Below are 144179 nucleotides of genomic sequence, written 5' to 3' on the forward strand. Positions count from 1 at the left end.
TTTAGCAAGATTGTGAGGAATAGGATAAGGATAAGGGTCCTCATCATCATAATTATCTTCTTGAGTATCTGACTTAACCTGTAACTAATTTCCAAATGAACCCTTAGGGTCTGGTATGAAGTTTTTAACCCCTAAATGGAAGGGAACCTTCTTAAATCCTAGACCAGATGTATCTCTATTTCTTTGAGCTATTTCTTTGATAGGATCAACTAGACTATTGTTATTTCATCCAATAGGACTAGTTCCCTTATTGACAAAGTGCTTCATGAGTCTAAGACTAGGGCCATATTTCTCAACAGTGATCTCATGAGCTTGCTTGTTCTATGAGATCAACTAGAGTCTCCTCTTTGTAAAGCCACATAGAAATGGCTTTGTTTTCACTTTCATACTCCAAGGGGACTGTAGCCTTGAAAAAAGTTTCATTACTCTTGGTTTGAGATGTCAACACAAATGGCTTCTTTGCCTCAAATGGTCTCCCATAATGATGAGGAGATTAGGAAGAGATGTTAATGACAACACTAGTTCAATGTGGTATTCACCCATGCTAGTTTCTTTTAGCTTGAATGATTGGTCAAGTTGCTTTAATTTATTTTCATGATAATCAATAGATTCCCTATTAGCGGGAAAAAAATTCTTAGCAAGTTTCAACATATTATAGGTATAGCTAGTACTTATAGGGATAGTGACTTCAGAGCCATGAAATGGAAATTTTATGCATTGATGGTATGTGGATGGCACAATGTGCATCTCATGTATCCATGGCTTTCCTAGCAGAGTGTTGTAAACCAAAGGAATGTCGAGGACTTGAAAAGTGACATCCCTTTCTATAGGACCAACACAGAGGGGCAATACCACAAGACCTAGAGACTTTCACTCGACTTCATCATATGATTTGATAGTGATCTTGCAACAAGGATCAATAGAGTCCTTAGAATAATTTAATTGTCTAAGCAGAGTAGCAAAGAAAATGTTTAGCTTAGAACCATTATCAATGAGTACCTGACAAACATGTGTTTGATGTATCATAACCTCAATGTGTAGAGGACATTTTGCCCCTCCTTGATACAATGTGATTTAGACCGTTGTATCAAAGAATAACTGATGAGAAAGCCACAACATGCCCCAGTAGGGATGATATATATGGGTTCCCCCTAGAGAAATTGATGAATATAAGCATATGATAAGTCAATTTATTAATAAAAAGAAGACAAAACCATAGCAATTGGTAGATCAAAAATCAGAGCTAAGATGTGAAAGTTATGAGGTCTAGAGTGTAAAACAGGGTCACTTTGGAGCCCAAGAATGATTGCATGGGTTACCACTCAAGAAAAACACAAAATTATGAAAATGATATTTCATGTTGTTTGTAACAATGATATGAATCTAATGCAACTGACAAATTGCAAATCTGAGTTAAAATGCAAAAGTTATGGGCTCTGGAGTGCAACATAAGGGCTCCAAGAGCAGTTCTAGGTATCTTAGGTCCCCAACTGCACCCAAAACTCAACCAAGTGCATCATTGATGCACTTGGTAAGCTCAAGTGTGCCATGACTAGTGGGCACACTTGGGAGTGTAGATTTGAAATTTTGAATTTTTGGGTCTTGTTTAGGCACAATTTCTCCACACTCTGCAATTGACTTCCCAATTGCACCCTAAAACTACCAACTATGCCCAACTGGGCCCCAACTGCATCATTGATGTAGTTGGCACTATCTAGGCACACTTGGGAGTGTTCTAAGCCATTTTGGCCTTCTAGGGTCCAATCTGCTCTGTCAGAGCACACCTAGGTTCATAGTAAGCACATGCATCAATCAAAATTTGCATTTCAAGTTCCATCACTCTCTAGGACATAGATTAGGTGATTTTGTGTTATTGATGGTCTATTTACAGCATGTGGATATTACTGGATGAAGACGTGATCATAAGAAACTACTAATGTGTGCTTTGCAAGATGTTGTCGAAGACTTTGTGTGTCTTTCAGAACTATGTGTGTGGATTTCTTAGATTAGATAACATTTCATTTGGTGCTTAAAAAGAACCTTTTTCTTTTTTTCCTGGCATGTCTACAGTGTTAAATCCCTAGGAGTTTCATTAGATGTATCCTCTCCCCTCGCCATTTGTGGATCTTGGGTGTAAGAGAAATTTGTGTAACTTCTATAGGAGGCCTGCCTTGGACCAAGATACTCGATATTGGGTATGCCAAGGGATGACCTCAGAGCAGTAATGGGCCAAAGCCAGGTCAACATTCCAGCTACTATATAAAATTTGATTACGGTGAAAGCTGTGTGAGAAGTATTGCTACGTGATAGCTCTCCTCCAGTACCCTTGTGGTGCATCAAATCCGATTCTCGGGGCTAGGAGACCTTCTGCGAAAGTTTATCATTAACTTGCCGAATGGAATGCCCTTACTAAAAACCATGTTTTAGTGGCCAAAATCCTTTCTATCCACTAGCTCAAGGGGTCACCCATGCCCATGAAGACATCCTACATTCTCGTGGTCCTTAGTAGAGGCAATAGTCCCTTGGGAAGTCATGCCCCTTGGGAAGCGGATCTTGGTAGCCCTGAGAAGTGAGTGCGCAGTAAGGGGGAGCCTGTGGTGCCAAGATCTTAGGTTTTCCACTCTAGATAAGTGTGGCTAAACTTTTTTCCAAGTAGCAATTTAGTGGATACAGTCCTAAAAGCCTATGTTGTGGTGTGTTTGTTAACATTTACAACAACAATTCTTGTCTTAATGTGTCTTGCGTGTGTGTAAAACATAATCAAGATAAAAGCCAAACTTTTAAATTTACACCTTGGATATCATTTGAACTTGTCAAAACATCTCACATTCCAAAAATATTTCAACTTTTATCAAACTTTTCAAACATTGATTCAACACACTCGAACCTTGGAAAACACGGTGACTTGTGCTCCTAAACGTGCTTGGCAAAACATAGATCTCACACTTGCATAGATTTCTCTTGCATTCACCCTAGTCCAAGCTTCATTCTTCCATCATATAGACTTCATATTTCACCTTTTAGTCCTCATTTAGTATCTATTACTTTTCATATTGCATCCATTTAGGTTCAGTTTCACTTTCCTTAGTTTTTGCATCCCCATCTCAGAATCAGCACTTTGCATTCACTACCTTGCATCTTTGCATACCTATTCATCATCTTGACCACTTTATCCATCATTCTAGGTGTCCTAATCATCATTTTGAGCATCCAAACTAGCCCTAACACTGTCGTCTACCATTTACCTCTTTGTGATATCAATCCTGAAACCATAGCTTCCAGAATTGCCTCAGTTTCAGCCCAGCTTACCAACTGCACCCATAAACTACCAACTATGCCCAAATGGGCCCCAACTACATCATTGACATAGTTTACAATTTCTAGGTGCACTTGGTGGTCTTGAGATCTAGTTTTGGGTCCCAGATAACATTTTGGGGCTTCAACAGTGTCCTTAGGTACCTGGTTAGCTCCCCTTGCACTAGCTTGCCAAGATCTACATTCTATAGCACCTAATCGTCATCACCTTCACTTAAGACATCATTCTATACATCATAACCTTCATTTTGAATCTCCCAAACCATCCTAACATCAACCCCAACATCCTGGCTTCCTGGTATGTCCGTTTGGTAACCATACCCCTCAGAATCAGCAAACATTCTTCCTAGCTTACCAACTGTGCCTAGAAACCTCCAACAGCACCCAAACTGGCTCCAAGTGCATCAACGATGTATTTGGTACTATTAAGTTTCACTTGGAACTATTAGGGTACACTTGGGTACCTGCATGACCATTTTTGGCCTCCGAACTGCACTTTAGGACCCCAAAACTGCATCTAGGAGCCTCTAGACCTCCCTGTTCTGCACTTGACCCAAAACTACATCTTGCACCAAAAGTCCCATTTTGCATCATAGGAATTATTTGTATCACATATTTTCTCAGCATCACCACCATTTCAAGTCCTCTAAACATCATTTTGAACCCCCAAAACCTTTGAATTTAGTCAAAAATATAAACAAAGTATGAGTCTTAGAGTATCTCCTAGTGTTGATGGATAATGGATCTTGACTACTCTTTTTATATTTTCTTATCATTATCTTTTGTCAAAATCTATCTATGTCTTGATATATTTGACCTTGTCATCTTTTATCAATTTGATCTTTTTGTCTTTTATCAGTTTTTGGTCAAGATCCAAAGTCCTTTATCACAAGGTTAAACTCCTAGACAAAATACTTTCTAAAAGATTTTATCTAAGTTCAAAACTTTCCATATACCATTTTCATAGCATAATCATATCCCTAGCATCCCCAAATGTCATTTTTACTTACCCTAGCAATATATCCCCTTCATATTGCACTGATCACAATCCTTAGCATCATTTTCACTACCAAACCCTATCAAATTGTCCATCAACCAAATTACCTTCTTGAGCATTTACCCTCATTTTGCGTGTCCCAAACGTCATTACAAACCCTAGAACACCATCCTTTGTATAGCCTACCTTGCATACACCTACCTTTAGTATCATTACCAAGTCCAAAACATAACCCTAATTTTCATTTTGCATACCTTAGAGTCATTTTCATCCCCTCTAGTCAAACTTTGAAACATCACCTTGCATTTTGCATTTGCATAGTATTCCTAGGACATTTTCACTTTGCACATCAAAACCATAATTCATTTAAAATTTCCTCACATTTCATAACATTCCTAAAAAATTTAAAAATCCCAAAAACACTCATATCTTGCATACGCACCACTCTAAAATCACCCAAAACACTCAAAAATTCCATTGCATTTGCACTCTTAGGTATCATGCTAGCACTTACTAGGACACAATCAGCTCAAAGACCCAAGGAACTCTATCAAACTTTGTTTTCTTAGGCACAAGCACAACCAAACCTCATCCAAGAAAAAGAAAGAGCAAGAAAATCCAACAAACCTTTGACGAAGACCAAATCGAGGCATCACAACCATTACTAGCAAACCCCTTGAACATGTATCCACGAGATCCTCATAATCAGGCTATTGCAGAAAAAACCTTGAACAATGCACCTACCATGATATTTCCTCCAAAAACATCCCCCAAACATGGGATGGTTCAATGGAGTCCTGACTTTGAACCTATATTCGCACCAATGCCACCAGGAGGAGGAAGTGTGCCAACCTCACCTAAAGATGAACAATCACATTCCTTTGAATTCAGACAACCTAATACATCAAACATACAAAAAGGTACTATACACCTAAGTGATGACTCTAACACTGATTATGGCATCACTAATGAAGAAATGGCTAGGGCATGTCAAGACAAAAGTTTTTGCAAGAACTTCAAATGTTTGGCAACCCAAGAAATTGTCAAATTTAACCCAAACTCGGAAGGTCCTAGGTCCAAAAATCAAACCAACACAACAATTGAAAAGATTGAACCCATGATAAATTTTGACTTAGACAAGGGAAAAAAACCTTTGGAGTTTTCAAACACAATAATGGCACCTATAAGGTCCCATCAAGAACCAACAATTGAAATCCTCCAAAGTACATTTGAACACATCAATGTTAACCACTTGTTTGATGAAATACCACCAATCCCTAAACACCCCAAAAGGACATTAAGACTTGATTTTAGTCACATGATGCAACAACAAGATGCACCTAAAGGGACTTGTGCTCTAGGAATGCCAAAAATACCTTCTTTGGAGGCAAATAAAAAAAGTACACCTTTGCTCCTAACTTTACCAAGTGCTACGACATCAAACACTATAGAACCTCTCATAAGAACAACATGTGAAACATCAAGCACAACCATCCCTATGGACACAGAAAGGAAAATTCTTATTGACATTACACCCATTCCCAATAGAAATGTATCTCATAGTCAAGTCAATATGATGTCGCAAGTAGGAACATCTAAAACACAAAGGTACCAAAATAACAATACAAACATGACGTTCAATTCTCAAGGACTTAGTCAACCCCCACAAAAACAACAACCTACAATGGTACAAGGACCCAACACTTCTAAGGCACAACCAAGTCTACATCTGCTTGACACGCATCCCACATATCAACAATAACATCAAATGCAACAACAACAACCACAAGTGAGGCAAACATCCAACATTCCTAACATGCAATTCCATATGGACCCACTTGACTTACACACAATTTATCAACAACAATTTCGGCAGTAATTCAAACAACAAAAAATGATGTTTGCTAAACAACAAGAGAAACTTAAGCAACAGTTGGAATACCAAAGGTGCCTTGAGCAACAGATCGCATACTAGCAACATTTGTTACAAAGAAAACATGTGCCACAACAACCTCAACAAAAACCTCTACAAAAACAAGCACGCACATGGTCTCAAATAAAACCAATAGAGGTATCCCAACAACAACCACAACACATGGCACAACAATCGCAGTCAATCCTACAACAAGTGCCACATCAAATACCACAACAAGTACCCCAACAACAAGGACCTTTATGTCTTCGAGGTGCCAACATACCTCCACCACCTAGAAAAACTTCATTAGATTCATCAGACAGAGAAATGTTAGAATCAAGTAGACATAGTTCTCACCATAGCAAATGGTCTACTCACAGACACAAAAGACTCGAAGGAAAGACCATTATGCAAAACCCCAATGAAGAACTATTACAACAATTCAAACAACTTTCCAAACAAGTCGAGGTATTGGGAGTCCAAAAGAAATAGGCTCTATATATAGAAAGGGACCTACGTCCTAACCCATTTGATAAAATTTTTTATATGCCTCTATTTCCAAGACATTTTGAGGCTCCAAGGTTTGAAAAATACCAAGGAAAAGGAAACCTTGTTGATCACATCCGAGAATTTTGTGCTTCATGTACCAAAATTAGTGATGGGCCCACTTGTCTTATGAGATTGTTCCCTCATTCTCTAGGTGGGTCTGCACTTGAATGGTACTCCAAACTTCTTGGTAATATGAAATCTTGGTCAGAGCTAACAGACAAGTTTATCTCCCACTTTGCCTTTAACATTACAAATGAGGTAACACTTTCTAATTTGTGCTCAACTAAACAAAAGATAGGAGAATCATTCATCGCATTCTTACTACGTTGGAGAAGCTTAGTTAGTCAATGCTCACTAGACATTCCTAAAGAGCAACAAGTAAACCTGTGCATTGAAAACTTAGTCCCAGACTTAATCTATGAACTCAAAATCAAGAGTCCAAGCACCATTTCTAAACTGATGAAAAAGTGGCTAGTATTGAAAATTCTCTTATCCGTAAGGGAATCCTCAAGATAAACAAAGAAAACACAAACACCAACTCATCTAATGACAAGGCAAAAATTTTCACCAAAAACAAGAATGTGACTAATGATGGCATTGTAGACGCCCACACGATTAGCACAGCACAACCTCAACTAACTTTGAAAGGTGTAAATCCTACAAATTCACAAACTCCTAATCAAACAACACCTCAACAATAGAAAACTCAGACTTCCACACAAGACAAAAGACATCCTAGAACCAAAGATAGGAAATTCACACCATTGGGAATACCACTTGAGACTACATTACAACAGTTACTAAGTAATAACTTCCTGCAGCTACCCCCAATCAAAGATGAACTATTAACTAAAGTAGATTGGTGGGATGACAAAAAGTATTTTGATTACCATCGCACCAAAGGACACAAGAATTCATCATGCTTAAAATTGAAACATGCAATACAAGATCTTATTAATGATGGTGTAATCACAGTTGATCCATCACTATTAGCATCCAACTCTGATCATACTATTTTCAAAGATCCTTTGGGTAATCATGAAAAAGAGAAACCCTCAAGTTCAAACTCAAACTGACAAGGTAATGTGAATTACACATGCACCGGCTATGACTACACCATCAATTGCTTTAATGAGTATGAATTTTGCATATCCACATTCACATTGAAGCCTGAAGACCCTCGTTGTGCTATCACTACATGTCCTAGCAAGATCACCCTACCTGGAGCCCCAGCTAGACCTACTACTTCTACTAGACCTATACCTCCAAGTAGACCTACTGCTCCTACTTCATCTGATTATAGCATTGTTGAACAACTCAGAAAAACCCCTAGACAAATATCCATTTTGGACCTACTGCGTGCATCCCCCAAACATGAAAAGATTTTGGAGCAAGCGCTTAAAGAGTTAATAGTCCTAGATAACATTGATGTTGCCCAGTTCCAAGCCATGGTTGGGAACCTATCTGTGTCATAGCATATCAACTTTTCCCCTCGAGATATTCCTAAGGACAAACCTAACCATAATGATCCCCTTTATCTCAAAGTCTTCATCCATAATGCCAAAGTAAGATGTGTCTTAATAGATGGAGGAGCAGGACTGAACATTTGTACTCTTAAGGTTGTCAACAATTTGGGTTATTCTGAAGATGATGTGGATCCCTCTCAAAGAATCATAATAAAAGCTTATAATGATGGTGAACACTTCTCTAGGGGCATCATCACATTACCTGTCAGAGTTGGTCCAACTACTGAAGACACATTGTTCCATGTCCTAGACATTGAAATCAATTGCAACATGATACTAGGACACCCTTGGCTTCATGCTATGAAAGTAGTCCCTTCTACATATCATCATTTTTTGAAGTTTTCCTATCACAACATAGAGGTTACCATCCCTGGCGATCCAGATCCTTTCAAGTGTTTTGCTAATCTAAGAGATGCAACTGCATTCCAAATCCCAACAAACAATGAAGCACAACCCAAAAATTCCTCTAAGTATGTGGATGCTGATATACTGCTCAGTAAATCCAAGGAAAAGATGAATATTGAAGACAATGGGTATGGAGAGTACTTTATGTCTCAAGTCTCTCACATTAGGGAGTCACCACTTTCTCCCATCAGTACAAAGAATGATACTCCTATCAATGAGAACACATCCGTATGTATTAAGAAAGAAAAATTAGAACAAGAACCCACTTTGATATCTCCTAGCAAGTATGGACTTGGGTTTACCATCATGCAAAAACAAGGCTATGATGGCTATAGTGGTCTTGGATCTTAGAAATAAGGAATCATTGAACCTATCACTATAGAAGGACAACCTCCTAGTTTGGGGCTTGGATTTAAACCATTATGAATAGGTCCTCCTAGTACTACGGTACTTATGTGTAAGACTATGGATGTTTCAAACGATGAAAAGGCATATGAGGATATCCCACTTGAAACCAACAATCCCCTAGCCTCTAAACATAACCCCAATGACCTAGTTGAATCAGTTACCCATATATCTACCTTCAACCAAAGCCCATTCAACATTGATGATGACATCTCCTCAAGTTATCCTGAACCTTTGGATTGCGACCAACGTGGACCACCAATTTTTGATTGATTCGATAATGATGACACTCTCATAATGGACTTCAAAGGCATTATGACTGAAGATCATAAAGAATTAGTTTCTCCTAAAGAGAACACATTGGCATATTTTGGGGAGCCAACTCCACTTTCTAGTTACAAAGCAAAAAGAGAAAAAGATAGCAAGCATAGGTCTCTTGGTGAAAATTGAAAGGCACCATTAGACCATAACAAATCAAAAGCTAAGCAGCTCCCAATGATACAAAATGAAAAATATTATGACATGAATATCAGTGTTTCAGTGTTCAACATGCCACAAAGTCTTTTGGAGCTCTCTAAATTAGCATTCATGTGGAAGGTCATTGGTCTCAACCCTCCCAACCCTCCCTTATATCCCTTTGTTTATCCCCAAAACCAGCTACCTACTTTGTCCAATAACCAAAATCAATCCTTTGTCCAACAAGCCTTTGCATATGTCATCATCAATAACATCCCACATGCAATTTCTATTGACCCAATTATCCTCAAATACCTTGATTCGCAAGAGATAGAAATTGTCTTACATATGGTACATGATGGTATATCTCAAGACCTTTCTAGTGGTTTTATTTTAGCTACAGACTCAAAAAAAATCTTATGTAGTTATGGTCAATCATGGATTCAGAGCTCATTAGCTAGTAGCATCAACAACAGATATCTTCTTAGCATTTGTCAGTGACATTCTTGATTCCATCTAAAAGTCCTAAAAAAATACCAAAAAAATAGCAAAAAGTCATGAAAAAAATGGATGCCTGGATGAAAACCTGGCAAACAGGCATTTTGGCATGAAAATTTGAGTCAAGAGAAAAATTTCGTCCAAAAGTGAAAACCTGGCAAACAGGTGCTTTGGGCAAGTACCATGGTGAAAACCTGGCAAACAGGCACCATGTGTAATCAGTTATTGCTCCTCCATCTATTAGGATTCCATCTGGTCTTTTCCCCCTCTATCATTCCTTGATCATACCCTTCATATTGCAAGACATCCTTGGTTCCTTATCATGGCTCATGAACCGGTTAATGTCCTTTGTTACCTTGCCTAAGCATCACTAGTCTGCACACACACTTTGTCATTGGCCTTTGTACATAGTTTGCGTCATGTTTGGGGGCATATTACCTACATGGTGCATGAGTTTGAATTTGAACTGGGGGAATATCCCTAAGTGCTTTTTATCCATTAGACCTATCACATAACGGATTGGAGCTAACACTTGTTTATGCTTATATGATCCTGAAAAAATCCCTAAAAATCATAAAATGTCTTGAGAAAATAACTAAAAATCACATAATGTCCTGAAAAAAAAATCCTAAACATTCAAATATGATCCTGAAAAAATCACTAAAAACCATAACATGTCTTGAAAAAAGCACTAAAAATCATAAAATGTCTTGAAATAAACCCTAAAAATCATAAAATGTCCTGAAGAAACTAGTCATGTAAAAACATCAAATATCCCCACAAAACCCTAAAAATCACAAAACCTATCAAAAATTTGCAATAAAGCTTATACATACTTATTGTCGATAACCACCCCTTTTGTGTAAACACTTGCACTTTGCAGACTAAACATCAAAGAACTACGCTTCAATTCCAATCACAATATCTGTACAATAGGAACCAACAATCAATCCAACAGATCACTATGAACTTATCAACTGAATCCATAACATGAACTATCACATAATCAACATGTTGAACACTATCTACACACCTAAAACATTAACAAGAACATAATAATAGACAAGAATAGCTGTTGGCTCATGCTGTTTAGTGAGTGATTTATTTTTTCTTTGATCATGTCCCTATGCTACTCGATGATATAAATTGATCTATGAGAGTGGCCAGGATGGTTCATGGTCATCCTTTTCCATTTTTGTTTGTTACAATGTACCTTTGAGAGTCTAGGGCATGTACATATGCCTCAGGAAGGACAAGGTCATTCTCTATTTACATTGTCCTTGTTTATGCAAAAGGCTTGCATTTACGCTCTGGCCCTTTATGCCATGATGCATTTCATTCCATTTGCCATATTAAAATAGAGCTCCATTTGACATATAGTGCACTTTCTAGAAAAAAAATTCTTTCCATCATACTAACATATCCTCATCTCATCTTTCTTCATCATCTCATTCTCCATCACAATGATCATGTCTTCTGATTCACCAAATCATCTTCATCTTGCATTTATGCATTCTTGCATCATCCTACGCTGTCGATCAACTTTCTATGGCTTTCCACCTGGTTCAGCCTTAGTCTAACATTTTTCTCATCATCTTTGACCAAATACAACCATTTTTTATTATTTCCCTCATGTTATGACATCTTTCCATCATTTTGGGCATGCACACATAGTTTCATGTCATTTCGAGTCCAATCGGGCTGATTCTGGGCCCCGGAGCCTTCTTGGGCACATTTGGCACTTTTTGAGACCACTTGGGCTTCCCAAGTGCATCATTGACACACTTGGTACTTTCATCATGCACTTGGGCTTACCAAGTGCATCAATGATGCACTTGGTTGAGTTTTGGGTGCAGTTGCGGACCTAGGATACCCAGAACTGCTCCCGGAGCCCCTATGTTGCACTCCAAAGCCCATAACTTTTGCATTTTACCTCAGATTTGCAATCTGTCAGTTGCATTGGATTCATATATTCATTAAAAAAAATGTGAAATATCATTTTCATCATTTTTTGTTTTTCTTGAGTTGTAACCCATGCAATCATTCTCGGGCTCTGAAGTGACCCTGTTTTACACTCTAGACCTCATAACTTTCACATCTTAGCTCTGATTTGCGATCTGTCAATTGCTATGGTTTTGTCTTCTTGTTGTCAATAAATTGAATTATCATATTCTTATCTTTTTCAATTTCTTGAGGGGGCACCCATATATATCATCCCTATAGGGGCATGTTGTGGCTTTCTCATCAGTTATTCTTTGATACAATGCTCTAAATCACATTGTATCAAAGAGGGGCAAAATGTAGACGCTCAAAAATGGTTCACATATATGACCTCATCACTTATTCATACTAATTATTCCAATTTTTTCATTATACTAACTTTGATCTTTTGGCCAGATTGACCATATTTCATCATTTGTATCCCCTTTCAAATCAATTTCATATCAACTCATAATCATATCAAATCAACTCAACATCATATCAAATCAACTTGGGATCACCCCAAATCAACCTGGAATCACTCAAAATCAGTCCTAATCAACTTGAAATGTATCAAACATCCCAAATCAATTATCATTCATCTTATCCTAGGTATTGTTGTGGCTTTCAGTGCCTTGGATACCTATCAACCTATCAATCTTATCAATCTGACCTTAGTACTGTCATGGCTCTCAGTGCTAGGTCAAACTATCATTCATGTCATTCAATCTTTGACATTGTTGAGGATTTCAATTCCATATCATGGCATCATCAACCATTTTAATAATATTGACAATGTCCGTCAGTGTTATTATGATCGAACCTTATCAATCAATTTCAATCCTGTAGCATTTATAATGTCGGTTAAATGTTACATATCAATTTATTCATGTCATGTGTCCTTGGCATGTTATCAATTTTGATCTATCAATTAATTTGACCATGGTTTTGGTCTACCCCTTCATCATCTTATTTGATATCCATCATCATTTCATTTTCATCAAAGGATATAGTCGCATTCATTTAACCAATTTGGCCAATCATCTGCTAATTTTCTCTATAGGATTAAATAACCCATAATTTAATCCTATTCTTTCTAATTATTCTTCCCAATTATCATCCTCAATTAATTAATTTTATTAATTAATTGATTCATTATCTACAAACCATGGAAATTCTTAATTTCCTAAGTTCCATTTTCCATCATTAATTCCATTTTCTACTCATTCTTATTTTGTGGAATAAGAGGATTTTTAATTCAAATATTCCATAAAATACTCCATCATCATGACACTTGGATATGACACCTTGTGGATTCTCCTTTGACACTTGGCTGAGATTTGTCATAATCAAATATTATTACCTCTTATGCATGTCTCTATTTGACCTCTTTGTCATAGATTATTGGCTTTAAGTGGGTTGAGGTGTCTTATGACATGTCATAGATTCTCCTCTACATTTAGCCAAGTTTGACTTGCATGTGTCATAGAACCTCACAATTGGCATATTCTATCATATGCATCATAGGAATCTCTTGCCACATCTCACATCTATGGGTGACAAATCCAATGCCCTCACTTTGAGTGTTGATTATAAAATGAACACTCTTTCTCTCACCTTGGGTCCTTGAATCCTTAAATCTTTTGAGTCTCCACTTCTTTGCATGTTGCATTCTCTCTCTCACATAAAATCCCAATTCAAGTATTCTCATGGCATTATCCACATCATAGGCTTTGTCTTCAATTTTGTGTGCATTATAGGAAAATTGGAGCTACAATCATTTGTAGAAGAAAGAAGAACATGGGAGTTACAAATGAAAAAGGGGGTTTCTATTGCTTTCTCTATTAGTTTGGCTTTCATCGTAGACTAGTGGGTGCTAACGTATGATTATTGAGTTTTGTGATTTTCTCATAGTATGTTATGCTTTTAACCCATTTTTTTGGTCCTACAAGTTGATTGTGTGGGTGACTCAATGAATTATCATCCTCCTTAGGGTAGGACATATAGTAAGGTGAGGTCAGATGACCTACCATAGATTAAAATCTCTCAAGATCAAGATCTTGAGGAACATTTACCTTACTGAGGGCTTTGCCAAAAAATTTCCTATGGGCAAGCATAATTTTAAGTAGCTCAAACATTGTGATTTGAGCATTAGTTCATTTTAATTGATCAAGAAAACTGTAGTTAGTGGCTACAAATTTGTTTCGAGTCTTGCACCTCTAAAAAATGGACTAGTAAGGGTTTTATGTTTTTATTGTTCAAGATCAAGAGTAGAAGGCATAGGGTCTTTAAGCACCAACTTGGTGTGATAATGTGTAATAGCTTTGGCATAGTATTATGAAGATGTATTTTCAGTTGTATTGGAAGTAGGGCCCCTCAAGACAAATGATGTCTTGGGTTTATTGTTATCTTACTTGCCCTCAATGGTAATAACATAACAGTACTCAAAATCCATAGGTTTAACCATGTTGATCACATTGTTTTCATTAGAGTATGTATAGCTGACCTTGTTGTAAGGTTTTGGTTTTGAGCTCTCTCCTTTTTCGTAAGATGGGAAGGGCTCCTTGAAAGCCTTATGATATGAGTTCTTCTTATGTTCATCTACCACAATGTCACCATCATCAATCATGTCCTAAACTTTGTGATGCATGTTTATGCAGTTGCTAGTTTGTGTCCCTTATTTTGGAGGTACTTGTAGAATGCAACTTCATTCCACCATGGTGGGCATGGTTGTAGATCATAAGGGTGAGATTTGTCCAATGGTGAAATGAACTTGTTTTGTATCAAGGTCTTGTAAACCACATCCAAAGGTTCACCCAGAGGCATATACTCTTCTTTGGGGTGTGTAGCCCATGAGTCTCTCGATTTATTTATGGATATCTTGTTGTCAGGAGGAGGTTTCTCAACATTCATGGCTGCATTGAGACCATCTGTGAGATTAAAGGTTTCCTTAGCAGGTTTTGTTGTGACATTGTCAACAACCTTATCATGTACAATTTCTTGATTCTTGTTGACATACTTGGGTTTGTCATTGTTAGAGGTGGATTCTTGTTTTGTGTCCTTCTAAAGGGTAAGTTCACCCTTCTTGACCATGAATTCCTCTATGCATAGCTTGTGTGACCATTTATTTAAAGGTGTGTGGGCTTTGAAGTTGTACTTTTTACCCAAAATTAGGTAGGAGATTATCAGTGAAGATGTCAAGCTTTTCCATTTCAGGAATCTTGCATGAATATTTAGTATAGAGTTGTCTCCACCTTTGAAGGAATATGAGAAAAGGTTCCCCAACCTTTTGCTTAAGGTTACACAAATCTCAAATATTAATACGGTGTTGAATGTTATGAGAATACTGTTGGACAAGTAAGTTGGCGATTTCATCAAATTTTTTGATAGCAGGAGGCAAGTGTGAAAATCACTCCATAGCCTAACCATGTAGACTTATTGGGAATGAACACATGAGATATGTCTGATTATGCATAAATTCCATAGACAAGGCACCAAATTCCCACAAATGATCTTGGGGATCGATAGTTCCAAAGTATTTATCATACTTAGGTAGCTCTACTCCTCTTGGAAAAGGAGGCATGTCTATGCTCCTGTCAAATGGAAATGGACAAAGAGCATCTATGGTGTATGTTTTCATAGGTTTGTCTTTATCATGCATCATTTGAACTAGTTTGTCTTACATGATTTTCAATTGTTTTTGGAGTTTGGAAGTCTCAATTTTCTCTTCATGTGTGATGATAGTTTTCACATTGAAATGATGGGGTAGCTTAGCTTCCTCTTGGGAAAGTTTGAGAAAATATTTTTCTTTCTCTTTCTTGAGTAGGATTTCCATGACCTTTTGAAAGTTTTTTTCTTTATGACACTTTGCTATGTGTTCAAAAAGTATTTCCACCTCTTCCTACTCCTCATCAGTTTCATGGTCTTTCTCTTTGTCATTCCTAGGTTGCTCTTGGTGTTTTCTATGATTACCATGTTTGAGTTTGTAATTAGCCATTGTAGGAACATGTTTAGTTTCAAAATGTTGTGATTGGAAAGGTCCTTTGAAAAATAATTCAGAAGTGTTGTTTAGAGATGTGGGACCTTTGCTAGTCTCAGGATCCTCTTGATACAAGGGGTTCCTAGTTTATTGTAAGTTTATGGAGAACATTTACTGGAGTCGAGGTGATCTAACATGTGAAGGAAATCATGAAGATTCCTCACTAGATGAACTAGACACAGACCATGTATAAAATGGACAGTAACCTCTGTCACAATTATGACGCCTAGCTTGACCTCACCTAAGTCTAAGGGGATAAAACACATTTCCACTTCTTGTTGTGATAGTCATAGACAAGGACAAGGAGCAAAGACCAAGACAAGGATCACACTAAAATGTAGTCTCAAAAAGTAGGAGAAGAGTGTTGTATACTAAGGTATGAGTAGTCCGAGTGAAGGCTAGAATAGCCAAATATTATGACTATTATGACACAGAGTATAACAAACACTAGAGGATGAGAACAACACAACTAAGAGATGAGACTAGTTAAAGTATAGATCATGAGTCATCAACCAAGAAAGATGCCACTATTCGAGACTATTTATAGATAGAGAAGAGGTAAACTAATGTAGTAAATAGACTAGATACAAAGTGCATATAGCTCTAACAAATTGATTTGATAGTTTCCAATCAAGATCCTATGCATAGACCCTTTGGGAGGTGTGTGAGAAAGTACACAGCCACAAGCAAAGTCTCAGAAAAAAATCTAAACTCGCATGAGGATGTCCTACAAGCCACACTAAGAAGTGCTAAGATTTGGTAAACAAGACATAATATTGACAACACGATCTCATGTGGGGATGTGCAAGTACTTGCATGAGGACTTGGACAGAACTACATGAAGAAATGATAGGACAAAAGGTACTCACATGAAATTTTTTTAAATTGTGCATGAAAATTGAGACCAAACTGAAAACTAAACTGGATTTTGAAAATTTTAGACTATTCCAGATAGATTTTTGGTTAGTTTGATAGATTTTAGACAAACAACAAGGTTGGCTTTCAAATTGTGAAATAGTATTGGGTTTCAAATAAGACAAGGTATTTTCAACAAGACATGGAAAGCAAGCAATAGTCCAATACAATTCAACTGAGGACAAAGCAACTCAGAGGGACAAGGGATTTTTGACATTCAATTTGTTTAGACAGGCTTGGACATGTTTAAGACTCAATAACAAGCACACTTTATCCCTAAAAACCAAAAAATGGTAGAGAAGGCAAAACCTTTGTCCCACAACTTATGCACATGCGTGCACCTCACACAGCCATGTCACCCCATAGAGGGCACTCATGTTTTTGGTGTATTCAAAGGGATCAATAACATATACGTTGAATGAACACCCTTGTGGTAGGGGTCAAGTGCATATACCAGCTTCCAATGCCCAGTAGCATGCTTATGGTGAGTTCTATAGGAGAGATCCTTACCCCTCCTTGCACAAAGATTATGCCCCCTTTCGGAGGTGAAATGGGTAGCCTCTAACTAAAGGTTTTTTTTACTTGGGTTCCATTCATATTAATCCCTAGTGGCTCTGCAAGCAGAGTTGAGACTAGTAGCCCACACCAGCATCTAAAAGTATACATACTTTCTTAGTAAGACTAGGGCCAACACCGACTAGTGCAATAGACAGAGCCTCTCCTTGATATGTGATATCAAGAATGAAGGAGAGGAAATTAATATGGCTTTGGAATCTTTCACTCTACAAATATTTTTATTATTATATTGAGTTGGAATCTCTAGCAAAAGGAGTGTACTCACTTGGGTCATTCCTGGAGGTTGGATCACTCTAATAGGCCCTCTAAAGGATTGACTTGGACTAGTGGTTTGAATTTAAGCATCAAAGTTTTTAATTTCTCTCAAGGGGAAAGAGCATACTCCTCTACCTTATTTCCTCACCAAAACATGAAAAACACATTAATCACTAACTTAGCTCAATCAATCTAGACTTATCCTTTCTAAAGATTCTAATCCTCTAATAGGAAATCATCATCCCATCATAGAAGAAGATTCACAATAGAGAACAACTAAGTTCCTTGCCTCCATCGGATGTCATCTATCAAAGGATTCTAGGTTTTTGATTCACCCTTGGTCATGACTTCTAGGTGGTGAAGAGAATAGTCTCCTATTCCTCTATTTTGCACCCTATGAAGTTTACAAGCCCTAATTAGATTATGTTTGGAGAGCAAGAAAAAGACACATTGTTTTAGTGGGTTTTAAAATTGGTCTTCGACAATCGTATCTTTGACAACATCCTACAAACACATAGTCAGTTCATGTTTAGAAAAATTGTGTAAAGGAGTCTTCATCAAACATCCTACAGATAATTGTTAGGCTACAAAAAACCAAGAAAATAAAAATAAAGATGCTTAAGAGAAAACACGTTAGTGAAAAATGATAAACAACATACGGAAAAATTACATCTTAAATATGTTGTTTGAAGATTTTGTGTGAAATCCTGCATAGGTCTATGCAAACTCTTTCACTTACATGCAAGAGAAAATGAGGTTGCACATGAGAATTTGTGTAATAAGACACTTTTTCATGTGAAAAAGTGGAGATAAATGGGAAAAACTCTCAAGTCTTTGTGCAAAAATCTAGAAGACTATACAGATAGGTATGACAGAATGATGAAAATATTAGAAAACCAGATAGATGATGCCAAAAAAAATATTTTTCTTAGACCCACAGTGGGCACCAGAAATGTATGTGTATATTGTGGGCCTCTGAACTTCACATACACTTCAACATGGTCATTAGATGCGGAGTCATCCTCGAATAAACATGGAGTCATTCATCCAAGAGGCCCAACAATGCAACCTATTGCCTTCTAACTAGAAGGATTATGCCTATATGCTCTCAGACCAAGAAGGAAGCAACAAAACCTTTCTAGAATGAAGGATTTTTATGCAAGTATATGCTTATGAAATTAATCTAGATGAAGTGCAAGCATTAATATAAGAAATAAAAGATATTAAGCTAAATGTATACATGTTTACTCTAAAATGATATCAAATGCTAAGCCCATTATGAAAGGCAGAATTTAAATGAGTAATCACTTTGACAAAAATTCAATACAATTCAAATTCCAACCTCTATAATGAGGATTTAGAAGCCTCTTATATAGGAATCCCAAAATCCATCAATGGTCAAGATTGATTAGGATGAATGGTTAAGATCAAAGAAAAGATTTAGTTGAAATGGAAACTTCCTTGTGTAGGTGCGTTAACTATTTTAGATTTCAGTGTGATGAGTAGTTAACTAAGCTTTTCATGAGTGTGACACCAAGTTAACTAAATTAATTCCAATTCAAAAGATAGTTTACTCAGAGTTTCCATTTTGGAACTGAAGAGAAGATTTTAAAGAGATTAATTTATTTAATAAGATGAGATTTGACCTCATTAAATTCACATTTCAATTAATTGAATAATCACATTCAATTAATTAAAATAACCACACTATTAAATTAAATAAATTTAATTCTCGATTACATTAGTCTTAAGAGATAATTTTATTTAATTAAATTTTAAACACTTTATATTTAAATTAAATCTAATCAATGAGTTTAATGCAGCTAACTTGAGTCAATACTTTAGAAATTAATGAGTAATATGATTAATGCAGATTAGGGTTTTTGGAATTTGACAATTAAGTCAAGCGGTAAAAATTAGAAATATAATTTCCTATTAAAATAGGACTTCAATGTTGATCAAAATAGACCAGAATTGGTTGTCATGGCAATGAGCCAATTTTGGGGTATTATAGGTAATTTGATATGTATTTATATGATATGCTTGTTGTTTATGTATTAGTTTGTGATATGATTTGAATTGAAATAATATGATTATTGTTTCCTTATCATTTTAATTACAAATGTTTTATGAATAGAAATAATTATATTTTTATTGTTGCTAGAAAGACAATTTCATTTCTAATGTTTTTACTGTCCAAATTATCTCAACAGGTTTTAATCAAGCTCATTTCATAGGAAGTGGCAGTTCCTATCATAGTTTTGTTTCAATTTTCCATAGGTTCATTTTCATGTGTTTTAGTTTTATCTATAATTTTTCAAATCACAACTAGCATCCCTTGATAACATATTGTTTGGATGCCTTTTGAAAGCTTATGCTCTTGGATTGACACGTATAGACTAGCCTAACTTCATTGAATAAATTATTAATTATTTGCCCCAATGTTGGTCTAGATCAGGATGCAACCCCATTGAAGGACTTGATCACACAAGTTACCTCCTCCCAACCATCAAAGAAAATAAAGAATCAAAAGACCATTGCAACACTGGCTATGGATTTAATGACTAGCCAAATACTAGTTGAGATTGTTGATCCTCAGAAAGAAGGAAGATTTCATGAGCAATCAAAGGATGAATTCCAAATTAGCACATTGGATCTTGTCATTCCAGTTCATGACTCCATGTAAAATATGTGAAATTCAACTAATGAGAAAATTGAGGATAAGTTGGAAGAGCTTAGAGCAGATAAGGAGACATTGAAGACTTCAGAAAAAGAGCTAGTGGAGTATATAAGGTCTACACTCAGAAGTATGTCTTCTACTCAATTCGACCCAAATGTAGAGGAGAACAATAACTTATTTCTCAAGATGCAACAAGAAAGACCATTTGGGTAGATAGGTCAGGAATGGGTAGATCAAATAAAGGCTTAAGGTTCCCCATTAGGTGAAAATTTGGGAAGCCTAGTGTTGAATGTGCACAAGCTCAGGGAAGTGGCTTCAAATCATCAAACAGCTATATGAAAGGAAGTCGACAAGTTGAGAGAGAAATTAGCCTCTTCTACAGGAAGTGAAAGACTTGAGGACTAATGTAGCCATTGCTCATGTGATTCTAAAGGCTAGCAAAGAGTCATTATTTCACTAGAAGCAATCCTTGGGGTTCGTCATAGAAAGATCCATGAGATCTGCAAATGAACTCAAGGATGTGCATGAGTTGGTGCAAAAGATTATTGAAATTTTGTTCAACATTTGAAGATCTTACACATAAATTTCTTTGTGTCAACTAATGGAAAGCTCATGGACATTGAGAGGATAAAGTCCAACTTCCTAGCATTTGTCGACAAAGTCATTGACCCCCTCAACTTCCAAGTTTCCAAGATCTAGGAACTATCAACAACGGATGTAGTTATAAGGAGAGAAATGGAGAAGTTCCAATCAAGGGTGGCTAGAATTGATGAACTGATGGAAATGCATGACTACTGGATGACTTGAGATGATAATATCCTCATTCAAAGTGTCAAAGAGCTAGATAAAGTAATTGAAGCCATGAAATCTCATAGAGCTAAGTTAGATACTTCTAAGAAGAAATGATGTTCTAATTCTTTTCCATACATATGTCATTCTCCTTCTTCTCTTTTCTAATTTTAGCCATTCTTGACATTTTGCTAATCTCTATAACGGACAATGATTCAAGCTTGTCCTATTTTTAGTCTTTCTGTTAAAAGGTGCTTTGCAAAGGCAATCATCCAATGTAACTAGCCATTTTGAGAAGTCCTATAAATTTAATCTTTGATGAAGTTAAAATTTTCTTTGGTAAAATCCCTATAGTTGGGATTACTGTGTGTGACTCTGAGTTCATTTTTAGTTTTGTTGTTCATTTAGTTTAGAATGGAGTATATGGAATGAATGTGTTAACGTTGAAATTTGAATGAATGTGAAAGAACTTTGTTTTATTTCTTTCATTCAATAGATTTTATATCTTATTCTCTTCACCATAAGTATGTCTTATTTTCTCTATGTTTTTTGTCATAGTTTGTATGTCTAGTTTAGTTCATCACATAAAGAAGCCAAAAATTAGTGTGTGCAGTAGACGAGGGATAGACAATCTAGGTATTGTTAAAACATCAGCTAACTATGTAATTGGGGAATTACTTATTTCACTATCTTTTCCTTTCTTTCTATTGTCATAGTTAGTTAGTTTTGCATGTTTCCTTTCTTGCCTCTAGGTTGTAATAGATGGTATTTTGTGAGTTAATCCCTCTTATTTACCTAGGTTTTTTAAAGAGTTGAGCAACTTGGTTTTTGTATCTTCTACTCTCTGGTTAAGAGCATACCTCCAAAACCTGAAAGAAAAATTCATTGCATATCTTCAACTCATAAGAGATTTGTACCTTTCAATTCAAGGGTCTTTGATAGAGTACAACACTGACCCATTCTATTGTTAACTTCTTTATTTTCCATAAGCCATTAGGTAGTATAAACCAATATATCAAGGAAGAAGAACTATTGACCAACAAGTGGTTACCTAGGTAACCCATTAAAAGGTGTTTTAATAACTGATAAAATTTCATTAAATGAGAGTAAAATGAATTAATAAGAGTCATTTCTTTTCCTCGCCCATGCCTTGAGTGCTAGTACAATATAGGAGGGGAGAGAGAGGATGTTTGGTTTTGACCTTGCTTCATTAGTATGCCTTGTCTATATGAGAGGATACTAGTACCAGATAAAGACACTAGGGGGTTAGAGTCTAGAGTGGCTACTAGGGTAACCTCGGAGTTGGCTCATGCGATGACACTTGCCCACTTACATAGTAGATTTCCTACGTGTCTTTGTCACCTTTGGGTTTAGATGTCATTTATGTCTTGGTACCTTTGAGATATATTGTTTTCATTTTTTCATTGACCTAGATGTAAGATTTGACTTTTGGAATTGATATATGTGTGGGACTTGAGACTATCTCCTTAACACAGTGGGAGTGGGCCATTTAGGTTACACAAGGTTGGGTGGTAGTGCATTTTTCTTATACCATTGAGATTTGACAGTTGGATGTAATTATTGGAGTTCCATGTATTGTATTTCCTTCCTTTTTGATCTTATATCTCTATTGGATGGTTATAATTTATTATATTATATTTAATTATTAGAGATCTTATGAGATGATGTATTTTATTTATGATGTATATTCTTTCAACTTTTCACACCTTATGATTTGTATAGTGAATGCTTATACATTTTGATTCTTGCCAAGTGGCATCTTATATAATTGTATATTTAATTGGATTCATAATTGTAGTTATCCTATGATGTGGGATTTTTGTGTATTGGATTTAGTATTAATAAAACTTATATAAATGTAATTTAATGTCATGGGACCCTTAAGAGAGGTAATCTATTTTGATGGTTGTGTGTATGTGAGTGATTGCTTAGATGCTATACTTTATCTATTTTTTAATTTTTATATTTAGAAATAAAATAAAAATTGTTTGAGGAACTTAGTGAAATTTTGGTTAATTTCTTTTGGGTTCCTTGTTGGGGTGTTACAAAAACCTTGGTGGGGATGGTATCACAAGATCATGTACTAATATAAATATTCTTTTCTAGAGGATGGACCTTGGTAGGAGTCTATAACAACATTTAATACATTTCAGTCCCTATTAGGAGTTGTAGAAGACAACTAGTCCCACCACCCAAATAACTTCGGGTGCAAGGCCAATGAAACCACTGTCCAAATGATTTGTATATTATTCCTTATAGAATAATAGAAATGAATAGTAATTCTCCTTCATCTTTCTCTACCCTATCAACTGGAATTCTACTCCTTATAATCTTGTAACTAGATCACATAATTCACATTCAATAATCTCTTGGAATGTTTACATGCATTCAGTAAACAATCTACTCCTTTTCACACTTCACATTTGATACAATGATTACCATAATTGATACTTCTCACAAACAAGGAAAAAATCTCTCCCTTATACCTTATCTTCAAACTAATTCCTTGAATCAACCTTGAGCCTTTCCCAGTTAATTATAATAAGAGAATTAACTAATTTACAATTAAAATAACACTATCGACTCACAATCTATGCATTGTCTCACACATGTGATATTAGGGCTTGAATATCTGCTAACATCATCATTAGAATGTCATAAGTCACTAGATGACTATGAATCAACAGATTATATCTCTATTAGAAGATATAATACAAACATCAATACTTGCTTGTTAGGTGCTTTTTCTTTTTACTACTCTATAAATCAAGTACAACTTATATACATCTTAGATTTTCTTGTTGTGCATTGAACCATGTCATTAGGACATAGTGAGGAACATTTCCATGAACACGCATCACTAGACAATCAAAATATTATCCATACAACTAAGATCTATGTCTGCTACTCTATTGATCTTCATAGACTTACTAATATGTTGACATCAGTGACAAAAGCAGTCATGAATACAACATGTCAATACTCTCCAGTGCTTAGGATATTCCCCTAAATGAATATCCTTAGCATTCATGTTAACATACCTTTCTCCATAGAATCCTCTTCTCTCCTTAGGGCCACTCAAATATGTATGAACAATCTCTAGCTTCTCTATAGTAGTAAATTTCTTGTTGGGAAATGATACCTTCTTCTACTTAGCCATGATATATTCTTTGAAAACAACATTAGTAGGCTTCATTAACTTAGGAAAATATCTAACTGCAAATGTTCTACTAACCTTTATAATGTTATCAAAGTTTATATGACAAAAATTCCTATTCTATAACCAAATCTTATCCACTTTAGTAACCAAACATGTCATCTCAGTGGGATTCAATTGAAATACATTAGCTCTGGATCTTGTAGCTATTCCAACTAGCTTACCATTTTTATCTTTTTATATTGCAGGTATTTTATGTGAATTTCAATTGATAACCCTTATCAACCAACTATCCAATACTCAATAAGTTATGATTTAAACCATCAACAAAGTGAACATCATCAATGAACATTATTTTTTTGATCAAGAGTAATAGATCATGTCCCTGTAATGTGACACGTTGCATTGTTACCAATTCTAACACTACTTGCATCATGATTCTTGAATTGAACAAAGTTTCTCATATCACTAGTCATGTGATATCAACATCCACTCTCTATTATCGAATTTGATTTATTTTCAACTGGGGAAACTAGAGTCTTTTCTTCTCTAATTTCTTTATCAAGATCATCTTCTTTTATGGTTACAAATGCTAACTCGTCATCACTTTCACTTTGAACTCTTTCATCAAAATCCTCATCTTTGTTTGCATACAAATAATTTGTAGGTCTTCTAGGATTAAAATTTCTCTTATACGTATTCTCTCTTATAGGAAATTTAGATGCATATGACCAATTTCATTATAATTTCAACATTTAAAGATATCCTTACCATCGAGTTCTCTTCTTACAAGAAGAGCTATACCTTCTTCAATTTTCCTATCTTCATCAGATCTAGTTCTATTACTACTAGCAAAATCTCCATGAGTGCTTGCACTTCTATATAGACATGGACGAACACTTAAGACATTGAAAGCTCTCTCAACTCTTGTTGATTCTCTAGACTATCTCAAACCAGCTTCTGCTACTTCCAATCTTTTCAAACGAAAATTCCTGGAAGACTTCGCAGTATAGGGTATTACTAGTCAAATCATCTGTGTTACTTTTTTGAATGGTAGTGTCAAAGTTTTTAAGGTGATCCATAGAACCTCATATTCTTCCTTGGTTCCACCATATGATTTGGTTCATGTAATAATCTTAGATATCCTACCAACATAGCTTCTTATACATTCATCTTCCATCAGTTTTGCATCTTGAAAAAAAAAAATCCAATTCTACAATCTTATCCTTTTTGTATGTTTATCTTCTTCAAAAGTAGATTCTAATGCTTTCAAAATTTGATGAGATGTTGCTAAAGATTTTACCTAACTGTATTCATTTTTAGGAAGAGATGATAGTAAGGTTTCTCTTGGTCACATATTACACAAGAATAGATCTCTCTCTACTTGATTGCATTCTTCAAGCTTCTCTTCTTTCACACTTTCCTTGTTACCTTTTGTCAAAATCCAATAACCTGGACCCATTCATAGCAGACAAGTCTTCATCTTCTCTTTCAAACTATCATAGTTGACTCCATCAAACTTAGAACTATCCTTTTTGAAATGAGTCATCATTGATCTCCTAAAGATATTAAGTATTTTCTTCAAGGACTGATGCTCTGATACCAATTGCTATAATATATAGTCTACCAATATAACTAAGAGGTGGGGTGAATCAACTATCCAACTATTATCACAATTATTGACCTTATTATATCTTAATCATATGCAAAATATAATAAAAAATTACAATACAATAATCATGCACAATAAAACTAGATATGTTAACTAGGGAAACCCTTGATTAGAGGGAAAACCCTATTGGGGATGGTAGCCACAAGATGATGTAATAATATAAATATTACTTGTTAGAGGATGGACCCTATTAAGAGTCTAAGAAAATATTTAGAACATATTAGTTCCTATTAGGAGAACTTGAATAAATGTTTGAAGATTTCAACCCTATTAGGAGTTGTGTGAACCTATTTAGGTGTTATAGAAGGCACATGGACCCACTGTCCAAACAAATTCAAGGGAAATACCAATGAACCCACTTTCCAAATATCTATGTATTATTCCTTGTTGAATAATAGAATTGAACTGTACCACTCCTTCATCTTTCTCTATCTTGTTAACCAGATTTCTTCTCCTTCTGATGCTAATACCAGATCACAAATTTACATCCAATAATCCCTTGGATTTCTTACACATACTTACCAAATACTCTACTCTTGTTTGCACTTCCTTGAACACTTCACATACTCATACACTTTACAATAAAGGAAAACACTGTCCTTTATACCAAGTCTTTCAAAATATTTCTTGAGTCATCCTTGAGGCTTTCCCAGTTAATTATAATAGGACCACAATAAGATAATTAATTAATTCACAATCACAATAGTAATTTTGACTTATAGTCTATACAACTTCTCACACATATGACTTCAAGATTTGTGCACTCTCTGACATCATCATGTGACTGTCATCTATCACTTTCTAACTTTGCATCTTAGGATTATATCTTTGTTAGAATATATAATACAATCATCAAAAATTATTTCTTAGGTACTCTATTTTTGCATTGTTCTCTTTAAATCATGTATATCTTTCATATCTCTTCGACTTACATTATGCACATTTGACCTAGTCATCAGGACACAGTTTAGAACACGTCCTTAACTTCGTGTGACTGAACCATCAAAAAGTTGTTTGTATGACCACAATATATATTTTCTACTTCGTAAGTCTTCATAGAAACCATACTATGTTGTCATCAATGACAAACTCTTGAAGGATGCTCCCCTTACTACCATAAACATAGAACAAAAACATAGAAACAATAGAAAATGTGAGAAAAAAATGGACTTATTATTTTCGTAAATGCATAGTTACAAAATTCACATGTACAATATGCTACCCCATATTGGGGCCTTCATTATAGTAATATGCGAGATTAAGTTGTGAACGACCACCCAAAGTTGTTCTAGACATTGTTCAAGAATTTCTTAAATAGGCAATTTTATGTTGCTTGAGAAGGTTCTAGACATCCATTCCTAATACCTAACACCAATAGACCCTAACAATACACATAGAGTCAGCCAAGTATATCTTTGACATTTATTTTAGAAATTTTGGGCAGCCCAACTTTGGAAGACCATAACTCTCAAACCATCACTTCGATTGGCTATTATAGCCACTTTTCAAAAATGTCAGCTCCTGATCTATAGGCTCCAAACTAGGTTGTGAACTACCACCCAAAGCTATTCTAGACAATGTTTGGGTCTTTCTTAAATAGGTAATTTTATGCTGCCTGAGAAGGTTTTAGACATTTAAACTTAATACCTAAGGCCAATGGACCCTAACAATATATATATAGACAAAGTTTTTTTAGAGAAAGATGTTGAAGATGAAGGTAATAAATCTTTTATAAGTGTATACAGAAATTAGTATGTTCATAACAATGGGAGTTTTAAGAATAATAAAAATTTGAAGATTATGAATAAAATGGGATTCAAAGGAAGTAGATTTGGAAAGCATGAGCAAGGCATGAAGGAGCCCATTCAACCCATTTGAAGGCCAATGTATGAAGACCTAAGATTTGGTAAAAGATAGAGATGTAATGGTGCTTGTAATGGATGTGACACTTGTAGTACAAAACGTTTAAATAAAACAATCCAAAGTAAAGGATGCATTTCATGTTCCCATTGTAGAAGGGAAGGACATAAAGAAGATACATGTTGGGATCTTCACCCTTGTAACATTTGTGGGTTGAAGAGTCATAATGGAAAGTCATGTTGGAATAGAGATTGTGATGGACAATCTATGAAAAATTGTATGAAGATTGATTATGGATGGATCGATGGATCCTATTGGCAAAGGGTGACAAGGATGTTGAGAAGGTTGTACAAACCTCCAAGTTTGCATGTCAAAAGTGATAGTGACAGATCAAGGTTCAAATATTTGAGTGAATTGGTTGATGGCTACTTGTTTTGATTAGCACATGGAAGTGTCATGCATCTTCTCTATATAAGAGAAAGGAGGTGAAGACTAAGCCTTATGATCCCTCATGAAAGAAAGCAAGTGAGAATAGATATTTGACTTCTACTAGAATTTCTATGTGAGTCTATAATACTCTAGTAACAAGGAAAGAGAGAAATTGATAAAGAGATGGTTGACTTCTATTAGAAGTACCATGCGAGTTTATAAGACTTTAGTGATAAAAGGTTGTATTGTGAGTTGCATGGACCAGTTTCACTACATGGAGATCAAACTATGAGTTTTGACATCAAGGGGGGTATCTAGAGAACTGATGCCTCACTCCCAATTCCATCATTTATGCAAAATTTGATGCTATTACGATGTTGACAAGATAAAAAGATCATGTAGTGATTTTGTTTGTCATTTGGCAGTTAGGCTGAGTGCCTTGAGATCAAACTATGAGTTTTGCCATCAAGGGGGGATACGTAGGGAACTATTGGTCGAGACTCAGTTCCATTGTCAAATCCCAGTTTAGTGTTAGAATTGAAACAAAGAAAACGATCCATATAAAAAAAAATTACATACATTGATTCTCAATTAGTTGATTGAAGTTAGATAATGCATTAAATAATGTATGAAATATAAAATAGACAATTATGTTATGATTATGAGATGCATGTTGAAAGCATGAGATGTAAACAAAAATAGTTGGCTATTTTTAGGTGTTATCATCTCTATATTATAGTGATCTTAGTTTATTGAGTTTATTATGCTGCAAAAGAAAGTGTGGCAGCCATTGTGTAAGACCTCATGATAGAGGTAATATGTATTTGAAAGCAATTGGACAAAAAATCATTGTTTGTGTGTAAAGTTTTTGTACTCTTTGTCTTCTCTACATTTAAAAACATAAGTATTGTTAGATAGAGTAGGAAAGGAATACTGAGAATCATACTACAGAATAATATTAGTCAACATAATTTTCGGCTATGCCCAAGCACCAGAATAGCATGCATAAGGAACACGACAATATGTCCTATCATTCCAGCAAGTGCCCACTCAAGATGAATCAATTAATTCTCTTGATCCTTTCTTCGTTAATAGAAAAGATAGCTAGGTGATTTCTCAATCTATCAAATATGTTATAAAAAACAAAATATTTTTATTTATCTCAAAATTTGATTACATACTACAAACTTCTCCACTCTCAATTCCGCAGCTTGTTGAAATAATACATTTTTACTTTTTTTTTTGAGTTTACAACCTTCAAAAGACTTTATCAAACACATTGATCATAAATTGACTCTTCTTGACATATATCAAACTTTAACAATATCAACTATCCAAATTACAAAATTATGCATGACAAGTTTGGGGGTGCATGTAAACCGGTGGAGAACTGTAGTTAGGATGGTGGAACTGTGACTTGAGTATCAGTTGTCAACAATTAATCCTTCTCCTTTGAGTCTGACTAAGGCAATATTTTTGTTTGATAAGGGAATAAAGAGTTTCAACACAGAGAGATGGATTTGTTAATCGACTGTCCAGTTTGATATATTCCCCACTATTAAAGTATGTACTGAATCATACAATGTACCAGGTCTAGGTCATCCTTGAAAAATTACACATTTTCTTCAATGGACATGTCCTCTTCGACTTATTTAGTTCTCTTTTTCTCCATTATTCGGGTCCTAATTTCTATGAAGTGACTCGATTTTCCAGTCCTCCATTGCTCAACACGATAAGATAAACTTGACTCCTAGGCAGTGCATCAATAAATACTATGGACTTTTCATCGATTTCTCCTGTTAGGAGCATTTGTGACAACGGGCTAACAATATTCCTGTCGACCTAGTGACTTAGGGGTCTAGAACCATGAACCTACAAAAGCCAAATCAGAGGTTCTGTCAGTCGAAAACTAAATCTCGAGAGTAGTCATTGCACAAATGTAATATTGCAGTGCTTGAATTGTATATATAAGAGACCAGGAACTTATAAATGGTATATACTAAATTCATTTAACTTTTCCTACAAAGGTAGCCAGTTCAGCTAGTTGGGATAACCAGCCACTACTCCAATAACAACACAACGCTGATGCACATGCTCGAATGAAATATATTATAATCATATTTAGAATATAAATCCTGCAATAAATTTCCAACAATTATCATTTGATACACGTTCTCTGGAATGTTTGGTACTTTCTAACTTTGAAAATTTGGAAGAAAACTAGCTTACATTCTATAATAGCGAAGAAGCCATGATGTAAACTAGGTCCTTGGTGTCAATGAAAGGTGACTTTTCCTATTTTTTGATTACTTGTAGGCATAATAAAAAAGGAGTTTTTATATATTTTTAGATTACTTTGTTTAAGCTATTTTAGCACGTCCTACATTACTGATGGTCTAAATTTTGTGCAAGCAAGTCAATGCATTTATCGAGATTTGTGTGGTGTGGTACGCTTACATCTACTAATAAACGGTAGTATAATTTTCATTATCGATCCTCAACATTTTATTGAAGGTCAATGGAAGCTAAGCTAGCTTAGATTAAGCTATTTATGTGACGCTACTTTTGGATGACGACCCTTCTAATGTAAGGCCAAAAAATCAATCTCTGAATAAAAGTAGCTAGGCTTCATTTTTCACCTATTGAATAATAGTTTGGACAAGCATCAAACCATGTAACAAAAATTTATATGAAGAGGAAAAATAACCCTCAAAAATAGACATACAGGACCACAATCTTCAGCGACAACAAGATCTAGAGCTGCATCGGAGACTATCAACGTGAATCCCCTCCTTCCAAGTAGTTCAGTTGCATCTTTCATATGGGATCTGACAACTTTCGTCAGCTCCTTAGTTTGAAGAGGATTAAAAATAACTATCTCATCAAGACTTTCTAATAGTTGTGTCCTAATGTGCTTTCTCACTTGCAATGAAGTTAAAAGATAATTTATCACCAAATCTTTTCTTTAAGCATAAGCAGATCACTTCAGGTAATGGTACAAGAAAGAATAAGAAGCAACTTCTCTTTAATTGTAAATATTTGTTGCATCAGTCTCGCCTGGCCAACTTCTAATCTGCGTCCAGGTCTTGCAAACAAGTTCTCTAATCCGACGATGGTTGTCATTATAATGACTGTGCTGGAGAAGTCAACCGTTCAACCATGTCTATCTGTCAATCTACCATTAGCAAGCATCTTCATAACTAATATTTCGGTAGTAATTGGTTAAAACTCAGTTGAAATAATGCTTATTTTGACTACCTAAAAAAGGAAAAATCAATTGGAAAAAGAGCAATCTGAGAGAAACCTATTGCAGTGATAGACAACATACCCAGGCAGAGCACCGATAAGCCTAGAAATAGAATGTTGTTCCATGTATTTAGACATGTCAATCTACACTAGTAGCATTTTGTCAACAAACAGTTGTTCTGCAAGAGCCTTTGCAAGCTTTGTTTGGCCAACTCTAGTGGGTCAAAAGAATAGAAAGGATCCAGTAGTTTTATGCACTCTCCCAAGTCCTGTCTTTGATGTGACCAAGGCATCCGCAACTACCTTGACTACTTTGCCTTTCCCAATGACTGTTTCATGCAATCATTCAGCCAAGCCCAGGAGCCATTCCTTATCAGTTCACATAAGCCTATTAATAGGAATACCCATACAATGACTTACCACCTATATGAAACAACAATATATACATGAGTACCAATTACAAGTAGTAAAACTCTCGCATGATTACACGTACCTTTGCCATTTGATGTGGCCCGAAAAAATTTGCATTTGTTTCACAAGGAGCTATTGCCACATCTATCTCTTCAAGTGCCCTGCATCTCAAATCGATGATTGTCACCACATCCATCTGGCTTTCTACCATTTGCAGGGTAGACATCAACTCTTCCTTCTGTTTCCTTAACTGATGGATCTCATTTCATCTTTCTTTGGCACTCTCCAACTATATTTTGAGAGGGATAATCACATCCCTCAAATTTGTAATCTCTTTTGAAACCTTTACAATTGGTAAAATGTGAGTAGTAAGTTCCCATAAATCCCATGGAAAGCCCCCTTGCAAAAAACACAAGGTTTCCTTCCTCATTACAAACATAATTCTCAAGTGAGATAGAATTAAAATTGAACTATTAAAAAAAGAAAAGGAGCATAAATATCAGTACCAACCTCCACCAGCCTAGCCTGCCTTGCTTTATCTTTCTCCCATTTGGGTGCATGCAGCTCAACTTCTAGTTGATTAATTTGTTTTTCAAGAATACAAATTTATTTTTGTGCACTATCTAACTGCGCTCTCACATTTATGCATGCTACATCAAGCAGATCAATTGCTTTGCCAAGAAAATGGTGACCTACTCAAAATCCAAACATGGAAACAATAATGAAACGCTTTTACATGAAAGTGCACAAAACATGCATGCATTCTACTCGAAGTAAAATTAAGGTCTCAAGCCTCATCAAGAGTCTAAGAATTTAAAATCAAGACAATAAGTTTACAAGATTATTTGATCAAATCTCATATAATTGTGAACTTACTAGTTATATGACAACTGGATAATTGGGCAACAACGTCTAATGCACTGTCCATGATCCTCACACTATAGTGCCCTTCCTACATTTCTCTAAAATTGTAAAAAATGTTGATGGCGTCAGGCACACTGGGTTCAGCCACAAACACCTAAAAGAAACAGCCAATAAGGTAAACTATTCACAAAGTGGCATATGGCCAAGACACAACACAATTATGTTCGGAAAAAATAAGCCAATTTTATCTATTTTAACATTTTTAGTCTTCAAATGAGATTTTGTATGTGATATTTAAGCTATCCATGATCTTACAATTACAAGGAAGCACTAAAACAGAAGTTATAAATTGGCCAACCTACTGGAAATGATGCCTGAACTCAGAATTCTTCTTTACACATTTGTTATACTCATCAAATGTAGTTACTTCAATGCACTTCAGTTGACCGCGAGCAAGCATTTGTGTAAATAAATTATCAGCATCTACTGAACATAAAACAAATCTCTTGGTCAACTAGTTATAGTGATAGCTTCTGATCATGAGTTTTAACTTTATAATCACAAAGAAAATGCAAAACAACAATAACAAGAATAACTCACAAGATCCAAGAACCAAGTGTAATTTATCTATAAACAATATTATTCTTCCTTGAGTTTTCTCTAAGTCCTCACATACAGACTTAACACTGTCCTCAAAGTTACCCATGCAACCCCCTCTAGCTACTAAGGCTCCCATGTCCAACGCTATCAATATAACCTCCATCAAATTATTGCAACATCCCAAAGAAATTCCATCAATCTCAAAGTTCTCAAAATGCAAGTTCATTACTTCCTAAATAAATTAAAAGAGTTGCAATTTATGGGTCACCTTTTATACATCAAACATTAAGAAAAAGGAAAGAAAAGGTTTGTACTTTTATGTCATAGTTTGTACTTTTATGTCATGTCTTTATGTGGCTATTTAAATCAGTTTTCAAAAATATTGATAAAAAGATAATTTAAAATCTTTTCCTACTTTTATGAAACATATATTTTATAACAAATGAAAATAAACTGTGGAAAAAGAAAGGGTTGGAAATAAGCAGCAACTACTTATTGAAATTGGATTTTTGCTATAAAAAAAATAAAAAAATTATTTTAAAAAGAATATTTATAAATCTTCCTACAAACAAACATTATCCTCAACAAATCTAACCACAAAAAGGTGAGCAGTTCCTAGTAGCAAAAATAAGCTAAACAACTACATTTAATCTAGAAGTTAAATCTCAACCTGGACAACTTACTTTGGCAAGTCCCCTCTCACAATCCGTTGGGCCAGCCCATCTACCACTAATGTCTTACCAACACCATCCTCTCCAATCAGCAGGGGATTGTTCTTCGTCTCCCAACAAAGAATTTTAATGATATGCTCTATTTCATCATCTCTGCTGATCACTGGACCAAGCTTCGCTGTGTCTTCTAGAAGGTCACGACAATATGCCTTGAGGGCACAAAAATTGTTTGCATTTGAAAAGAGGTCCTCTAGTATATTCATAGGGTCCCCCTCCCTCTCCACTTGAAATTTTACATTCGCAGGGTCCACACCTACTTCCTTGAAGCACCCGATAATTTGTAGGTCTTGTAATAGACCAACAACCAGGTGGTGCACTGCAAAAATATGGTCATCATTTTTCTTCCTCATGCTTTGTGCACTTCGGATACAATTTGTAACAATAGTGCTTCGAGGGATTTCATGTGTAGTGGAGCCGGAGCAATTAACAGGTAAACATTCTAGGTAGTGATATAGAACTCTCTTGACCGACTCCACTACTTCGTCTCCACCAAGAGTACTTGACAAGATTACCTGTCTTAGTAGTCCACGCTTATCCTTGCTAAGGGCAATGGCCAGGTGAACTATTGTAACTTGTGCATGGCCAATTGTACGAGCCAACTCCACACTTGCTGCTATAGCTTCGTTTGTTTTGTTGGAACATCTTTCCAGATTCATGATATTGGGTTTTAGGGAATTTCTCTAAGGCTACAGGGTGAAAGAAATAATGATATAGGTATATAGGCTTCTTGAGAGAGCTTCTGGTTCTACAAACACCAATACCGATATAGGTATATATGGCCTTCTTGATGGTGATAATAATATATGTATACAACATTCTGGACAAAGATTTTGCCTCTGCAATTTCCTTCCTAGATAAGATTTTTTTGCTAAAATAAATTGATTTTACAGAATCCATTTCAAATTCTGACAAATTATGGGTGCTTAGTAAATTACCAGGATTCAAATTATCCAAACTATCAGAATTCACTCTCTAATAATTTCACACTTTTATAGAGGATCTATGCAGAATTTTTTCACTTGAAATAGTCCAGATCAAATATGCACTATTTCAAATAACACTTAGTAATTTATGGAATTACTGTCAAATGCATATCGTGCATCACACTATTTAATTACTGAATACAATCGTATAACCGTTGGATATATTCCTTCTTATCGAAATCTCTATCATGTCATTTCAAAGTTTCAAACAACTAGTGGCTAGCAGCCATCATTTTGCAATACATCCACTACTCTCTTTCACCAAAATGTGTGTCACGGCCCTTTCAACTATTGCATGTCAAAATGATTGTTTCACAATTGGTTACTGAAATGAAAATCTATAAGGGGAGGGGGCATTATGAAGAATTAATTAAATCAAATTAAAAAGTCTAAAAGTTAAATTATTTATATAATTATAAAAAAATTACATACAGAATAACTCTTTAGACAAAAACAAGAAAAGATGAATGCTCTATATCAATTCCATTCGTTCTTAGAATCTATATCAATTCAACCCATTCTTAGAAAAACAATTATTCATCTACTATACTTTTAGAGTGTAGACTTCTTATTGAACATCCATCTCACACAAATAAAAAAATGAACACATAAAAATATCAAATACTAATCAGAAAACCATTCACTGAAAATATACGAAAACATACTACTCAAATTTCAAAAGAAATTTATGTATTACTTATTCTCTAATTTTATCACATGAGTGTCATAATTTATAAAACTTAGAGAATCCTATAGCTCAAAATGTTTCCAGTTGATCAATTGAATTAATGAATTCTTTTTCTTGCCTTTGATACCCATCTAGAATAAGACAATGTAGAAAGTGTACTTAATTTCAATCAAATGAAATATCATCTATACTATGAACTCTGTGAAACTTAGTAAATAATTCTGAAGGTAAGGGTGCTCTAATGTTGGTGAGATTATAGACTAAATTATCTCCATTTAAAGTTTTCCCTCTATAGCATGGCATAACGTGTGATAATTTGGTTAGCAAATTCCAGATGTGTAGAGGCTATCACTCACTTATGACATAGGAAGTCAATTGAGCTTTTTTAAAAAAAAAATTTGGAAATCTTTAAAGTTATTCATGCCTTCATCACTAAAATTATTTAGCTATGACCTACCTTATATTTTTTTCTCTATTAAACTTGACTTACCAAAACACATAAATTGAAATTTTGTTGCACCAACATCTACCATCTACTTCAACTTGATATTACACTAGACATACCCAAGTGGAGCACTGATAAGTCTTGAATCATCGTTGGGATAGCTATTGTGCTCCATCTTGCCAATTATTGCCACACCCTATAGACTATGGATCAATCCTTCACTTTGCTAACTAATTTCATGCACTTTTCTTTCAAGAATTTCATTTTTAAAGGGATCATCTTCTCCATCAAATCACCAATCTCCTTATGTATTTCATAGAAAACTCCCTTGCAAAACCACAATGATTCAACCAACATTACTTTAAATAAACTAGCAACATCTATTGAACCCTTATAACATCAATTTAGTTTAAATAAGCATACCCCTTTGTCAATTTGAAGTCAACCAATTATATTAACAACCACTCGGTGTTAAACATAAAGATATGAATCAAACAAACAAAAATTAGAAAAGTCACTCATCAACACGAAAAACCAAATGTAGTTCATCAATAATCGAAACAAAAAATTCCACCTCCTTCCATAAATAATTAAATCGAATATCAACGTCACCTATGCATGTCACCCCAACTACTCAGGTAAGCCTATTTTCACTTCTATCAAACTTTTTGGAAGTTGCGGGAAAATTAGAAACTTTTATGAATTTCCATAATCAAATAACAGAGGAGCTAAAGAAGTAAATAATCACAGCAGCAATGGATTCTAGGTAAACTTTTCCTATTATTCGATTACTTGTAGGCATAATAAAAAAGGAGTTTTTATATATTTTTAGATTACTTCATTTAAGTTATTTTAGCACGTCCTAGATTACTAATGGTCTAAATTTTGTGCAAGCAAGTCAATACGTTTATCAGGATTTGTGTAGTGTGGTACGCTTACATCTACTAATAAACGGTAGTATAATTTTCATTGTCAATCCTCAACTTTTTGTTGAAGGTCAATGGAAGCTAAGCTAGCTTAGATTAAGGTATTTATGTAACTCTACTTTTGGATGAGGACCCTTCTAATGTAAGGCCCAAAATTCAATCTCTCAATAAAAGTAGCTAGGCTTCAGTTTTCACCTATTGAATAATAGTTTGGACAAGCATCGAACCATGTAACACAAATTTATATGAAGAGGAAAAATAATTCTCAAAAATAGACATACAGGACCATAGTCTTCGATGAGAACAAGATCTAGAGCTGCATCAAAGGCTATCAAGGTGACTCCCCTCCTTGCAAGAAATTCAGTTGCATCTTTCATATGGGATCTGACAACTTCCATCAGCTCCCTAGTTTGAAGAGGATTAAAAATAACTATCTCATCAAGACTTTCTAATAGCTGTGGCCTGATGTGCTTTCTCAGTTGCAATGAAGTTAAAAGATAATTTATCACCAAATCTTTTCTTTAAGCATAAGTAGATCACTTTGGGTAGTGGTACAAGAAAGAATAAGAAGCAAGTTCTCTTCAATTGTACATACTTGTTGCATCAGTCTCGCCTGGCTAGCTTGTAATTGGCGTCCAGGTCTTGCAAACAAGTTCTCTGATCAGAGGATGGTTGTCATTATAATGACTGTGCTAGAGAAGTCAACCGTTCGACAATGTCCATCTGTCAATCTACCATTAGCAAGCATCTAAAGAATGATATCCAGTACAGATACGTGCACCTTCTCTACTTCACTAAATAGAACAACACAGTACGATAATCTTCTAACTTTATCTGTCAATTTTTTGCCCTCTTCATAACTAATATATCGGCAGTAATTGGTTAAAAAATAGCTGAAATAATGCTTATTTTGATTAACTAAAAAAGGGAAAATCAATTAGAAAAAGAGCAATATGAGAGAAACCTATTGGAGTGATAGATGACATACCCAGGCAGAGGACCGATAAGCCTTGAAACAGAATGTTGTTCCGTGTATTCAAGCGTGTTAATCTGCACTAGCAGGTTTTTGTCATCAAACAGTTGTTCTACAAGAGCCTTTGCAAGCTCTGTTTGGTCGACTCCAGTGGGTCCCAAGAATAGAAAGGATCCAGTGGTTTTATGTGCTCTCCCATGTCCTTTGTTTGATCTGACCAAGGCATTGACAACTGCCATGACTGCTTCTTCTTGCCCAGTGACTGTTTCATGCAAGCATTCAGCCAAGCCCAGGAACCGTTCCTTATCAGTTCACATAAGCTTGTTAATAGGAATACTCGTCCAATGACTTACCACCTGTATTGATGTGGCCCGACAAACTCTACATTTGTTTCACAATGAGCTATCGTTGCATCTATCTCTTCAAGTGCCTAGTATCTCAAATAAGTGATTGTCGCCACATCCATCTGGCTTTCTGCCACCTGCAGGGTAGACATCAACTCTTCCCACTATTGCCTTAATTGGCAGATCTCATTTCCTCTTTCTTTGCCACTCTCCAACTGTATTTTGAGAGGGATGATCGCATCCCTCAAATTCATAATCTCTTTTCGAACCTATACGATTGGTAAAATGTGAGTAGTAAGTTGCAATAAATCCCATGTAAAGCCCCCTTGGAAACCACACAAGGTTTCCTTCCTCATTGCAAACATAATGCTCAAGCGAGATAGAATTAAAATTGAACTATTGAAAAAAGAAAAGGAGCGTAAATATCAGTACCAACCTCCACCAGCCTAGCCTTCCTTGCTTTATCTTTCTCCTTTTCGGGTGCATGCAGCTCAACTTCCAGTTGAGTAATTTGTTTTTCAAGACTATGAATTTCTTTTTGTGTACTATCTAACCACGGTCTCACATTTATGCATGCTACATCAAGCAGATCAATTGCTTTGCCAGGAAGATGGTGACTTGCTCAGAATCCAAACATGGGAACAATAATGAAACACTTTTACATGAAAGCGCACAAAAAATGCATGCATTCTTCTTGAAGTAAAATTAAGCTCTGAAGCCTCGTCAAGAGTCTAAGAATTTAAAATCAAGACAATAAGTTTACAAAATTATCTGATCAAATCTCATATATTTGTGAACTTACCAGTTATATGACAACTAGATAATTGGGAAACAACCACTAATGCACTGTCCATGATCCTCACACTATAGTGCCCTTTGTACGTTTCTCTCAAACAGTGCAAAATGTTGATGGCATCAAGTACACTGGGTTCAGCCACGAACACCTACAAGAAACAGTCAATACAGTAAACTATTCACAAAGTGGCATATGGCCATGACATGACACAATTACTTTTGGAAAAAATAAGTTTGTTTTAACTATTTTAACATTTTAAATCTTCAAATGAGATTTTGTATGTGATATTTAAGCTATCCATGATCATACAATGAAAAGGAAGCACTAAAATAAAAGTTATAAATTGGCCAACCTACTGGAAATGATGCCTGAACTCAGAATTCTTCTCTACACATTTGTTATACTCATCAAATGTAGTTACTCCAACACACTTCAGTTGATCACGAGCAAGCATTTGTGTAAATAAATTATCAACATCTACTAAACATAATACAAATCTCTTGGGCAACTAGTTATAGCGATAGCTTCTGATCATGAGTTTTAACTTTATAATCATGAAGAAAATGCAAAACAACAATAACAAGAATAACTCACGGGATCCAAGAACCAAGTGCAATTTATCTATAAACAATATTACTCTTCCTTGAGTTTTCTCTAAGTCCTCACATACAGACTTAACATGGTCCTCAAAGTTACCCACTCAACCCACTCCAGCTACTAAGGCTCCCATGTCCAACGCTATCAATCTAACCTACATCAAATTACTACAACATCCCAAAGAAATTCCCTCAATCTCAAAGTTCTCCCAATGCAAGTTAATTACTTCCTAGATCAATTACAAGAGTTGCAATTTATGGGTCACCTTTTATATAAAAAATATTAAGAAAAGGGAAAGGAGAAGTCTGTACTTTTATGGCATGTCTTTATGTGGCTATTTAAATTAGTTTTCAAAAATATTGCTAAAAAGATAATTTAAAATCTTTTCCTACTTTTATGAAACATATATTTTATAACAAATGAAAATAAACTGTGGAAAAAGAAAGGGTTGGAAATAAGAAGCAACTACTTATTGAAATTGGATATTTTCTATAAAAAAAAATTAAAATTTGTTTTAAAAATAATATCTATAAATCTTCCTACAAAAAAACATTATCCTCAACAAATCTAACCACAAAAAGATGAGCAGTTCCTAGTAGCAAAGATAAGCTGAATAGCTACATTTAATCTAGAAATTAAATCTCAACCTAGACAACTTACTTTGGTAAATCCCCTCTCACAATCCGTTGGGCTAGACCCTCTACCACTGATGTCTTACCAACACCGTCCTCTCCAATTAGCAGGGGATTGTTCTTTGTCTTCTGGCAAAGAATTCTAATGATATGCTCTATTTCTTCATCTCTGCCGATCACTGGACCAAGCTTCGCTATGTCTTTTAGAAGTTTGTGACTATATGCCTTGAGGGAAGGGAAATTGTTTACATTCAAAGTGAGGTCCTCTGGTACATTCCTAGGGTCCCCCTCCCTCTCCACTTGAAATTTTACATTCGCAAGGTCCACGCCTGCTTCCTTGAAGCATTCGATAATTTGTAGGTCCTACAATAGACCAACAACCAGGTGGTGCACCACCAAAATATGGTCATCAATTTTTCTTCCTTGCGCTTTGTGCGCTACGGATACAATTTTTAACAATAGTGCTTCGAGGGATTTCGTGTGCACTAGAGCTAGAGCCATTAACAGGTAAACATTCTAGGTAGTGATATAGAACTCTCTTGACTAACTCCACTGCTTCATCTCCACTAGGGATACTTGACAAGATTACCTATCTTGGTAGTCCACGCTTATCCTCGATGAGGGCAATGGCCAGGTGAACTGTTGTAACTTGTGCATGGCCAATTGTACGAGCCAGCTCCACACTTGCTGCTATAGCTTCATTTTTTTTGTTGGAACATCTCTCTAGATTCATGATATTGGGTTTTAGGGAATTTCTCTAAGGCTATAGGGTGAAGGAAATAATTATATAGGTATATAGGCTTCTTGAGAGAGCTTATGCTTCTGCAAATGCCAATACTGATATAGGTATATATGGCCTTCTTCATGGTGATAACAATATATGTATACGACATTCTGGATAGAGATTTTGCCTCTGCAATTTCCTTCCTGGACAAGATTTTTTTGCTAAAATAAATTGATTTTACAGAATCCATTGCAAATTTTGACAAATTATGGGTGCTTAGTAAATTGCTAGGATTCAAATTATCCAAACTATCAGAATTCACTCTCTAATATCTTCACACTTTAATAGAGGATCTATTCAGAATTTTTTCACTTGAAATAGTCCAGATCAAATATGCACTATCTAATTACTGAATACAATCGTATAACTGTTGGATATATTCCTTCTTATCAAAATCTCTGTCATGTCGTTGCAAAGTTTCAAACAATTAGTGGCTAGCAGCCATCATTTTGCAATACATCCACTACTCTCTTTCACCGAAATGTGTGTCATGGCCTTTTCAACTATTGCATGTCAAAATGATTGTTTCACGATTGGTTATTAAAATGAAAATCTATAAGGGGAGGGGGCATTCTGAAGAATTAATTAAATCAAATTAAAATTATAAAAATTAAATTATTTATATAATTATAAAAAAATTACATACAGAATAATTCTTTAGACAAAAATAAGAAAAGATGAATGCTCTATATCAATTCCATTCATTCTTGAAATCTATATCAATTCAACCCATTCTTAGAAAAACAATTATTCATCTATTATACTTTTAGAGTCTAGACTTCTTATTGAACATCCATCTCACACAAATAAAAAAATGAACACATTAAAATATCAAATACTAATCAGAAAACCATTCACTAAAAATATCTGAAAACATAATACTCAAATTTAAAAAGAAATTTATGTATTACTTATTCTCTAATTTTATCACATGAGTGTCATAATTTATACAACTTAGAGAATACTATAGCTCAAAATGTTTCCAATTGATCAATTGAATTAATGTCTTCTTTTTCTTTCCTTTGATACCCATCTAGAATAAGACAATGGAAAAAGTGAACTTAATTACAATCAAATGAAATATCATCTAAACTATGAACTCTGTGAAACTTAGTAAATAATTAAGAAGTTAAGGGTGCTCTAATGTTGGTGAGATTATAGACTACATTATCTCCATTTAAAGTTTTCCCTCTATAGCATGGCATAATGCGTGATAATTTGGTTAGCAAATTCAATATGCGTAGAGGCTATCACTCACTTATGACATAGGAAGTCAATTGAGCATTTTTTTTATAAAAAAATGGAAATCTTTAAAGTTATTCATGACTTCATCACTAAAATTATTTAGCTATGACCTACTTTATATTTTTTTCTCTATTAAACTTGACTTACAAAAACACATAAATTGAAATTTTGTTGCAACAACATCTACCATCTACTACAACTTGATATTACACTAGACATACCCAAGTGGATCACTGATAAGTCTTGAATCATCGTTTGGATAGCTATTCTACTCCATCTTGCTAATTATTGCAACAACCTATAGACTATGGATCAATCCTTCACTTTTCTAATTGATTTCATGCACTCTTCTTTCAAGATTTTCAGTTTTAAAGGGATCATCTTCTCCGTGAAATAACAAATCTCCTTATGTATTTCATAGAAAACTCCCTTACAAAACCACAGTGATTCAACCAGCATTACTCTAAATAAACTAGCAGCATCTATTGAACCCTTATAACATCAATTTAGTTTAAATAAACAAACCCCTTTGTCAATTTGAAGTCAACCAATTATATTAACAACCACTCAGTGTTAAACATAAAGATATGAATGAAACAAACAACAATAAAAAAAGTCACTCATCAACACGAAAAACCAAATGTAGTTCATTATTAGAATTTATAATCTTTCTTTGGTTGTATTTATTAAATGGGATAAACCAAGGTATCCCTTAAGTTGTTTGTCCTCTAGTCCACATGTGAGGACAAGTCTTTTTTGTAATTCCTTTATTAAGTAAAATAGTTTATTCCTCCTTAAGAGGATTATCACACTTGTTATGCACACACTTATGAATGTGGCAATCATTCACATGGGAGTTACAAATGACACCTCCTCTCATCTCTTTATAAGAGATGCTTCTCTCTCATTCTTAACACACAATCAGTATTTAGTTCTTGTAATGAGCCAATGGCTCCATTTTCTCTCTTCTCTCTCCTTCTTTCAATCTTTAGGCATTTGCCTTATTCATATTATTCACAAGCGGTTTTCTTTGCTTTCCCCTTTCAAATCTTTGTCTCCTCTTGTTGATTCATTGCTGGTTGTTCATTCTTTCACTCTCTCTTGTATCTTAGTTTATGGTAACTATTTTCACAAACTCTCTTGGATTAATTGTTAATTCTTTTATTTTAGTTCATTTCAATGTTATTATTTCTAACATGGTATCAGATCATCTAATCCTTGTTTTGAGTTTTAATGTAATGAAGGTTATCATTCATTGGAAGCGCATCGTATCGAATAATCTCTACCTTGGTATCTCTATTAAAAAATTATTAATTTTTTTTGTTTTAACAAGTAGCATTTAGTAATTTTAGTTTAATAGTATTTATTATTATTATTTTTTATTAGTTTTATATAAATAATTAATTTTTCCTAACATTTGATTGGAGGCAACATTTAAATAATATTAATTAGGATTTTCATTCATATTATTATTTTAAAAAAATATTATTAGAACTTATGTGAATTTTTATTTTAAAATATTATTTATATCTCAATTTATATGGAAAACCTATTTCAATTTTTTTTCATATATACAATCTTTAACTCTTTTTTAATAGTTAAAATATTCTAGTTCTTCTAGAAATATTTAATTTTTTTTTTAATATGAACAATTTCTAAAAAGAACTTATGTTAGCTCTCTAGTTTTTTTTTAGAAATTTCTTTATATGTTCTTCTCTTTTGTTTTAGAAACTTTCCTTTAAGCTCGATTTATCTTTTTTTTTGCAAACTAAATGCTAAATGCTATTTACTTTATTTGATTTCCTTCACTATGCATCACAACTATCCTGTTTGTTTTGAGTATCTTTTTGATTCATTGAAGGATATAACAGTCATGCGGTGTGTTCATACTCTACACAGGAGTGTGACTTCTGTAAACCAACTGTATTTTATGCATTGTTGAAGAAATTTATCATTTCTATAAAATTTTAACTATTTTATTCATGTGTTTGGTTTGAAATCTTTACATTAACAAGGTGTTGGATGGGTTTTCTTCTCCTTTACGTCAAAGGTAAAGTGTTTGGGGTCATTTGGCCAACAGGTTATGATCACGTCTAAAACCTGCCTGAAATGATGTCTGACACTGCCAAAAGGACAATGGTGAAAAGTTGTCCCATACAAGAGAGAAACATGCGGCTGGGTTTTCCTTCAACTCATTCTACGCCAGCTTCTGCTGCTTGCCTGGGCTAGCTTTTGCACCTCCTTCCATTCCTTTCCAAGGCATTTGGTTTTTTTGAAAAGCTATTTATCCCTTCTTGCCATGCACACACTTTCATTTGCTAACTATCGTCCTTCACTTTTCGCCTTGATCATTCCTATCACCCGCGTGTTGCCTCCTTCATTGTTGTATTTTGTCTAGCTAAGTTTTTTAATGCTTTATTTGTCCTTGGCAAGATTTAATATAACTATGTTCATATTGTCTTGTAATTAGGTTTTGTTTGAGTTATTGTTTTTTAACCCTTGTTCTTTTCTATTTTTTTGGTTTGTAGTTTATCACACCCATGTTCTTTGCCTTCTATCTTCATCATTCTAAGCCTTTTGTGGTTTCTTATATAATTTCAAGCTATCACTTTAGTTATATAGTTTTATTATTATTTCGTTATATTCTTTGTTTGTCATTAAAAAAAAATTTCAAACTTATTATTATTATCATACTGTAGGTTATAAAACTAATTTATAACCTTTATACTTGACCTTTGATCATTTAGAACTCTATTATAAATTTATAAGTTTGGTTATCTACTGTAGTTTAATTTTTTTTTATATAGTTATAAATTATTACGTTGTGAAATTCATTTATAACTTGTACGTTTGGCTTTAATAATTTAATTTTTATTATTTAGATACATCTAAAAAATCTATTCTTAAGTTTCTATTTTAAGGATATTTGCAGATTCTTTAGTAATGTTTGAACAAAACATTGGTAGATGCACTTTCTATATTTGCAGAAGAATTATTCCTCTAACGTTTTTTGTAGGTCTGCATCAATATTCACCTGTTACAACATCTATTCTAAGATATTCTCTGACAACTTTTTATAACTCTTGATTATTATTTTTAGAATACTATTCTAAGTCTTCCATTTGTAGGATTACATGATAAAGAGGAATCATTGCTAAAAACAAAGGGTTGTTGCTAATTAACCACGTTATATGTTCATGTAAGATGCTTTTTCGACTTTTATCATTTTGAATATTCAATTTTTTTTTTTTAAAAAGCACTCTATTTTGGAAATCATTCCTAATAATTGTGATTAGATTCTGTTATCTAAAAGTACTATTTAAGAAGATTTTGTCTTTATTCAAAATGTTCATTCTACTTGATATATATATATATATATATATATATATATATATATATATATATATATATATATATATATATATATATATATATATATATTTTAAAGATCCTTTCAATATTGCGACTTATCATATATTTATTTAAGTATATATGGGTGCACACATATATACCCAGATAAATATATAATTTTATGACTATAATAATACAGAATTTGATTTATACCTTCACAAAAGGAATTAAGTACTCATGTCTACCTTCAATGGAGTTTTATACCTGATATAAATATTTTGTTTATTTTGATCATCCTTGGATCTCTGCATTTTGAAAATAAAGTTTAATTCATTTTGAGTGGATTATGAGTTATCTTACACATTTGCCTTTGACTTTATTGTGATATTTCGATCATTCTATGCCCATGTTGTCATTTTATGGTTTTATACCATTGATATACATGATTTATATGACATTTGTTTTGAGTTGCATAGGGAGCCAATTTTTTCAAGGATAACTATGTAGGTCCCCTCAGTATAACTGAGACATAGTTTCCTTATCTGGCCCATGGAGTATACCATCATCCTATATTGGTGTGCACTCATTTTATATCGAGTTTCCCTCCATTTGGTTCTATTGGTTCCACTTTGAAAGATTAATATTTATATGGATTTTCCCTCCATTTGATTCTATATGCTCTACTTTGAATGGTTGATATTTATGGAGTTTGTCTCCATGTTGTTCCATTTTGTTCCTCAATGCGAGGATGATATTTTATGGGGATTTCCCATTTCTATCTCTTTATCTCCTTCGTGTATGCTCCTAGTTTTGATTTAGTCATGGTATGACTTCCTGCACCTTGCTCATTTTTGAGTGTATAGGTGACGAGGCTACCATATCTTGGAGCACTCCAATATTGGAGACTCGATTTGAGAAAGTTGTTTTGACCCATGATGATTTTTCGTGGCAATGAAGTTGCTTTTCCATGATGGATTCCAATTTGAAGCCAATATGTTGTTACACCCTCATAATCCATTCGTTTGAGTATCCTAACAAATCATGATAATACTAATTTGATCAACATCTCTCTCTTTTTACTTTATTTTCATATATTAATGTGATAATGATCTCCATACTTTATTGCTTAGATCATGAGTCATGCATGTTATGGATTGATCACCCATTAACTTGCAGTGGGATGATTCATTAAGTGGACTTTCTATATCCACGTGATTGATGCAATATTGATGAAAGTATCATTAGTTGACCTTGTCTATGCTCATTTGTGCATTAGTATAATATACTTTTCATGAGAACATTGATCAAGCTTTTTACTCAATTTGTCTTTGCTGACAATTTTTTTTGAGCATATAATTTAACTTGATATCAGGTTATCTTCATTGTTTTGTGGTAACATGTTTTATTTTCCTCTATTTCTCTATGAAAATTTTCTTATCTTTATTCAAAATGATTTCTAATTTTAATATAAGATGAACTACTTCTTGTGGATAGTTGTCTTGTTTCTTGTGTCTATGTTTTTAAGATAATCCATCCAGCACATACAAGATTTGGTGTACCTATCCACTTCTCTCTCGGCTGTATGAAGATCTACCTACACTCACAAGAGACCTTTTGCATTAAAAAACTCATTGTCAAAGATCAATTTCATGCTATTTTCATTGTAAAATTTTGGGTTTAATACCCTTTGATCTAATTTCCCCAAGTAAAGATTAAAGGGGGGTGTTAGAATTTATAATCTTTCCTTGGACGTATTTATTAAAAGGGATAAACCAAGGTATCCCTTAAGTTGTTTTTCCTCTAGTCCACATGTGAGGACAAGTCATTTTTGTAATTCCTTTATTAAGGAAAATTGTTTATTCCTCCTTAAGAGGATTATGACACTTGTTATGCACACACTTATGAATGTGGAAATCATTCACATGGGAGTTACAAATGACTCCTCCTCTCATCTCTTTATAAGAGATGCTTCTCTCTCATTCTTAACAAACAATTAGTATGTAGTTCTTGTAATGAGACAATGGCTCCATTTTCATTCTTTAGGCATTCGCCTCATTCATATTATTCACAAGGGGTTTTCTTTGCTTTCCCCCTTCAAATCTTTGTCTCCTCTTGTTGATTCATTGGTGGTTTTTCATTCTTTTACTCTCTCTTGGATCTAAGTTTATGGTAACTCTTTTTACAAACTCTCTTGGATTAATTGTTAATTCTTTTATTTTATTCATTTTAATGTTATTATTTCTAACATTAATCAATAATCCAAAAAAAAAATTCCACCTCCTTCCATAAATAATTAAATCGAACATCAACGTCACCTATGCATGCCACCCCAGCTACTCAGGCAAGCCTATTTTTACTTCTATCAAACTTTTTGGAAGTTGTGGAAAAATTAGAAACTTTTATGAATTTCCATAATCAAATAACAGAGGAGCTAAAGAAGTAAATAGTCACAGCAGCAATGGATTCTAGGTAAACTTTGCCTATTATTCGATTACTTGTAGGTGTAATAAAAAAGGAGTTTTTATATATTTTTAGATTACTTTGTTTAAGCTATTTTAGCACATCCTAGATTACTGATGGTCTAAATTTTGTGCAAGCAAGTCAATGCATTTATCAAGATTTGTGTAGTGTGGTATGCTTGCATCTACTAATAAACAATAGTATAATTTTTATTATCGATCCTCAACTTTTTGTTGAAGGTCAATGGAAGCTAAGCTAGCTTAGATTAAGGTATTTATGTGACTCTACTTTTCGATGAGGACCCTTCTAATGTAAGGCCCAAAATTCAATCTCTCAATAAAAGTAGCTAGGCTTCATTTTTCACCTATTGAATAATAGTTTGGACAAGCATCGGACCATGTAAAAAAAAATTATATGAAGAGAGGAAAAATAACTCTCAAAAATAGACATACAGGACCACAGCCTTCGGCAAGAACAAGATCTAGAGCTGCATCAGTGACTATAAAGGTGACCCCTCCTTGCAAACAGTTATTTTGTATCTTTCATATGGGATTTGACAAGTTCCATCAGCTCCTCAGTTTGAAGAGGATTAAAAATAACTATCTCATCAAGACTTTCTAATAGCTTTGGCCTAATGTGCTTTCTCACCTGCAATGAAGTTAAAAGATAATTTATCACCAAATCTTTTCTTTAAGCATAAGCAGATCACTTCGGGTAGTGGTACAAGAAAGAATAAGAAGCAAGTTCTCTTCAATTATACATACTTGTTGCATTAGTCTCGCCTGGCCAGCTTGTAATCTTCATCCAGGTCCTGCAAACAAGTTTTCTGATCTGAAGATGGTTGTCATTATAATGACTGTGCTGGAGAAGTCAACCATTTGACAATGTCCATCTATCAATCTACCATTAGCAAGCATCCGAAGAATGATGTCCAATACAGATATGTGTGCCTTCTCTACTTCACTAAATAGAACAACACAGTATGGTCATCTTCTAACTGTATTTGTCAATTTTTTGCCCTCTTCATAACTAATATATCGACAGTAATTGGTTAAATCTCAGCTGAAATAATGCTTAGTTTGATTACCTAAAAAAGGGAAAATCAATTGGAAAAAGAGCAATCTGAGAGAAACCTATTGTAGTGATAGATGACATACCCAGGCAAAGCATCGATAAGCCTTGAAACAGAATGTTGGTCTATGTATTCAGACATGTCAATCTGCACTAGCAGGTTTTTGTCATCAAACAATTGTTCCGCAAGAGCATTTGCAAGCTCTGTTTGGCCAACTCTAGTGGGTCCCAAGAATAAAAAGGGTCCAGTAGTTTAATGTGCTCTCCAAAGTCCTGTCTTTGATCTGACCAAGGCATCCGCAACTACCTTGACTGCTTCGCCTTGCCCAACGACTGTTTCATGCAAGCATTCAGCCAAGCCTAGGAGCCGTTCCTTATCAGTTCACATAAGCTTGTTAATAGCAATACCCGTCCAACGACTTACCACCTGTATGACATAACAATATATCCACGAGTAGCAATTACAAGTAGTAAAACTCTTGCATGATTATAGATACCTCTGCAATTTAATGTGGCCCGACAAACTCTACATTTGTTTCACAACGAGCTATCATTGCATCTATCTATTCAAGTGCCCCGTATCTCAAATCGGTGATTGTTGCCACATTTATCTAGCTTTCTGCCACCTGCAGGGTAGACATCAACTCTTCCTATTGTTTCCTTAACTAACAGATCTCATTTCCTCTTTCTTTGGCACTCTCCAACTATATTTTGAGAGGGATGATTGCATCCCTCAAATTCGTAATCTATTTTTGAATCTATATGATTGATAAAATGTGAGTAGTAAGTTCCCATAAATCCCATGGAAAGACCCCTTGCAAACCACACAAGGTTTCCTTCCTCATTGCAAACATAATGCTCAAGTGAGATAGAATTAAAATTGAACTATTAAAAAAGGAAAAGGAGCATAAATATCAGTACCAACCTCCATCAGCCTTGCCTGCCTTGCTTTATCTTTCTCCTTTTTGGGTGCATGTAGCTCAACTTCCAGTTGAGTAATTTTTTTTTCAAGACTACGAATTTCTTTTTGTGTACTATCTAACTGTGCTCTCACATTTATGCATGCTCCATCAAGCAGATCAATTGCTTTGCCAAGAAGATGGCGACTTGCTTAGAATCCAAACATGGAAACAATAATGAAATGCTTTTACATGAAAGCACACAGAAAATGCATGCATTCTGCTTGAAATAAAATTAAGGTCTAAAGCCTCATCAAGAGTCTAAGAATTTAAAATGAAGACAATAAGTTTACAAAATTATCTGATCAAATCTCATATATTTGTGAACTTACCAATTATATGACAACTGGATAATTGGGCAGCAAGCACTAATGCACTATCCATGATCCTCACAGTATAGTGCCCTTTGTACGTTTCTCTCAAACTATGCAAAATGTTGATGGTATCAGGCACACTGGGTTCAGCCACAAACACCCACAAGAAACAATCAATAAGGTAAAGTATTCACAAAGTGGCATATGGCCATGACACGACACAATTACGTTTGGATCAAAAAAGTCAATTTTAACTATTTTAACATTTTTAGTGTTCAAATGAGATTTCGTATGTGATATTAAAGCTATCCATGATCATACAATGAAAAGGAAGCACTAAAATAGAAGTTATAAATTGGCCAACCTGCTAGAAATGATGCCTGAACTCAGAATTCTTCTCTACACATTTTTTATACTCATCAAATGTAGTTACTCTGACACACTTTAGGTGACTGCAAGCAAGTGTTTGTGTAAATTAAATATCAACATCTACTGAACATAAAACAAATCTCTTGTTCAACTAATTATAGTGACCAATTTTGATCAGGAGTTTTAACTTTATAATCATGAAGAAAATGCAAAACAAAAATAAGAAGAATAACTCACGGGATCCAAGAACCAAGTGCAATTTATCTATAAACAATATTACTCTTCCTTGAGTTTTCTGTAAGTCCTCGCATACAGACTTAACACAGTCCTCAAAGTTACCCATGCAACCCACTCCAGCTACTAAGGCTCCCATGACCAATGCCATCAATCTAACCTCCATCAAATTACTGTAACATCCCAAAGAAATTCCATCAATCTCAAAGTTCTCCCAATGCAAGTTCATTACTTCCTAAATCAATTAAAAGAGTTGCAATTTATGGGTCACCTTTTATACATCAAAAATTAAGAAAAAGGAAAGAAATATTCTATACTTTTATGTGATGTCTTTATGTGGCTATTTAAATCAGTTTTCAAAAATATTGATAAAAAGATAATTTAAAATCTTTCCCTACTTTTATGAAACATATATTTTATAACAAATGGAAATAAACTATGGAAAAAGAAAAGTTTGGAAATAAGCAGCAACTACTTATTTAAATTGGATGTTTTCTATAAAAAATAATTAAAAACTGTTTTAAAAATAATATCTATAAATATTCATTGAAACAAACATTATCCTCAACAAATCTAACCACAAAAGGATAAGCAGTTCCTAGTAGCAAAAATAAGCTGAACAGCTACATTTAATCTAGAAATTAAATCTCAACCTGGAAAACTTACTTTCTATTGGGGTAACCCCTCTACCACTGATGTCTTACCAAAACCATCCTCTCCAATCAGTAGGGGATTGTTGTTTATCTTCTGGCAAAGAATTCTAATGATATGCTCTATTTCTTCATCTCTATCGATCACTAGACCAAACTTCGTTGTGTCTTCTAGAAGATGGCAACCATATGCCTTGAGGGAAGAGAGATTGTTTACATTAAAAAAGAGGTCCTTTGGTACATTCTTAGGGTCCCCCTCCCTCTCGACTTGAAATTTTACATTGGCAAGGTCCACGCTTGGTTCCTTGAAGCACTCGATAATTTACAGGTCCTGCAATAGACCAACAACCAGGTGGTGCACCGCCAAAATATGGTCATCATTTTTCTTCCTCGCACTTTGTGCACTTCGGATACAATTTGTAACAATAGTGCTTCGAGGGATTTCATGCGGAGTAGAGTCGGATCCATTAATAGGTAAACATTCTAGGTAGTGATACAGAACTCTCTTGAATGACTCCACTGCTTCATCTCAACCAATATTACTTGATAAGATTACCTATCTTAGCATTCCACGCGTATCCTCGATGAGGGAAATGGCTAGGTGAACTATTGTAACTTGTACATGGCCAATTGTACGAGTCAGCTCGACACTTGCTGCTATAGCTTCGTTTCTTTTGTTGGAACATCTCTCCAGATTCATGATATTGGGTTTTAGGTAATTTCTCTAAGGCTATAGGGTGAAGGAAATAATTATATTGGTATACAGGCTTCTTCAGAGAGCTTCTACTTTTGTAGATGCCAATATCGATATATGTATATATGGCCTTCTTGACGGTGATAACAATATATGTATATGACATTTCGGACAGAGATTTTGCCTCTGCAATTTTCTTATTGGACAAGATTTTTTTGCTAAAATAAATTGATTTTATAGAATCCATTGCAAATTATAACAAATTATGGGTGCTTAGTAAATTGCTAGGATTCAAATTATCCAAACTGTCAGAATTCACTCTCTAATATCTTCACACTTTAATAGAGTATCTATTCAGAATTTTTTCACTTGAAACAGTCCAGACCAAATATGCAGAGTTTCAAATAATACTTAGTCAGTTATGGAATTACTGAACGCATATCGTGCATCACACTATGTAAATACTGAATACAATCGTATAACCGTTGGATATATTCCTTCTTATCAAAATCTCTGTCATGTCATTGCAAAGTTTCAAACAACTAGTGGCTAGCAACCATCATTTTGCAATACATCCACTACTCCCTTTCACCAAAATGTGTGTCACGGCCTTTTCAACTATTGCATGTCAAAATGATTGTTTCATGATTGGTTACTGAAATGAAAATCTATAAGGGGAGGGGGCATTATGAAGAATTAATTAAATCAAATTAAAAAGAATAAAAAATAAATTATTTATATAATTATAAAAAAATTACATACAGAATAATTCTTTAGACAAAAACAAGAAAAGATGAATGCTCTATATCAATTCCATTCATTCTTAGAATCTATATCAATCCAACCCATTCGTAGAAAAAAAATTATTCATCTATTATACTTTGAGTCTAGACTTCTTATTGAACATCCATCTCACACAAATAAAAAAATTAACACATTAAATATCAAATACTAATCAGAAAACCATTCACTGAAAATATCTGAAAACATGCTACACAAATTTTAAAAGAAATTTATGTATTACTTATTCTCTAATTTTATCACATGAGTGTCATAATTTATACAACTTAGAGAATCCTATAGCTCAAAATGTTTCCAATTGATCAATTGAATTAATGCCTTCTTTTTCTTGCCTTTGATACCCATCTAGAATAAGACAATGCAAAAAGTGAACTTAATTACAATCAAATGAAATATCATCTAAACTATAAACTCTGTGAAACTTAGTAAATAATTTTTAAGTTAAGGGTACTCTAATGTTGGTGAGATTATAGACTAGATTATCTCCATTTAAAGTTTTCCCTCTATAGCATGGCATAATGTGTGATAATTTGGTTAGAAAATTCAATATGTGTAGAGGCTATCACTCACTTATGACATAGGAAGTCAACTGAGCTTGTTTTTAAAAAAAAAAATTGGAAATCTTTAAAGTTATTCATGCTGTCATCTCTAAAATTATTTAGCTATGACCTACCTTATATTTTTTTCTCTATTAAACTTGACTTACCAAAACACATAAATTGAAATTTTGTTGCACCAACATCTACCATCTACTACAACTTGATATTACACTACACATACCCAAGTGCAGCACCGATAAGTCTTGAATCATCGTTTGGATAGCTATTCTACTCCATCTTGCCAATTTTTTCCACACCCTATAGACTATTGATCAATTCTTCACTTTGCTAACTGATTTCATGCACTCTTCTTTCAATAATTTCATTTTTAAAGGGATCATCTTCTCCATTAAATCACCAATCTCCTTATGCATTTCATAGAAAACTAACTTTCAAAACAACAATGATTCAACCAACATTACTTTAAATAAACTAGCAGCATCTATTGAACCCTTATAACATCAATTTAGTTTAAATAAGAAAACCCCTTTGTCAATTTGAAGTCAACCAATTATATTAACAACCACTTAGTGTTAAACATAAAGATATGAATGAAACAAACAACAATCAAAAAAGTCACTCATCAACACGAAAAACCAAATGTAGTTCATCAATAATCGAAACAAAAAATTCCACCTCCTTCAATAAATAATTAAATTGAACATCAATGTCACCTATGCATGTCACCACAGCTACTCAAGCAAGCCTATTTTCACTTCTATCAAAGTTCTTGGAAGTTACGGCAAAACTAGAAACTTTTATGAATCTCCATAATCAAATAATAAAGGAGCTAAAGAAGTAAATAGTCGCAGCAGTAATGGATTCTAGGTAAACTTTTCCAATTATTCAATTACTTGCAGGCGTAATTAAAAAGGAGATTTTATATATTTTTAGATTACTTCATTTGAGCTATTTTAGTACATCCTAGATTACTGATGGACTAAATTTTGTGCAAGCAAGTCAATGCGTTTATCAGGATTTGTGTAGTGTAGTACGCTTACATCTACTAATAAATGGTAGTATAATTTTCATTATCGATCCTCAAGTTTTTGTTGGAGGTCATTGGAAGCTAAGCTAGCTTAGATTAAGGTATTTATGTGACTATACTTTTGGATGAGGAACCCTCTAATGTAAGGCCCAAAATTCAATTTCTCAATAAAAGTAGCTAGGCTTCATTTTTGACCTATTGAATAATAGTTTGGACAAGCATCGAACCATGTAACACAAATTTATATGAAGAGGAAAAATAACTCTCAAAAATAGACATACAGGACCACAGTCTTTGGCAAGAACAAGATCTAGAGCTGCATCAGAGACTATCAAGGTGACTCCCCTCCTTGCAAGCAATTCAATTGCATCTTTCATATGGGATCTAACAACTTCTGTCAGCTCCTCAGTTTGAAGAGGATTAAAAATAAATATCTCATCAAGACTTTCTAATAGTTGTGGCCTGATGTGCTTTCTCACCTACAATGAACTTAAAAGATAATTTATCACAAAACCTTTTCTTTAAGCATAAGCAGATCACTTCAGGTAGTGGTACAAGAAATAATAAGAAGCAAGTTCTCTTCAATTGTACATACTTGTTGCATCAGTCTCGCCTGGACAACTTGTAATCTGCATCTAGGTCCTGCAAACAAGTTCTTTGATCCGAGGATGGTTTTCATTATAATGACTGTGCTGGAGAAGTCAACCATTCAACCATGTGCATCTGTCAATCTACCATTAGCAAGCATCTGAAGAATGATGTCCAGTACAGATACGTGGACCTTCTCTACTTCACTAAATACAACAACACAGTAAAGTTGTCTTCTAACTGTATCTATCAATTTTTTTCCCTCTTCATAACTAATATATCGGTAGTAATTGGTTAAAAATCAACTGAAATAATGCTTATTTTGATTACCTAAAAAAGGGAAAATCAATTGGAAAAAGAGCAATCTAAGAGAAACCTATTGCAGTAATTTATGACATACCCAAGTAGAGCACTGATAAGCCTAGAAACAAAATGTTGTTTCATGTATTCAGACATGTCAATCTGCACTAGCAAGTTTTTGTCATGAAATAGTTGTTCCGCAAGAGCCTTTGCAAGCTCTGTTTCGCCGACTCCAGTGGGTCCCAAGAATAGATAGGACCCAGTAGATTTATGCGCTCTCCCAAGTCCTGTCTTTGATCTGACCAAGGCATCCACAACTGCCCTGACTGCTTTGCCTTGCCCAACGATTATTTCCTCTAAGCGTTCAACAAAGCCCAGGAGGCGTTCCTTATCAGTTCGCATAAGCTTGTTAATAGGAATACCCATTCAATGACTTACCACCTCTATGACTTAGCAATATATCCATGAGTACCAATTACAAGTAGTACAACACTCGCATGATTACAGATACCTCTGTAATTTGATGTGGCCCAACAAGCTCTACATTTGTTTCACAATGACCTATCACCTCATCTATCTCTTCAAGTGCCCTGTATCTCAAATCGGTGATTGTCGCCACATCCATCTGGCTTTGTGCCACATGTAGGGTAGAGATCAACTCCTCCTGCTGTTTCCTTATTCGGTGGATCTCATTTCCTCTTTCTTTGGCACTCTCCAGCTGTATTTTGAGAGGGATGATCACATCCCTCAAATTCATAATCTCTTTCCAAACCTATACGATTGGTAAAATGTAAGTAGTAAGTTCCCATAAATCCCATGGAAAGTCCCCTTGCAAACCACACAAGGTTTCCTTCCTCATTGCAAACATAATGCTCAAGCGAGATAGAATTAAAATGGAACTATTAAAAAAAGAAAACGAGAGTAAATATTAGTACCAACCTCCACCAGCCTAGCTTGCCTTGCTTTATCTTTCTCCTTCTTGGGTGGATGTAGCTCAACTTCCAGTTGAGTAATTTGTTTTTCAAGACTATGAATTTCTTTTTGTGTACTATCTAACTGTGCTCTCACATTTATGCATGCTCCATCAACCAGATCAATTGCTTTGCCAAGAAGATGGTGACTTGCTTAGAATCCAAACATGGAAACAATAATGAAATGCTTTTACATGAAAGCACACAGAAAATGCATGCATTCTGCTTGAAATAAAATAAAGGTCTAAAGCCTCATCAAGAGTCTAAGAATTTAAAATGAAGACAATAAGTTTACAAAATTATCTGATCAAATCTCATATATTTGTGAACTTACCAATTATATGACAACTGGATAATTGGGCAGCAAGCACTAATGCACTATCCATGATCCTCACAGTATAGTGCCCTTTGTACGTTTCTCTCAAACTGCGCAAAATGTTGATGGTATCAGGCACACTGGGTTCAGCCACAAACACCCACAAGAAACAATCAATAAGGTAAAGTATTCACAAAGTGGCATATTGCCATGATACGATACAATTACGTTTGGAAAAAATAAGTCAATTTAAACTATTTTAACATTTCTAGTCTTCAAATGAGATTTCGTATGTGATATTTAAGCTATCCATGATCATACAATGAAAAGGAAGCACTAAAGAAGAAGTTATAAATTGGCCAACCTGCTAGAAATGATGCCTAAACTTAGAATTCTTCTCTGCACATTTGTTATACTCATCAAATATAGTTACTCTGACACACTTCAGTTGACCGAGAGCAAGCATTTGTGTAAATAAATTATCAACATCTACTGAACATAAAACAAATCTCTTGGTCAACTAGTTATAGTGACAGCTTCTGATCATGAGTTTTATTTTTATAATCATAAAGAAAACGGAAAACAACATTAACAAGAATAACTCATGGGATCCAAGAACCAAGTGCAATTTATCTATAAACAATATTACTCTTCCTTGAGTTTTCTCTAAGTCCTCGGATACAGACTTAACATTGTTCTCAAAGTTACCCATGCAACCCACTCCAGCTACTAAGGCTCCCATGTCCAATGCTATCAATCTAACCTCCATCAAATTACTGCAACATCCCAAAGAAAGTGCATCAATCTCAAAGTTCTCCCAATGCAAGATCATTACTTCCTAAATTAATTAAAAGAGTTGCAATTCATGGGTCACCTTTTATACAACAAACATTAAGAAAAAGGAAAGAAAAGGTCCATACTTTTATGTCATAGTCCGTACTTTTATGTCATGTCTTTATGCGGCTATTTAAATCAGTTTTCAAAAATATTGATAAAAATTTAATTTAAAATTTTTTCCTACTTTTAGGAAACATATATTTTATAACAAATGAATATAAACTATGGAAAAAGAAAGGGTTGGAAATGAGCAACAACTACTTATTGAAATTGGATATTTGCTATAAAAAAAAATAAAAAATTGTTTTAAAAATAATATCTATAAATCTTCCTACAAACAAACGTTATCCTCAACAAATCTAACCACAAAAAGATGAGCAGTTCCTAGTAGCAAAAATAAGATGAACAGCTACATTTAATCTAGAAATTAAATCTTAACCTAGACAACTTACTTTGGCAAATCCCCTCTCACAATCCATTCAACCAACCCCTCTACCACTGATGTCTTACCAACACCATCCTCTCCAATCAACAGGGGATTGTTCTTTGTCTTTCGGCAAATGATTCTAATGATATGCTCTATTTCTTCATCTCTGCCAATCATTGGACCAAGCTTGGCTCTGTCTTCTGGAAGGTTAGGACCATATGCCTTCAGGGCAGTTTAATTGGTTACATTAGGAAAGAGGTCCTCTGGTACATTCTTAGGGTACCCCTCCCTCTCCACTTGAAATTTTACATTGGAAAGGTCCATGCTTGCTTCCTTGAAGCACTCGATAATTAGCAGGTCCTATAATAGACCAACAACCAAGTGGTGCATTGACAAAATATGGTCATCATTTTTCTTCCTCACTCTTTGTGCTCTTTGGATACAATTTGTAACAACAGTGCTTCGAGGGATTACGTGTGCAGTAGAGCCGGAGCCATTAACAGGTAAACATTCTAGGTAATGATACAAAACTCTCTTGACTGACTCCATTGCTTTGTCTCCACTAGGAGTACTTGACAAGATTACCCATCTTAGCAGTCCATGCTTATCCTCGATGAGGGCAATGGTTAGGTGAACTATTGTAACTTGTGCATGGCCAATTGTATGAGCCAACACCACACTTACTGCTATAGCTTCATTTTTTTTTTCGAAAAATCTCTCAAGATTCATGATATTGGCTTTTAGGGAATTTCTCTAAGGCTATAGGGTGAAGGAAACAATGATATAGGTATACAGACTTCTTGACAGAGCTTCTGCTTCTGCAGAAGCCAATACCAATATAGGTATATATGCTCTTCTTGATCGTGATAACAATATATGTATATGACATTCTGGACAAAGATTTTTGCCTCTGCAATTTCCTTCCTAGAAAACATTTTTTTGCTAAAATAAATTGATTTTACAGAATCCATTGCAAATTCTGACAAATTATGGGTGCTTAGTAAATTGCTAGGATTCAAATTATCCAAACTGTCAGAATTCACTCTCTAATATCTTCACACTTTAATAGAGGATCTATTCAGAATTTTTTCACTTGAAACAGTCCAGATCAAGTATGCACTGTTCGAAATAATTATTAGTCATTTATGGAATTACTTAACACATATCGTGCATCACACTATGTAATTACTGAATACAATCGTATAACTGTTGGATATATTCATTCTTATCGAAATCTCTGTCATGTCGTTGCAAAGTTTCAAACAACTGGTGGCTAGCAGCCTTCATTTTGCAATACATCCACTACTCTGTTTCACCAAAATGTGTGCCATGGCCTTTTAAACTATTTCATGTCAAAATGATTGTTTCAGGATTGGTTACTGAAATGAAGATCTATAAGGGGAGGGGGCATTATGAAGAATTAATTAAATCAAATTAAAAAGAATAAAAATTAAATTATTGATATAATTATAAAAAAATTACACATAGAATAATTCTTTAGACAAAAACAAGAAAAGATGAATGGTCTATATCAATTCCATTCATTCTTTGAATCTATATCAATTCAACCCATTCTTAGAAAAACAATTATTCATCTATTATACTTTTAGAGTCTAGACTTCTTATTGAACATCCATCCCACAAAAATAAAAAAATGAACACATTAAAATATCAAATACTAATCAAAAAACTATTCACTAAAAATATCCAAAAACATACTACTCAAATTTCAAAAGAAATTTATTTATTACTTATTCTCTAATTTGATCACATGAGTGTCATAATTTATACAACTTAGAGAATCCTATAGCTCAAAATGTTTCCAATTGATCAATTGACTTAATGCCTTCTTTTTCTTGCCTTTGATACCCATCTAGAATAAGGCAATGCAAAAAGTGAACTTAATTTCAATCAAATGAAATATCATCTAAACTATGAACTCTGTGAAACTTAGTAAATAATTCTGAAGTTAAGGGTGCTCTAATGTTGGTGAGATTATAGACTACATTATCTCAATTTAAAGTTTTCCCTCTATAGCATGGCATAATGTGTGATAATTTGGTTAGCAAATTCAATATGTGTAGAGGCTATCACTCAGTTATGACATAGGAAGTCAATTGAGCTTTTTTTTTTTTTAAAGATTGGAAATATTTAAAGTTATTCATGCCTTCATCATTAAAATTATTAGCTATGACCTACATTATATTTTTTTCTCTATTAAACTTGACTTACCAAAACACATAAATTGAAATTTTGTTGCACCAACATCTACCATCTACTACAACTTGATATTACACTAGACATACCCAAGTGGAGCACTGATAAGTCTTGAATCATCATTTGGATAGCTATTATACTCCATCTTGCTAATTATTGCAAGAAACTATAGACTATGGATCAATCCTTCACTTTTCTAATTGATTTCATGCACTCTTCTTTCAAGATTTTCATTTTTAAAGGGATCATCTTCTCCATCAAATCACCAATCTCCTTATGTATTTAATAGAAAACTCCCTTGCAAAACCACAGTGATTCAACCAGCATTACTTTAAATAAACTAGGAACACCTATTGAACCCTTATAACATCAATTTAGATTAAATAAACAAACCCTTTGTCAATTTGAAGTCAACCAATTATATTAACAACCACTCGGTGTTAAACATAAAGATATGAATGAAACAAACGAAAATCAGAAAAGTCACTCATCAACACGAAAAACCAAATGTAGTTCATTGTTAGAATTTATAATCTTTCCTTGGTTGTATTTATTAAATGGGATAACCAAGGTATCCTTTAAGTTGTTTGTCCTCTAGTCCACATGTGAGGATAGGTCTTTTTTGTAATTCCTTTATTAAGGAAAATAGTTTATTCCTGCTTAAGAGGATGATCACACTTGTTATGCACACACTTATGAATGTGGCAATCATTCACATGGGAGTTACAAATGACTCCTGCACTCGTCTCTTTATAAGAGATGCTTCTCTCTCATTCTTCACACACAATCACTATGTAGTTCTTGTAATGAGCCAATGGCTCCATTTTCTCTCTTATCTCTCCTTCTTTGATTCTTTAGGCATTTGCCTCATTCATATTATTCACAAGGGGTTTTCTTTGGTTTCCCCTTTCAAATCTTTGTCTCCTCTTGTTGATTCATTGGTGGTTGTTCATTCTTTCACTCTCTCTTGGATCTGAGTTTATGGTAACTATTTTGACAAACTCTCCTGGATTAATTGTTAATTCTTTTATTTTAGTTCATGTCAATGTTATTATTTCTAACATGGTATCAGAGCATCTAATCCTTGTTTTGAGTTTTGAGTATTTATTATTATTATTTTTTATTAGTTTTGTATTTATAATTATTTTTTCCTAACATTTGATTGGAGGCAACATTTAAATAATATTAATTAGGATTTTCATTCATATTATTATTTTAAAAAATTATTATTAGAATTTATGTGAATTTTTTATTTTAAAATATTATTTATATCTTAATTTATATGCCAAACCTATTTCAATTTTTTTTCATATATATAATCTTTAACGCTTTTTTAATAGTTAAAATATTCTAGTTCTTCTAGAAATATTTAATTTTTTTTTAATATGAACAATTTCTACAAGGAACTTATGTTAGCTCTCTACTTTTTTTTAGAAATTTCTTTATATGTTCTTCTCTTTTGTTTTAGAAACTTTCCTTTAAGCTCGATTTATCTTTTTTTTGCAAACTAAATGCTACATGCTATTTACTCTATTTGAATTCCTTCACTATGCATCACAATTGTCCTGTTTGTTTTGAGTATCTTTTTGATTCATTGAAGGATATAACAGTCATGCGGTGTGTTCATACTCTACACAGGAGTGTGCCTTCTGCAAACCAACTGTATTTTATGTATTGTTGAAGAAATTTATCATTTCTATACAATTTTAACTATTTTACTCATGCGTTTGGTTTGTAACCTTTACATGAACAAGGTGTTGGATGGGTTTTGTCTTGAATTACACTTTTAAAAATAATAATATGAATAAAAATTAAAGGCACCTCAGCCCAAATTTTCACGTGTTTTGATGGATTTCTCTTACCCTGCGAAGATTTGGTTTTCTTCTCCTTTACTTCAAAGGTAAAGTGTTTGGGGTCATTTGGCCAACAAGTTATGATCACGTCCAAAACCTTCCTAAAATGATGTCTGACGCCGCCAAAAGGAAAATGGTGAAAATTTGTCCCATACAAGAGAGAAAAATGTGGATGGGTTTTCCTTCAACTCATTCTACGCCAGCTTCTGCTGCTTGCCTGGGCTAGCCTTTGTGCCTGCTTCCATTCCTTGCCAAGGCATTTGGTTTTTTTGAAAAGCTATTTATCCCTTCTTGCCATGCACACACTTTCATTTGTTGACTGTCATCCTTCACCTTTCGGCTTGATCATTCCTATCACCTGTGTGTTGCCTCCTTCATTGTTGTATTTTTTCTAGCTAAGTTTTTTAATGCTTTATTTGTCCTTGGCAAGATTTAATATAACTATGTTCATATTGTCTCGTAATTAGGTTTTGTTTGAGTTATTGTTTTTTAACTCTTGTTCTTTTCTATTTTTTTGGTTTGTGGTTTATCACACCCATGTTCTTTGCCTTCTATCTTCATCATTCTAAGCTTTTTGTGGTTTCTTATATAATTTCAAGATATCACTTTAGTTATATAGTTTTATTATTATTTCGTTATATTCTTTGTTTGTCATTATTTTTTTTTTCAAACTTGTTATTATTATCATACTATAGGTTATAACACTAATTTATAACCTCTATACTTGACCTTTGATCATTTAGAACTCTATTATAAATTTATAAGTTTGGTTATCTACTGTAGTTTAATTTTTTTTATATAGTTATAAATTATTACGTTGTGAAATTCATTTATAACTTGTACGTTTGGCTTTAATAATTATAATTTGTATTATTTAGATACATCTGAAAAATCTATCTTTAAGTTTCTATTTTAAGGATATTTGCAGATTCTTTAGTAATGTTTGAACAAAACATTGGCAGATACAGTTTCTATATTTGCAGAAGAATTATTCCTCTAATGTTTTTTGCAGGTCTGCATCATTATTCACCTATTACAACATCTATTCTTAGTCTTCCATTTCTAGCATTACATGATAAAGAGAAATCATTGCTAAAAGAAAAGGGTTGTTGCTAATTAACCATGTTATCTATTCATGTAAGATGCTTTTTCGACTTTTATCATTCTGAAAATTCAATTTTTTTTGACAAAAAAGCACACTATTTTGGAAATCATTCCTAATAATTGTGATTAGATTTTGTTATCCAAAAGTGCTATGCTCTATTTCTTAATCTCTTCCAATCACTGGACCAAGCTTCGCTCTATCTTCTAGAAGGTCGTGACCATATGCCTTAAGGGCAGGGAAATTGTTTACATTCGAAAAGAGGTCCTCTAGTACATTCTTAGGGTCCCCCTCCCTCTCCACTGGAAATTTTACATTGGCAAGGTCCACGCTTGCTTCCTTGAAGCACTCAATAATTTGCAGGCCCTGCAATAGACAAACAACTAGGTGGTGCACAGCCAAAATATGGTCATCATTTTTCTTCCTCGCGCTTTGTGCTCTTTGGATACAATTTTTAACAATAGTGCTACGAGGGATTTCATGTGCAGTAGAGCCAGAGCCATTAATAGGTAAACATTCTAGGTAGTGATACAGAACTCTCTTGACTGACTCCATTGCTTTGTCTCCACTAGGAGTACTTGACAAGATTACCTGTCTTAGCAGTCCACGCTTATCCTCGATGAGGGCAATGGCCAGGTGAACTATTGTAACTTGTGCATGGCCAATTGTATGAGCTAGCTCCACACTTGCTGCTATAGATTCATTTGTTTTGTCGAAAAATCTCTCAAGATTCATGATATTGGCTTTTAGGGAATTTCTCTAAGTCTACAGGGTGAAGGAAATAATGATATAGGTATACAGGCCTCTTGAGAGAGCTTCTGCTTCTGCAGACGCCAATATCAATATAGGTATATATGGCCTCCTTGACCGTGATAACAATATATGTATACGAAATTCTAGACAGAGATTTTGCCTCTGCAATTTCCTTCCTGGATAAGATTTTTTTGCTAAAATTAGTTGATTTTACAGAATCCATTGCAAATTCTAACAAATTATGGGTGCTTAGTAAATTGCTAGAATTCAAATTATTTAAAGTGTCAGAATTCACTCTCTAATATCTTCACACTTTAATAGAGGATCCATTCAAAAAAATTTCACTTGAAACAGTCCAAATCAAATATGCACTGTTTCAAATAATACTTAGTCATTTATGGAATTACTGAATGCATATCGTGCATCACACTATGTAATTACTGAATACAATCATATAACTGTTGGATATATTCCTTCTTATCGAAATCTCTATCATGTCATTGCAAAGTTTCAAACAACTATAGGCTAGTAGCCTTCCTTTTGCAATACATCCAATACTCTCTTTCACCAAAATGTGTGTCACGGCCTTTTCAACTATAGCATGTCAAAATGATTGTTTCAGGATTGGTTACTGAAATGAAGATCTATAAGGGGAGGGGGCATTATGAAGAATTAATTAAATCAAATTAAAAAGTATAAAAATTAAATTATTTATATAATTATAAAAAAATTACATAGAAAATAATTCTTTAGACAAAAACAAGAAAAGATGAATGCTCTATATCAATTCCATTCATTCTTTGAATCTATATCAATTCAACCCATTCTTAGAAAAACAATTATTCATCTATTATACTTTTAAAGTCTAGACTTCTTATTGAACATCCATCTCACACAAATAAAAAAATGAACACATTAAAATATCAAATACTAATAAGAAAAAAATTCATTAAAAATATCCGAAAACATACTACTCAAATTTCAAAAGAAATTTATGTATTACTTATTCTCTAATTTTATCACATGAGTGTCATAATTTATACAACTTAGAGAATCCTATAGCTGAAAATGTTTCCAATTGATCAATTGAATTAATGCCTTCTATTTCTTGCCTTTGATACCCATCTAGAATAATACAATGCAAAAAGTGAACTTAATTTCAATCAAATGAAATATCATCTAAACTATGAACTCTATGAAACTTAGTAAATAATTATGAAGTTAAGGGTGCTCTAATGTTGGTGAGATTATAGACTACATTATCTCCATTTAAATTTTTCCCTCTGTAGCATGGCATAATGTGTGATAATTTGGTTAGCAAATTCAATATGTGTAGAGGCTATCACTCACTTATGACATAGTAAGTCAATTGAGCTTTTTTTTAAAAAAAAAATTGGAAATCTTTAAAGTTATTCATGCCTTCATCACTAAAATTATTTAGCTATGACGTACCTTATTTTTTTTCTCTATTAAAATTGACTTAGCAAAACACATAAATTGAAATTTTGTTGCACCAACATCTACCATCTACTACAACTTGATATTACACTAGACATACCCAATTGGAGCATGGATAAGTCTTGAATCATCACTTGGATAGTTATTCTGCTCCATCTTGCTAATTATTGCCACACCCTACAGACTATGGATCAATCATTAACTTTGCTAACTGATTCCATGCACTCTTCTTTCAAGAACTTCATTTTTAAAGGGATCATCTTCTCCATCAAATCACCAATCTCCTTATGTATTTCATAGAAAACTCCCTTGCATAACCACAGTGATTCAACCAACATTACTTTAAATAAACTAGCAGCATCTATTGAACCCTTATAACATCAATTTAGTTTAAATAAACAAACCCCTTTGTCAATTTGAAGTCAACCAATTATATTAACAACCACTCGGTGTTAAACATAAAGATATGAATGAAACAATCAACAATCAGAAAAGTCACTCATCAACACGAAAAACCAAATGTAGTTCATTGTTAGAATTTATAATCTTTCCTTGGTTTTATTTATTAAATGGGATAAACCAAGGTATCCCTTAAGTTGTTTGTCCTCTAGTCCACATGTGAGGACAAGTCTTTTTTGTAATTCCTTTATTAAGGAAAATAGTTTATTCCTCCTTAAGAGGATTATCACACTTGTTATGCACACACTTATGAATGTGGCAATCATTCACATGGGAGTTACAAATGACTCCTCCTCTCATCTCTTTATAAGAGATGCTTCTCTCTCATTCTTAACACACAATCACTATGCAGTTCTTGTAATGAGCCAATGGCTCCATTTTCTCTCTTCTCTCTCCTTCTTTCATTATTTAGGCATTTGCCTCATTCATATTATTCACAAGGGGTTGTCTTTGCTTTCCCTTTTGAAATCTTTGTCTCCTCTTGTTGATTCATTGGTGGTTGTTCATTCTTTCACTCTCTCTTGGATCTGAGTTTATGGTAACTATTTTCACAAACTCACTTGGATTAATTGTTAATTCTTTTATTTTAGTTTATTTCAATGTTATTATTTCTAACATGGTATCACAGCATATAATCCTTGTTTTGAGTTTTAATGTGATGAAGGTTATCATTCATTGGAAGCACATCGTATTGAATAATCTCTACCTTGGTATCTCTATTAAAAAATTATTAATTTGTTTTGTTTTAACAAGTAGCATTTAGTAATTTTAGTTTAATAGTATTTATTATTATTATTTTTTATTAGTTTTATATATATAATTATTTTTTCCTAACATTCGATTGGAGGCAACATTTAAATAATATTAATTAGGATTTTCATTCATATTATTATTTTAAAAAATTATTATTAGAACTTATGTGAATTTTTATTTTAAAATATTATTTATATCTTAATTTATATGCCAAACCTATTTCAATTTTTTTTCATATATATAATCTTTAACTCTTATTTAATAGTTAAAATATTCTAGATCTTCTAGAAATATTTAATTTTTTTTTTAATATGAACAATTTCTAAAAAGAACTTATGTTAGCTCTCTAGTTTTTTTTAGAAATTTCTTTATATGTTCTTCTCTTTTGTTTTAGAAACTTTCCTTTAAGCTCGATTTATCTTTTTTTTGCAAACTAAATGCTAAATGCTATTTACTTTATTTGATTTCCTTCACTATGCATCACAATTGTTCTGTTTGTTTTGAGTATCTTTTTGATTCATTGAAGGATATAACAGTCATGCGGTGTGTTCATACTCTACATAGGAGTGTGACTTCTGCAAACCATCTATATTTTATGCATTGTTGAAGAAATTTATCATTTCTATACAATTTTAACTATTTTATTCATGTGTTTGGTTTGTAATCTTTACATGAACAAGGTGTTGGATGGGTTTTCTCTTGAATTAAATTTTTAAAAAATAATAATATGAATAAAAATTAAGGGCACCTCAGCCCAAATTTTCACGTGTTTTGATGGATTTCTTTTACCCTGCGAAGATTTGGTTTTCTTCTCCTTTACATCAAAGGTAAAGTGTTTGGGGTCATTTGGCCAATAGGTTATGATCACGTCCAAAACCTTCCTGAAATGATGTCTGACGCCGCCAAAAGGAAAATGGTGAAAAGTTGTCCCATACAAGAGAGAAAAATGTGGATGGGTTTTCCTTCAACTCATTCTACGCTAGCTTCTGTTGCTTGCCTGGGCTAGCTTTTGCGCCTACTTCCATTCCTTGCCAAGGCATTTGGTTTTTTTGAAAAGCTATTTATCCCTTCTTGCCATGCACACACTTTCATTTGATGACTCTCATCCTTCACCTTTCGGCTTGATCATTCCTATCACCTGTGTGTTGCTTCCTTCATTGTTGTATTTTGTCCAGCTAATTTTTTTAATGCTTTATTTGTCCTTGGCAAGATTTAATATAACTATGTTCATATTGTCTTGTAATTAGGTTTTCTTTGAGTTATTGTTTTTTAACTCTTGTTCTTTTCTATTTTTTTGGTTTGTTGTTTATCACACCCATGTTCTTTTCCTTCTATCTTCATCATTCTAAGCTTTTTGTGGTTTCTTATATAATTTCAAGCTATCAGTTTAGTTATATAGTTTTATTATTATTTCGTTATATTCTTTGTTTGTCATTAATTTTTTTTTTCAAACTTCTTATTATTATCATACTGTAGGTTATAACACTAATTTATAACCTCTATACTTGACCTTTCATCATTTAGAACTCTATTATAAATTTACAAGTTTGGTTATCTACTGTAGTTTAATTTTTTTTATATAGTTATAAATTATTACGTTGTGAAATTCATTTATAACTTGTATGTTTGGCTTTAATAATTATAATTTGTATTATTTAGATACATCTGAAAAATCTATTTTTAAGTTTCTATTTTAAGGATATTTGTAGATTCTTTAGTAACGTTTGAACAAACCATTGGCAGATATAGTTTCTATATTTGCAGAAGAATTATTCCTCTAACGTTTTCTGTAGGTCTGCATCATTATTCACCTGTTACAACATCTATTCTAAGATATTCTCTGACAAGTTTATATAACTCTTGATTATTATTTTTAGAATATTATTCTTAGTCTTCCATTTGTAGAATTACATGATAAAGAGAAATCATTGCTTAAAAAAAAGGGTTGTTGTTAATAAACAACGTTATCGGTTCGTGTAAGATGCTTTTTTGACTTTTATCATTCTGAAAATTCAATTTTTTTATACAAAAAAGTACTCTATTTTGGAAATCATTCCTAATAATTGTGATTAGATTCTGTTATCTAAAAGTACTATTTAAGACAATTTTGTCTTTATTCAAAATGTTCATTCTACTTTATATATATATATATATATATATATATATATATATATATATATATATATATATATATATATATATATATATATATATATATATATATATATATATATATATATATATATATATATATATATATATATATATATATATATATATATATATATATATATATATATATATATATTTTGAGGATCCTTTCAATATTGTGACTTATCATATATTTATTTAAGTATATATGGGTGCACACATATATACCCAGATAAATATATAATTTTATGACTATAATAATACAGAATTTGATTTATACCTTGACAAAATGAATTAAGTACTCATGTCTACCTTCAATGGAGTTTTATACCTGATATACATATTTTGTTTATTTTGAGCATCCTTGGATCTCTGCATTTTGAAAATAAAGTTTAATTCATTTTGAGTGGATTATGAGTTATCTTACACATTTGCCTTCGACTTTATTGTGATATTTTGATCATTCTATGCCCATGTTGGCACTTTATGGTTTTATACCGTTGATATACATTATTTATATGACATTTTTTTTGAGTTCCATAGGGAGCCAATTTTTTCAAGGATAACTATGTAGGTCCCCTCAGTATAACTAATACATACTTTCCTTATCTAGCCCATGGAGTATACCTACATCCTATATTGGTGTGCACTCATTTTATATGGAGTTTCCCTCCATTTGGTTCTATTGGTTCCACTTTGAAAGATTAATATTTATATGGAGTTTCCCTCCATTTGATTCTATATGCTCTACTTTGAAAGGTTGATATTTATGGAGTTTCTCTCGATGTTGTTCCATTTTGTTCCTCAATGCGAGGATGATATTTTATGGGGATTTCCCATTTCTATCTCTTTATCTCCTTGGTGTATGCCCCTAGTTTTGATTTAGTCATGGTATGACTTCCTACACCTTGCTCATTTTTTAGTGTATAGGTGACGAGGCTACCATATCTTGGAGCACTCCAATATTGGAGACTCAATTTGAGAAAGTTGTTTTGACCCATGATGATTTTTCATGGCAATGAAGTTGCTTGTCCATGATGGATTCCAATTTGAAGGCATTATGTTATTATACCCTCATAATCCATTCGTTTGAGTATTCTAACAAATCATGATAATACTAATTTGATCAGCATGTCTCTATTTTTACTTTATTTTCATATATTAATGTGATAATGATCTGCATACTTTATTGCTTAGATCATGAGTCATGCATGTTATGAATTGATCACCCATTGACTTGCAGTGGGATGATTCATTAAGTGGACTTTCTATATCCACGTGATTGATGCAATATTGATGCAAGTATCATTAGTTGACCTTGTCTATGGTCATTTGTGCATTAGTATAATATACTTTTCATGAGAGCATTGATCAAGCTTTTTACTCAATTTGTCTTTGTTGACAATTTTTTTTAGCATATAACTTAACTTGATATCAGGTTATCTCCATTGTTTTGTGGTAACATGTTTTATTTTCCTCTATTTGTCTATGAAAATTTTCTTATCTTTATTCAAAAGGATTTCTAATTTGAATATAAGATGAACTACTTCTTGTGGATAGTTGTCTTGTTTCTTGTGTCTATTTTTTTCACGTAATCCATTCAGCACTTACAAGATTTGGTGTACCTATCCTCTTCTCTCTCGACTGTACGAAGATCTACCTACACTCACAAGAGACCTTTTGCATTAAAAAAATCATTGTCAAAAATCAATTTGCTGCTATTTTCATTGTAAAAATTTGGGTTTAATACCCTTTGATCTAATTTCCCCAAGTAAAGATTAAAGGGGGGTGTTAGAATTTATAATCTATCCTTGGTTGTATTTATTAAATGGGATAAACCAAGGTATCCCTTAAGTTGTTTGTCCTCTAGTCCACATGTGAGGACAAGTCCTTTTTTTTAATTCCTTTATTAAGGAAAATAGTTTATTCCTCCATAAGAGGATTATGACACTTGTTATGCACACACTTATGAATGTGGAAATCATTCACATGGGAGTTACAAATGAGTCCTCCTCTCATCTCTTTATAAGAGATGCTTCTTTCTCATTCTTAACATACAATCACTATTTAGTTCTTGTATTGAGCCAATGGCTCCATTTTCTCTCTTCTCTCTCCTTCTCTCATTCTTTAGGCATTTGCCTCATTCATATTATTCACAAGGGGTTTCCTTTGCTTTCCTCTTTCAAATCTTTGTCTCCTCTTTTTGATTCATTGGTGGTTGTTCATTCTTTCACTCTCTCTTGCATTTTAGTTTATGGTAACTATTTTCACTTGGATCTGAGTTTATGGATCTGAGTTTATGGTAACTCTCTTGGATTAATTGTTAATTCTTTTATTTTAGTTCATTTCAATGTTATTATTTCTAACATTCATCAATAATTGAAATAAAAAATTCCACCTCCTTCCATAAATAATTAAATCGAACATCAACGTCACCTATGAATGTCACCCCAGCTACTCAAGCAAGCCTATTTTCACTTCTATCAAGCTTTTTGGAAGTTGCAAAAAAATTATAAACTTTTATGAATTTCCATAATCAAATAACAGAGGAGCTAAAGAACTAAATAGTCGCAGCAGCAATGGATTCTAGGTAAACTTTTCCTATTATTCGATTACTTGCAGGTGTAATAAAATGGAATTTTTATATATTTTTAGATTACTTTGTTTAAGCTATTTTAGCACATCCTAGATTACTGATGGTCTAAATTTTGTGCAAGCAATTCAATGTGTTTATCAGGATTTGTGTCGTGTGGTACACTTACATCTACTAATAAATAGTAGTATAATTTTCATTATCGATCCTCAACTTTTTGTTGAAGGTCAATGGAAGCTAAGCTAGCTTAGATAAAGGTATTTATGTGACTCTATTTTTGGATGAGGACCCTTCTAATGTAAGGCCCAAAATTCAATCTCTTAATAAAATTAGCTAGGCTTAATTTTTCACCTATTGAATAATAGTTTGGACAAGAATCGAACCATGTAACAAAAATTTATATGAAGAGGAAAAACAACTCTCAAAAATAGACATATAGGATCACAGTCTTTGGCAAGAACAAGATCTAGAGCTGCATCAAAGACTCTCAAGGTGACTCCCCTCCTTGCAAGCAGTTCAGTTGCATCTTTCATATGGGATCTAACAACTTTTGTCAACTCCTCAGTTTGAAGAGGATTAAAAATAACTATCTCATCAAGACTTTCTAATAGCTATGGCTTGATGTGCTTTCTCACCTGCAATCAAGTTAAAAGATAATTTATCACGAAATATTTTCTTTAAGCATAAATAGATCACTTTTGGTAGTGGTACAAGAAAGAATAAGAAGCAAGTTCTCTTCAATTATACATACTTGTTGCATCAGTCTCGCTTGGCCAGCTTGTAATCTGCATCTAGGTCCTGCAAACAAGTTCTCTGATAAGAGGATGGTTGTCATTATAATGACTTTGCTGGAGAATTTAACCATTCGATCATGTCCATAGGTCAATCTAACATTAGCAAGCATCTGAAGAATGATGTCCCATATAGATACGTGCACCTTCTCTACTTCACTAAATAGAACAACACACTACGGTCATCTTCTACCTGTATCTGTCAATTTTCCGCCCTCTTCATAACTAGTATATCTACAGTAATTGGTTAAAACTCAGCTGAAATAATGCTTCTTTTGATTACCTAAAAAAGGGAAAATCAATTGGAAAAAGAGAAATCTGAGAGAAACCTATTGCAGTGATAGACGACATACCTAGGCAAAGCACCGATAAGCCTAGAAATAGAATGTTGTTCTGTGTATTCAGACATGTCAATCTACACTAGCAGGTTTTTGTCATCAAACAGTTGTTCTGCAAGAGCCTTTGCAAATTCTATTTGGCCAACTCCAGTGGGTCCCAAGAATAGAAAGGGTCCAGTAGTTTTATGTGCTCTCCCAAGTCCTATCTTTGATCTGACCAAGGCATCTGCAACTGCCTTGACTACTTCGCCTTGCCGAATGACTGTTTCATGCAAGCATTCAGCCAAGCCCAGGAGCCGTTCCTTATGAGTTCACATAATCCTGTTAACAAGAATACCCATCCAATGACTTACCACCTGTATGACATAGCAATATATCCATGAGCACCAATTACAAGTAGTAAAACTCTCGCATGATTATAGATACCTCTGCAATTTGATGTGGCCCAAAAAACTTTGCATTTTTTTCACAACGAGCTATCATCGCATCTATCTCTTCAAGTGCCCTGTATCTCAAATCGGTGATTGTCGCAACATTTATCTGGCTTTTTGCCACCTGCAGGGTAGACATCAACTCTTCCCGTTGTTGCCTTAACCGACAGATCTCATTTCCTCCTTCTTTGGCACTCCCCAAATATATTTTGAGTGGGATGATTGCATTCCTCAAATTCATAATCTCTTTCCGAACCTATACAATTGATAAAATGTGAGTAGTAAGTTCCCATAAATCCCATGGAAAGCCCCCTTGCAAACCACACAAGGTTTCCTTGCTCATTGCAAACAAAATGCTCAAGCGAGATAGAATTATAATTGAACTATTAAAAATGGAAAAGGAGCATAAATATCAGTACCAACCTCCACCAGCCTAGCTTTATCTTTCTCCTTTTCGGGCGCATGCAGCTCAACTTCCAATTGAGTAATTTTTTTTTTCAAAACTATGAATTTCTTTTTCTGTACTATCTAACCGCGCTCTCAAATTTATGCATGCTCCATCAAGAAAATCAATTGCTTTGCCAGGAAGATGGTGACTTGCTTAGAATCCAAACATGGAAACAATAATGAAACTCTTTTACATGAAAGTGCACAAAAAATGCATGCATTCTGCCTGAAGTAAAATTATGGTCTCAAGCCTCATCAAGAGTCTACGAATTTAAAATCAAGACAATAACCCTACAAAATTATCTGATCAAATCTCATATATTTGTGAACTTACCAGTTATATGACAACAGGATAATTGGGCAGCAACCACTAATGCACTATCCATGATCCTCACACTATAGTGCCCTTCTTATGTTTCTCTCAAATTGTGCAAAATTTTGATGGCGTCAGTCACACTGGGTTTAGCCATGAACAACTACAAGAAACAGTCAATAAGGTAAACTATTCACAAAGTGGCGTATGGCCATGACACAACACAGTTACATTTGGAAAAAATAAGTCAATTTTAACAATTTTAACATTTTTAGTCTTCAAATGACATTTCATATGTGATATTTAAGCTATCCATGATCATACAATGAAAAGGAAGCACTAAAATAGAAGTTATAAATTGGCCAAACTGCTAGAAATGATGCCTGAACTCAGAATTCTTCTGTACACATTTGTTATACTCATCAAATGTACTTACTCTGACACACTTCAGTTGACTGCGAGCAAGCATTTGTGCAAATAAATTATCAACATCTACTGAACATAAAACAAATCTCTTGGTTAACCTATTATAGTGACAGCTTCTAATCATGACTTTTAACTTTATAATCATGAAGAAAATGTAAAACAACAATAACAAGAATAACTCACTAGATCAAAGAACCAAGTGCAATTTATCTATAAACAATATTACTCTTCCTTGAGTTTTTTCTAAGTCCTCGCATACAGACTTAACACAGTCCTCAAAGTTACCCATGCAACCCACTCCAGCTACTAAGGCTCCCATGTCCAATGCCATCAATCTAACCTCTATCAAATTACTGCAACATCCCCAAGAAATTCCATCAATCTCAAAGTTCTCCTAATGCAAGTTCATTACTTCCTAAATCAATTAAAAGAGTTGCAATTTATGGGTCACCTTTTATACATCAAACATTAAGAAAAAGGAAAGAAAAAGTTTGTACTTTTATGTCATGTATTTCTGTGGCTATTTAAATCAGTTTTCAAAAATATTGATAAAAAGATAATTTAAAATCTTTTCCTACTTTTATGAAACATAAATTTTATAAAAAATGAAAATAAACTATGGAAAAAGAAAGGGTTGGAAATAAGCAGTTCCTAGTAGCAAAAATAAGCTAAACAACTACATTTAATCTAGAAATTAAATCTCAACCTAGACAACTAACTTTTGAAAATCCCCTCTCACAATCCATTGGGCAAGCCCCTCTACCACTGATGTCTTACCAACACCATCCTCTCCAATCAGCAGGGGATTGTTCTTTGTCTTCCGACAAAGAATTCTAATGATATGGTCTATTTCTTCATCTCTACCGATCACTGGACGAAGCTTCATTGTGTGTTCTAGAAGGTCGCAACCATATGCCTTGAGGGTAGGGAATTTTTTTACATTCAAAAAGAGGTCCTCTAGTACATTCTTAGGGTCCCCCTCCCTCTCCACTTAAAATTTTACATTGGCAAGGTCCACGCCTGCTTCCTTGAAGCACTCGATAATTTGTAGCTCCTGCAATAGACCAACAACCATGTGGTGCACCGCAAAAAAATGGTCATCATATTTCTTCCTCGTGCTTTGCGTGCTTCGGATACAATTTGTAACAATAGTTCTTCGAGGGATTTCATGTGTAGTAGAGCCAGAGCCATTAACAGGTAAACATTCTAGGTAGTGATACAGAACTCTCTTGACTGACTCCACTACTTCGTCTCCACTAGGAGTACTTCACAAGATTACCTGTATTAGCAGTCCATGGTTATCCTCAATGAGGGCAATGGCCAGGTGAACTATTGTAACCTGTTCATGGCCAATTGTACGAGCTAGCTCCACACTTGCTGCTATAGCTTTGTTTTTTTTTTTGGAACATCTCTCCAGATTCATGATATTGGGTTTTAGGGAATTTCTCTACAGCTACAGGGTGAAGGAAATAATGATATAGGTATACAGGCTTCTTGAGAGAGCTTCTGCTTCTGCAGACGCCAATACCAATATAGGTATATATGGCCTTCTTAATGGTGACAACAATATATGTATACGACATTCTGGACAGAGATTTTGTCTCTGCAATTTCCTTCATGGACAAGATTTTTTTGCTAAAATAAATTGATTTTATAGAATCCATTTCAAATTTTGACAAATTATGGATGCTTAGCAAATTGCTAGGATTCAAATTATCCAAACTGTCAGAATTCACTCTCTAATATCCTCACACTTTAATAGAGGATCTATTTAGAGTTTTTTCACTTGAAATAGTCCAGATCAAATATGCACTGTCTCAAATAATACTTAGCCATTTATGTAATTACTGAACGCATGTCGCGCATCACACTATGTAATTACTGAATACAATCATATAAACGTTGGATATATTCCTTCTTATCAAAATCTCTATCATTTCGTTGCAAAGTTTCAAACAATTGGTGGCTAGCAGCCATTGTTTTGCATTACATCCACTACTCTCTTTCACCAAAATGTGTGTCACGGCCTTTTCAACTATTGCATGTCAAAATGATTGTTTCACGATTGGTTACTGAAATGAAAATCTATAAGGGGAGGGGGCGTTATGAAGAATTAATTAAATCAAATTAAAATTTATAAAAGTTAAATTATTTATATAATTATAAAAAAAATTACATACAGAATAATTCTTTAGACAAAAACAAGAAAAGATGAATGCTCTATATCAATTCCATTCATTCTTAGAATCTATATCATTTAAACCCATTCTTGGAAAAACTATTATTCATCTACTATACTTTTAGACTCTAGACTTCTTATTGAACATCCATCTCACACAAATAAAAAAATGAACACATTAAAATATCAAATACTAATAAAAAAACCATTCACTGAAAATATCTGAAAACATACTACTCAAATTTAAAAAGAGATTTATGTATTACTTATTCTCTAATTTTATCACATGAGTGTCATAATTTATACAACTTAGAGCATCCTATAGCTCAAAATGTTTCCAATTGATCAATTGAATTAATGCCTTCTTTTTCTTGCCTTTGATACCCATCTAGAATAAGAAAATGCAAAAAGTGAACATAATTTCAATCAAATGAAATATCATCTAAACTATGAACTCTATGAAACTTAGTAAATAATTCTAAAGTTAAGGGTGCTCTAATGTTGGTGAGATTATAGACTAAATTATCTCCATTTAAAGTTTTCCCTGTATAGCATGGCATAACGTGTGATAATTTGGTATTACACTAGACATACCCAAGTGGAGCACCGATAAGTCTTGAATCATCATTTGGATAGCTATTCTGCTCCATCTTGCCAATTATTGCCACACCCTACAGACTATGAATCATTCCTTCACTTTGCTAACTGATTTCATGCACTCTTCTTTCAAGAATTTCATTTTTAAAGGGATCATCTTCTCCATGAAATCACCAATCTCCTTATGTATTTCATAGAAAACTCCCTTGCAAAATCACAATGATTCAACCAGCATTACTTTAAATAAACTAGCAGCATCTATTGAACCCTTATAACATCAATTTAGTTTAAATAAACAAACATCTTTGTCAATTTGAAGTCAACTAATTATATTAACAACCACTCGGCGTTAAACATAAAGATATGAATGAAACAAACAACAATCAGAAAAATCACTCATCAACACGAAAAACCAAATGTAGTTCATCAATAATCGAAACAAAAAATTCCACCTCCTTCCATAAATAATTAAATCGAACATCAACGTCACCTATGCATGTCACCCTAGCTAGTCTAACAAGCCTATTTTCAATTCTATCAAAAATTTTGGCAGTTGCGGAAAAATTAGAAACTTTTACGAATTTCCATAATCAAATAACAGAGGAGCTAAAGAAGTTAATAGTCGCAGCAGCAATGGATTCTAGGTAAACTTTGCTTATTATTCTATTACTTGCAGGTGTAATAAAAAAGGAGTTTTTATATATTTTTAGATTACTTCATTTAAGCTATTTTAGAACATCCTAGATTACTGATGGTCTAAATTTTGTGCAAGCAAGTCAATGCGTTTATTAGGATTTGTGTAGTGTGGTACGCTTACATCTACTAATATATGGTAGTATAATTTTCATTATCAATCCTCAAGTTTTTGTTGAAGGTCAATGGAAGCTAAGCTAGCTTAGATTAAGGTATTTATGTGACTCTACTTTATGATGAGGACCCCTCTAATGTAAGGCCCAAAATTCAATCTCTCAATAAAAGTAGCTAGGCTTCATTTTTCACCTATTGAATAATAGTTTGGACAAGCATCGAACCACGTAACACAAATTTATATGAAGAGGAAAAATAACTCTCAAAAATAGACATATTGGACCACAATCTCTGGCAAGAAGAAGATCTAGAGCTGCATCAGAGACTCTCAAGGTGACTCCCGTCCTTGCAAGCATTTCAGTTGCATCTTTCATATGGGATCTGACAACTTATGTCAGCTCCTCTGTTTAAAGAGGATTAAAAATAACTATCTCATCAAGACTTTCTAATAGTTGTGGCTTGATGTGCTTTCTCACCTGCAATGAATTCAAAAGATAATATATCACCAACACTTTTCTTTAAGCATAAGTAGATCACTTCGGGTACTGGTACGAGAAACAATAAGAAGCAAGTTCTTTTAAATTGTACATACTTGTTGCATCAATGTCACCTGGCCAACTTGTAATCTGCGTCCAGGTCCTGCAAACAAGTTCTTTGATCCGAGGATGGTTGTCATTATAATGAATATGCTAGAGAAGTCAACGGTTTAACCATGTCCATCTGTCAATCTAACATTAGCAAGCATCTGAAGAATGATGTCCAGTACAGATACATGCGCCTTCTCTACTTCACTAAATATAACAACACAGTACAATCGTCTTCTGACTGTATCTATCAATTTTTTGCCCTCTTCATAACTAATATATTTGTAGTAATTGGTTAAAACTCAATTGAAATAATGCTTATTTCGATTACCTAAAACATGGAAAATAAATTGGAAAAAGAACAATCTGATAGAAACCTATTGTAATGATAGACGACATACCTAGGCGGAGCACTGATAAGCCTGGAAACAAAATTTTGTTCCATGTATTCAGACATGTCAATCTGCACTAGCTGGTTGTTGTCATCAAACAGTTGTTTTGCAAGAGCCTTTGCAAGCTCTATTTGGCCCACTCCAATGGGTCGCAAGAATAGAAATGATCCATTAGTTTTATGCGCTCTCCCAAGTTCTGTCTTTGATCTGACCAAGGCATCCGTAACTGCCTTGATTGCTTTGCCTTGCCCAACGACTATTTCATGCAAGCATTCAGCCAAGCCCAGGAGTTGTTCCTTATCAGTTTGCATAAGCCTGTTAACAGGAATTCTCGTCCAATGACTTACTACCTATATGACATAGCAATATATCCATGATTACCAATTATAAGTAGTAGAACTCTCGCATGATTACACATACCTCTGCAATGTCAAGTGTCCCGTATCTCAAATCGATGATTGTCGCCACATCCATCTAGCTTTCTGCCACCTGTAGGGTAGACATCAACTCTTCCCGTTGTTGCCTTAACCTGGGGATCTCATTTCCTCTTTCTTTGGCACTCTCCAACTGTATTTTGAGAGGGATGATCGCATCCCTCGGATTTTTAATCTCTTTTCAAACCTATACGATTGGTAAAATGTGATAGTAAGTTCCCATAAATCCCATAGAAAGCCCCCTTGCAAACCACACAAGGTTTCCTTCCTGATTGCAAACATAATGCTCAAGTGAGATAGAATTAAAATTGAACTATTAAAAAAAGAAAAGGAGAGTAAATATTAGTACCAACCTCCACCAGCCTAGCCTGCCTTTCTTTATCTTTCTCCTTTTCAGGCGCATGCAGCTCAACTTCCAGTTGAGTATTTTTTTTTTCAAGAATACAAATTTATTTTTGTGTACTATCTAACCGCGCTCTCAAATTTATGCATGCTCCATCAAGAAGATCAATTGCTTTGCCAGGAAGATATCAACCTGCTCAAAATCCAAACATGGAAAAAATAACGAAACACTTTTACATGAAAGCGCACAAAAAATGCATGCATTCTGCTTGAAGTAAAATTAAGGTCTCAAGCCTCATCAAGAGTCTAGAATTTAAAATGAAGACAATAAGTTTACAAAATTATCTAATCAAATCTCATATATTTGTGAACTTACCAGTTATATGACAACTGGATAATTGGGCAGCAATCACTAATGCACTATCCATGATCCTCACACTATAGTGCCCTTCGTATGTTTCTCTCGAACTGTGCAAAATGTTGATGGCATCGGGCACACTGGGTTCAACCACGAACACCTACAAAAAATAGTCAATACGGTAAACTATTCACAAAGTGGCATATGGCCATGACATGACTCAATTACGTTAGGAAAAAATAAGTCTATTTTAACTATTTTAACATTTTTAGTCTTCAAATGAGATTTCGTATGTGATAGTTAAGCTATCCATGATCATAGAATGAAAAGGAAGCACTAAAATAGAAGTTATAAATTGAACAACCTACTGGAAATGATGCCTAAACTCAAAATTCTTCTCTACACATTTGTTATACTCATCAAATACAGTTACACTGACACACTTCAATTGACCGTGAGCAAGCATTTGTGTAAATAAATTATCAACATCTACTGAACATTAAAAAAATCTCTTGGTCAACTAGTTATAGTGACAGCTTCTTATCATGAGTTTTAAGTTTATAATCATTAAGAAAATGCAAAACAACAATAACAAGAATAACGCACGGGATCCAAGAACCAAGTGCAATTTATCTATAAACAATATTACTCTTCATTGAGTTTTCTCTAAGTCCTCACATACAGACTTAACATGGTCCTCAAAGTTACCCATGCAACCCACTCCAGCTACTAAGGTTCCCATGTCCAACGCTATCAATCTAACCTCCATCAAATTATTGCAACATCCCAAAGAAATTCCATCAATCTCATATTTCTCCCAATGCAAGTTCATTACTTCCTAAATCAATTAAAAGAGTTGCAATTTATGGGTCACCTTTTATATATCAAACATTAAGAAAAAGGAAAGAAAAAGTCTGTACTTTTATGTCATAGTCCGCACTTTTATGTCATGTCTTTATGTAGCTATTTAAATCTATTTTCAAAAATGTTGATAAAAAGATAATTTAAAATTTTTTCCTACTTTTATGAAACATATATTTAATAAAAGATTAAAATAAACTGTGGAAAAAGAAAGGGTTGGAAATAAGCAGCAACTACTTATTGAAATTATATATTTGCTAAAAAAAAAATTAAAAATTATTTTAAAAGTAATATCTATAAATTTTCCTACAAACAAGCATTATCCTCAACAAATCTAACCACAAAAAGATGAGCAATTCCAAGTAGAAAAAATGAGCTGAATAGCTACATTTAATCTAGAAATTAAATCTCAACTTGGACAACTTACTTTGGCAAATCCCCTCTCACAATCCATTTGGTGAGCCCCTCTACCACTGATGTCTTACCAACACCATCCTCTCAAATCAGCAGGGGACTATTCTTTGTCTTCTGGCAAAGAATTCTAATGATATGCTCTATTTCTTCATCTTTGCCAATCACTAGACCAAGCTTCTCTGTGTCTTCTAGAAGGTCGCGACCATAAGCCTTGAGGGTAGGGATATTGTTTACATTCGAAAAGAGGTCGTCTAGTACATTCTTATGGTCCCCCTTCCTCTCCACTTGAAATTTTACATTGGCAGGGTCCACGCCTGCTTCCTTGAAGCACTCAATAATTTGTAGGTCTTGCAATAGACCAACAACTAGGTGGTGCACCACCAAAATATGGTTATCATTTTTCTTCCTCACGCTTTGTGCACTTCGGATACAATTTGTAACAATAGTGCTTCAAGGGATTTCCTGCGTAGTAGAGCTGGAGCCATTAATAGGTAAACATCTAGGTAGTGATACAGAAATCTCTTGACCGACTCCACTGCTTCGTCTCCACTAGGAGTACTTAATAAGATTAACTATCTTAGCAGTCCACGGTTATCCTTGATGAGGGCAATGGCTAGGTGAACTATTGTAACTTGTGCATGGCCAATTGTACAAGCCAGCTCCACACTTGTTGCTATACCTTCATTTGTTTTGTTGGAACATCTCTCCAGATTCATGATATTGGGTATTAGGGAATTTTTCTAAGGCTACAGGGTCAAGGAAATAATGATATAGGTATACAGGCTTCTTGAAAGAGCTTCTACTTCTGCAGACGCCAATACCGATATAGGTATATATGGCCTTCTTGACGGTGATAACAATATATGTATACGACATTCTAGACAGAGATTTTGCCTCTACAATTTCCTTCCTAGACAATATTTTTTTGCTAAAATAAATTGATTTTACAGAATCCATTGCAAATTCTGAAAAATTATGGGTGCTTAGTAAATTGCTAGGATTCAAATTATTCAAACTATCAGAATTCACTCTCTAATATCTTCACACTTTAATAGAGGATATATTCAAAAAAAATTCACTTGAAACAATCCAAATCAAATATCCACTATTTCAAATAATACTTAGTCATTTTATGAATTACTGAATTCATATCATGATTCACACTATGTAATTACTGAATACAATTGTATAACCGTTGCATATATTCCTCCTTATCAAAACTTCTGTCATTTCATTGCAAAGTTTCAAATAACTGGTGGCTAGCAACCATCATTTGCAATACACCCACTACTCTCTTTCATCAAAAATGTGTGTCACGGCCTTTTCAACTATTGCATGTCAAAATGACTGTTTCACGATTGGTTACTGAGATGAAAATCTATAAGGGGAGGGGGCATTATGAAGAATAAATTAAATCAAATTAAAAAGTATAAAAATTAAATTATTTATATAATTATAAATAAATTATATATAGAATAATTCTTTAGACAAAAACAAGAAAAGATGAATGCTCTATATCAATTCCATTCATTCTTAGAATCTATATCATTTCAACACATTCTTAGAAAAACAATTATTCATCTACTATACTTTTAGACTCTAGACTTCTTATTGAATATCCATCTCACACAAATAAAAAAATGAACACATTAAAATATCAAATACTAATCTTAAAACCATTCACTGAAAATGTCCGAAAACATACTACTCAAATTTCAAAAGAAATTTATGTATTACTTATTCTCTAATTTTATCACACAAGTGTCATAATTTATACAACTTAGAGAATCCTATAGCTCAAAATGTATCCAATTGATCAATTGAATTAATGCCTTCCTTTTCTTGCCTTTGATACCCATCTAGAATAAGACAATGCAGAAAGTGAACTTAATTTCCATCAAATGAAATATCATCTAAACTATGAACTCTGTGAAACTTAGTAAATAATTCTGAAGTTAAGGGTGCTCTAATGTTGGTGAGATTATAGACTACATTATCTCCATTTAATGTTTTCCCTCTATACCATGGCATAACGTGTGATAATTTGGTTACCAAATTCAATATGTATAGAGGCTATCACTCACTTATGACATAGGAAGTTAATTGAGCTTTTAAAAAAGAAAAAAAAATTGAAATCTTGAAAGTTATTCATGCCTTCATCACTAAAATTATTTAGCTATGACCTGCCTTATATTTTTTTCTCTATTAAACTTGACTTACCAAAACACATAAATTGAAATTTTTTTGCACCAACATCTACCATCTACTACAACTTGATATTACACTAGACATACCCAAGTGGAGCACCGATAAGTCTTGAATAATCCTTCAGATAGCTATTTTGCTCCATCTTGCCAATTATTGCCACACCCTAAAAACTATGGATCAATCCTTCACTTTGCTAACTGATTTCATGCACTCTTCTTTCAAGAATTTCATTTTTAAAGGGATCATATTCTCTATCAAATCACCAATCTCCTTATGTATTTCATAGAAAACTTCCTTGCAAAACCACAGTGATTCAACCAACATTACTTTAAATAAACTAGCAACATTTATTCAACCCTTTAAATAAACTAGCAACATCAATTTAGTTTAAATAAACAAACCCCTTTTTCAATTTGAAGCCAACCAATTATATTAACAACCACTTGGCATTAAACATAAAGATATGAATGAAAAAAACAAAAGTCAGAAAAGTCACTCATCATCACGAAAAACCAAATGTAGTTCATCAATAATCGAAAAAAAAAATTCCACCTCCTTCCATAAATAATTAAATCGAACATCAATGTCACCTATGCATGTCACCCCAGCTACTCAGGAAAGCCTATTTTCACTTCTATCAAAATTTTTGGAAGTTGTGGAAAAATTAGAAACTTTTATGAATTTCCATAATCAAATAACAGAGGAGCTAAAGAAGTAAATGGTCACAACGGCAATGGATTCTAAGTAAAATTTGCCTATTATTTGATTACTTGCAGGCATAATAAAAAAGGAGTTTTTATATATTTTTAGATTACTTCGTTTAAGCTATTTTAGCATGTCCTAGATTACTGATGGTCTAAATTTTGTGCAAGCAAGTCAATTCGTTTATCGGGATTTGTGTAGTGTGGTACGCTTGCATCTACTAATAAAAGGTAGTATAATTTTCATTATCGATCCTCAACTTTTTGTTGAAGGTCAATGGAAGCTAAGTTAGCTTAGATTAAGGTATTTATGTGACTCTAATTTTTGATGAGGACCCTTCTAATGTAAGGCCCAAAATTCAATCTCTCAATAAAAGTAGCTAGGCTTCATTTTTCACCTATTGAATAATAGTTTGGACAAGCATCGAACCATGTAACACAAATTTATATGAAGAGGAAAAATAACTCTCAAAAATAGACATACATGACCATAGACTTCGTCGAGAACAAGATCTAGAGCTGCATCAGAGACTATCAAGGTGACTCCCATCCTTGCAAGCAGTTCAGTTGCATCTTTTATATGGGATCTGACAACTTCCGTCAGCTCCTCAGTTTGAAGAGGATTAAAAATAAGTATCTCATCAAGACTTTCTAACAGCTGTGGCCTGATGTGCTTTCTCACCTGCAATGAAGTTAAAAGATAATTTATCACGAAATCTTTTCTTTAAGCATAAGAAGATCACTTCGGGTGGTGGTACAAGAAAGAATAATAAGCAAGTTCTCTTCAATTTTACATACTTGTTGCATCAGTCCCACCTGGCCAGCTTGTAATCTGCGTCCATATCCTGCAAACAAGTTCTCTAATTCGAGGATGGTTGTCATTATAATGACTGTGCTGGAGAAGTCAACCGTTCGACTATGTCCATCTGTCAATCTACCAATTAGCAAGCATCTGAAGAATGATGTCCAGTACAGATACATGCCTTCTCTACTTCACTAAATAGAACAATACAGTACGGTCATCTTCTAACTGTATCTGTCAATTTTTTTCCCTCTTCACAACTAATATATCGGTAGTAATTGGTTAAAACTCAGCTGAAATAATGCTTATTTTGATTACGTAAAAAAGGGAAAAACAATTGGAAAAAGAGCAATCTGAGAGAAACCTATTGTAGTGATAGACGACATAACCAGGCGGAGCACCGATAAGCCTGGAAATAGAATGTTGTTCCGTGTATTTAGACATGTCAATCTACACTAGTAGCTTTTTTTTGTCAAACAGTTGTTCCGCAAGAGCCTTTGCAAGCTCTCTTTGGCCGACTCCAGTGGGTTCGAAGAATAGAAAGGATCTAGTAGTTATATGTGCTCTCCCAAGTCCTATCTTTGATCTGATTGAGGAATCCACAACTTCCTTGACTGTTTCGCCTTGCCCAATGACTATTTCATGCAAGCGTTCAGCCAAGCCCAGGAGCCGTTCCTTATGAGTTTGCATAAGCTTGTAAATAGGAATACTCATCCAACGACTTACCACCTGTATGACACAGCAATATATCCGTGAGTACCACTTACAAGTAGAACAACCCTCGAAGGATTACACATACCTCTGTAATTTGACGTGGCTTGACAAACTCTGCATTTGTTTCACAATGAGCTATTCCCGCATATATCTCTTCAAGTGCCCCGTATCTCAAATCAGTGATTGTCACCAAATCCATCTGGCTTTCTGCCACCTGCAGGGTAGACATCAACTCTTCCCACTATTTGCTTAACCGGCGGATCTCATTTCCTCTTTCTTTGGCACTCTCCAACTATATTTTGAGAGGGATGATCGCATCCTTCAAATTCGTAATCTCTTTTTGAACATATACGATTTGTAAAATGTGAGTAGTAAGTTCCCATAAATTGAATGGAAAGCCCCCTTGCAAACAACACAAGGTTTCCTTCCTCATTGCAAACATAATGCTCAAGTGAGATAGAATTAAAATTGAATTATTAAAAAAAGAAAAGGACCCTAAATATCAGTACCAACCTCCACCAACCTAGCCTGCCTTGCTTTATCTTTCTCCTTTTTGGGCGCATGCAGGTCAACTTCCAGTTGAGTAATTTGTTTTTCAAGACTACGAATTTCTTTTTGTGTACTATCTAACCACGCTCTCACATTTATGCACGCTCCATCAAGTAGATCAATTGCTTTGCTAGGAAGATGGAGACCTACTTAGAATCCAAGCATGGAAACAATAATGAAATGCTTTTACATGAAAGTGCACAAAAAATGCATGCATTCTGCTTGAAGTAAAATTAAGGTCTCAAGCCTCATCAAGAGTCTAAGAATTTGAAATGAAGACAATAAGTTTACAAAATTATCTGATAAAATCTCATATATTTGTGAACTTACCAGTTATATGACAACTGGATAATTGGGCAACAACCACTAATGCACTGTCCATGATCCTGACACTATAGTGCCCTTCGTACATTTCTCTCAAACTGTGCAAAATGTTGATGGCGTCAGGCTCACTGGGTTCATCCACGAACACCTACAAGAAACAATCAATAAGGTAAACTACTCACAAAGTGGCATATGGCCATGACACAACACAATTATGTTTGGAAAAAAAAAGTCAATTTTAACTATTTTAACATTTTTAGTCTTCAAATGAGATTTCGTATGTGATATTTAAGTTATCCATGATCATACAATGAAAAGGAAGCACTAAAATAGAAGATATAAATTGGACAACCTGCTGGAAATGATGCTTGAACTCAGAATTCTTCTCTACACATTTGTTACACTCATCAAATGTAGTTACTTCAACACACATCAATTGACCGTGAGCAAGCATTTGTGTAAATAAATTATCAACATCTACTAAACATAAAACAAATCTCGTGGTCAACTAGTTATAGTGACAGCTTCTGATCATGAGTTTTAACTTTATAATCATGACGAAAACACAAAACAACAATAACAAGAGTAACTCATGGGATCCAAGAACCAAGTGCAATTTATCTATGAATAATATTACTCTTCCTTGAGTTTTCTCTAAGTCCTCGGATACAGACTTAAGACGGTCCTCAAAGTTACCCATGCAAGCCACTCCAGCTACTAAGGCTCCCATGTCCAACACTATCAATCTAACCTCCATCAAATTATTGCAACATCCCAAAGAAATTCCATCAATCTCAAAGTTCTCCCAATGCAATTTCATTACTTCCTAAATCAATTAAAAGAGCTGCAATTTATGGGTCACCTTTTATACATCAAACATTTAGAAAAACGAAAGAAAAAGTTCGTTGTTTTATGTCATAGTCCGTACTTTTATGTCATGTCTTTATGTGGCTATTTAAATTAGTTTTCAAAAATATTGATAAAAAGATAATTTAAAATCTTTTCCTAGTTTTATGAAACATATATTTTATAACAAATGAAAATAAACTGTGGAAAAAGAAAGGGTTGGAAATAAGTACCAACTACTTATTGAAATTGGATATTTGCTATAAAAAAAAAAAAAATTGTTTTAAAAATAATATTTATAAATCTTCCTACAAACAAACATTATCCTCAACAAATCTAACCACAAAAAGATGAGCAGTTCCTAGTAGCAAAAAAAAGCTGAAAAGCTACATTTAATCTTGAAATCAAATCTCAACCTGGACAACTTACTTTGGAAAATCCCCTCTCACAATCTGTTGGGCCAGCCCCTCGACCACTGATGTCTTACCAACACCGTCCTCTCCAATCAGCAGGGGATTGTTCTTCATCTTCCAGCAAATAATGCTAATGATATGCTCTATTTCTTCATCTATGTCGATCACTGGACCAAGCTTCGCTGTGTCTTCTAGAAGGTCGTGACCATATGCCTTGAGGGTAGGGAAATTGTTTACATCCAAAAAGAGGTCCTCTGGTACATTCTTAGGGTACCCCTCCCTCTCCACTTGAAATTTTACATTGGTAGGGTCCACGCCTGCTTCCTTGAAGCACTCGATAATTTGCAGGTCCTACAATTGACAAATAACTAGGTGGTGCACCGCAAAAATATGGTCATCGTTTCTCTTCCTCATGCTTTTTGCACTTCGGATACAATTTATAACATTAGTGCTTTGAGGGATTTCATGTGTAGTAGAGCCAGAACCATTAATAGGTAAAAATTCTAGGTAGTGATACAGAACTCTCTTCACCAACTCCACTGCTTCATCTCCTCCAGGAGTACTTGACAAGATTACCTATCTTAGCAGTCCATGCTTATCCTCGATGAGGGCAATGGCCAGGTGAACTATTGTAACATGTGCATGGCCAATTGTACGAGCCAACTCCACAATTGCTGCTATAGCTTCATTTTTTTTGTTGGAACATCTCTCCAGATTCATGATATTTGGTTTTAGGGAATTTCTCTAAGGCTACAAGGTGAAGGAAATAATGATATAGGTATATAGGCTTCTTGAGAGAGCTTCTGCTTCTACAGATGCCAATACCGATATAGGTATATATGGCCTTCTTGACGGTGATAACAATACATGTATACGACATTCTAGACAGAGATTTTACCTCTGCAATTTCCTTCCTGGACAAGATTTTTTTGCTAAAATAAATTGATTTTACAAAATACATTGCAAATTCTGACAAATTATGGGTGCTTAGTAAATTGCTAGGATTCAAATTATCCAAACTGTCAGAATTCACTCTCTAATATCTTCACACTTCAATAGAGGATCTATTCAGAATTTTTTCACTTGAAACAGTCCAGATCAAATATGCACTATTTCAAATAATACTTAGTCATTTATGGAATTACTGAATGCATATCATGCATCACACTATGTAATTACTGAATACAATCATATCACTATTGGATATATTCCTTCTTATCAAAATCTTTGTCATGTCATTGCAAAGTTTCAAACAACTGGTGGCTAGCAACCATCATTTTTCAATACATCCACTACTCTCCTTCACCAAAATGTGTCACGGCCTTTTCAACTATTGCATGTCAAAATGATTGTTTCACGATTGGTTACTGAAATGAAAATCTATAAGGGGAGGGGGCATTATGAAGAATTAATTAAATCAAATTAAGAAGTATAAAAATTAAATTATTTATATAATTATAAACAAATTACATATAGAATAATTCTTTAGACAAAAACAAGAAAATATGAATGCTCTATATCAATTCCATTCGTTCTTAGAATCTATATCAATTCAACCCATTCTTAGAGAAACAATTATTCATCTACTATGCTTTTAGAGTCTAGACTTCTTATTGAACATCCATCTCACACAAATAAAAAAATGAACACATTAAAATATCAAATACTAATCAGAAAACCATTCATTGAAAATATGCAAAAACATACTACTCAAATTTCAAAAGAAATTTATGTATTACTTATTCTCTAATTTTATCACATGAGTGTCATAATTTATACAACTTAGAGAATCCTATAGCTCAAAATTTTTCCAATTGATCAATTGAATTAATGCCTTCTTTTTCTTGCCTTTGATACCCATCTAGAATAAGGCAATGCAAAAAGTGAACTTAATTTCAATCAAATGAAATATCATCTAAACTATGAACTCTATGAAACTTAGTAAATAATTCTGAAGTTAAGGGTGCTCTAATGTTGGTGAGATTATAGACTACATTATCTCCATTTAATGTTTTCCCTCTATAGGATGGCATAACGTGTGATCATTTGATTAGCAAATTCAATATGTGTAGAGGCTATCACTCACTTATGACATAGGAAGTCAATTGAGCTTTTAAAAAAAATATATATATGGAAATCTTTAAAGTTATTCATGCCTTCATCACTAAAATTATTTAGCTATGACCTGCCTTATATTTTTTTGTCTATTGAACTTGACTTACCAAAACACATAAATTGAATTTTTTTTTGCACCAACATCTACCATCTACTACAACCTGATATTACACTAGACATACCCAAGTGGAGCACTAATAAGTCTTGAATCATCATTTGGATAGCTATTTTTCTCCATCTTGCCAATTGTTACCACACCCTATAGACTATGGATCAATCCTTCACTTTGCTAAATAATTTCATGCACTCTTCTTTCAAGAATTTCATTTTTAAAGGGATCATCTTCTCCATCAAATCACCAATCTCCTTATGTATTTCATAGAAAACTCCCCTACAAAACCATAGTGATTCAACCTACATTACTTTAAATAAACTAATAGCATCTATTGAACCCTTATAACATCAATTTAGTTTAAATAAATAAACCCCTTTGTCAATTTGAAGTCAACCAATTATATTAACAACAACTCGGTGTTAAACATAAAGATACAAATGAAACGAACAACAATCAGAAAAGTCACTTATCATCACGAAAAACGAAATGTAGTTAATCAATAATCGAAATAAAAAATTCCACCTCCTTCCATAAATAATTAAATCGAACATCGATGTCACCTATGCATGTCACCCCAACTACTCAGGCAAGCCTATTTTCACTTCTATCAAACTTTTTTGAAGTTGCGGCAAAATGAGAAACTTTTATGAATTTCCATAATCAAATAATAGAGGAGCTAAAGAAGTAAATTATTGCAGCAGCAATAGATTCTAGGTAAACTTTGCCTATTATTTGATTACTTGCAGGCATAATAAAAAAGGATTTTTATATTTTTCAGATTACTTCATTTAAGCAATTTTAGCACGTCCTAGATTACTAATGGTCTAAATTTTGTGCAAGCTAGTCAATGCGTTTATCAAGATTTGTGTAGTGTGGTACACTTACATCTACTAATAAATGGTAGTATAATTTTGATTATTGATCCTCAACTTTTTGTTGAAGGTCAATGGAAGCTAAGCTAGCTTAGATTAAGGTATTTATGTGACTCTACTTTTGGATGAGGACCCTTCTAATGTAAGGCCCAAAATTCAATCTCTCAATAAAAGTAGCTAGGCTTAATTTTTCACCTATTGAATAATAGTTTGGACAAGCATCGACCCATGTAACAAAAATTTATATGAAGAGGAAAAATAACTCTAAAAAATAGACATATAGGACCACAGTCTTGGGTGAGAAAAGGATCTAGATCTGCATCAGAGACTATCAAGGTGACTCCCCTCCTTGCAAGCAGTTCAGTTGCATCTTTCATATGGGATCTGATAACTTCCATCAGCTTCTCAGTATGACGAGGATTAAAAATAACTATCTCATCAAGACTTTCTAATAGCTGTGGCCAAATGTGCTTTCTCACCTGCAATGAAGTGAAAAGATAATTTATCACCAAATCTATTCTTTAAGCATAAGTAGAAGACTTCGGGTAGTGGTACAAGAAAGAATAAGAAGCAAGTTCTCTTCAATTGTACATACTTGTTGCATCAGTCTCTCCTGGGCAGCTTGTAATCTGTGTTTAGGTCCTGTAAACAAGTTCTTTGATCCAAGGATGGTTTTCATTATAATGACTATGCTGGAGAAGTCAACTGTTCGACCATGTCCATCTATCAATCTACCATTAGCAAGCATCTGAAGAATGATGTCCAGTACAGATACGTGCGCCTTCTCTACTTCACTAAATAGAAAACACAGTATGGTCATCTTCTAACTATATCTGTCAATTTTCTTCCCTGTTCATAACTAATATATCGACAGTAATTAGTTAAAAATTAGCTGAAATAATGCTTATTTTGATTATTTAAAAAAGGGAAAATCAATTGGAAAAAGAGCAATCTGAGAGAAACATATTGCAGTGATAGACGACATACCTAGGCGGACCACCCATAAGCTTAGAAAAAAAATATTGCTCCATGTATTCAGACATGTCAATCTGCACTTGCAGGTTTTTGTCGTCAAACAGTTGTTCCGCGAAGACTTTGCAAGCTCTGTTTGGCCAACTCCAGTGGGTCCCAAGAATAGAAAGGATCCAAAAGTATTATGTGCTCTCCCAAGTCCTATCTTTGATCTGACCAGGGTATCCGCAACTACCTTGACTACTTCGCCTTGCCCTATGACTGTTTCATGCAAGCATTCAGCCAAGCCCAGGAGTCGTTCCTTATTAGTTTGCATAAGCCTGTTAACAGGAAAACCCGTTCAATGACTTAGCACCTGTATGACACAACAATATATCCATGAGTACCAATTACAAGTAGTAAAACTTTCACATGATTACACATACTTCGGCAATTTGATGTGGCCCGAAAAACTCTACATTTGTTTCACAATGAGCTATTGCCACATCTATCTCTTCAAGTGCCCCATATCTCAAATCAGTGATTGTCACCACATCCATCTAGCTTTCTGCCACCTGTAGGATAGAAATCAACTCTTGCCGTTGTTGTCTTAACCGGTGGATCTCATTTTCTCTTTATTTGGCACTCTCCAACTGTATTTTGAGAGGGATGATCACATCCCTCAAATTCGTAATCTATTTTTGAACCTATACGATCGGTAAAATGTGAGTAGTAAGTTCCCATAAATCCCATGGAAAGCCCCTTTGTAAACCACACAAGGTTTCCTTCCTCATTGCAAACATAATGCTCAAGCAAGATAGAATTAAAATTGAACTATTAAAAAAAGAAAAGAAGCGTAAATATCAGTACCAACCTCCACCAGCCTAGCCTGCCTTGCTTTATCTTTCTCCCTTTCAGGCACATGTAGCTCAACTTCCAGTTGAGTATTTTTTTTTTCAAGACTATGAATTTCTTTTTGTGTACTATCTAACCGCGCTCTCACATTTATGCATGCTCCATCAAGAAGATCAATTGGTTTGCCAAGAAGATGGTGACTTGCTCAGAATCCAAACATGGAAACAATAATGAAACACTTTAACATGAAAGCACACAAAAAATGCATGCATTCTACTTGAAGTAAAATTAAGGTCTCAAGCCTCATTAAGAGTCTAAGAATTTAAAATAAAGACAATAAGTTTACAAAATTATCTGATCAAATCTCATATATTTGTGAACTTACTAGTTATATGAAAACTACATAATTGGGCAGCAACCACTAATGCACTGTCCATGATCCTCACACTATAGTGCCCTTCATATGTTTCTCTCAAACTACGCAAAATTTTGATGGCTTCAGGAACACTGGGTTTAGCCACGAACACCTACAAGAAATAGTCAATAAGGTACACTATTCACAAAGTGGCATATGGCCATGACACAACACAATTACGTTTGGAAAAAATAAGTCTATTTTAACTATTTTAACATTTTTAGTCTTCAAATGAGATTTTGTATATGATATTCAAGCTATCCGTGATCATACAATGAAAAGGAAGCACTAAAATAGAAGTTATAAATTGGCCAACCTACTGGAAATGATGCCTGAACTCAAAATTCTTCTCTACACATTTGCTATACTCATCAAATGTAGTTACTCTGACACACTTCAGTTGACGGCGAGGAAGCATTTGTGCAAGTAAATTATCAACATCTACTGAACATAAAACAAATCTCATGGTCAACTAGTTATAGTGATAGCTTCTGATCATGAGTTTTAACTTTATAATCATGAAGAAAATGCAAAACAACAATAACAAGAATAACTCACGGTATCCAAGAACGAAGTGCAATTTATCTATAAACAATATTACTATTCCTTGAGTTTTCTCTAAGTCCTCGGATACAGACTTAACACGGTCCTCAAAGTTACCCATGCAACCCACTCCAGCTACTAAGGATCCCATGTCCAACGCTATCAATCTAACCTCCATCAAATTATTGCAACATCCCAAAGAAATTCCATTAATCTCAAAGTTCTCCCAATGCAAGTTCATTACTTCCTAAATCAATTGAAAGAGCTGCAATTTATGGGTCACCTTTTATACATCAAACATTAAGAAAAAGGAAAGAAAATGTCTGTACTTTTATGTCATAGTTCGTACCTTTATGTGATGTCTTTATGTTGCTATTTAAATTAGTTTTCAAAAATATTGATAAAAAGATAATTTAAAATCTTTTCCTACTTTTATGAAACATATATTTTATAACAAATGAAAATAAACTGTGGAAAAAGAAAGGGTTGGAGATAAGCAGCAACTACTTATTGAAATTGGATATTTGCTATAAAAAAAAATTAAAAATTGTTTTAAAAATAATATTTATAAATCTTCCTACAAACAAACATTATCCTCAACAAATCTAACCACAAAAAGTGAGCAGTTCCTAGTAGCAAAAATAAGCTAAACAGCTACATTTAATCTAGAAATTAAATCTCAACCCGGACAACTTACTTTGGCAAATCCCCTCTCACAATCTGTTGGGCCAGCCCCTCTACCACTAATGTCTTACCAACACTGTCCTCTCCAATCAGCAGGGGATTGTTCTTTGTCTTCCGGCAAAGAATTCTAATGATATGCTCTATTTCTTCATCTCTATCGATCACTGGACCAAGCTTTGTTGTGTCTTCTAGAAGGTCGCAACCATATGCCTCGAAGGTAGGGAAATTGTTTACATTTGAAAAGAGGTCCTTTGGTACATTCTTAGGGTCCTCCTCCCTCTCCACTTGAAATTTTACATTGGCAGGGTCCAATCCTGCTTCCTTGAAGCACTTGATAATTTGCAGGTCCTACAATAGACCAACAACCAGGTGGTGTACTGCCAAAATATGGTCATCATTTATATTCCTCGCACTTTGTGTTCTTCAGATACAATTTGTAACAATAGTGCTTCGAGGGATTTCGTGTGCAATAAAGCCGGAGCCATTAATAGGTAAACATTCTAGGTAGTCATACAGAATTCTCTTGACCGACTCCACTGCTTTGTCTCCACCAGGAGTACTTGACAACATTACCTATCTTAGTAGTCCACACTTATCATTGATGAGAGCAATGGCCAAGTGAACTATTGTAATTTTTGCATGGCCAATTGTACGAGCCAGCTCCACACTTGCTACTATAGCTTCATTTGTTTTGTTGGAACATCTCTCCAGATTCATGATATTGGGTTTTAGGGAATTTCTCTAAGGATACAGGGTGAAGGAAATAATGATATAGGTATATAGGCTTCTTGAGAGAGCTTCTGCTTCTGCAGACGCCAATATTGATATAGGTATATATGGCCTTCTTGATAGGGATAACAATATATGTATATGACATTCCAGACAGAGATTTTGCCTCTGCAATTTCCTTCTTGGACAAGATTTGTTTGCTAAAATAAATTGATTTTACAAAATTCATTGCAAATTCTGACAAATTATGGGTGCTTAGTAAATTGCTAGGATTCAAATTATTCAAACTGTTAGAATGCAGTCTCTAATATCTTCACACTTTAATAGAGGATCTATTTAGAATTTTTTCACTTGAAATAGTCCAGATCAAATATGCACTGTTTAAAATAATACTTAGTCATTTATGGAATTACTGAACGCATATCGTGCATCACACTATGTAATTACTGAATACAATTTTATAACCGTTGGATATATTCCTTCTTATCAAAATCTCTGTCATGTCATTGCAATGTTTCAAACAACTAGTGGCTAGCAGCCATTGTTTTGCAATACATCAACTACTCTCTTTCACCAAAATGTGTGTCATGGCCTTTTCAACTATTGCATGTCAAAATGACTATTTCACGATTGGTTACTGAAATGAAAATCTATAAGCGGAGGGCGCATTATGAAGAATTAATTAAATCAAATTAAAAAGTATAAAAATTAAATTATTTATAAAATTATAAAAAAATTACATACAGAATAATTCTTTAGACAAAAACAAGAAAAGATGAATGCTCTATATCATTTCCATTCATTCTTAGAATCTATATGAATTCAACCCATTCTTAGAAAAACAATTATTTATCTACTATAATTTTAGAGCCTAGACTTCTTATTGAACATCCATCTCACACAAATAAAAAAATGAACACATTAAAATATCAAATACTAATTAGAAAACCATTCACTGAAAATGTCTAAAAACATACTACTCAAATTTCAAAAGAAATTTATGTATTACTTATTCTCTAATTTTATCACATGAGTGTCATAATTTATACAACTTAGAGAATCCTATAGCTCAAAATGTTTCTAATTGATCAATTGAATTAATTCCTTCTTTTTCTTGCCTTTGATACCCATCTAGAATAAGACAATGCAGAAAGTGAACTTAATTTCAATCAAATGAAATATCATCTAAACTATGAACTTTGTGAAACCTAGTAAATAATTCTGAAGTTAAGGGTGCTCTAATGTTGGTGAGATTATAGACTACATTATCTCCATTTAAAGCTTTCCCTCTATAGCATGGCATAACGTGTGATAATTTGGTTAGCAAATTCAATATGTGTAGAGGCTATTCATGCCTTCATCTCTAAAATTATTTAGCTATGACCTGTCTTATATTTTTTTTGTCTATAAAACTTTACTTACCAAAACACATAAATTGAAATTTTGTTGCACCAACATCTACCATCTACTACAACTTGATATTACACTACACATACCCAAGTGGAGCACTGATAAGTCTTGTATCATCATTTGGATAGCTATTCTGCTCCATGTTGCCAATTATTGCCACACCCTATAGACTATGGATCAATCCTTCACTTTGCTAACTGATTTCATGCACTCATCTTTCAAGGATTTCATTTTTAAAGGGATCATATTCTCCATCAAATCAACAATCTCCTTATGTATTTCATAGAAAACTCCCTTGCAAAACCACAGTGATTCAACCAGCATTACTTTAAATAAACTAGCAGCATCTATTGAAACCTTATAATATCAATTTAGTTTAAATAAAAAAACCCCTTTTTCAATTTGAAGTCAACCAATTATATTAACAACTACTCGGTGTTAAACATAAAGATATGAATGAAACAAACAAAAATCAGTGAAGTCACTCATCAACATGAAAAATTGAATTTAGTTCATCAATAATCGAAACAAAAAATTCCACCTCCTTCCATAAATAATTAAATCGAACATCAATGTCACCTATGCATGTCACCCCAGCTACTCAGGAAAGCCTATTTTCACTTCTATTAAACATTTTGGAAGTTGCAAAAAAATTAGAAACTTTTATGAATTTCTATAATCAAATAAGAGAGGAGCTAAAGAAGTAAATAGTCGCAGCAGCAATGGATTCAAGGTAAATTTTGCCTATTGTTCGATTGCTTGCAGGCATAATAAAAAAGGAGTTTTTATATATTTTTAGCTTACTTCGTTTAAGCTATTTTAGCACATCCTAGATTACTGATGGTCTAAATTTTGTGCAAGCAAGTCAATGCGTTTATCGAGATTTGTGTAGTGTTGTACGCTTACATCTACTAATAAACGGTAGTATAATTTCCATTATCGATCCTCAACTTTTTTTTTGAAGGTTAATGGTAGCTAAGCTAGCTTAGATTAAGGTATTTATGTGACTCTACTTTTGGATGAGGACACTTCTAATGTAAGGCCCAAAATTCAATCTCTCAATAAAAGTAGCTAGGCTTCATTTTTCACCTATTGAATAATAGTTTGGACAAGCATTGAACCATGTAACACAAATTTATATGAAGAGGAAAAATAACTCTCAAAAATAGACATACAGGACCACAGTCTTCGGTGAGAACAAGATCTAGAGCTGCATCAGAGACTATCAAGGTGACTCCCCTCCTTGCAAGCAGTTCAGTTGCATCTTTCATATGGGATCTGACAACTTCCGTCAACTCCTCAATTTGAAGAAGATTAAAAATAACTATCTCATCAAGACTTTCTAATAGCTATGGCCTGATGTGCTTTCTCACCTGCAATGAAGTTAAAAGATAATTTATCACCAAATCTTTTCTTTAAGCATAAGCAGATCACTTCGGGTAGTGGTACAAGAAAGAATAAGAAGCAAGTTCTCTTCAATTGTACATACTTGTTGCATCAGTCTCGCCTGGCCAGCTTGTAATCTGCATCCAGGTCCTGCAAACAAGTTCTTTGATCTGAGGATGGTAGTCATTGTAATGACTGTGCTGGAGAAGTCAACCATTCGACCATGTCCATTTGTCAATCTACCATTAGCAAGCATCTAAAGAATGATGTCCAGTACAGATACGTGCACCTTGTCTACTTCACTAAATAGAACAATACAGTACGGTTGTCTTCTAACTGTATGTGTCAATTTTTTGCCCTCTTCATAACTAATATATTGACAGTAATTGGTTAAAACTCAGATGAAATAATGCTTATTTTTATTTCCTTAAAAAGGGAAAATCAATTGGAAAAACAGCAATATGCGAGAAACCTATTGGAGTGATAGATGACATACCAATGTGGAGCATCGATAAGCCTGGAAACAGAATGTTATCCCGTGTATTTAGACATGTCAATCTGCACTAGCAAGTTTTTTTCATCAAACAGTTTTTCCGCAAGAGCCTATGCAAGATCTGTTTGGCTTACTCCAGTGGGTCCCAAGAATAGAAAGGATCCAATAGTTTTATGCGTGCTCCCAAGTCCTGTCTGTGATCTGACCAAGGCATCCACAACTGCCTTGACTGCTTCGCCTTGCCCAATGACTGCTTCATGCAAGTGTTTAGCCAAACCAAGGAGCCGTTCCTTATCAGTTCGCATAAGCCTGTTAACAAGAATACCCATCCAACGACTTACCACCTGTATGACACAGCAATATATCCATGAGTACCAATTACAAGTAGTAAAACTCTCACATGATTACACATACCTCTGCAATTTGATGTGGCCTGACAAACTCTGCATTTGTTTCACTACGAGCTATCGTCGCATCTATGTCTTCAAGTGCGCTATTTCTCAAATCGGTGATTGTCGCCACATCCATCTGGCGTTCTGCCACCTATAGGGTAAACATCAACTCTTCCCACTATTGCCTTAACCGACAGATCTCATTTCCTCTTTATTTGGCACTCTCCAACTGTATGTTGAGAGGGATGATTGCATCCCTCAAATTCGTAATCTCTTTTCAAACCTATACGATTGGTAAAATGTGAGTAGTAAGTTCCCATATATCCCATGGAAAGCCCCCTTGCAAACCAAACAAGGTTTCCTTCCTCATTGCAAACATAATGCTCAAGTGAGATAGAATTAAAATTGAACTATAAAAAAAGAAAAGGAGCGTAATTATCAGTACCAACCTCGATCAACCTAGCCTGTCTTGCTTTATCTTTCTCCTTTACGAGCACATGTAGCTCAACTTCCAGTTGAGTAATTTGTTTTTCAAGACTATGAATTTCGTTTTGTGTACTATCTAACTGCGCTCTCACATTTATGCGTGCTCCATCAAGCAGATCAATTGCTTTGCCAGGAAGATGGCAACCTGCTCAGAATCCAAACATGGAAACAATAATGAAATGATTTTACATGAAAGCACACAAAAAATGCATGCATTCTGCTTGAAGTAAAATTAAGGTCTCAAGCCTCATCAAGAGTCTAAGAATTTAAAATCAAGACAATAAGGTTACAAAATTATCTGATCAAATCTCATATATTTGTGAACTTACCAGTTATATGACAACTGGATAATTGGGCAGCAACCACTAATGCACTGTCCATGATCCCCACACTATAGTGCCCTTTGTACATTTCTCATAAACTACACAAAATGTTGATGTGTTAAGCACACTGGGTTCAGCCATGAACACCTACAAGAAATAGTCAATAAGGTAAACTATTCACAATGTTGCATATGGCCATGACACGATACAATTACGTTTCGAAAAAATAAGTCAATTTTAACTATTTTAACATTTTTAGTCTTCAAATGAGATTTCGTATGTGATATTTAAGCTATCCATGATCATACAATGAAAAGGAAGCACTAAAACAGAAGTTATAAATTGGCCAACCTACTGGGAATGATGCTTGAACTCAGAATTCTTCTCTACACATTTGTTATACTCATCAAATGTAGTTACTCTGACACACTTCAGTTGACCGCGAGAAAGCATTTGTGTAAAGAAATTATCAACATCTACTGAACATAAAACAAATCTCTTGGTCAACAAGTTATAGTGACAGCTTCTGATCATGAGTTTTAACTTTATAATCATGAAGAAAAGGCAAAACAACAATAACAAGAATAACTCACGGGATCCAAGAACCAAGTGCAATTTATCTATAAACAATGTTACTCTTCCTTGAGTTTTCTATAAGTCCTCGGATACAGACTTAACACGGTCCTCAAAGTTACCCATGCAACCCACTCCAGCTACTAAGGCTCCCATGTCCAACACTATCAATCTAACCTCCATCAAATTATTGTAACATCCCAAAGAAATTCCATCAATCTCAAAGTTCTCCCAATGCAAGTTCATTACTTCCTAAATCAATTGACAGAGCTGCAATTTATGGGTCACCTTTTATACATCAAACATTAAGAAAAAGGAAAGAAAAAGTCTGTACTTTTATGTCATAGTCCATACTTTTATGTCATGTCTTTATGTGGCAATTTAAATTAGTTTTCAAAAATATTGAAGAAAAGATAATTTAAAATCTTTTCCTACTTTTATGAAACATATATTTTATAACAAATTAAAATAAACTATGGAAAAAGAAAGGGTTGGAAATAAGTAGCAAGTACTTATTGAAATTGGATATTTGCTATAAAAAAAAAATTAATGATTGTTTTAAAACTAATATATATAAATCTTCCTACAAAAAAACATTATCCTCAACAAATCTAACCACAAAAAGATGAGCAGTTCCTAGTAGCAAAAATAAGCTAAACAGCTACATTTAATCTAGAAATTAAATCTCAACCTGGACAACTTACTTTGCCAAATCCCATCTCACAATCCGTTGGGCCAGCCCCTCTACCACTGATCACTTACCAACACCATCCTCTCCAATCAGCAGGGGATTGTTATTTGATGCAGGAGCATCCAGAGGTATAAGGGCAATCCTGTGTCACCCAAAAAAAAATGTACTTAGACTTAGTTTCTATTATATGTCTTTACATTTTTTGATACCCATTTGCCTCAAATAAAGGTCCCAACTCTCATAGTTCAACTATCAGTGCATTTGAAAATCCCGAAAAAAATAGGAGCATGCAATTTGACCATCATTTTGGTGACCTAGAAGGTACGACTTGGCCAGATGAATGTAATTGAGATTTAGAGCATTCCAGAAAAAGAATCAGGTCAAAAGGCCCCACGGTTTGAAAGTTATTGCAGTTTTTTGGGTTTTGGAGACCTCCTAAGAATGCTTCAAAGTCAAGTTTGGGGCATTAAATGACCTCAAAAAGGGTCAAAAAATGGGGGACTAGCAAAGCTTGTCCATAGGGCTATAGAGTGCTTCGAGAGCTTTCTGAAAATGTAAACGGTTCGTCAATCAGAGTTAGGGTTCAAAAGTTATGCCTCCCGAAAGTTCGGCTACCGTTTCTGGATTCTTCTAGAATTGCACCGACTTCTAACGCAGCTTCCGGAACCTTCTATTTTGTCGGTGGATGCCTATTAGCACTTTCTAGAATGTACTCCTAGTCCTTAACCCTCCGGGGTCTATTTAAGGAGATTTTTGGCATTGTAAAAGGCAGTTCGGATTGGAGCTTGAGAGGAGGTGCTAAAAGGAGAAATATTCTCTAGATTTATGCTATTGTAAGCCCGCAGGGCATGTTTTGAAGTTTATTTTCTCTGCACTGTTTGTACTGGCATATTTTCTCAGTTAATATAATTCCCCTTTCTATTGTGTCTATTCTGTTGTTGGGTTGTGTCCCCATCAAGTGGTATCAGAGCGGGTTTTCCTGATTGTGCAGACAGAGCGCCGACTGTGAGGCAGTTTGCACCAGGACTGTGTGGTTGTGGGTTCAAGTTAGAAGATGCTTCCACGAAGAGAGCGTGGCGAAAGGGCCAGAGCTATTGATCCTGAGGAGGTTAGAGCCCTCCAGAGACAGGTACAAGAATTGCAAGAGGAGCTTCGTAGAGGAGCAAATATTGCCGCAGATGACAATAGTGTGGATGACAATGAAGAGGAAGTAATGGAAGTTGACAGGGAAGTTCTGAATCCTATAGATGAAAGGCTTTTTAGGGCCATTTCTAGGTTTGGGAAAAGACCTACAATTGAAGTGGGTATATTTTCGGGAAATTTGAAACTAGATGAGTTGATCGATTGGATCAATGAACTGGACGAATACTTTGAGTATGAGGATATAAGGGACCCAGATAGGGTTAAGTTTGCAAAGGCAAAACTAAAAGGCCATGCCAAAATCTGGTGGCAAGAGATTCAACTAGAAAGACTTAGAAGAGGAAAGGAGAAGATCACAAGATGGGATCGCATGGTGGACAAATTGAAGAAGCAGTTCATTCCTGTGGACTACGAGCTTGATCTGTTTAAGAAGATGCATGGGTTAAAGCAAGCAGGAAGATCAGTCCAAGAATATACAGAGGAGTTTTACCGACTCCTGATTAGAGCGGGGCATCCAGAAGCAAATAAGGAGAAGGTTGCTCGTTATATCAGTGGGTTACGACCTAGCATCCAGGAGGAATTAAGTCTGGTAAGAATGACCAGCGTTGAAGAAGCATACCAGTTTGCCCTACGAGTTGAAGAGAAGATGAGTAAAAGGTTTGAAGGAAGACAAAGAGGGCGAGGCCAAGGAGGAATGGGAAGCGGTAGATCATCTAGAGGCCGCAATGAAACTCAAAAGAAAAATGAAGATGAGGGTACTAGCAGGAACCAGAGGAATGAGGGTTTCAACCACTCCCGTGATCAAGATTTTGGAAATCAAAGAGGAAGAGGTAGAGGACGTGGGCAAGGAAGAGGAGGCTTCCGTGGTACCTGTTTCCATTGCAATGAAGAAGGTCATCGTGCCTTTGAATGCCCTCAACGACAAGGAAGGACAGATAGGAGAGCTGAGGGCCAAGCTAGGGTTGCTCATGTGGATGAGGATGCACAATCATCACATTCAGAGGATGCAGAAAGAGGAGAGGCCTTGGTAAATGAAAGAGTCCTACTAAGTGGTGAGAATGAACCAGGACAACGGAGGAGTTTGTTCCGTACCAGATGCAAGTGTGAGGATAAATGTTGTGATGTGATCATTGATGGTGGTAGCACTGATAACCTGGTATCAGAAGAGATGGTCTCTAAGCTGAAGCTCAAGAGGGAGAAACATCCCCAGCCCTATCGGATTTCTTGGGTAAAAGATGATCATAAGGTCCTGGTAAGTGAACAATGTTTAGTAAAATTCAAAATTGGGAGTTATCATGATGAAGTTCTTTGTGATGTTATTTTGATGGATGTTTGCCATCTATTGTTGGGTAGACCATGGTAGTTTGATAGACATGCAATACATGATGGACATGCAAACACATACTCTCTGACAAAGGATGGAGTTCGCCACAAATTGAAGCCCATGAAAAAGGAAGGTGAAAAGGTATGTAGCAGTGCTAGGATTTGTCTTGTTGATGGAAGGAAGTTTTTATATGGCATGAAACATCAACGTATGTGCTATGCTTTGATTCCTAGGAAAGATAAAGAAGGTAGTAGTGAAATACCATTTGAAGTTTCAGATTTATTGGGAGAATTTGGAGATATTATCTCTGATAATGTTCCAGATGGATTGCCACCAGTAAGGCAAATCAGTCATCAGATAGATCTGATTCCAGGAGCTAGTTTGCCTAACAAGGCTGCTCACAGGATGACTCCTACTGAAACAGAGGAGCTAAATAGACAGGTTCAGGAGCTGAAGGGCTTGATTCTAGATAGCCTGAGTCCATGTGCAGTACCTGCAGCACTTGCACCAAAGAAGGATGGAGAGTGGAGGATGTGTACAGATTCTCGAGCTATAAATAGGATAACCATCAAGTACCGATTTCCTTTACCAAGGATGGATGATCTTATGGACTGCTTGAGTGGAGCTCAGTACTTCACAAAGATAGATCTGAAGAGTGGCTATCATCAGATATGGATTCGAGAAGGAGATGAGTGGAAAACAGCCTTCAAGACCAAGGAGGGTCTTTATGAGTGGTTAGTCATGCCCTTTGGATTGACAAATGCCCCAAGCACCTTCATGCGGCTCATGAATGAGGTACTTAAGAAGTTCTTGGGAAAATTTGTTATTGTCTATTTGGATGATATTTTAATTTTCAGCAAGACTTTGGAAGAACATTTACTGCATATTCGTAGTGTCCTTGAAAGGCTAAGGGAAGAGAAACTGTTAATTAATCTAAAGAAGTGTGTCTTTGCAAAAAGGGAGTTAGTCTATTTGGGATTTGTTATATCACCTAAAGGTCTCAAAATGGATCCAGAAAAGGTAAAAGCCATCTTGGAATGGCCTACTCCAAGGTCTGCTACTGAGGTAAGATCATTTCATGGTTTGGTTAGTTTTTACACGAAGTTTATTAAGAATTTCAGTGGCATATGTGCACCTCTAACTGATACAATAAGAGGGGATAGAAAAGAGTTCAAATGGACTACAGCAGCTACGAGAAGTTTTGAATCGCTGAAGAAGAAGGTGACTGAACAGCCTGTGTTGGCACTTCCAGATTTCAGAAAAGTATTCCAGGTGGATTGTGATGCTAGTGGTAGCGCTATTGGGGCTGTATTAAGCCAAGAAGGTAAGCCTATTGCATATTTTACTGAAAAATTGAATGATGTGAAGAAGAAGTATTCTGTTTATGATCAAGAGTTCTATGCAATAGTTCAAGCCTTAAAGAAATGGAGGCATTATTTATTGCCAAAGGAATTTGTTTTGTATACTGATCATCAGGCGTTACAGTACCTAAATAGCCAAGGTAAATTGAATCAGAGGCATATGAAGTGGGTAGAATTCTTGCAGAGTTATACATTTGTGTTGAAGCATAGAAGTGGAAAATCTAACAGGCTTGCAGATGCATTAAGTAGGAGACAGTTGTTGCTTACAACAATGCAGGTTGAAGTAGTTGGGTTTGAAGAACTCAAGAATTTGTACCCCGAGGATCCTGATTTTGCTGAAGCATGGAAAGCTTGTAAAGAACCTGTGGCTGTAGATAGAACCAAGTGGTTAGACTATTTGATTCAGGATGACATGTTGTTCAAAGGCAGTCAATTGTGCATTCCAAGGAGTTCCATGAGGGAAAATCTGATTAAGGAGAAACAGAGTGGAGGGATGGCAGGACATTTTGGTCGGGATAAGACCATTGCCATTCTTAGAGAACATTATTTTTGGCCTCAAATTACACAGGATGTGAAGAAGTTTGTACAGAGTTGCCAGGTTTGTCAAGTTACCAAGGGGTTTAGTCAAAATACTGGCCTATATCAGCCATTGCCTGTTCCATCAAGGCCATGGGAGGACATAAGTATGGATTTTGTTCTTGGATTGTCAAGGACACAAAGGGGTAATGACTCAGTATTCGTGGTGGTTGATAGGTTCTCCAAAATGGCACATTTCATTCCATGCCACAAAACTCATGATGTTGTCCATATTGCAGACTTGTTTTTCAAAGAGGTGGTAAGACTACATGGTCTTCCAAGGACTATAGTTTCTGACAGAGATACTAAATTTGTGGGATATTTCTGGAGGACATTATGGAAGAAGTTGAGAACAGACTTGAAATTCAGTTCCACGCATCACCCACAGACTGATGGCCAAACAGAGGTGGTAAATAGAAGTCTGGGCAATTTGCTGAGATGTTTAGTTGAAGATAAGCCCAAGGGATGGGATTTGATTCTACCACAGGCAGAGTTTTCTTATAATAACTCTGTAAATAGGAGTACTGGAAAATCACCATTTCAAATTGTATATGGAAATAGCCCAAGGACTGCACCATAATTGAGGAAGATAGAACAAGGGGAGAGAACAAGTGCTGAAGCTGAGGAATTTGCTGAACACATCAAGCATCTACATGAGGAGGTTCAAGCACACATTATCAAGATGAATCAAGAGTATAAAGCTAGGGCTGATGCAAGGAGAAGACATAAGGAATTCCAAGTAGGGGATCTTGTCATGGTGCACTTACGAAAAGAAAGATTTCCAGTTGGTACTTACAACAAGTTGAAAATGAAGAAATTTGGCCCCTGCAAAATTTTGAAGAAACATAACTCAGGGAATGCATATGAGGTGGAGCTGCCAGATGGTATTCACATTTCTCCCATTTTCAACATTGCAGATTTGACAGAGTATCATGATGATGATGCTGATGAGGAGCTGGTTTTAGAGCCATGTCCAATTCCTGCTTCTAAGAAGGAGGAGATAGAAGACATTCTAGATCATCGTGTGGGTAGGAGTACCAAAAACAGAAAGTATGAAGAGTATTTGGTCAAATGGAAAGGACGGCCAATCGAGGACTCAACTTGGATTTCAACATCTGAGGTTTCCCATTTGGGATTTCCTCTACCATCCATAAAGTGACAGGGTCACTTTTCAATCTACCCTAGGTGTCTGATGCAGGAGCATCTAGAGGTATAAGGGCAATCCTGTGTCACCCAAAAAAAAATGTACTTAGACTTAGTTTCTATTTTATGTATTTACATTTTTGGATACCCATTTGGCTCAAATAAAGGTCCCAACTCTCATAGTTCAACTATTAGTGCATTTGAAAATCCCAAAAAAATAGGAGCATGCAATTTGACCATTATTTTGGTGACCTAGAAGGTACGACTTGGCCAGATGAATGTAATTGAGATTTAGAGCATACCAGAAAAAGAATCAGGTCAAAAGTCCCCACGGTTTGAAAGTTATTGCAGTTTTTCGAGTTTTGGAGACCTCCTAAGAATGCTTCAAAGTCAAGTTTGGGGCATTAAATGACCTCAAAAAGGGTTGAAAAATGGGGGACAAGCGAAGCTGGTCCATAGGGCTATAGAGCGCTTCGAGAGCTTTCCAAAAATGTAAACGGTTCGTCAATCAGAATTACGGTTCAAAAGTTATGCCTCCCGAAAGTTCGGCTACCGTTTCTGGATTCTTCTAGAATTGCACCGACTTCTAACGCAGCTTCCGGAACCTTCTATTTTGTCGGTGGATGCCTACTAGCACTTTCTAGAATGTAGTCCTAGTCCTTAACCCTCCGGGGTCTATTTAAGGAGATTTTTGGCATTGTAAAAGGCAGTTCGGATTGGAGCTTGAGAGGAGGTGCTAAAAGGAGAAATATTCTCCAGATTTATGCTATTGTAAGCCTGCAGGGCATGTTTTGAAGTTTATTTTCTCTGCACTGTTTGTACTGGCATATTTTCTCAGTTAATATAATTCCCCTTTCTATTGTGTCTATTCTGTTGTTGGGTTGTGTCCCCATCATTATTCATCTTCGGGCAAAGAATTCTAATGATATACTCTATTTCTTCATCTCTGCCGATCATTGGACCAAGCTTCGCTGTGTCTTCTAGAAGGTCGTGACCATATACCTTGAGGGCAGGGAAAATTTTTACATTCGAAAAGAGATCCTCTGGTATATTCTTAGGGTCCCCCTCCCTCTCCACTTGAAATTTTACATTGGCAGGGTCCACACCTACTTCCTTGAAGCACTCGATAATTTGCAGGTCCTACAATAAGCCAACAACCAGGTGGTGCACCGCCAAAATATGGTCAACATTTTTCTTCCTCACGCTTTGAGCACTTCGGATACAATTTGTAACAATAGTGCTAAGAGGGATTTTGTGTGCAGTAGAGCCGGAGCTATTAATAGGTAAACATTCTAGGTAGTGATACAGAACTCTCTTGACTGACTCCATTGCTTCGTCTCCACCAGGAGTACTTGAAAAGATTACCTGTCTTAGTAGTCCACACTTATCCTCAATGAGGGCAATGGCCAGGTGAACTATTGTAACTTGTGCATAGGCAATTGTACGAGCTAGCTCCACACTTGCTTCTATAGCTTCATTTTTTTTGTTGGAACAACTCTCCAGATTCATGATATTGGGTTTTAGGGAATTTCTCTAAGGCTACAGGGTGAAGGAAATAATGATATAGGTATGCAGGCTTCTTGAGAGAGCTTCTGCTTTTGCAGGTGCCGATACCGATATAGGTATATATGGCCTTATTGACGGTGATAACAATATATGTATACAACATTTTGGACAGAGATTTTGCCTCTGTAATTTCCTTCCTGGACAAGATTTTTTTGCTAAAATAAATTGATTTTAAAGAATGCTTTGCAAATTCTTAAAAATTATGGGTCCTTAGTAAATTGCTAGGATTCAAATTATCCAAACCGTCAGAATTCTCTATCTAATATCTTCACACTCTAATAGAGGATCTATTCAAAATTTTGTCACTTGAAATAGTCCAGATCAAATATGCACTATTTCAAATAATACTTAGTCATTTATGAAATTACTGAATGCATATCGTGCATCACACTATGTAATTACTGAATACAATCATATAATTGTTGGATATATTCCTTCTTATCAAAATCTCTGTCACGTCGTTGCAAAATTTCAAACAACTGGTAGCTGGTAACCATCGTTTTGCAATACATCCACTACTCTCTTTCACCAAAATGTGTGTCATGGCCTTTTCAACTATTGCATGTCAAAATGATTGTTTCATGATTGGTTACTGAAATGAAAATCTATAAGGGGAGGGGGCATTATGAAGAATTAATTAAATCAAATTAAAAAGTATAAAAACTAAATTATTTATATAATTATTAAAAAATTACATACGAAATAATTCTTTAGACAAAAACAAGAAAAGATGAATGCTCTATATCAATTCCATTCATTTAGAATCTATATCAATTCAACCCATTCTTAGAAAAACAATTATTCATCTACTACACTTCTAGAGTCTAGACTTCTTATTGAACATTCATCTCACACAAATAAAAAAATGAACACATTAAAATATCAAATATTAATCAGAAAACCATTCACTGAAAATATCCGAAAACACACTACTCAAATTTCCAAAGAAATTTATGTATTACTTATTCTCTAATTTTATCACATGAGTGTCATAATTTATACAACTTAGAGAATCATATAGCGCAAAATGTTTCCAATTGATCAATTGAATTAATGCCTTCTTTTTATTGCCGTTGATACCCATCTAGAATAAGACAATGCAGAAAGTGAACTTAATTTCAATCAAATGAAATATCATCTAAAATATGACCTCTATGAAACTTAGTAAATAATTTTGAAGTTAAGGGTGCTCTAATGTTGGTGAGATTATAGACTACATTATCTCCATTTAAATTTTTCCCTCTATAGCATGGCATAATGTGTGATAATTTGTTTAGTAAATTCAATATTTGTAGAGGCTATCACTCACTTATGACATAGGAAGTCAATTCAGCTTTTTTTAAAAAAAAAAAATTGGAAATCTTTAAAGTTATTCATGCCTTCATCACTAAAATTATTTAGCTATTGACCTGAGTTATATTTTTTTGTCTATTAAACTTGACTTACTAAAACACATAAATTGAAATTTCGTTGCACCAACATCTACCATCTACTACAATTTTATATTACACTAGACATACCCAAGTGGAGCACCGATAAGTCTTGAATCATTATTTTTATAGTTATTCTGCTCCATCTTGCCAATTATTACCACACCATATAGACTATGGATCAATCCTTCAGTTTGCTAACTAATTTCATGCACTCTTCTTTCAAGAATTTCATTTTTAAAGGGATCATCTTCTCCATCACGTCACCAATTTCCTTATGTATTTCATAGAAAACTCCCTTGCAAAACCACAGTGATTCAACCAGCATTACTTTAAATAAACTAGCATTATTGAACCCTTATAACATCAATTTTAAGTCAACTAATTATATTAACAACCACTCGGCATTAAATATAAAGATATGAATGAAACATAAAACAATCAAAAAAGTCACTCATCAACACGCAAAACCAAATGTAGTTCATCAATAATAGAAACAAAAACTTCCACCTCCTTCCATAAATAATTAAATCGAACATCAATGTGACCTATGCATGCCACCCCGGACTCAGTCAAGCCTATTTCCACTTCTATCAAACTTTATGGAAGTTGCGACAAAATTAGAAACTTTTATGAATTTCCATAATCAAATAATAGAGGAGCTAAAGAAGTAAATAGTCGCAGCGGCAATGGATTCTAAGTAAACTTTGCCTCTTATTTGATTACTTGCAGGCATAATAAAAAAGGAGTTTTTATATATTTTTAGATTTTTCCGTTTAAGCTATTTTAGCATATCCTAGATTACTGATGGTCTAAATTTTGTGCAAGCAAGTCAATGTGTTTATCAAGATTTGTGTAGTGTGGTACGCTTACATGTACTAATAAATGGTAGTATAATTTTCATTATCGATCATCAACTTTTTGTTGAATGTCAATGGAAACTAAGATAGCTTAGATTAAGGTATCTATGTGCCTCTACTTTTGGATGAGGACCCTTCTAATCTAAGGCTCAAAATTCAATCACTCAATAAAAGTAGCTAGGCTTCATTTTTCACCTATTGAATAATGGTTTGGACAAGCATTGAACCATGTAACACAAATTTATATGAAGAGGAAAAATAACTCTAAAAAATAGACATACAGGACCATAGTCTTCGGTGAGAAAAAGATCTAGAGCTACATTAGAGACTATCAAGGTGACTCCCCTCCTTGCAAGCAATTTAGTTGCATCTTTCATATGGGATCTGACAACTTCCATCAGCTCCTCGGTTTGAAGAGGATAAAAACTAACTAACTATCTCATCAAGACTTTCTAATAGTTGTGGCCTGATGTGCTTTCTCAGTTGCAATGAAGTTAAAAGATAATTTATCACCAAATCTTTTCTTTAAGCATAAGCAGATCACATCGGGTAGTGGTACAAGAAAGAATAAGAAGCAATTTCCCTTCAATTGTAAATACTTGTTGCATCAGTCTTGCCTGGATAGCTTGTAATCTACGTTTAGTTCCTGCAAACAAGTTCTCTGATCTAAGTATGGTTGTCATTATAATGACTGTGCTAGAGAAGTCAACCGTTCGACCATGTCCATCTGTCAATCTACCATTAGCAAGCATCTCAAGAATGATGTCTAGTATAGATATGTGCACCTTCTTTACTTCACTAAATAGAACAACATAGTATGGTCATTTTCTAACTCTATCTATCAATTTTCTACCCTCTTCATAACTAATATATCGGCAGTAATTGGTTAAAACTTAGCTGAAATAATGCTTATTTTGATTAGCTAAAAAAGGGAAAAGCAATTGGAAAAAGAGAAATCTGAGAGAAAACTATTGCAGTGATAGACGACATACCTAGGCAGAGCATTGATAAGCCTAGAAATAGAATGTTGTTCTATGTATTCAGACAAGTCAATCTGCACTAGCACGTTTTTGTCGTCAAACTGTTGTTCTGCAAGAGCCTTTGCAAGCTCTGTTTGGCTGACTCTAGTGGATCCCAAGAATAGAAAGGATCCAGTAGTTTTATGCACTATCCCAAGTCCTATCTTTGATCTGAACAAGGCATCCGCAATTGCCTTGACTGCTTTGCCTTGCCCAATGACTGTTTCATGCAAGCGTTCAACCAAGCCCAGGAGTTGTTCCTTATCAGTTCGCATAAGCTTGTTAACAGGAATACCCGTCCAATGACTTACCACCTGTATGACACAGCAATATATCCATGAGTACTAATTACAAGTAGTAAAACTCTCGCATGATTACACATACCTCTACAATTTGATGTGGCCTGACAAACTCTGTATTTGTTTCACAACGAGCTATCGCTGCATCTACCTCTTCAAGTGCCCCATATCTTAAATCGATGATTGTCACCACATCCATCTTGCTTTTTGCCACCTACAAGGTAGACATCAAATCTTCTCGCTATTGCCTTAATCGGTGGATCTCATTTCCTCTTTCTTTGGCACTCTCCAATTGTATTTTGAGAGGGATGATCGCATCCCTCAAATTCATAATCTCTTTCCAAACCTATATGATTGGTAAAATGTGAGTAGTAAGTTCCCATAAATCCCATGGAAAGGCCCCTTGCAAACCACACAAGGTTTCTTTCCTCATTGCAAACATAATGCTTGCCTTGCTTTATCTTTCTCCTTTTCGGGCGCATGCAGCTATACTTCCAATTGAGTAATTTGTTTTTCAAGACTACAAATTTCTTTTTGTGTACTATCTAACCGCGCTCTCACATTTATGCATGCTCCATCAAGCAGATCAATTGCTTTGCTAGGAATATGGCAACTTGCTCAGAACCCAAACATGGAAACAATAATGAAACGCTTTTACATGAAAGCGCACAAAAAATGCATGCATTCTTCTTGAAGTAAAATCGTGGTCTCAAGCCTCATCAAGAGTCTAAGAATTTAAAATCAAGACAATAAGTTTACAAAATTATCTGATCAAATCTCATATATTTGTGAACTTACTAGTTATATGAAAACTAGATAATTGGGCAGCAACCACTAATGCATTGTCCATGATCCTCACACTATAGTGCCCTTCGTACGTTTCTCTCAAACTGCACAAAATGTTGATGGCGTCAGGCACACTGGGTTGCGCCACGAACACCTGCAAGAAACAGTCAATAAGGTAAACTATTCAGAAAATGGCATATGGCCATGACATGAAACAATTACGTTTGGAAAAAATAAGTCAATTTTAAGTATTTTAACATTTTTAGTCTTCAAATGATATTTTGTATGTGATATTTAAGCTATCCATGATCATACAATGAAAAGGAAGCACTAAAACAAAAGTTATAAATTGGCCAACCTGCTGGAAATGATGCCTGAACTCAAAATTCTTCTCTACACATTTGTTATACTCATCAAATGTAGTTACTCTGACACACTTTAGTTGACCGTGAGCAAGCATTTGTGTAAATAAATTATCAAAATCTACTGAACATAAAACAAATCTCTTGGTCAACTAGTTATAGTGACAGCTTCTTATCATGAGTTTTAACTTTATAATCACGAAGAAAATACAAAACAACAATAACAAGAATAACTCAAGGGATCCAAGAACCAAGTGCAATTTATCTATAAGCAATATTACTCTTCCTTGAGTTTTCTCTAAGTCCTCAAATACAAACTTAACACGGTCCTCAAAGTTACCCATGCAACCCACTCCAGCTACTAACGCTCACATGTCCAACGCTATCAATCTAACCTCCATCAAATTACTGCAACATCCCAAAGAAATTCCATCAATCTCAAAGTTCTCGCAATGCAAGTTCATTACTTCCTATATCAATTAAAAGAGCTGCAATTTATGGGTCACCTTTTATACATCAAACATTAAGAAAAAGCTAAGAAAAAGTCTATACTTTTATGTCATAGTCCATACTTTTATGTCATGTCTTTATGTGGCTATTTAAATTAGTTTTCAAAAAAATTGATAAAAAGATAATTTAAAATCTTTTCCTGCTTTTATGAAACATATATTTTGTAAAAAATCTAAATAAACTATGGAAAAAGAAAGGGTTGGAAATAAGCAGCAACTACTTATTGAAATTGGATATTTGCTATAAAAAAAAATTAAAAATTGTTTTAAAAATAATATTTATAAATCATCCTACAAAAAAATATTATCCTCAAAAAATCTAACCACAAATAAATAAGCAGTTCCTAGTAGCAAAAATAAGCTGAATAGCTACATTTAATCTAGAAATTAAATCTCAACCTAGACAACATACTTTGGCAAATCCCCTCTCAGAATCCATTGGGCCATCCCCTCTACCACTGATGTATTACCAATACCGTCCTCTCCAATCAGTAGGGATTGTTCTTCATCTTTCAACAAATAATTCTAATGATATGCTCTATTTCTTCATCTATGCCGATCACTGGACCAAGCTTCGCTATGTCTTCTTAAAGGTCGTGACCATATGCCTTGAGGGCAGGGAATTTGTTTACATTCAAAAAGAGGTACTTTGGTATGTTCTTAGGGTCCCCCTCCCTCTCCACTTGAAATTTTACATTGATAGGGTCCATGGTTGCTTCCTTGAAGCACTTGATAATTTGAAGTTCCTACAATAGAACAAAAACCAGGTTGTGCACCGCCAAAATATGGTCATCATTTTTCTTCCTCAGGCTTTGTGCGCTTTGGATACAATTTGTAACAATAGTGCTTCGATGGATTTCGTGTGCAGTGGAGCCAGAGCCATTAATAGGTAAACATTCTAGGTAGTGATACAGAACTCTCTTGACCGACTCCACTGCTTTATCTCCACCAGGATTACTTGACAAGTTTACCTATCTTAGCAATCCATTCTTATCCTTGATGAGGGCAATGGCCAGGTGAACTACTGTAACTTGTACATGGCCAATTGTACGAGCTAGCTCCACACTTGCTGCTATAGCTTCGTTTGTTTTGTTGGAACATCTCTCTAGATTCATGATATTGGGTTTTAGGGAATTTATCTAAGGCTACAGGATGAAGGAAATAATGATATAGGTATACAGGACTTTTGAGAGAGCTTCTGCTTCTGTAGACACCAATACCGATATAGGTATATATGGCCTTATTAATGGTGATAACAATATATGTATATGACATTCTAGAAAGATATTTTGCCTTTGCAATTTCCTTCCTGCACAAGATTTTTTTGCTAAAATAAATTGATTTTATAGAATCCATTGAAAATTCTGACAAATTATGGGTGCTTAGTAAATTGCTAGGATTCAAATTATCCAAACTATCAGAATTCACTCTCTAATATCTTCACACTTTAATAGAGGATCTATTCAGAATATTTTCACTTGAAATAGTCCAAATCAAAAATGCGTTGTTTCAAATAATACTTAGTCATTTATGGAATTACTAAACGCATATTGTGCATCATACTATGTAATTATTGAATACAATCATATAACTGTTGGATATATTCCTTCTTATTGAAATCTCTGTCATGTCTTTGCAAAGTTTCAAACAACTGGTGGATAGCAGTCATCATTTTGCAATACATCCACTACTCTCTTTCACCAAAATGTTTGTCATGGCCTTTTCAACTATTGCATGTCAAAATGATTGTTTCATGATTGGTTACTGAAATGAAAATCTATAAGGGGAGGGGGCATTATTAATAATTAATTAAATCAAACTAAAAAGTATAAAAATTAAATTATTTATATAAATATAAAAAATCACATAAATTATAATTCTTTAGACAAAAACAAGAGAAGATGAATGCTCTATATCCATTCCATTCATTCTTAGAATCTATATCAGCTCAACCCGTTCTTAGAAAAACAATTATTCATCTACTATAATTTTAGAGTCTAGACTTCTTACTGAACATCCATCTCACACAAATAAAAAAATGAACACATTATAATATCAAACACTAATCAGAAAACCATTCACTGAAAATATCCAAAAACATACTACTCAAATTTCAAAAGAAGTTTATGTATTATTTATTCTCTAATTTTATCACATGAGTGTCATAATTTATACAACTTAGAGAATCCTATAGCTCAAAATGTTTCCAATTGATCAATTGAATTAATGCCTTCTTTTCTTGCCTTTGATACCCATCTAGAATAAGACAATGCAGAAAGTGAACTTAATTTCAATCAAATGAAATATCATCTAAACTATGAACTACGTGAAACTTAGTAAATAATTTTGAAGTTAAGGGTGCTCTAATGTTGGTGAGATTATAGACTACATTATCTCCATTTAAAGTTTTCCCTCTATAGCATGGCATAACATGTGATAATTTGGTTGGAAAATTCAATATGTGTAGAGGCTATCACTCACTTATGACATAGGAAGTCAATTGAGCCTTTTTTTTACAAAAAAAAATTGGAAATCTTTAAAGTTATTCATGCCTTCATCACTAAAATTATTTAGCTATGACCTACATTATATTTTTTTCTCTATTAAACTTCACTTACCAAAACACATAAATTGAAATTTTGTTCCACTAACATCTACCATCTACTACAACTTGATATTACACTAGACATACCCAAGTGGAGCACCGATAAGTCTTGAATTATCGTTTGGATAGCTATTCTGCTCCATCTTGCCAATTATTGCCACACCCTACAGACTATGGATCAATCCTTCACTTTGCTAACTGATTTCATGCACTCTTCTTTCAAGAATTTCATTTCTAAAGGGATCATCTTATCCATCAAATCACCAATCTCCTTATGTATTTCATAGAAAACTCCCTTGCAAAACCACAGTGATTCAACCAGCATTACTTTAAATAAACTAGCAGCATCTATTGAACCCTTATAACATCAATTTAGTTTAAATAAACAAACCCCTTTGTCAATTTGAAGTCAACCAATTATATTAACAACCACTTGGCATTAAACATAAAGATATGAATGAAACAAACAACAATAAGAAAAGTCACTCATCAACACCAAAAACCAAATATAGTTCATCAATAATTGAAACAAGAAAATTCCACCTCCTTCCATAAATAATTAAATCGAACATCAACGTCACCTATGCATGTCACCCCAACTACTCAGGCAAGCCTATTTTCACTTCTATCAAACTTTTTGGAAGGTGCAGCAAAATTAGAAACTTTTATGAATTTCCATAATCAAATAACAGAGGAGCTAAGGAAGTAAATAGTCGCAGCAACAATAGATTCGCTGCAACTAAAACCATAACTTAATGGTATCAATGTAACCTCAAGGGACTTGCGGCAATATAGAGAGATATTTTATGAATTTCTAAATGTGAATTTGTATAACTTAATGTACACCAATCCCAATCCAAGTCAAATAGTCTAAATGCATTATATTTTAATTATAAGACAAAATACCCTTTCTTAAATTTCAATTTTTAACTATTTTTTAGTACTATATGATTTTTTAAAGAGGAATAATTTGTCTTTGAAGATTAAAAAGGATTGGATATGTTTAAAAGAAATAAAAAGGAGGATGATCTTTTCAACTATGGTTGGTTGATTAGGTCTTTGACTTTAGGAAAGAAGAAGAAATGCTATAGTGATTATGAAGGAATAAATATAAGTTCTTGAGGTTGAGACAAAAATGCATACCTAAAGTTTGAAAAGTTAAGGAATAAAAATGGGAAATTATAAAAAAAAAAAAGAGACAAAATTTATACATTTGAACTAATATTTATCCCAATTAATAACTACTAGTGCTTGTGCCCTAAGGAGGCACAAGGTTATATCTATATAAAATTATATGTTAACTTTACATAAAATATACATTAGTTTAATTTAAAATATTTTATGTAAAAAATATAATTTTTTGTACCATTTCAAAACATTTAAATAATTATTCATAAAAAAAAGTATAAACAATTATTTATATAATATTCATTGACCATGAAACAAAATGATTTTTGCATACTTGAAACAAGTGCCAAGTAGAGGCTAGTACTTTTTCTTAATCTTAATATTATTCTAATAAAACTAGCTTATATATATATATATATATATATATATATATCTACATATATATATATATATATATCTACATATATATATATATGTATATATATATGTATATATGTATATATATGTGTGTATATATATGTGTATATATATATATATGTATATATATATGTATATATCTATGTATATATCTATGTATATATGTATATATACAGATATATACATATATACATATATACATAGATACATACATATATACATATATACATAGATATATACATATATACATATATGTATACATATATATACATATATATATATACATGTGTGTGTATATATGTATATGTATATGGATATATGTATGTATATACATATATACATACATATATAGATATATACATATATATATATATATATATATATATATATATATATATATATATATATATATATATATATATATATATATATATATATATATATGTATATATATACATAGACACACACACACACACACACACACACACACACACACACACACACATATCATTTAATCCCAAGTTTATTTTAATCATAGATGGGATTTATGTAAATGGTTGCCTCAAGAATGATTACTCTTGGTGTAATATATAGATATATGTAAGCTAGTGGCAATCAATGTGAAAAGTATTTTTTAATATTTCTATTTTTGATAAGGTTAGAGTTGAATTATTTATTTATTTTTAAATATAGTTGTACAAAGTTACTATAAAATTATAGTTGTAAAAACTTACCATAAAATTATTCTTCAACATTTTATTTTTTAATTCTATGTATTATGTTTATTTGTATCACTTTAATTCATTTTTATTTTGAGAATATTGTTTCATAAAATGTTATAATGAGGACTAGAGTTATGGTTAGGGTTAGAAGTAGAGTTAGGTTTAGCATGAAGATTAAACTTAGGGTTAGGGCCGTTAGGGTTACAATTAGAGATAGAGTTAGGGTGAGGATTTGAAATACAGTTAGAGTTAGGGTTAGCATTTGGGTTAGGGTTAGAATTACTACTAGAGTTAGGGTTAGGGTTAAGGTTAGAGTTAGGGTCAGGATTAGAGTTGTAGTTAGAGTTAGAGTTAGGGTTAGGTTTAGATTTAGTGTACTTGTATGATGCACTAGCTTTAACTAAAGTACATACCTATAAATACAATATATGCAAATGTGTCTTTTCACTTTGCACTACATCTTATTGAGATAAGAAGTAGCAATACCCTGCAATGGTACCTAATCAGTCAACCCCATCAATCAATTGGATTGGATTTTTGACCAGTACGCTTTCATATTATTGAACTTACTTTACTCTTAGATACTATAACACACTACAACATGCAAAGGCAACATTTTTAGTGATATTTCATGACAAACTCATTGATTTTATATTATTGAGGAAATAAAACTAGCATTTAATGCAACATGAAAAAATGCTAATTGGGTTTTATAACTTCCTACATGCCCTTGTTTGTGCTCCTACTATCAAAGTTGAATTTTAAAATTATCTGAATAATGTATATTATGCAAATTCCATACCAATGTATATAACATAAATTAATATAGTAAAATATAAATTTTGACCAAGTATGGAGCTTTTTGTTCTTTTTACAATAGTTGACCGCTAGTGCATATTTATGGTCAATAAAATCTTGCTAAAGAAAAGCTTATGTTCTATCAACACATTGTTGTCCTAATTGCAACACATAGTCATTGCAAATTGATGCCAAATGTATTAGTGTGACATCAAAATTTTAAGGTGTGCAAGCCTTAGTATTACATGTGTGAAGTTTTGCATGGATTGTGAGCTGACAGTGCTATTATAATTGTAATTAATTAATTATCTTATAGTAATTAATTGGGAGAGCCTTAAGGCTAACTCAAGAAATTATTATGAAGATATGATTTAAAAGAAAGATGGTTTCCTTGATTATAGAGTGTGAATTGAAATACTGTGATAATTATTGAAGTGCGAAGTGCGAAAAGGAGCAGAGTGCTTACTAAATGAAAGTAAGCGATCCAAGGGATTATTGGATGTGAGGTTTGTGATTTGGTTACAAGATCAAGAAGAGCAGAGGTCTGGTTGACATGATAAAGAAAGAGAAAGGAAAAATATAGTACCATTCTATTATTTTGCAAGGAATAATACAAAGATCATTTAGACAGTGGGTTCATTGGTCTTTCCCTTGAAGTTGTTTGGGTAGTGGTTCCAACTGTCTTCCACAAGTCCTAACAGGGTTGACACAACTCCTAACAGGGATTCAAAGTCTCCTAACAAGGACTTATATGTACTGAATGTATTCATAGACTCCTAATAGGATCCATCCTCTAACAAGGAATAATTATATTAGTATATCATTTTGTGGGTACCATCCCCACCGAGGTTTTCCCTCTGATTAAGGGTTTCCCTAGTTAACATATCTGGTGTTATTGGGTATGGGTATCTTGTTGTGGTTTCAGTTCATATTACTCATATGTTTAAGTTTGTTTAAGGTTGATAATTATGATATTAGTTGGATAACCAATTCAGCCCCCTCAATTATATTAGTGGACTATATATTCTAACATCTAGATGTCTCTTTAACAATTCACTATTGTCCCAATACCTTATCCTTTTCAAAGAATATTTCCTAAGAAGCAAAAATATTTCATTCAATCTTTTGAATGTTGCTTAAATGACCATACATTAAATCTACAACAAAAATTAACCAAAATGTTTCATATTAAAATAATATATACCTTTAATGGCTAGTTCCTCAGTACCTATACCTTTACATTTAAATAGGTTATTAGCATGAAACATGTTTTTACTCTGTTCCTTTTTACCTACACATTTAAATAGGTTATTAGCATAAAATTTTAGTTTCTAGGTCATTTTTTTATCTTTTCCTTTTTAGTACTCTTTTGCATAATATTTTTGAAAGTACGTAGGGCTTTAAATGTAATAAATTGAAGATTAATAGAGCTTAAAGCTCCATTTCTAAGTTCATTTAGAGCTAACCCCCCTTTTCCCTTTATTTTAGACGTGCACTCCAAGGATGCGGGTCCAGATATGTGTCAATCCTCCTTCTTCAACAACTCGGCCTTATTCTAGGTTGTGGCCTTACTACTTATCTCTCCTTAAGTTATTGCATTTAAATTATCTATTTATTTTTAGATATTTTATGTGTTTCTTCCATTATATGTGTGGTTTTGGAGTAAATAGTTTAGTTTCTATGTAAAGACTTATGAGACAAAGTTGTTCAATTATTAACTATAAATATTATATTTGTAATGAAATGATGAATATAAAAAGGTTTCATTCATAATTTTTCATCTGTTAAAACTTTACTTTTCAATGTACCTTATTACAAAACTTATTTCAGTTTTTTTTATTTAGCATAGCAATCATTTGATAAAAACATGGAAACCTAGGAGATTGCTAAATTTTAAATGTATAGGAAAACTTGATAACTCATTTGGAAACCTTTCAAGGTGGCTTTCCTACTAAAACAAAACAAGAATAGTTGTGCTTGCAATCCACTTGCATGCATAGTCACTTGATACTTAGCAAACTTTTAGGCTCCTCAAGATTAAAAATGAAACTATAAAACTTAGAAAACCAAAAAATCTCTTGCTGAAATAAACACATCACACCATAGTAAACTTGATGAGACTTGAAAATTGAATATGCAAATTGTTATAGAAATATGTACTTGTCTCTATATATAATCATCATATGGATGATATACTAAGTTGACTAGAGTGATTACTACCTCCATTTTCACACATTTCTCACTTTTTGTAGGATATATTATGTATATCTTGGTGATAGAGGGATGCAACTATTGTTTTGTATTACATCCCACTAATTCAGCCTGAAAATAAATGTTGTGATATGAATCAACAAATGATTACTTTATTTTGATTATCCTACTTATATGCCATCTTATATCATGTAGTAAGTTGACCTCTATCTCCATGCATACTTTAGTAATAGTTTTTATCATTCATAGGCCATGACTAGAAATTAATCATTAGTTGGTTTTTAACTCATACATGTATTTTTTTAAAAAAAATATTAAACTAAAAAATTGTTGTCATCTCCTCCATAGATATCTTTCAGTTTGGTCAACATTGCATGAGTAGTTTGGCAATCCTTTGCCTCATCGAATTAAACATAACTGAGAGTAGATACAATATCAATCATCATGATATTATGATTCTTCTTTTCATCAATATCTTCAATAGATAATTTTCTAGTAGAGTGTTGTATTAGATATCAAGATATTTTCAACTTGAATCACTAATAGTAGCCAAATGTAACCTCATAAGTCCGTTCCATGCTGCAAAATTGTCTCTGTTTAGCTAAGGAACTTCTCTTTTGTAAGACATCCTGATCTTTTAGCTTAGGTCCTTGAAACCTTCTCTGCAAGAACCAAAACCTCTAATACCAATTGTTGGAAATATAAGAGGAGTAAATGAGAGGGGAGGGGTGAAAAAATTACTACTAAAATAAATCCCAAATCCTTTAGATGTCAGTATAAAAAGAAAACTAAAAACTGAATATTGTTGAAACTGGGTAAACACATACATAATGTTGTAACTCGGTAAATGCTTGACATATAAACTTTAGATGTTATCTATGATTACTAATACTTTAGCTTTGTTGCAAACACAAAATAAAATAGCTTGAACACAATAAACACCAAGATTTAATGTGGAAACCCAATTTGGGAAAAACACCAATTTTAACTAGTTACTATTGCATATAGATTAGCACTCAAGGTACATTGATATAAATTTGGCTTGTGTTGTCTTTGGCATGTGTTGTCAAAGAGGGATAATTTTATTGTCATATCTTTATCTTTCTAAAATTTTATAGAGGGAGAAGTTTGAAAAGAAGTTATCCAAAGGGACAATACAACATAAAGAAGTTCTTGTATAAAATCAAAGAGCGAGAAACTTTTTGTCAAAAGGAATCTTGTTCTCAAATTTCATTGTGCTATGACATGTTGTGTTACCATCAATGCCAAAGAGGGAGATTGTTGGATACAATTAATTAATTATGTGTTGTCTTTGATGTTACACAAATATCATATCAACTAACAATCAGTGCTTACCAAGCTCACTTGGTCAATGAAGATGGTTTTCCTTGTCTACTGAGAATTCACAACTTTTCTCTGAATAAATGATAGTGTCCACCGAGCTCACTTAGGTGTGGAAGGAATTGAGTTAGAAAAGAGTGTTAACCAAGCTCACTCAATTAATGAAGGGAAAGATGGATAGAGTTAGTACTCACTTAGTTCAGTCAGTTGCCAAAGGATTTCTACAAGTTCACAGTGTTAATCAAGCCTCTATTGGTTAACACAGAGAATCATTCCAAAGTTAGTTTTTACTAAGCAGGGTTGGCTTATGAAGGATTTTTCTTATTTTTTCATATGAAGCTTAATTACTTTATGTATTGATTCTATCCAAATACAATGATGAATATTAGTTATTGTAATTTGAATTTGGGCTGAGTTGACAATCTAGAAAGTATAAATAAAAAGTCAAGTTGAGATTTCTAGTGGGTGTGCAAGGGTTGATTGAATTGAAAAGAAAAGAGAGTGAGTGAACTTGAAGGATAAGCAAGTATCCTTGTGGAGAAAAAAAATAATATTCAATCATGAAGGATCAAGTTTAAGTAGAAAAGATATATGGATTCAGAAATTCAGTTGCATCACAATCAAGTCATTTCATTGTTACTCTGTAACTATTGTAGCAGTGATCTAAAATCTCTTAACAGAGTTGGTTTAACAACCAGTTGTAAATCCTCTAACAAGGTGGAAATTCCATTGAATTGTTTTAAAGACCTCTTGCAAGGCCACTCCTAGTAGGGTGATTAAATCCTCTAATAGGGTCACGCCTAATAGTGTGTTTTGTAACCTTTAATAGGGTTGGCTTCTAATTGGGCTCACTTTAGAAGAGTGAAAAATAGTAACTTGTTAATTACATTGGTGGTTTTTTACAAATTGGGTTTCCATGTTAAATCTTTTTGTCTCATGTGTTCATGTTATTTCTCTTATGCTTGCAAGTTAAGTATTATTAATATTTTAAGATCTGCTAAAAGTAATCCACACTCTGCATTTACCAAGTGACAAAATTTTCTGTCTATTTACTGAGTAACAAAAGTAATCAAATTTTCTTAGTATAAATTTTAAAGTTGATATCTAAGGGATTTGGGATTTATTTTAGTGGTAACTGATTCACTCCCCTTCTTAGTTACTCCTTCTATATTTCCAACATTGAGATGGTCAGGAAGCGGGTTAGCTAAAAATGGAAGTTGAAGAGGAGTTTCATAGTTTTGACCATTTTGGGAGGCCTATTTTGCCTTAAATTTAAAGCACTAGAAGATATGGAAATGATGATGGTTGGTTCTTTGTCATATGGAAAGCATAGCCTAGTGGTAGCAAACTGGCATTCAACATTGGACCTAGCAAAAGAACTAAGTAAGATGCCTTTGGTCTGGGTTAGGTTACCGAGCCTTCCACTTGAGTTTTGGGATGAGAGGATCCTAAAATCCATTGGGGATTCCTTTGGGCACTTTGTAGCTACAGATATGGTAACTTTGGAAAGGTCTCAACTAGCCTTTGCAAGGTTTAGTGTAAATGTAGTGGTGGGAACTACCTTACCTAGATCTATTATACTAAGCTCAAAGTGGGTTAAGAAGATTCAACCCATCATTTATGAGAATTTGGGGTTTTTTTTTTTCCAGAAATGCTCGTCATTTGAGAATTTGATTGTAGATTGTAAGAAGATAGGTAGGTTGGATGAGGAGAATGTTAAGGGTGTTATAGAATGGAGGGATCCTCCTCAAGAGTTAGGGGTGGTGGGTACTGGCTCTCTTGATCATGATAGCAAGGTGGTGATTCCACCTCTTAGGAAGGAGCTAGAAGTTAAGGTCTCTCAAGATAAAATAGAAAAGGGGTTGACTTCCCTTACTAGGAATGAGCAAGAAGATAACACTCATGTTGTGATGGGGATGGTTAGGATGGAAGAGTTGGAGGGGAATTTTTTCTTGGTTTAGTCCCTTGAGGCACTTTGCACACAAGAAGGAGAGTTGGGAGGTTTGGAGGAAGGGGAAATTTCTTTTCCCTTTCTGTAAGGAATTGAGGTGCTCCTTACTACCCCTTCAAGGAAATTGGTGATCGAGGAGGTTTTTAGAGGATACATAGATAAGGCCTTGGAGAATAATGAGGATAATGACTCAAAGGAGGGAGAGGTCGCTAGGGTCCTTTGCTGGATTGAGGATGAATAGTCAAACAAGAAAGTGGATTCTCTAACCCAGCTAGATGATATGGAAGGGAAGTGGCAAACTCAAAGAAGATACACAATAGTTTCAAGGAAACCTGAGATGGGAGTAGAATTAAAGTTGGATGTAGGGAAGTGAGGGAAACAAAGTAAGAAAGTGAAGTGGATGGAAAGTGGTAGGCATGGTACTTTGGAATACCTATCAAAAGGTAGCAAATGATTATTCTATCATGGAGCAAGAGGGGGTTAAACAACTCTCATAAGTAGTTTTCCATCAAATAGTTTGCAAACTAGAAAATTGATATCCTACTCTTCTAGGACATTAAAATGACTAAGATTAATTTGAAGAACATTGCAAATTATGTTTGGCTAGGAGCAAAATTTTGCTATAGTGAGTGAAAGGAGTGTCAAGTGGAGTGGCTACCTTCTAGAATCCAAATGCTAGTAATGGAAGTTTAATTTATAGTTCTAAATTCTATCTTATAGCTAAACATAAGAAGGAAGATAAGACTTGGAATATTGTTAATGTGTATGCTCCTAATACCAAAAGTGGAAGACATAGACAATGGGTGGTGCTATCTATTTTTCTCTCTCAAAATAAGAACACCTTTTGTATGGGAGATTTTAACTTCCCTTTGTACCCTTCAGAGAAAATTAGAGGTATGATTGATTTTAATGATAGTATGAAAGACCTGGTTGATTTTATAAATAATAATGGTTTAATGGATGCGGAGATGTGTGGAGTGAAGTTTACATGGTTGAATAATGGGAAGGGTGTTGACCTCACTTAACCCAAACTAGATAGTCTTTTGGTCCCAATTGGATGGGAAGGATTAACTTCCTCCTCTCTTATGGGACTACCTAGGATGGTCTTAGACCATTCCCCTATGCTTTTTAGCTAAAAGGAAAATTACCTAGGGGGCCCAAGGCCTTTTAGATATGAAATAATGTGGCAATCCCATCCTAACTTTATCTCTAGGGTGGCTAAGTGGTGGGGGATCAGAATTGAAGGAACAAAAATGTATAGACTCTTTGTTAACCTAGAGAGTGTAAGATGAAATGTGCAATCCTAGAAGAAAAATATTTTTGTGATATCTTCAAGAAAAAGGTTTAGGTGGAAGGGAAGTTAGTCAAGCTCTAGAAAGCTATGGGGGGAGGCATACCCATGGATAACATTATCCAGGAGGAGGATAAACACAGAAAAGTATGGAAGGAATGATGATAAGGGAGGAGACTTATTGGAAGCAGGGGTCTAGGGTGTTATGGCTCAAAGTGGGTGATAGGAACATTGCATTTTTTCATAGATTTACCTCAATTCATAAATGAAGAAACTCAATTGATAACATCAAAGATGACACTAATGTGAAGTTATTTAAGCTTGAGGAGATAGGAAGCTAGGCGATGGCTTACTTTAGAAACTCTTAGCTAGAAGAGAAAAGAGATTTTAGAGAGAAGGATAGGCAATGGCTGATTGATTCAATGCCCACCATGATATTGGTTGAAGAGAATGAGGAGTTAGTGCAAATGGTGACTAAGGAGGAAATCCACAAAGAAGTGTTCTCTATGAAAGCTTATAAATCCCTGGGACCATATGGTTTCCTGCTGGTGTTCTCTTAGCACTTCTGGGAGGTTATCAAGTTGGACCTCCTTCGGGCAGCCTATGATCTTTTTAGAATTGGGAAGCTTCTTAAATGGCTCAATAAAACTTTCATTGTACTGATTCCCAAGGTGAAAGACTTGGAGGTCCTTTCTAAATTTAGGCTAATTAGTCTATGTAACACTACTTACAAGATATTCTCTAAAATCTTGGTGAATAGGTTGAAGCTGCTACTGCATAAGTTCATAGGGAAAACCTAGAGTAGGTTTTTCCTAGGGTGACAAATCTTTGATGCTACTATAACAATATATGAAGTCTTGCACTCTATGGAGAAAAGTGGCAATCCTTCTATAGCCTTGAAACTCAACATCTCTAAAGCTTATGATAGGATTAATTGGACCTTCTTGTATATAGTTATGGAAAGGATAGGCCTTAGTTAGAAGGTTATTAGATTGGTGAAGTAAATGGTGGAAACTTTCAGCAATTCTATGATGGTTAATGGATCATCTTGGGGTAATTTTTGTGGGGAGAGAGGACTTAGGGAAGGTGAACCTATTGCTCCCTACTTGTTTATTATGGTTGTTGAAGTTCTAGGAAGAGCGTTTATGAGAAAGTTGGAGGGGGGGATAATTAAAGACATTAAACCTACTTCTACTATACCTTCTAAAGTGATTCACCAATTTGTGGATGACACCTTTCTTAGTGGGGAGTCCTCAATGAAAGAAGCTAAAGCTTGGAAGTTAGTGCTAGAGACATATGTAGTAAACAAGGGCCAAAAGATCAATTTAAACAAAAGCAAGATATTCTTGTTTAATACCCCCTAACCTATAGTTGAGGATTGTGAATATTTTATACTACAACATTGTTGAGTTACGATATATTTATCTAGGTCTCCCATTAACAATGAAAAAAATGAGTAACAACTTTCGAAATTGGATTCTAGAAAGAATGGAGAAAAAGTTGATTGGATGGAAAGGTAAAACTCTAAGTAGTGCAAGCAAGCTACAACTACTAATTTCCTCCCTCCAAGGATTATTGGTGTACTTCCTATCATTATTTAAAATTACTCAGTATATGGCAAATAAACTGGAGAAAATTAAACATAACTTCCTTTGGTCTAGAGGGAAAGAGAAGATTAGAATAAGTTTGGTCAGTTGGGAAATAGTTTGTAAATCAAAATAGAAAGGTGGTTTGGGAGTAAGGAGGATAACTAATCTAAACAAGAAGGGAGAAGCTAATTGATGTAATATTATGAGAGCTAAGTACCTTGGGAATATGATGTTCTCTCATTGCACCTAGATAAATGATCTTCCTATGGTCTCTAAAATTTGGGTAAATATTGTGACAGACATAATCCTTTTGAAGGATGGTGTTAGGTGGCTTGTGGGCAATGGAAACCAGATTAATTTCTAGGAGGATCCATGGCTTACAGATAAACCTTTAATAAAAACTGAGTTGGAGTCTCTCTAGTATTACCTATAGGACTGGGGGGTATGGTAGCTGATTTTATTTGTCAGGGAAGAAGGTGGAAAAAGGCGAAGTTGCAACAGAATGTTATGATTGGAAGGGAGTTGGTCAATGAGCTTAATTCTTTGCTTGAGGAGTATAGAATCCTAGGAAGATATAGGATTGATGAATTCATTTGGAAGGCAACCTTGATGGGGGAGTTCTCAATTAAATCTACCTAAAAATTAAGGGTTAACAAAACCCTTGAAGCTAATGACTAGGGGAATGTTTGGTTTAATCACTTAATCCCAAAGATCAATATTTTCTGGTGGATGACCATTCATGGGAAAATTCTCACTATAGACAACTTGATGAAGTGGGGATTTCAATTACCAAATAGATGTCATATGTGTGAGATGGAGGAAGAAAACATCAATCACTTATTCTTGCATTGCAAGTTTGCATCAAAGGTGTCAGAGAAAATTCTTCAGATGCTAGAGGTGAACTGGGTGTTTAATGTGGACATGGGGCAATTGGTAATGAATTGGATGGGCCCCTTTAGCCACCCCCTCCTTATCTATCTATGGAAGATCATTCCCTCCCATGTTTTTTGGGTTATTTGGAAATTGTGCAATAATAGGGTGTTTAGGAATGAGGAGAGAGAGGAGATTGTCATGGTGGAAAGGATCTATAAATTGATAGTCAAGAACATTAGTTGCACGAAGTGGAGAAAACCAACATTTCCCCCTTCCACTCTAGATGTTAGGGTGGCCAAGTGATGGTTGTTGCTAGAAGGGACTATTGAAATTGATAATTCGAATCTTTTGGCTAGAAAAAGAACTTAATAAAAACCCCCACCTACTAATTGGGTTAAACTCAATTTTGATGGTGCAACTAGAAAAGAGGGTTCGACAAGAGGAGGGATAGTTAGGGATAGTAAGGGAAGGATGCTATTGGCATCTACTGGTGAGTTAGGGAAAGTTTCCAACAATACAACGAAGGTGATGTCTCTGTATTGGGGCTTAAAATTGGTCATATGTGTGGGTTGGAGGGATGTGCAAATTGAAGGAGATTCTAAAATAATTATTGAGATTGTCAAAGATAATATGAGGGAGGGATGGGCCTTTAAACATGTGATTGATGACACCAAGTACTTATTAACTAATCTTAATAGGTTTTATTTGAATCAAATCTTTTGGGAGGGAAATAGTGTGGCCAATAAAATGGTGGTGATCGGATTAAAGGCGAAGGGGCTTAGATGTTGGAGTGATTTGAATGCATTTCCAAAGTTGGTAGGGGAGTTAGTGAGCCACGAAGTGAGAAATGATTAGTCATAGCTAGCTATTTTGTATAATGCTATTGACCTGGTAGGGAGGACATGTCCTTGATGTACAAGTGGCAAGATGTAAAGAATCGAGTATGGGTAATAGTAAATATGCATGGCCTGAAAATTGGAAGTTTGAAATGGTGGTTTTCTTATTTATTTCCCTAAAGTGTCATCATACGTCATGAGGAGAAATGAATTATTTATTAAAGGTTTGATATGTATTGAGAATGATGGAAGTGATTGGGGGATAGAACATTTTGGCTAACACGTGATCTTTCCTACCAAGTTGGCTATTTTCATTATTACTATCAATTGTGATTAACATCTCCACTTTTGGGTTTTTCTACCTAAGAGTGGAGTCTTTTTAGAAACTATGTCCAGGATGTAAAGTGAAAGAGAGGAGAGGTAAAAATTATAGAGATGAGTGGTGATTTGATGTGCATTGAACTAGCTATGATTGATGAAAATATAAGGAAGCCCTTGGTGTGGTACATACTGAAAGAGGGTGGTTTTTTCTCATTTATGAAGGCACTTAATGGGCATGATGAGAATTGCTCTATGCAATTTGTTAACTCTTGGGAGAACCGTAGAGTTACCATAAATGGTATCTCATTTCATATTTTGAAGGAGGTGATTTCTCTAGCGACGAGCTTGGCCATGAGGGGTAGGAAATGGTAGAAGGTAACAAGGGTGATAGATGATGTGAACCTGCAATGTTTTTTTGTGGATGGTGAGGAACCAATTTGACATAGAGGTGGTTCATACACAAGAAGCTTCCTAACCCATGGAATGAGGTTTGTTTGGTTTTGATGAAATATCTTACTGTGGAAGGAAGGTATGGAGTTTACTACTTCTATCACTTTCGTCTCCTTAATCATGTTTGCAATCATGATTTCATTTTTCTTCCTTTCTTCCTACTACATGAATTAGAGGATAATATTGTTGATGTGAAAGAGAAAATGAAATAGGGGGTTAATTTTACAATTTTACACGAGGGTTTAATTTTTAGACTGTGCCAATTCCACCTCACGCTAGGCCCCCCTAAGATTGTGGAAATTAAAATTCCTATCCATCCAAATCCCCAAGCCTGAATTTTTTCCCTTAGGATTATGGGTTCCAAAGCCCCTACCCCATAGCCTTCACCTAGTGGGTCCCCAATGAATCCCTCCCCCATGGGGAAGAGAGGGAGGTAGGATAAAGGGAAGGAGAAGGTGGTGGTGGAGTTGGAGGATGAGGGGAGAAGGGGTAAGAGGAGGTTGGGGAGGTTAGTGAAATCTAATGCTAAGAGGAAGTTGAAGGAGAGAGCCTCGCAAGAGGAGGAGTTAGATTCAAAGGATTCGGGCTGCCCCAAGCGGAGGATAAAAGAAAAAAGAGATTAACTTTGGGGTGGGAGGTATGGAGGAGGTGGAGGAGGAGGATTGAGACTCCTCTAAGTTAGAGTCGAGTGATGGAAAGGAGAATAAGGATGTGGTCACATGTCTCAGTGATAGTTGAGCTAGGGTGTGTGGACCTAACAAAGGATTAGTTCCCTCATATGGTGGACATGATGTGTTTCCCCATAACAATCTCCTCCCTTGCTAAGTTTGTTTCTAAAAATGCTATTAACACCCTGTTTGTGCACAATACCATAAAGACTAGCACTAATGGTCATCTAGGTGGTCTACATAAGGCTAGTAATGAGGCATGGGAAAGAATTCATGTGCTGGAGGAGAGAATGTGCCTACTAACCAAGTTTACAGTTAAAGTGACACATGTAATGACTACCACTCTATGCATGCTCAAGGATGTTGATGGGGACCTATCGAAGGAGGACTCTAAGATGCTTTTTGAATTTCTCAAAGAAGAATGGTTGAACATCCTCTTGGGGAGGAAAGAGGCAAAAAAATCTTAGGGGCTCCCTCCTTTTTTTTTATGCTGTTAAACTGCTAGTTACTAGACATATTAGTTTGCAAGGCTGTTACGCATTTGTAAATATTTTTCTTTAGACTCTTAAGTTTGATAACAATATCTTTTTTAAGCCTACTGATACTCTCTTAATTATGGTAGCAAACTTTATTTTTGTTTCTACAAGCAATAGGAGTTAGTTTAGTTTTGATGGTAATCTACTGGTAGTTGACTAGTTTTCTATTATGGGCCAACCCCCTTATTCTGGCTACTATTAATTCAAAAATAGTAGAGCTTTGATCTGATACAACTTACAACTTCACTTGTAGATTACAAATCTTTTTTTAGTACTCAATTCTTCTTGGCTTTCATACTTTACAACTATAACAACTTTCACAAATGGCTAGCTTTGGAGTACATGTCTTGTAGTTGCTTTACACACATTACTTACACATTCCTCTCAAATTGAATAATTTTATACATTCTTCTATTTATCTTTGATGTTACATATTCTAATGTATGTTATCAATCAAATTACTATTTTTAATTGTGTGCTAAAATTGTGTCACAATTCTATAAACCCTTATTTTTGAGAATACTATGAAAGAGAGCATCTCAAGAGGTGGCTTATAACTCTCTACTATGATGTGCAAAAATGTAAAAAGTAAAATGGTGGCTCTCAAGTGAACCAAAGCTTTCCAACCTTTGCAAGGTGCACCATAGAATGAGAGGTTCAAAGAGTAGAGGCAATGAGTGCCAATATTCATGAATCCTCAAATGGGTATGCAATGCAAATGAAAGCTATACTAAATGAGATGTAGGATGCAAGTGAACAAGTATGAAATATTTAAAAACCCCTATTTAGAATAGGTGAGCTATTCTAGAGCACAAAAGTAAATCTAAATTAAAATTCCATAATTCAAGAATGAGGAAGCAAATATGAAATACAAATGCAAGAATGTTGCAAGTCCTTCAAAGCTCTAAAGTCACCAAGAAAACCTGCAACATAACACTAGCATGAGAGTCTAAGATGAGAGAATGAGGAGAGAGCCCTCCTTTTGAAGATAAATGAATGGAAGGGATTAAGAGGAAAAAGAAGAATAATCAAGGGAGAAGAATGCATATTGAGTGATCCATGTGCACAAGCATCTCACGAATCACAATCAACATTTGACTTTTGAAAGGGAAAGACCTATGTGGAGGAGAATTAAAGTCATTTGAAAATAAAAGATTCCTCTCACATAGAAAACTGTGCATTTGCATATAGACAAAAATATCTTAGGATAAATGGGAAGTGGAGATTTTATTTCAATAAAAGAGAAAAAGTTCTTTCAATTAAACAAAATACTTAGGATAAAGTGGTCAAACCATAGGTTATAATCGAATAAAAAGATTTTTGAGGATTTGATCAAGAATGAGCAATAAATACATTATACAAAAATGCTAAAAAGGGGGATAATAGTCTAGATGACCATTTTTTGATGATTACATTTTCTCCTCTTTTACTAATGTGTGATCGATCCGGGAACACATTACATCAAATAATGAATATAGCAAGCAAGTACTAGTAGAAGCTGACTTTGATGAATGAAGAGCAAAAAGATAGTATATATGAATACATAGTCAAATAGCAATAAAACTGAGCACTAGGAAAGAGTAATAGATAATACCAATACTCGAGACAAGAATAGATATGTTGAGCAAAGAAAGAAGATAGATTAATGATAAATAGATAGTGACAACAAACAAGCAATTTGTAGCAATCCTAGAATATTCCTGAATGAGATAGAAAATATGAAATACAAATGCAAGAGATCTCTAAGTCCTTCAAAGCTCTAAAGTCACCAAGAAAACCTATGACATAATTTTAGTATGAGAGTCTAAGATGGGAGAATGAGGAGAGAACCATCCTTTTAAAGATAAATAGACTGTAGGGATTAAGAGGAAAAAGAGGCATAATCAAGGGAGGAGAGTGCATCTTGAGTGATCTATGTGCACAAACATCTCGACCAATCACAATCAATAGTTGACTTTTGAAAGGGACATAAATGTGTGGAGGAGAATTAAAGTTATTTTAAAAATAGAAGATTTCTCTCACATAGAAAATTGTGCATTCATGTATAGACACAATTTTTATTTTATTTTTAAAATAGGAATAAGACTTTATGTGTGCGCACTTAGGATAAGTGGAAAGTGATGTTTTTTATATAATTAAAATAGAGCATGTTCTTTTAATTAAATAAAAGACTTAGGATAAAGTGGTCAAATCATAGGTTATAATCAAATAAATAGATTTTTGAGGATTTGATCAAGAATAGGAAATAAATAAATTATGCAAAAATTGCTAGAAAGGGGGCTCATAGTCTAGATGACCATTTTGGGTGATTACACCAATGACCCTTGCCATAGAGCTTCATCACACCAATAAACCTCATTACAAGCCTCCATATAAGAAGTTCCTAAAACCTCTTAATGTCATGTCAAACTTCCTTCACAACAACAATAACATGGAGCATGCCTTGCTATGACTTGACACATTAACAAACTAAAAAAGCTTCAGAAATAATGTTGCTCCAACTATGTGCAACATAATCAATTGTCAACTTTCTTAAGGTAAACCACATCGAAAATTGTACAAGAGCCAACATAAATACCTTACTATTAAATCAAAACAATTACACATCCTTCCATTTGTTTATAGATTTATAATTTCTGATGTGTTTGTAGATTTAATGATCTATATTTGATACTCTCTTTTTCATCTAAAGTTGGCTATATATTATTAGTAAGTTTGTGTTATTTTGGTTGTTGAAATAGATTACTAATGTTTCTATTTCAATACTTGTTTTGTTGCCATTTTTTTTCAAAACTTACTAGTTTCAATGGATTTTACTTTTCTTTAAAATGTGGAAAACATTGGTAAAATGAAGAAACATTTTTACATATTCCTTACTTACGCTTAACACTTGCTTGCATGTACAGGGTGAAAACTTAACAAACCTTTCACATATGTCATTCTCCTTGTAAATTTGAAGGAGCTATGAGTTGCTACCCACAAGCTTCTACTAGAGGGTATGAATGTAAAAAGCATATATTATAGATGACAATTCTTCTCTGTATAACTGTAGAAGGTGGACATTAAATACAATTGGCACCAACATAGTGGGACAACATAAATTTTGTTCCCACAATCAAGATTTGCAAGAATACTGAAGTGGGACAACATAAATTTTGTGCCCACAATCAAGATTTACAAGAGTAGTGTCAAAGTCAAATAAATTCTTTGCCCAAACTAGAACTAGCACATTGTAATCACTTTGGTAGTATTTTTTTTGGGTTACTCTCACAATTAATTTGTAAGTTGTGGTACTACTTTTTGGGGCAATTGATAATGTTATGACATATATATAGAGGGTGACATAGAGAATACAACAAATAGAAGCTTTTGTTAGGAATTTCTTAATGTATATACTTCAATATGACACATAGTCCAAGTCATTATCTAATATTAAAATTCTCATCATCTTTGCTTTCTCTACTATATTTGAAAGTTCTACTACACAATCACCAATTTCACAATGAAATGGTTGATATTCCTTGCAAGTTCTGTACTTTTCACCACCAAATTCACCAACTATTTAAATACTAACATATTGTACAAGCAAGTCTTTATATAATACTCTAGTCAAATGACCTGTTTGTAAATGCTAGCTATGACATAGTTTGTCCATTCAACCGTAAACACATTCTCATAAATTACCATACTTACACATCTCAAATCAAACAACTGTTCAAACTCATAAGTAAATTTAATACAATATACCTTCACAAAAAAAAGATTTGCATGATATTGCTATTCCATTTAAGTTCACAATCAAATAACCCACTAGGTATTCCTTGTTTATCATAAAACCTCTTTTTATTTCTTACCATTTTATAACCTTATAATAAGTTACCAAAAGTATATATTAGTATCCACCCATCTAGATTGGATAAATAATTTTAAACCTTATAAACCATATTTTATAAACTTTATTTTTTTAATCTCAAGTTATTAGCCCATAGACTCCTTATCAAAGGATCCTTGGCCAAGGAATGCCTTGTTCAGGTCAAAAAAGGAAAACATGATGGTTCAAGATGAGATTGGGATTTCACATAGTGGTGCTTGCGGAGTGATCTTTATGTGCCAAGTGTTTGTAGGCAATAGTGGACACCGTGCAACTTCAATGACTAATTTTTGTTGCTCAGTAATGCAGTCTGGATAAACAAATTATCATCCCCATTCATATCCCCCTGCCGGAGCTACGGGAACAACAGAAGTTATTCTTCCAATCACAACAACCACATGCTTGTTGAATATGTGTATTTTTCCAGAACATGAAGTTCAGATTTAGACAGTCCAATAGGTACAAATTTTAGTAAAATTAGAAACAACTTATGCTTTTGGAGAAAATATGTTGAGTTTTAATACGTCTATAGTAGCACAGTTAGCAGAATTGAAATTCATTTTTTCAGAGAGAATTTTTTTTTGTTCGAAAAAGAGTTGTTAATGGGATTTTATACTTGAGAATTATCGATTGGATTTGTTTATCCATTGATTTTTTTTTTAATGGAACTGATGTTACATTTGCATGCATTGTGGAGTTCGACTATGGAATCCATCCTACTTCAATGAGATCGATCTGTCAACAATTGATGTGTTCCTTGTTACCCAGTATGTATTTAGACTGAAACCCATCTTTGTTTGCTTGTTTGTAGTGGCTGAGGACACTTCTATTGTTGTTGTTGTGTGCATGAACGCAAGAGGGTTTTAAAATTTCTAGGTTGAGCAAGGCTCTACTATTAATGTGTATTTTAATTTCTGCTATACAGTACACTCTGCAAATAGTGTAGTAGACTAGCTTTTGTGCATTTTGTTTTCACAACTTCAATAATGAACTACTTTTTGCAGCATCTTTTTTTGGCACCCAAGATTCTGATGCACGACTATTGATTCTTTAAGCTCGACATCCTTGAATATTGAGAAAATCATAATTATTATTCTCACCATTGGTTTCTTTGACATTTAGTAGCAGTTACATCCAGGCTTGGAATTTGATGGCCGTATTGGCCATTTTTGCCCTTTTTAACCGTATATGACAGGCTAAAAAATTGTATGACTATGAATTGATAGGCTAAAATTTTAGAGAACCATCAATATGACATATAAATTTATTAGTAAACCATCAATACTTGTTATACGCAACTTAATATTTTATTTAATAATATAAAAAATTATGATTTTAAAATATGTATAATATATATGCATGATAAGTATGTACTATATTATTTTATATAAGTTTCTATTTTTTGTTTTTTTCTATTTTGATGATTGTATATTTATATTAATTCGGAATCTTTGTTGAAATAAGAATATAATGAATTTTAAAAACTTCTTTTTATGTATTTTTATATTACTAATTTAGAAATGTGTTCTTTTATTTGAGATTTTTGTATATATTACTAATTACTAATTTTAATTTATTCATTAAGAATTTTGCAAATATTATTAATTAATATTTATTATTCTCATTTATAAAATATTTAAATTTAAAATTATTTTTTAAATTATCTTAAAACTAAAAAAATTGAGAATCGATTTTTTCCTTAATATGTAAAATGAAAGGCAAGAAAAAACTTTAGCCATCATTAAAAAATCATATGACAAGCAGGGATGACCATCAAATTCCAAGCCAACTTGCATCTATAGGAGGTTCAAGAGATATCTTGATAGGCAATTAAAGGTAAAATCAAAATATATTTCAATCTTGCATTATATATATGTATATACATACATACACACATACATGCATATTATATATACATATATATGTATACATGTGTGTGTGTGTGTGTGTGTGTGTGTGTGTGTGTGTGTGTTGCACTAAGAGGATGACATCCATGTTGGTGTTAGTTAATTCTAACATTCAATTCACCTTTGGGACCATAACATGTGGATCATCCCTTCTTCCTTCTATGAACTTGAGTCTTATGTTAGTTTATTGCCTGCGTTACAGATAATTGAGGTTGTCTTCATTGTAATTTTCTCTTCCAAATTGTGGTTATCTTTATATAATTCTACATTATTTGTAATTAGTGAGCACAATGATTAACTAGAAATTTAGTTCATTTTTATTCTATAAATTTGTTTCCTCTATTTTTCATTTGAAATTTTGCTTTCATCTTTCTAGAAGATCTAATATAGTTTGCAATAGTAGCTACAAAATTCTACATGATATCAGAGCCCATAGCTAAGAAGGAGGAGCATTATTTTTATTTCAAACTAGAGTTTCATTAGATTGGGGGTTAATGTGTTTCTTTTTGTAATCATGACTTTTAAGCTAAAGTTCTATTTATATGGAGACATTGATTCTTCATTTGAAAGTGATGTTTCCTTTGGATATCAAAACTTATATGGATGATACTAAGATTTTCGTTGCTCTATCTTGTGTGGACACATCCTTCTTGGATGATCAATTTATTTATAACCCTTTTGCACCTATTGTTTCTGGAGTTTCTTCATCAAAAGCTTCTAGTGATTCTTTGCAAAATGTCTTTTATATATGATTTTGTATGATGAAGTATTGATTGGTGTTTGAGACTTATTTTTGGAACCTCATATTGCAGATCTAGAAGAGAATATTGATTTCATACATTTTATCTATGATGAAGGTGATTCTTCTTCAATTGTTGTGAGGGACCCTTCTGACCCTCTTCTTCATCCTCTATATTATCGGTCCTCCCAATATTCATATGTCATATGTGCTTTGATGGATGTGTACGACCTATTCCATAGCTTCCACTTCAGCATATATATATTGTGAATGGTAATTATCAAGTGTCTTATTGTGTGTCTATCTCTACCATCCAAAATAAGGGGAACCTCCATGCAAATTATGCAGTTGGTAGTATGCACCATGGAATTATGACACATTTTTTTGGGATGGGGCACTAAACCAATTTTCACATCACAATACCCATTGTAAGCTTTAAAAAGGATGTGCTACATAGGTGATAGGCACTAAGTAAAGTCAATGCCTAGGGCTGTTACAAGTATGCATACTCACAAAAGCAATTGAAGGCTTACACAGCAAAATTAGTAAGTAGATATGTAGTAAGAAATCTTAAATAAAAAATTCCACACACAAAAAACATTGTATATAATAAGAGATTATTCCATATGTGCTTTGTACATATGTACAATTTCATATACAAAATGAGTATAATATTGTTGCTAAATTTTGCTAGAATGAAGGCATTGAAAAATATGCTTGTTTATGTACATATGTAAATTGTTCTATGTACATATGTAGATTGTTTTCATTACATATTTACAATTATGCATATAGCTATGTACAATTATGTACATGCACCAATTATTACGAGCAACCCATAGTGTGGTTCAACATACTCGCCATTCATGGTTGCCCAAGCTCTATTTACATATTGATCAAATCTCACTCTCCATATGTCCGACACATTGACACCATAGAATTGTGCATATCTAATTTCATGTGAGGTCTTATAGAATGAGTCTTTCACATTGCACATCACATTCACTGCACACATAGCACGTTCAATCCTCTCAATGTTATCATTAGTCACATGTTGCATTAAGTTCATGGTGTGCATCATGTCCAGTACAATGTGTTGACAATGGAGAACAATATTGTGGAAACTTTGTTTATTTCCTAGCTATTTTGTAGGCCTTCTTGCACGAATATAGAAATTACCTCACATTCTCCAACATTATCTTCTTCATGCTCCATCCAAATGTCATGTGGTATGTTCCTCACAACATTGGAAACATCATCTTGTTTTTGTTGGGTTGTCATTGCATAGGTCTAAAACATGGCATGCACAAAATAAATTTACACCATAAGGTTTCAAAAGCAGTCAGTGGGTAGGCCAAAGCCCTATCGAAAAAGATATGTCTTCTCACCTATGTTTATAGTCTTAGATGGATACAATTCAAATATTAGCAAATCTCTTATATCACCATCATCAAATCAACATAATCTTACTATACAACCCTAAGACTATAATGATTCAGTTAATAATTTGGATCTTGTTTCACTATGTGTACTAATAGTAAGAAAAAAAACATTTCTAGTTATGTGTAAATTAATAATTTTAGTAGCCTAGAAAATATATTACCAAAAAATCAAGAGGGTGTTGCACTCAACAAAATTCAAACAATACAACAATAGAGAAACTAGCAGAGTGACTAAACAAGCTATTGTATGTAATACAACATGAAACTAGTGCCTTCCTTACAAACAATTAACATGAAATTAAATCAATTTGTTTTCTTTAAGTAGACCAATAAAGGTTGCATGAAACTCTCAACATCATACAAAATAGGGCACATCAAGCTTGTGAATTAACAAGGTCAACATTTGATAGAAAAGACCTGAGTGAAGACACCTAATGGACAGGCACAATACCACCGTGGGAGAAACACTGACATTTCCTAGTGTTGTTAATTTAGCTAGACCTATTGCAAAATGTCCAAATTCCTCTTTATGGACAACCTCCGTAGGAAAATCTGTCTTCCCTTGTGGCATATTTCTAAAATAATTAACTCCATAAGGTTTTAGAAGCAGTCAGTGGGTAGCCCAAAGCTAATGAAATTTTACAATGCCTATTGAAAATTATATGTCTTCTCACCTATGTCTACAATCTTAGACCGATACAATTCAAATATTAGAAAGCCTCTTATATCAGCATAATCAAATCAACATAATCTTACTACACAACCCTAAGACTATAATGATTTAGGTAATAATTTGGATCTTGTTTCACTATGTGTACTAATAGTGAGAAAACTACATTTCTAGTTTTGTGTACATTAATAATCTTAGTAGCTTAGAAAATATATTACCAAAAAATCAAGAGGCTGTTGCACTCAAGAAAATTCAAACAATACAACATCAAAGAAACTATTAGAGAAACTAAACAATATTGTTTGTAATGCAAAATGAACCTAGTGCCTTCCTTACAAACAATTAATAGGAAATTAAATCAATTTATATTCTTTAAGTAGACCAATAAAGGTTGCATGAAACTCTTAACATCATATAGAATAGGGTATATCAAGCTTGTGATTTAACGAGCCCAACATTTGATAAAAAAGCCCTAAGTGAAGACACCTAGTGGGAAAACACAATACCATAGTGGGAGAAACACCAACATTGCCTGGTGTTGTTAATTTAGCTAGACCTATTGCAGAATGTCCAAATTCCTCTTTAAGGATAGCTTCCTTAGGACAATCTATCTACCCTAATAATTCTATGGCATGTGTCTAAAATAAAATATAGTATACTACTTTTAAAAAAATTTCTAAAATAATAATGACACCAATATAACTATCTTTTTTCTCCACCTCTATGTTAATCTTTTATTGGCACACAAATAAGTTAGGTGAATCACCCAAACATTAATCCATCCTTTAAGATATTAAAAACTCACTACTTTGTACACTGATAACCTACCTTAATATGAGATAATAAAAGATGGACTGGAATCCTTAATATGAGATCATAAAAGATGGATTGAAATTTGGGGATCTGCAAAATCATTACAAATAATTCAAATAAACCATGAGTTTACTGACCTTATTCTTTCCCACATATATAAATGGCTCTTTCTTCTAATTCTCCATGGCAATTATCATTGATTCTGCTACTTTTTCTCACAAATTTCAATGGTGGAGACACATTCAATAAAATAAAAGGCAACTAATGCAAAACTTACATTAGGTAATGTAAACTCATTCATTTCAATTTAAATCTTTGATTTTTGATGTTTTAATGGAGATAAGCTTAATGATTTGTGGAATTTCATTGCAATTAGAAAACTTTGTTCTAGATATGAACATAAATATTCTCTAGAAAATTGATGGACATCAATGGAATACACGCTTTTTAAAAATTGGGTTGTATTATTCTTTAAAAAATGTAATTATATGAGTGGTAAATCATTTTATAGAGACTGCTTAGTATAATAAACATTTTGGGAAGTATCTTGGTGCAAATGTAACTTAGGTTTGAGAAAGAATTTATAGAGGAGGATTGCCGTGTGGGAGTTGTTTGCGAGTAATATTTTATATTATAAGTGAAATAATTATGCATTCCAAGTAATTATATTTCTCATAGTTTTCCATTGCTAAAGTGAATTTTCCAAATTGTGATGCTTTTGTTTTAAACCTCATTACTAATGTTATTATAAATAGGTGAAATGTATTAATCAAACTCATTGTACCAACAATAGTATCAATTTGGTGGTTGTGGGTTCTGGTTATGGAGGAGAAAATGATTTCCTTATCTCCCTATCGAAGGTGGCCATGGAGGGCCTTTTGAATAGCCTTTAGTTTAATTCCTCTTTAAACCAGATGATATAATCACCATAATGCTACTTTACAAGGTGCCTCTGATAGTTTATCTAGAGTTTGTTGGTAATTGTTATGGAACTTGTCAACTATAGAATGTCTTTTGTTTCTTCTAAATCAACTTTTTAAACATACTTTGTCTCACTTATTAAGTGTGTTTGCCTATAGTTTCTTACTTTCACATAAAGGATGATGGGAGTAATTCTTGGCATCTACTCTTCTTATGTTTGATTTCCTTTTCCACATGGAGATAATGGTGTCACAAAATACAATGCACTTCAAGATTTTGCTCATTTAATCATGTTATTAGCATAAGATCTTTTTGCGAGTTTCTTGCATATGTTTGTCTACCTAATAAATGAGTTTATATGTTTTTTGGTAATGTTGTTATTCGTTTGATTATCTATATTTTGATAATTCTCAATAACTAATGCACCTTGACTAAGGACAAATGAGAATTCAAAATAAGAAAACATTGATGATGATAGTGAACAAAATGTTTCATAGTAGTATTATGAGACAAATATTATTGCTTGTCATTCATCAATATACATCAATATACTGAAGTAACATGAATGATTTGCATATTAACAAAGCTGAATTTCACATTTCTAAATGACTACTTCTTGGGGTAAAAAATATAATATCAAGAATCTCTTTTTTTGAACTTTTTAAGAACAATCTTAGGTCAAACAATCAATGTAATCTTGGACCTACAGGTACAAGTGTTAGTATATAAATTTTGTCATGCCTTTTCAATTAATCTTGACACTTTTAAATTAATACTGGTTCAACTAAAATGTACAATTATGACATTGTCAATGTCAGAAAATTCTTCGAGAGGTGACATCTTTTTCAAAACCGTAACCTTTTAAATGAGCTAATGGCTGATATGATGAAGCACATTAGTAGGACAGACTTTGAAGTTGCAAAAATTCATCGATCTAGAGAAGCACCTCATGGAATCAAAGACAAAAATAGACATATCATTCAAGAATCCAATACACATGTAGATCTTAACAATTCAAAAGAATTTCAAAAATAGATTTAGGAAAATTAAAACATTTCATGATGGATTAGATAAATGTTTTTAAAAATTCTTTCCATAGCTCGCTCGTAAGAATTTCTATTGAACAGGAAATATTGCATTGAAGCCATAGATTTTTCTATAATGTGCACTTGCAGAGGTCCCGTATTATGCTAAAATATACATCCCATTGCTCTCAAATATTTATTGTGTTTGATAGCTATGTCTTTTCAAGCATTCTAGTTAACAATGAAACTGAGGTTGAGAAGTCCCTAAGTTTTGACCATTCCCCATGTTAGCAAAATGCATTAAAAAGGTGGCAAGTGTATATGACATATAATATGTGGCATATAAAACATGAGAAATACTTGAAAAGATGGTAATTGTAAAAACATTAAACACAAAACAAGGCATATCAATGTGGCACAGTTCTAACATGATGTAAATGCAACAAGTACATAGAAATAAAGTATAGCCTGCATGTGATAGGGATCTTTCCAAGTGTCAATTTTGTATGGCAGACTTGAAAAGGATTTAGATTGGAGTTTTGTTTGTGGGTGTTTTCTCTCTATGAATATCTTTTGATTTTCTTTTGTCTATGTGTAAAAATTTGCAAATATTCCTTGACTATGAAATGTTTGTAAAATCAAAATGCTCTCAGAAAAGTCTTGAAATCATCTTGCTCAGTAATTTTGAAGGATCTTGTTGTTTTTATGTGCAGATTCCAATATGGGTGACAGTGAAGTAAAGTTTTGTTTGGCACTGCAAGTTTTGTGGGTTCTTACGGCTTGAAAAGAACAGTTTCAAATTGTGAAATATCTTGTTGGTTTTTTGTCAGTTCATTAAATAGCTCATTTTTTATCTTACCTGTGCATGCCTAAACAAACAAGATGAACAATGGAGTTTTCTTTAAAATAGAGGAAGGGTTTTTGAGGCAAAATGGAAGTCTTTGAATGGAAAAGGGTTTTTGAAACAATGGAGGTAAATAAAGTAAAACTAGTTCTATGTATGCTGTTGCAGTCTATTCACTTTTGAAAGGAGATTAAGCCATTTTAAAAGAAATGAAGATTCATAATGCTTTTCATTTCTAGTTTCAATTTTTAGAAAAGCAAAGTTTGAAAATTTCTTTAATCTTGAAAAGGAAATACAATCGGGTTTTGAAAAATGAAAGAAAAAAAAAAGAAATAAGGGTTTCAAAGAACAATTTTTTTTGTTTAAAAAATTGAAAGTCTTTTTCAATTTGGTTTCAAAAATAAAAGATCTATGGTCTTTACAGGCAAAAAAAATTTAAACCCTACATGACAGTTTTGAAGTTCTTTCATTTATACAAAGGCAAAGGGATTTTATTTGTTTAAAATGACATTTGTTTGAAAGAAAAAGGTGAAAACAATGTAGAATGATTGTCACTATT

At 34.0% G+C, this 144179-nt stretch overlaps 4 protein-coding genes and 2 pseudogenes across 6 annotated transcripts; all 6 read right to left on the reverse strand.

The window, feature by feature from the left end:
- Window positions 1-38081: 38081 nt before the first annotated feature.
- Window positions 38082-55903, reverse strand: LOC149570478 (chaperone protein ClpB1-like). The gene is made up of 6 exons (XM_089817182.1): window positions 55790-55903; window positions 55476-55673; window positions 40724-41038; window positions 39453-39594; window positions 38322-38568; window positions 38082-38193 (listed from the first exon to the last, which is right to left on the reverse strand). The coding sequence occupies exons 1-6, from the start codon at window positions 55901-55903 to the stop codon at window positions 38082-38084; spliced, it is 1128 nt and encodes a 375-aa protein (XP_089673308.1).
- On the reverse strand, window positions 55904-56508 carry LOC149570479 (chaperone protein ClpB1 pseudogene; annotated as a pseudogene).
- A 49-nt stretch (window positions 56509-56557) lies between these two features.
- Window positions 56558-59182, reverse strand: LOC149570480 (chaperone protein ClpB1-like). The gene is made up of 5 exons (XM_089817183.1): window positions 59108-59182; window positions 58659-58855; window positions 57388-57509; window positions 57022-57206; window positions 56558-56854 (listed from the first exon to the last, which is right to left on the reverse strand). The coding sequence occupies exons 1-5, from the start codon at window positions 59180-59182 to the stop codon at window positions 56558-56560; spliced, it is 876 nt and encodes a 291-aa protein (XP_089673309.1).
- An 18839-nt stretch (window positions 59183-78021) lies between these two features.
- Window positions 78022-86052, reverse strand: LOC149570481 (chaperone protein ClpB1-like). Of its 3 annotated transcripts, none has more exons than XM_089817903.1 (9): window positions 85762-86052; window positions 85394-85521; window positions 85080-85277; window positions 80430-80571; window positions 80065-80246; window positions 79698-79898; window positions 79287-79592; window positions 78894-79158; window positions 78022-78777 (listed from the first exon to the last, which is right to left on the reverse strand). In XM_089817903.1, the coding sequence occupies exons 1-5, from the start codon at window positions 85781-85783 to the stop codon at window positions 80242-80244; spliced, it is 495 nt and encodes a 164-aa protein (XP_089674029.1). In that variant the 5' UTR covers window positions 85784-86052; the 3' UTR covers window positions 78022-78777; window positions 78894-79158; window positions 79287-79592; window positions 79698-79898; window positions 80065-80241. The 3 variants fall into 3 exon arrangements, with proteins under 3 accessions (XP_089674029.1, XP_089674028.1, XP_089674027.1); XM_089817902.1 differs by having other exon boundaries at window positions 78894-79021; window positions 85394-85657; XM_089817901.1 differs by having other exon boundaries at window positions 85394-85657.
- On the reverse strand, window positions 79008-79751 carry LOC149570482 (chaperone protein ClpB1 pseudogene; annotated as a pseudogene).
- LOC149570483 (chaperone protein ClpB1-like) lies at window positions 85848-94260 on the reverse strand. Its single transcript, XM_089817186.1, has 12 exons — window positions 94125-94260; window positions 93887-94010; window positions 92535-92637; window positions 92333-92394; window positions 91941-92139; window positions 91675-91824; window positions 88260-88594; window positions 87622-87730; window positions 86991-87132; window positions 86625-86806; window positions 86197-86325; window positions 85848-86126 (listed from the first exon to the last, which is right to left on the reverse strand). The coding sequence occupies exons 1-12, from the start codon at window positions 94258-94260 to the stop codon at window positions 85848-85850; spliced, it is 1950 nt and encodes a 649-aa protein (XP_089673312.1).
- Between the last annotated feature and the right edge of the window lie 49919 nt (window positions 94261-144179).

Source organism: Cupressus sempervirens, chromosome 3 (genome assembly GCF_028749045.1).
Source record: "Cupressus sempervirens isolate cs-2001-9-10 chromosome 3, ASM2874904v1, whole genome shotgun sequence".
In the NCBI taxonomy this organism is placed as follows: domain Eukaryota; kingdom Viridiplantae; phylum Streptophyta; class Pinopsida; order Cupressales; family Cupressaceae; genus Cupressus; species Cupressus sempervirens.

Coding starts and splice junctions, on each gene's coding strand:
- LOC149570481 (XM_089817902.1), bottom strand. CDS start 85,576: ATGTATCTGTACTGGACATCATTCTTCAGATGCTTGCTAATTGGTAGA. Junction 85,278..85,393: donor AGGTGGGACTGATGCAACAA/GTATGTAAAATT, acceptor ACTTCATTGCAG/GTGAGAAAGCACATCAGGCC. Junction 80,572..85,079: donor TCGACGAAGTCTATGGTCAT/GTATGTCTATTT, acceptor TATTTTTTGTAG/GTGTTCGTGGTTGAACCCAG.
- LOC149570478 (XM_089817182.1), bottom strand. CDS start 55,903: ATGGTTGACTTCTCCAGCACAGTCATTATAATGAAAACCATCCTCGGA. Junction 39,595..40,723: donor AGGGTCTAGCCCAACGGATT/GTGAGAGGGGAT, acceptor TGTTTCTTGTAG/GTGTTCGTGGCTGAACCCAG. Junction 38,569..39,452: donor ATCTAGTTGTCATATAACTG/GTAAGTTCACAA, acceptor TGCATGAAACAG/TCACTGGGCAAGAAGAAGCA.
- LOC149570483 (XM_089817186.1), bottom strand. CDS start 94,260: ATGGGATCCTTAGTAGCTGGAGTGGGTTGCATGGGTAACTTTGAGGAC. Junction 94,011..94,124: donor GCACTTCGTTCTTGGATACC/GTGAGTTATTCT, acceptor TTTTATGTTCAG/TAGATGTTGATAATTTACTT. Junction 87,731..88,259: donor GTGAGAGGGGATTTTCCAAA/GTAAGTTGTCCA, acceptor GATGGAGGTTAG/ATTGATAGTGTTGGACATGG.
- LOC149570480 (XM_089817183.1), bottom strand. CDS start 59,182: ATGGAGTCAGTCAAGAGAGTTTTGTATCATTACCTAGAATGTTTACCT. Junction 57,510..58,658: donor GTGAGAGGGGATTTGCCAAA/GTAAGTTGTCTA, acceptor GGCTGAACCCAG/TGTGCCTGATACCATCAACA. Junction 56,855..57,021: donor GGCAAGCTAGGCTGGTGGAG/GTTGGTACTAAT, acceptor CCAATCGTATAG/GTTTGGAAAGAGATTATGAA.